Here is a 144179-nt window from a genome sequence, read left to right as displayed (position 1 = left end):
GATTTCTTGGCTTATAAATGGGGTTGGGACCATCAGTTGCGTTGAGGAGAAGTCAGGTGGATACACAGCTGATAGTCCTACTGAATAGACTGTTAGAATTTGTATTATGGCAAGAAAAAAGCAGCTAGGTAAAGAAAAACTAGTGGCCATCATTACTTTAATAAATGAAGGTCAGTCAGCCGAAAAATTGGCAAAACTTTGAAAGTAAGGGCTATTTGACCATGAAGGAGAGTGATGGGGTGCTGCGCCAGATGACCTGGCCTCCACAGTCACTGGACCTGAACCCAATCGAGATGGTTTGGGGTGAGCTGGACCGCAGAGTGAAGACAAAAGGGCCAACAAGTGCTAAGCATCTCTGGGAACTCCTTCAAGATTGTTGGAAGACCATTTCAGGGAACTACCTCTTGAAGCTCATCAAGAGAATGGCAAGAGTGTGCAAAGCAGTAATCAAAGCAAAAGGTGGCTACTTTGAAGAACCTAGAATATGACATATTTTCAGTTGTTTCACACTTGTTTCTTATGTATATAATTCCACATGTGTTAATTCATAGTTTTGATGCCTTCATAGTCATGAAAATAGAGAAAACTCTTTGAATGAGAAGGTGTGTCCAAACTTTTGGTCTGTACTGTATATGTCTATGACAACGATGGTCTGTTCTTGGGCAGAAAGAGTATTTTTGCTCCTGTAAGAGGGTCACACGTGGCTTCAATTTGCACCAGATCCTGAATCAACTCCCAAATTGAAGCTTTTCTAGCACAATGGTTGTCAGCGGATGCCCAACAATACACAATGCATTCGGAAAGTCTTCAGACTCTTTCACTCTTTTCACATTTTGTTATGTTATGTCCTTGTGCTAAAATAAAAAGTAAAAAATTTTCCCCATCATTTTCCCCTCAGTACCTCCAACATCAGGATGTGCCCCGAGGGAAGAAAGGGTGCTCCCTCTTGTCACTGCCCAGCCCTAGGGAGAATCGGTGTGAGAGATTATTGCCACTACCACTCCCATCCTCCGATTGGCTTCTCCTGGGCTGCCAACATCCTCTACTCCATTCCTCAGTGGCTGTCCACCACAGCTGATTCATGGGGGTGCGGCTGGGTGACGGACTCCCACCGATCTGATATTGATGACCTATCCTGAGGATAGGTCATCAATAATCTGTAGCTCGGATAACCCCTTTAAGGGTATTACAGCTCATGCTATCAGTCAGGACTAAGGCTTATCAACCCTATTATCGGGTTGCGATGCGATCCTGCTGATTATAATAATACCTGTCCTGTGACGCTAAGCTTCCAGTCTGAGTTCTGCCCGTCAGGTAGACTTTGGCGCTGGTTTATCAAGAGCGGAGTGTGCTTATCATGAATGAAATGCCTCCTCCGGCAGTCAGTGCGTCTGACATCTCCTCCAGCTCATAGCTGCTATAGATTTCAGCTGGGACGTACCTATAGGGGGGTTCAGAGGTCGCTACTGGGCCCAGGAGCCTGAGGGGACCCAAAGACCCTTGTGCCAATTTTTGCCTCAGGCAGCATAATGACAATGTGCTTCCCTGCTCCTGGCCACAGGGCACTGTGGGAAGGGGGGCCCAAGCTGAACTCTTGCACTAGTGCCCATGAGTATTTAGCTTGGCCCCTGGATTTCAGTCATTGTTCACACCAGTTTCTGGCTTTCTAGAAGTGGGCCAGAGCTTGAGCTATGGGTTTGGATCTCTTTTGCTAGCTGAGTTCAGTTGAACCAAGGCTGCTGGTGGATTAATTTCCTCCCTTCTCAGTTACCATCAGCCAGTTTGATTCCCAAAGGGACTCCAGTGAACCCCTGAGACTGTGTGCTGCTGAAGAGGGAGTGCAGAGTTTTCGTCTGTGAGGGTAACGCACGTTTATGGCTACTAGACCTCATACCTCTTGTCAGGGTTTATGATTTCCGGCTACCCTTTCCTATATGTTGGCAGCTTGCATTGCTGCTTTGTGGAATCTGTACCTCACTTTTAGGAATTGCAGAGAAAATTGGATTTTGTGTACCCCTCAGCTGGCACTGTATGTAAGGAATTGCTTTGTAAGGAACAGTAACTCAGAGAACTCTAGAGGTACCTCATGCTTCAGCCAGAACTTTGTTGGAACTGTTAGTAACATAGTACATAAGGCCGAAAAAAGACATTTGTCCACCCAGTTCGGCCTGTCATCCTGCAAGTTGATCCAGAGGAAGGCAAAAAAAAACTGTGAGGTAGAAGCCAATTTTCCTCACTTTAGGGGAATAAAAAATTCCTTCCCGACTCCAATCAGGCAATCAGAATAACTCCCTGGATCAACGACCCCTCTCTAGTAGCTATAGCCTGTAATATTATTACACTCCAGAAATACATCTAAGATTTGTGCCTCTATTTTAAGGGGATTTTAGAGATTTTGATACTGGTGGGTGACCTATCCTCTGAATAGGTCTTCAGGACCTAATCGGTGGGGGTACGACACCCGGGACCCCCGCCGATCAGCTGTTTGGGAAGGCATGGATGCTCCTATGAGTACTGCAGCCTTCTCTCTGCTTTTTCTAGGCCGAGTGACAACACGTTCATCGATGATGCGGGTTAGGAGCAGCTCAGCCCCATAGTAGTCAATGGGTGCTTGGTGAGCTGAGAGAAGGAGCACCAGTGCTTGTCAAACAGTTGATTGGCGGGGGTCCCGGGTGTCGGACCCCCACCAATCAGATAGGTCATCAGTATCAAAATCTTGGAAAACCCCTTTAAGTAAAGATTGTCGAACTGCCCTCTGGCCTCCTGTCTATAATTCACACCTCGTCATCCAGAGCATTCCACCTTCCATCAGTCAGGAGACCACATCTAGTGTGTGCCCCATGGTAAACTACTCCTCAGAGCTCCTCAGGTCCGCTCCCTCTTCAATGTACCAACTGTAACACCCAGAGTTGTGTTACTACACGCCTCTACCCCGCTACTATCTTCTAAGAGCTTTATACTGTCTAATGTGATTTTACTTATGTACTCCACAAATGTGCATATAAACCTATGTTAAATGTCATTGTTCATGTAATACTGCCTGGTTACTAGTAGGTGACAGCAACACATTGGCAGAGACAGTTTAGTGTTACTGAGCTGGGATTGTTTATTCCAGCTTGGCTCCCCCTCTGTGGAGAGAGTGGGCAGTTCCCACATCCTGCAGCATTGGTGCGGAAGGAAGTTAGAGTCAGTGTAGCCTCCTCCCTGCTAGGGGAAGGCTGTGTTATAGCATTCCTGAGAACCCCCTGTATAGGGAAAACAGCAAGGACCTAGTCTTGGCTGAGACTTGGCAATATTCCCAGTCTGAGCACCTTCAGCCTCAGCTGGATGAACAAAGCAGAAAACCACAGACAACCTCCAGAATTCCAGGAAGAAAGCATCCCCTGAGAATCCATCTGTGAGTTAAGTCCAGTGCCTAGGAGAAGCCTATTCCTCCTCAGCTAGTCTGTCCCCACAAAGCAGAAGTTACATTTAAAGCAGAAGCATTTATTCCTGCCAAACATTGCCAAAACCTGCTGGGACCAAGAGACCAAAGCTGTATACTGCTTGGATGCAAGTTATTTCAAGTAAAGCAACGTTTTAACTTCATCTAAAGGTCTGGACATTATTTCTTCTGCAAAATTCCTCTATTACTCCTACTATCACTACACTTAAATTTATTGCAAGTGAGCCAGGAGTCCAGCCGTACCCGGGTAGGAGACACCGTGACACAATTATCACTATCCTACATAGATTATAGGCCATTACACCACTCTGGCATTCCTAATCTGGGACGTGCGTTATAACACCTTGAAAGTGCCCTGGGATAGTACCCTGTACACGCTGCAATTGGCGTCACAACAAATACAGGATATATTATCCACCTGATCCGGCCAGTGCATTAAAGTGGCATCAGCGTACCCGTTCCTGGTCACTGCAAAATGTGCCGTCACAAACAGGATCGAATTCAGTGCCTAACAGGATCGAATTGTGTGTCTAACACTACTACAAGGCCTAAGAACTGTGTTAAAACCCTGAAAATGGACTTTATTACTTTTGTTGCGGGTCAAGAAAGCGCCGCACTGTGCGCGTCAGCACTCCAAGGGTTAATTCGCCATATTTCTGTAATTGCGTAGCTTCTTCATGACCCTCAGAAGCGGGAAAACACAGGAACGCCCTCTCAGGAGCGCGAAAATGCTGAATACGCCCAGGGGTGGGATTCAAATTTTTAACAACAGGTTCCCTACTCAGCGGCGGACACGCAGCGTCACGACACATGTTTACATATACAGTACAGACCAAAAGTTTGGACACACCTTCTCATTCAAAGAGTTTTCTTTATTTTCATGACTATGAAGGCATCAAAACTATGAATTGACAAATGTGGAATTATATACATAACAAACAAGTGTGAAACAACTGAAAATATGTCATATTCTAGGTTCTTAAAAGTAGCCACCTTTTGCTTTGATTACTGCTTTGCACACTCTTGGCATTCTCTTGATGAGCTTCAAGAGGTAGTCCCCTGAAATGGTCTTCCAACAGTCTTGAAAGAGTTCCCAGAGATGCTTAGCACTTGTTGGCCCTTTTGCCTTCACTCTGCGGTCCAGCTCACCCCAAACCATCTCGATTGGGTTCAGGTCCGGTGACTGTGGAGGCCAGGTCATCTGGCGCAGCACCCCATCACTCTCCTTCATGGTCAAATAGCCCTTACTTTCAAAGTTTTCCCAATTTTTCGGCTGACTGACTGACCTTCATTTCTTAAAGTAATGATGGCCACTCGTTTTTCTTTACTTAGCTGCTTTTTTCTTGCCATAATACAAATTCTAACAGTCTATTCAGTAGGACTATCAGCTGTGTATCCACCTGACTTCTCCTCAACGCCACTGATGGTCCCAACCCCATTTATAAGGCAAGAAATCCCACTTATTAAACCTGACAGGGCACACCTGTGAAGTGAAAACCATTTCAGGGGACTACCTCTTGAAGCTCATCAAGAGAATGCCAAGAGTGTGCAAAGCAGTAATCAAAGCAAAAGGTGGCTACTTTGAAGAACCTAGAATATTACATATTTTCAGTTGTTTCACACTTGTTTGCTATGTATATAATTCCACATGTGTTAATTCATAGTTTTGATGCCTTCATAGTCATGAAAATAAAGAAAACTCTTTGAATGAGAAGGTGTGTCCAAACTTTTGGTCTGTACTGTACATACACCATATATATATATGCAACACACATAAATACACCATATACATTTTGGCGCCCACCCCCCCCCCCCCCCCCCCCCGCAGCTCACCTGGCCCTGGTCCCGTCTGCAGCAGCTGGCTTCTCCTCTGTGTGGTCCTGGTATCTTCGCCCTGCCTCAGACAATCGCTGGCTTGAGGACCATATTTTTCGCCCTATAAGACGCACCTAGGTTTTAGAGGAGAACAATAAGAAAAAAATATTTTCCATTACACCTCAGGTCAGACCAGCAATCAGACCCCCAATGTTAATCAGACCCCTAATGCCTCAGATCAGCCCCCATGTCAGCCATGAGCTCCCCATGTCAGCCATGAGCCCCCCATGTCAGCCATAAGCCCCCATGTCACATTTCACCCCCTCAATGTCACATTTCTCACCCCTCCCTGTCAAATCACATGTGTCACATCAGCCCTCACATTTCTCACCCCTCTCTGTCAAATCACATGTGTCACATCAGCCCTCACATTTATCCCCCTCCATCCATGTTGTCACATTTTGTCGTCGTCCCCCGGCCCCCTCCATCCATGTTGTCACATTCCCCCCCCCCCCCATCCATATTGTCACATTTCTTCCCCCCGGCCCCATCCATGTTGTCACATTTCTCCCCCCCATCCATGATGTTGTCACATTTCTCCCCCCCTGGCCCCCTCCATTCATGTTGTCACATTTCTCCCCCCCCCCGGCCCCCTCCATCCATGTTGTCACATTTCTCCCCCCCTGGCCCTCTCCATTCATGTTGTCACATTTCTCCCCCCCTGGCCCCCTCCATCCATATTGTCACATTTCCCCCCCTATCCATGATGTTGTCACATTTCTCCCCCCCCCGACCCCCTCCATCCATGTTGTCACATTTCTCCCCCCCTGGACCCCTCCATTCATGTTGTCACATTTCTCCCCCCCGGCCCCCTCCATCCATGTTGTCACATTTCTCCCCCCCTGGCCCCCTCCATTCATGTTGTCACATTTCTCCCCCCCGGCCCCCTCCATTCATATTGTCACATTTCTCCCCCCCCCGGCCCCATCCATGTTGTCACTTTTCTCCCACCCATCAATAATGTTGTCACATTTCTCCCCCCCTGGCCCCCTCCATCCATATTGTCACATTTCCCCCCCCCCATCCATGATGTTGTCACATTTCTCCCCTCTGGCCCCCTCCATCCATGTTGTCACATTTCTCCCGCCCCTGGCCCCCTCCATCCATATTGTCACATTTCTCCCCCCCATCCATGATGTTGTCACATTTCTCCCCCCCCCCTGGCCCCCTCCATTCATGTTGTCACATTTCTCCCCCCCCTGGCCCCCTCCATCCATATTGTCACATTTCTCCCCCCCCCATCCATAATGTTGTCACATTTCTCCCCCCCCTGGCCCCCTCCATCCATATTGTCACATTTCTCCCCCCCATCCATGATGTTGTCACATTTCTCCCCCCCGGCCCCCTCCATCCATGTTGTCACATTTCTCCCCCCCTGGCCCTCTCCATTCATGTTGTCACATTTCTCCCCCCCTGGCCCCCTCCATCCATATTGTCACATTTCCCCCCCTATCCATGATGTTGTCACATTTCTCCCCCCCCGGCTCCCTCCATCCATGTTGTCACATTTCTCCCCCCCTGGACCCCTCCATTCATGTTGTCACATTTCTCCCCCCCGGCCCCCTCCATCCATGTTGTCACATTTCTCCCCCCCTGGCCCCCTCCATTCATGTTGTCACATTTCTCCCCCCCGGCCCCCTCCATTCATATTGTCACATTTCTCCCCCCCCCCCCGGCCCCATCCATGTTGTCACTTTTCTCCCCCTCCGGGCCCCTCCATCCATATTGTCACATTTCTTCCCCCCGGCCCAATCCATGTTGTCACATTCCCCCCCCCCCCATCCATGATGTTGTCACATTTCTCCCCCCCTGTCCCCCTCCATTCATGTTGTCACATTTCTCCCCCCCCCCTGGCCCCCTCCATCCATGTTGTCACATTTCTCCTCCCCTGGCCCCCTCCATTCATGTTGTCACATTCCCCCCCTGGCCCCCTCCATCCATATTGTCACATTTCTCCCACCCATCAATAATGTTGTCACATTTCTCCCCCCCTGGCCCCCTCCATCCATATTGTCACATTTCCCCCCCCCCATCCATGATGTTGTCACATTTCTCCCCTCTGGCCCCCTCCATCCATGTTGTCACATTTCTCCCGCCCCTGGCCCCCTCCATCCATATTGTCACATTTCTCCCCCCCATCCATGATGTTGTCACATTTCTCCCCCCCCCTGGCCCCCTCCATTCATGTTGTCACATTTCTCCCCCCCCTGGCCCCCTCCATCCATATTGTCACATTTCTCCCCCCCCCATCCATAATGTTGTCACATTTCTCCCCCCCCTGGCCCCCTCCATCCATATTGTCACATTTCTCCCCCCCATCCATGATGTTGTCACATTTCTCCCCCCCGGCCCCCTCCATCCATGTTGTCACATTTCTCCCGCCCCTGGCCCCCTCCATCCATATTGTCACATTTCTCCCCCCCATCCATGATGTTGTCACATTTCTCCCCCCCTGGCCCCCTCCATTCATGTTGTCACATTTCTCCCCCCCTGGACCCCTCCATTCATGTTGTCACATTTCTCCCCCCACCTGGCCCCCTCCATCCATATTGTCACATTTCTCCCCCCCCATCCATGATGTTGTCACATTTCCCCCCCCCGGCCCCCTCCATTCATGTTGTCACATTTCTCCCCCCCCCCCCAGCCCCCTCCATCCATGTTGTCACATTTCTCCCCCCCCCCTGGCCCCCTCCATTCATGTTGTCACATTTCTCCCACCCCTGGCCCCCTCCATTCATATTGTCACATTTCTCCCCCCCATCCATGATGTTGTCACATTTCTCCCCCCTGGCCCCCTCCATCCATGTTGTCACATTTCTCACCCCCTGGCCCCCTCCATTCATGTTGTCACATTTCTCCCCCCCTGGACCCCTCCATTCATGTTGTCACATTTCTCCCGCCCCTGGCCCCCTCCATCCATGTTGTCACATTTGTCCCCCCCTGGCCCCCTCCATTTATGTTGTCACATTTCTCCCCCCCTGGCCCCCTCTATCCATGTTGTCACATTTCTCCCCTCCTGGCCCCCTCCATTCATATTGTCACATTCCCCTCCCCCCCGGCCTCATCCATGTTGTCACATTTCTCCCCCCCATCCATGTTGTCACATTTCTCCCCCCTGGCCCCCTCCATCCATGTTGTCACATTTCTCCCCCCCTGGCGCCCTCCATCCTCCATGTTGTCACATTTCTCCCCCCCCCTGGCCCCCTCCATGCCATCCATGTTGTCACATCATACTCACTACCCTAACACGACCTGACCTGTCCTGACTCCTGCTGGCTGCGACTCTTCAATCTTTCTGACGGCTGTGTCTGGACTGTGTGACTCAGTCAGACTGACACAACACAGTCAGTCAGCTCGAACCTCTAGAGTCAGTCCCTCTGCTCTGGCTGCTTCCCGCCGCCGCGGCGCCGCTCACTCACCAGTCACGCCCCCGTGGCCTGAGCCCATGTGACCGTGTGTTGCCATGACTCCGAGCGGCCGGCACACATAGGCTGGTGGCCGGCGGGCGGACGGTGGCGGCGCTGCGGCAGTAGTAAGTAAGATTTTAAAAAAAGGTCATTCATTTTTCAGCCGGGCGTTGCTGCGTGCGGGGGGAGATCATTTGAGTGAGCGGCTGCTGGAGCGTCGGGTTGAAAATAATCAATTATGTTATGTGCTGCAGGACCGGGTCGGGATTCCTGATTCTCACCGATCCTGCAAACCTGCTGTAAATTTAACAAACTGTTCGGCAGAACCGGAGAGAATCGGCTGGATCCCATGCCTGAATACGCCCCTCTAGAAGCGGGAAACCTAAATCCTGCCCACCAAGAACTTTGCAATGTGAGCCAAGGGAGTGAAGACTCCTCTCCTCAGGCTCCACCTTCATTTCCTGCATCCAGCCTGGCTGAGGAGCAGAGGAAGATGGCTCTCCCAAAGCCAAAGTGGGACCAAATGACCGTAAAAGGCGAACTGGTGTACGAAAAGTACCCACCGTAGATCCGGGTCTCCCAACTCGCCTGCAAGAAAGGCCCATCGGTGTTTGCCTTGATCGCAGAGGCTACAGAATCCTTATCGGACGGCGAGACGGCCGTGACCGCCGTTATCGAGCCTGCTCCCGCGGAAGCTGACGTCAGCCCAGCAGTCCAGATGCTGGAGGCCGTGGATTCCTCCACGGGTGCCGAACCAGCAACCCAGCCATCCTCCAAAATGGCCTCCACAGCCAAGCCCGCTCCCGCAGAAGATCCTACTTGTCAAGTCTTCCAGGCACTGGATGCGCCTATACCGTCAAGCGCTCCATCGTCATCGTCAGCGACCAACACTTTTTGCAGTGACCAGTAGCGCTCCATCGTCATCGCCAGCGACCGACGTCCTGGCCCAGGAACCAGCTGCGTCCTCTGAGGAGTTGACCAACATTCTGCAGATAGCCGCCACCGCTAACGATGATCAGCAGAAGGCACAGGAACCGGCCGCCCGGCCACGACATCAGGTAGTAGCCACCTCGCTCCCTGAGGCCCCGGTCCAACCCGTAGCTGCCCCTGCACCACACCCGGTGGTACCTGACATCTCTGTTAGGCCCAAATAGGCCCTGCTCTGCAAGCCTGCTGGCGCGGCGGAGAAGGCTGGAGTTTTCACTCCGCCGCCTAGAACGGACAGCCCCAAACCAACTCACCTTAACCCCGAAGTGCCCCTCGAAATTACCTGTCATGCCCAGAGCCAGTTGGAATAGAAGACGGCAGTCGAAGAGAGGGTTAAGCAAGTCTTGGATGAGCCCCGGCAATCCTAAACTGGTCTTGAAAACTGAGAGACTGTTGGCCAGTTTTGTTTTACTCCTATGCCGTTAGTTACAGCCGCAGCTGGATGGCCACATTTGTCAGGACTCCCCCCACTTCAACAACTGTTTACACCCCAGTTTGTGCCAAGGTTGTGCATTGTTTTATCCCCTTTCTCAGGTTATCTGAGAGCCTTACGGAACTATGGCTCTCATCATGCTGCTATTTTATGTGTTTTTATATAACATTTTATACTGTTCCTTGGATTACAAATATACCTTCTATTGAATTACAAGTGACTTTTGTTTGTTTAGAGAGGATTCCAACTTTAAAGCACTTCAAAGAAAAAGGACTCAAGTCATATTTGAGCGTATTATGATAATTTTGATTGCACTAATAAATGCATAATATACTTGCACTGTTTTCCCCAACATCTTTACAGGTTATGCAACGTTACAAGCCAGGACCCAAACGTGTACCTGAGCTTTTTGTGATCTCTATTGTGATATTTTTGCACTATGTTTTTGCACTCAAGTTTACAGGTTGAGCAACGTTCAAGCACTTAAGCCCATTGTGTGTATTCTTCTCTAGGTGCCGTAGTGTGAATTAATGTACTTTTTGTGAATTTGCACTTAACTTTTGCACTTAGCCAGATCAGTAGCGCCATTCTTTTATGTCACTTTGCTTTACAGCTCTGTTCTCTTTAAACGGACTGCTTCTTTTGACGCTTTATACTAATGGCCTACTCCTGGTGTCATGTATCCTGGGTACCCAGGTAGGACAAGTGGTAAGTCCCAGGCAGGTCCATAAACTACAAGGGTAAACCCACTGCTTCGGGAATGGCCAGGGGAATACTATACCCCTCCTTCCTGTTTGTTATATGTGCCAGGATTGATAATGGGACTACTAAACCCCCATCCTCGTATGTCTTCCAGGCGTTTTATGGGATTATTATACCCTCCTCCTGTGACTGCCAGAAGCGTTTGGAGAAGCTGGTACCTCCCCCTTCTGTGCCTTTGCCTAATGTATGGCGCCTCCACCTTAGAGCCATTTTAGCTACCCTTAGTCACGATTGTGATTGTGCTATAAGCCTTATTTTCAGACTTTGGTGCAGGGAAGGGAATACAGGATAAAGCCACCCTTCCATTTGCGGGCATTTAATTACACAATGGTGGGATTACAGAGTAAAGACACCCCCATGCTTTCTTTGGTGTTTACAGAGCTCAGAACACTTCAAAGTTAGTCAGTAGTGATTGCTTAATGCAGATCTTTGGTTCACTGGGTATACCGAGAGGAAAACTGTTAATTAAGACAGCCTACTCATGCAGGCAGGAACCTTGGGGTAGCCGTTATATGTTTGTCTTTGTATGTCTTTATGTGTACTTCATGCAGTACTCCACTTGCTCTTAGAAATAATGCAGATCTATAAGTCCCTCCTATAGCACCCCCAGTAGTAATAAGAACGCCTAATGTCCCCTGAATTTAAAATGCCCCGACAGTGCCCCCAGTATTTATAACACCCCCTACTGTTATAATGCTCGCCCTGAAGCGCCCCAAGTATTTATAATGCCGCCTGCAGTGCCCCCTGTAGTTATATTCCTCCGTTTAGTGTCCTCAGAAATTATAATTCCTCAGCACCTCCGCCATACAGTCCCATGTAAATAACACTATTTCGCTCCCTCCGCCATAGAGTCCCATATAAATACCATCACACCATCTGTCCAGTCCCCTCCAATATACAGTCCCATGTAAATAACATCACCTCCTCAATATTCAGTCCCATATAAATAACATCATTATGGTGGGCTTTATTACTCCCCCATGGTATGACCCCCTAGTAGCAGCACCATCCTCTCCCTGCTCTGCTATCCCTCTGCCGCTTCTCCAAATCCTTATTATGAAATCTTTCTCATTAGGATAAAGCTGTCACGGCCACGGTTTTGGCCGTGACGCCTTGGGAGCCGCATACAGTTGCCCGCGGTTTGGGTTGTTGTTTCAACCGCAGCTTGAGGCTTGATGTTGTTTGCCTCAAGTGCGGTTGCCGCGGACAACAGGTATGTGTGCAGTCCCTTTGGAGTTTGTGTGCGTGTATGTATGCACTGTCGTTAGTCTGTGTGCAGGGCCGCTGATAGGCCAGTACAGCTGGCCCAGTTGTACCGGGCCCGGCTGGCAGGGGGGCCCGGGCAGCCTCGACATAACCAATTAACCACCTCCGGACCGCTGTACGCAGATTCGCGTTCCGGAGGTGGCAGCCCTGCGCTCAGCGACGCATATACGCGTCATCTCGCGTGAGCCGGGATTTCCTGTGAACGCGCGCACACAGGCGCGCGCGCTCACAGGAACGGAAGGTAAGAGAGTTGATCTCCAGCCTGCCAGCGGCGATCGTTCGCTGGCAGGCTGGAGATGTGTTTTTTTTAACCCCTAACAGGTATATTAGACGCTGTTTTGATAACAGCGTCTAATATACCTGCTACCTGGTCCTCTGGTGGTCCCCTTTGTTTGGATCGACCACCAGAGGACACAGGTAGCTCTGTAAAGTAGCACCAAGCACCACTACACTACACTACACCCCCCCCCGTCACTTATTAACCCCTTATTAGCCCCTGATCACCCCATATAGACTCCCTGATCACCCCCCTGTCATTGATTACCCCCCTGTCATTGATCACCCCCCTGTAAAGCTCCATTCAGATGTCCGCATGATTTTTACGGATCCACTGATAGATGGATCGGATCCGCAAAACGCATCCGGACGTCTGAATGAAGCCTTACAGGGGCGTGATCAATGACTGTGGTGATCACCCCATATAGACTCCCTGATCACCCCCCTGTCATTGATTACCCCCCTGTCATTGATCAACCCCCTGTAAAGCTCCATTCAGACGTCCGCATGATTTTTACGGATCCACTGATAGATGGATCGGATCCGCAAAACGCATCCGGACGTCTGAATGAAGCCTTACAGGGGCGTGATCAATGACTGTGGTGATCACCCCATATAGACTCCCTGATCACCCCCCTGTCATTGATTACCCCCCTGTCATTGATCAACCCCCTGTAAAGCTCCATTCAGACGTCCGCATGATTTTTACGGATCCACTGATAGATGGATCGGATCCGCAAAACGCATCCGGACGTCTGAATGAAGCCTTACAGGGCTTACAGAAGGCGGTGTCTGGGGAGGGGCCAAGGGCGGGGCCAGGGGTGTGGCTGAAGGAGGGATCAGGGGGTGGAGCTGAAGGGGGCCCCGTCATGTATGCTGTACGGGGCCCCATGATTTCTATCAGCGGCCCTGTCTGTGTGCACTCTGTGTAGTGTGTGGTGTGCACGGACACCTTTCCTGCACTGTGGTTGCCCGTGGCAACGTTTGTCGTTGGGTACATGTGGTGGCAGTGTCCCGGCCTTCGGGCTGACTCCCAGGACACGGTTGCCACCCATGTCGTTGCCTGCGGCAACAACCACAGTGTGTTTGTTATGTTGGACACTGTTCCTGGTGAGTAGCGACTGGACATCTTCCATCACCGCACGGCTAAGGATTTCCTCCATCCTCAGCCGTGACAAAAGCACAACATCAGCTCCACCGAGCCCCCGACCAAAGTGTGGAAGTGGTGTCCGAGATCCCCAAGGGCCAAGTCAAGTAACTGTAAGTTTTCATATGAAATATGTTTATGTTATACACATATATCCTACACTGTGCCACACAATATACAGTATACCACTACACTGTGCCCCACAATATACAGTATACCGCTACACAGTGCCAAAGGAGTGGGGTTTACACAGGAGGAGGGAGGTGCGAAGCGCGCTGGGGGGGGCCCTTACAAATATTTGCTGTGGGGCCCAGTCACTTCTAGTTACGCCCCTGGTTAGAAGCTATGACAGTTACAAGGCACACTCCCTGAGAAAGTACAAGCTGCCTGAAAAAGCTGTCAGCTTGAAATAAACTTAGCAGAGCAATTGGAGTAATGAATGTTCTCTGGTTCTAGCTTTGTTAGAAAGAGACTGTCGTGTTCTACTGTATATGATATCTGGTTTTCATTTCTTGATATCTGGTTTTCACAAGGGGCTGCAACCACTGAGACAGACGTCGATCACGAAAACAGAGATAGCCGAAAGCTGTATGAGTACATAGAGTATGACCCCGCATGCACTCTGTTCACACAGGGTACTGAGGACCTCCCGTTCTCATGATTGGTGGGGTTCCCAGAGGTTGGACTTACTTTCATAAATGTATAATCAAAGTGAGTCCAACCTTTGCGAGTGGTGATAAATGTTGTTTATTGGAAAACACCTACAAATCCCAGCAGAACATGAGCTAATGGCAGGGCCGATCCTACACGGGGTGCAGTGGGTGCCCCGCACCCCAGCGCTGTCACCCGAAAGGCGCCGAGCGAGCCGCCGGGACTTTTTTTTTTTTTGACTTTTTTTTTTTTTAAGCCGAGCAGCCGAGCCGCCGATTCGCCGAGGAATCTGCGAGCCGAGCGGGATGTCAGTGACGACCAGTGTTCCCTCTAAGCTGCGCGGGTGGGCGGCCGCGCAGCAATTATTGTGGCCCCGCCCCGCTCACAATTTTATAATGCCCGCTCACTCAGCTGTGCCGGCCCCCAGCTGATTCCCCCGCTGTTTTGCTGGCTGACGCCGCCCGCCGCACGGTCAGTTCATTTACAATACCTGGCTGTGGGCTGCCGGTGGGCGGTGGCTAGTATTCAAATAGGGGGGCGGAGTTTTGGACCCGCCGGAGGCAGAGAGGGAGTGCGTGCTGTGCGGCGCAGGCTGAGGTCACGTCACGTCACGTCACGCCACGCTACATCTGAGTACCCTGCGCGCCTGGCCGCCTGCTAGCTGGTGAGGTGAGGGCATATAAAAAAAGAAGTATGTACCCCCCCCTGTCCCACAGTGCTACGAATCCTCTGTTGTCCCCTGTATTACCCTGATACCCATCAGTTATATAATATATCTGAGGGGTATCAGGGTAAATTATACAGGGGGTAATATAACTAGGGGTATCAGGGTACATGAGGGGTAATATAACTGAGGAGGAGGGCTAGGCTACTATCAGACATTATACAGGGGTAATATAACTTATCTTACCCCTCACCCCTGTATTATGTCCCTGATAGCCCTCCTCACTTATATTACCCCTGTATAATGTACCCTGATAGATACCCCTTAGTTATATTACCCCTGTATAATGTACCCTGATACCCCTCAGTTATATAATATAACTGAGGGGTATCAGGTTAAAATATACAGGGCGGGGTAATATAACTAAGGGGTATCAGTGTACATTATTATACAGGGGTAATATAACTAAGGGGTATCAGGGGACATTATTATACAGGGGTAATATAACTTATATTACCCCTGTATAGTGTACCCTGATACCCCTTAGTTATATTACCCCCTGTATAATTTACCTGATACCCCTCAGTTATATTACCCCTGTATAATGTCCCCCATAACAGTGTGTGTTATCCACAGGTCCCCCATAACAATGTGTCATCCACAGATCTCCCATAACAATGTGTCATCCACAGATCCCCCAAATTATTTTAAAAACCTGCTGTTTCTCTAGATGACCTTATGTTTATGGTAGTGGTAATAGAGTCTCAATGGTCTATAAAAGCAGCTACACTATTTTTACAGACCTTTGAGACTCTATTAACACTACTATTAACTATTAACATAAGGTCATCTAGACTAGAAAAAGCAGGTTTTTAAAATTCTTATTTTTCCCATTTAGGTGTTAGAGCAATCTAATTAAAGTTATGTTTTAACACCTAAAGAGAAAGAAAAAATAAATAAAAACCTACGGTTTCTCTAGATGACCTTATGTTGATAGTAGTGTTAATAGAGTTTCAATGCTTTGTAAAAATAGTGTAGCTGCTTTTATAGACCCTTGAGACTCTATTACCACTACTATCAACATAAGGTCATCTAGAGAAACAGCAGCTTTTTTTAATTATTTTTTCCTTTAGGTATTAAAGCAATCAAATGAAAGTTATGTTTTAACATAAGGGTCAGAAACTGGGTTTTGACTAAGTTATTGTCAAAGCAAATTGGTGGGGCTGAAGTTGGGGGCTGAAGTTGTTGCCATAGAAACATTGTAAAGGGGAGGAGTTAGTAAGATAACCACGCCCATGTGGGGGCGCCAGAAATATTTCTGCACCCAGGCGCCTGTGACCCTAGGATCGGCCCTGGCTAATGGTAAATGGTGAACGTCACAGACAGAAAAAAGGTTTTTTTATTTAAATACTCAGAAACCAGGGGAAAAAAAATTGACATCAAGTCCCCCTGTCAGTGCTTTGCTCATGGGCAGCTTTGTCATACACAGTAGCTATGTTGAACTGGTCACCAATCGACAATTTTCAGGCAACTGAACGTATACTTTAGTCTTTTTGCTATTATGGGTCTCAGACGCATGTATTGGTAATATTGCACCCAAAATGTATGTAGTGTCCTGGACCAAGGATACTTTGAAGTGTGGACATTTGTCCCTATTGCTGCTATGCAAAGCCATCAACTCTCTACTTTAGTGCACTTTGAAGGGTTAACGGTGCACTGTGAGTAATGCTGTTGTGGAAACTTAGACTGTTATTACACTATATCTGCACTGCACTGCAGAAAGGGTTAATACACAGCCAGCTAATAATGAGAAATTGGGACTTTCTATCAATGCACTGAGATCCTGCACAGTTAGGGCTCATGCCCATGAGCGTACTGGCTCAGTGCCCGTATTGCGAACCGTAGATAGCCGGTCTGCAATATATGGACACTGGCCGTGTGCATTCCGTGGTACGGATACGAATCCTTTGACTTGAATGGGTCCACAATCTACAGGACTTCACCTATCCTTTGCGGAGCATGGATCGGAAGCCCATGGAAGCACTACGAAGCACTTACTTGGGCTTCCCATCCATGCCTACACACTGCAAAAAGATAGAACATGTTTTATCTTTGGCTGTATGTTGAGGATCACGGACCGATTCAAGTCAATGGGTCCACAAACGGTGTGCACATGGCCAGTGTCTGTGCATTGAAGACCACTATTTGCTGTCTGCAGCATGGGCACTGAGCGCTTATGCTCGTGGGCAGGGGCCCTTACTAAAAGGGACTATGCAAACTTTTGGAGGGAAAAAAACAAACACACTGAACTTTTGACTGTCTGGTTTAGCTCTTACGTCTGAAGACTTGTTTATGTCTGAAAAAACTGCTTAGCCATTCCCATAGACTTGTATTGAAACTCTATAAAATGCTATGGCAGACTGAAATTGCAACATTGTTTCTGTTTAGGCTGTGTTTCTCCACTCCACTCACTAGAAGGTTCTAGTTCAGTTAGAAACTGTATATGAGCAGAGCAGTCAGAGCCCCTAGTTGTCTGCAGATAGGGACCTGTGTTTAGTAGAAGAGACTCTGCCAGACTGCATGAGTGACCAGAAAAAAACACTGAGATGAGGATTCTGGGTCACAGACCCCAGTTACCAGCCCTTTGACCAGGGAGTCAGTTGGATGACTGAGCCACAGACTCTGGGCAGCCAGCCTTCTGACAGAAAGAGAGGGACAACTAGCTCAGGCCTTTCCTCAGCATTAACTCGTCTTCTGCTAGAGAGGAGACCAGCCCTATGCCTCACCTGTATTGTTTTGCACCTGAGTTCCCCCAGTAAAGAAGCACCCTGGTTTACTGCAGACCCTGACTCTCTTGACTTATTTCTCATTGGGGTGCATCACGCCTTAACATCCCTACCGGAAAGTAGCCACACGTAGTGACACCTCGACGGTGTCCAGGAGACCCAGTGTAGTGTTGGGACCACCCCAAACCCGACCACTGCATGTACATCTGTGTTTTCACAGAAGTTACCACATTTTGCCAGAATCTATGAGGCAACCAGGTATTCTTCATCGCACATAGTATTAAAGAGGTATTCTCTCATAGAAGCAGACGTTTTGTGTCACAAAGGCTCTGGTCTTCACTATGAAATCATCACCTTACAGAAAAACTGAAAATTGGTATATGTTTTTTTCCCCACTATTTGCCTGCACATTTATGCTCTAGGACACCCACTGCCCAGGGAATTATAACATAGTCTCATTCACTTGACTGGAGCTATGTCACAGTTCCCTGCAAGGTGGACTAACATCCACCGTAATCTGAACTGGCTCTTGCGGCCTTATATCTACTCCCACATTGGGTTAAGATGGCCGAACCATTCTATAAAATATGCACTTTTTACCTATCATGTCACCCCCATCTCCTCATAGATTGTAAGCTCTTGTGAGCAGGCCCTCATTCCTCTTATTTTAATTGTTGACCTGTTTGCTGCTATGTTATTTATGACTCTGTTTTCCCTTGAACACCCTGATTGTAAAGCGCTGTGGAATATCTTGACTAAAGATAAGCAAAGTTTTGAAAAATTCGATTCAGCTGCTTCACCGAACTTCGACAAGAAATTCGAAAAAATGTATTTGTCACAAATTGGTTTCCATTGCATGGAGTGGCGCAATGACGGGCAACGGAGATCACGCCCCCCCCCCCCATCATTTAACCCCTCAGATGCTATGTTCAACGCTGATTGTGGCATCTGTGAATCAATCGAATCCTTTTAGGGGTTAAGCACTGATGATGTCACTGCGCTCCCAGCGTGATCACGTCGTGAGGTCATCACCTTGCTGCAGGTCCTTTGGTGGGTTTACTTCAATCAAGACAGGAGTAGATGGCCTCTCCACAAGCAAGTGGATGAGGTGAGTATAATTTTTTAAATTTCCAAGTACCATTTTAGGAAAAATTGATTTGCTACTATGAAGCGCAAGGAAATTCGACTTTGTAACGAATTAAATTTTGTCTGAAATTTGAATCGAAGTCTACTTCGGATACTTCAATTCACTCAACATTAAAGTTGAAGCTACAGTCAGGTCCATAAATATTGGGACATCGACACAATTCTAACATTTTTGGCTCTATACCCCACCACAATGGATTTGAAATGAAAGACGAACAAGATGTGCTTTAACTGCAGACTGTAAGCTTTAATTTGAGGGTATTTACATCCAAATCAGGTGAACGGTGTAGGAATTACAAAAGTTTGCATATGTGTCTCCCACTTGTTAAGGGACCAAAAGTAATGGGACAGTTGGCTTCTCAGCTGTTCCATGGCCAGGTGTGTGTTATTCCCTCATTATCCCAATTACAATGAGCAGATAAAAGGTCCAGAGTTCATTTCCAGTCTGCTATTTGCATTTGGAATCTGTTGCTGTCAACTCTCAAGATGAGATCCAAAGAGCTGTCACTGTCAGTGAGGCAAGCCATCATTAGGCTAAAAAAAACACAACAAACCCATCAGAGAGATAGCAAAAACATTAGGGTGGACAAAACAACTGTTTGGAACATTCCTAAAAAGAAGCAACGCATCGGTGATCTCAGCAACACCAAAAGACCTGGAAGAACACGGAAAACAACTGTGGTGGATGACCGAAGAATTCTTTCCCTGGTGAAGAAAACACTCTTCACAACAGTTGGCCAGATCAAGAACACTCTCCAGGAGGTAGGTGTATGTGTGTCAAAGTCAACAATCAAGAGAACACATCACCAGAGTGAATACAGAGGGTTCACCACAAGATGTAAACCATTGGTGAGCCTCAAAAACAGGAAGCCCAGATTAGAGTTTGCCAAACGACATCTAAAAAAGCCTTCACAGTTCTGGAATAACATCCTATGGACAGATGAGACCAAGATCAACTTGTACCAGAGTGATGGGAAGAGAAGAGAATGGAGAAGGAAAGGAACTGCTCATGATCCTAAGCATACCACCTCATCAGTGAAGCATGGTGGTGGTACTGTCATGGCGTGGGCATGTATGGCTGCCAATGGAACTGGTTCTCTTGTATTTATTGATGATGTGACTGCTGACAAAAGCAGCAGGATGAATTCTGAAGTGTTTCGGGCAATATTATCTGCTCATATTGAGCCAAATGCTTCAGAACTCATTGGATGGCGCTTCACAGTGCAGATGGACAATGACCCAAAGCATACTGCAAAAGCAACCAAAGAGTTTTTTCAGGGAAAGAAGTGGAATGTTATGCAATGGCCAAGTCAATCACCTGACCTGAATCCGATTGAGCATGCATTTCACTTGCTGAAGACAAAACTGAAGGGAAAATGCCCCAAGAGCAAGCAGGAACTGAAGACAGTTGCAGTAGAGGCCTGGCAGAGCGTCACCAGGGATGAAACCCAGCGTCTGGTGATGTCGATGCGTTCCAGACTTCAGACTGTAATTGACTGCAAAGGATTTGCAACCAAGTGTTAAAAAGTGAAAGTTTGATTTATGATTATTATTATTATGTCCCATTACTTTTGGTCCCTTAACAAGTGGGAGGCACATATGCAAACTGTTGTAATTCCTGCACCGTTCACCTGATTTGGAAGTAAATGCCCTCAAATTAAAGGGATTCTGTCACCAAGTTTTGGGCTATAGAGCTGCGGACATGCACGGCTAGATCGCCGCTAGCATGTCCGCAATATACCTGTCCTATAGGGTTGTATGCTTTTATTTTCTTTAAAAAAGGATTTTAGAGATAACTAAATTAGTCTTGTATGTGTCCAAGGGGCTGTATGAACCTTCCTGGAGCCCAGCCACGCCCGCCTGTGAAGGAGCCCAGCACCGCCTATGACCTCCTTTCATCAACTAGATTTCCGTAATCTCGCGAGCTCGCGCATGCGCAGTTCTTTCCCTGAGGCTGATGCCAGCACAGGGAAGGAACACTATACCGGCACTGCGCATGCGCGAGCTCGCGCATCGCGAGATTACGGCAATTTATCATTGATGAAAGGAGGAGATTCGGAGGACATAGGCGGTGCTGGGCTCCTTCACAGGCTGGCGTGGCTGGGCTCCAGGAAGGTTCGTACAGCCCCTTGGACACATACAAGACTAATTTACATAACTCTAAAATCCTTTTTTAAAGAAAATAAAATCACACAGTCCTATAGGACAGGTATATTGCGGACATGCTAGCGGCGATCTAGCCATGCATGTCCGCAGCTCTATAGCCCAAAATTTGGTGACAGAATCCCTTTAACCACCTCAGCCCCTAGCTTAAACACCCTTAATGACCAGACCACTTTTTACACTTCTGACCTACACTACTTTCACCATTTATTGCTCGGTCATGCAACTTACCACCCAAATTAATTTTACCTCCTTTTCTTCTCACTAATAGAGCTTTCATTTGGTGGTATTTCATTGCTGCTGACATTTTTACTTTTTTTGTTATTAATCGAAATTTAATGAAATTTTTGCAAAAAAATTTCATTTTTCACTTTCAGTTTTAATTTTTTTTTAAAAAAACGATATCCATATATAAATTTTTCTCTAAATTTATTGTTCTACATGTCTTTGATAAAAAAAAATGTTTGGGTAAAAAAAAAATGGTTTGGGTAAAAGTATTAGCGTTTACAAACTATGGTACAAAAATGTGAATTTCCGCTTTTTGAAGCAGCTCTGACTTTCTGAGCACCTGTCATGTTTCCTGAGGTTCTACAATGCCCAGACAGTACATACACCCCACAAATGACCCCATTTCGGAAAGTAGACACCCTAAGGTATTCACTGATGGGCATAGTGAGTTCATAGAACTTTTTATTTTTTGTCACAAGTTAGTGGAAAATGATGTTTTATTTATTTATTTATTTTTTTCCTTACAAAGTCTCATATTCCACTAACTTGTGACAAAAAATAAAAACTTCCATGAACTCACTATGCCCATCACGAAATACCTTGGGGTGTCTTCTTTCCAAAATGGTGTCACTTGTGGGGTAGTTATACTGCCCTGGCATTCTAGGGGCCCTAATGTGTGAGAAGTAGTTTGAAATCAAAATGTGTAAAAAATGACCTGTGAAATCCTAAAGGTGCTCTTTGGAATGTGGGCCCCTTTGCCTACCTAGGCTGCAAAAAAGTGTCACACATCTGGTATCGCCGTACTCAGGAGAAGTTGGGCAATGTGTTTTGGGGTGTCATTTTACATATACCCATGCTGGGTGAGAGAAATATCTCGGCAAAAGACAACTTTTCCCATTTTTTTATACAAAGTTGGCATTTGACCAAGATATTTATCTCACCCAGCATGGGTATATGTAAAATGACACCCCAAAACACATTCCCAAACTTCTCCTGAGTACGGTGATACCAGATGTGTGACACTTTTTTGCAGCCTAGATGCGCAAAGGGGCCCACATTCCTTTTAGGAGGGCATTTTTAGACATTTGGATCCCAGACTTCTTCTCACGCTTTAGGGCCCCTAAAATGCCAGGGCAGTATAAATACCCCACATGTGACCCTATTTTGGAAAGAAGACACCCCAAGGTATTCAATGAGGGGCATGGCGACTTCATCGAAAAAAAAAAATTTGCCACAAGTTAGCGGAAATTGATTTTTTTTTGTTTTTTCTCACAAAGTCTCCCTTTCCGCTAACTTGGGACAAAAATTTCAATCTTTCAAGGACTCAATATGCCCCTCAGTGAATACCTTGGGGTGTCTTCTTTCCAAAATGGGGTCATTTGTAGGGTGTTTGTACTGCCCTGGCATTTGAGGGTCTCCGCAATCATTACATGTATGGCCAGCATTAGGAGCTTCTGCTATTCTCCTTATATTGAGCATACGGGTAATGAGATTTTTTTTTTCCGTTCAGCCTCTGGGCTGAAAGAAAAAATGAACGGCACAGATTTCTTCATTCGCATCGATCAATGTGGATGAAAAAATCTCTGCCAAAAAAAAAAAAAGGAGTGGAAAGGCGTCTGCCAGGACATAGGAGCTCCGCCCAACATCCATACCCACTTAGCTCGTATGCCCTGGCAAACCCGATTTCTCCATTCACATCAATCGATGTGGATGAATAAATCATTGCCTGGATTTTTTTATTTATTTTTTATATACAAAGTGTTTGCCAAAGCATATGAACAACGCCACCTCCTCAGCTCATATGCCTCGGCAAACGTATCATTTACTGCAGAGGAGAAATCTCGTCTTGCAGCGCCGCATACACCGACTTGTGTGTAATCTGACAGCAGCGCAATGCTTCTGTCAGAATGCACATCAGTGCTGCAGCTAGTCGATCGGTTGGTCCACCTGGAAGGTAAAAAAAACAAAACAAAAAAGAAAAAACCAGGCCGCAACGCAATAAATTTATTAACTTTATAATAAAATTTGAACGGAACATATAAACTTTATTTAACTTTTTGAACTGAACGTTAACTTTTTTGCTTACCGGTGATTTTTTATTTTTTTTTTCCTTTATAGGACAAACCTCTCCTTCCCCATGGGACAATGTGCAAAGCGCAAATTGCCCAAAGATATGGCGAAGTACATTATGCACTTTATCCCAGGTGAAAGGAGAGGTTTGCAGCAGCTGTAAGTGTAAGGGCCCTAATAGCCTGTCCTGTGTGCCTGTCCTGTGAGATGCAATCCCTATGCTAAGTGTACCTGTGTGTGGTACTTCCGGAAACACTCTCCAAAGCATAGGGCAGGGTGGTCAGGGCAGTCAGGACAGAAATAACGGGTGTCACGCCTTATTCCACTCCTGCTACAGACACGACATCTTTTTCGGGGTGACGGTTGGGTTGAGGTACCAGCAACGACATTGGGGAAATGTCGCTCGTGTAGACGGCTCACTACACTGGTGGTTGGGGCCACGGAACCTCCTGGATACAGGAGGTTCGCGATGATCTCTTCCTGAAATTTGAGGAAGGATCCTGTTCTCCCAGCCTTACTGTAGAGAACAAAACTATTGTACATCGCCAATTGAATCAAATATACAGACACCTTCTTATACCAGCGTCTGGTGCGTCGGGAAACTAAATAAGGAGCCAACATCTGGTCATTGAAGTCCACCCCTCCCATGAGCGCATTATAGTCGTGGACTGAGAGGGGCTTTTCAATGACACTGGTTGCCCGTTCAATTTGTATTGTCGTGTCTGCGTGAATGGAGAGCATGTAAACGTCACGCTTGTCTCTCCATTTCACCGCGAGCAGTTCTTCGTTACACAAGGCAGCCCTCTCCCCCCTTGCAAGACGGGTGGTAACGAGCCGTTGGGGGAAGGAACAAGGAACAAATGCCTGAAGAGGGGCACACTTGTGTAAAAATTGTCCACAAAAAGATGGTACCCCTTGCCAAATAAGGGTGACACCAAGTCCCAGACTGTCTTCCCACTGCTCCCCAGGTAGTCAGGGCAACCGACCGGCTCCAGGGTCTGATCTTTTCCCTCATAGATCCAAAATTTGTGGGTATAGCCTGTGGCCCTTTCACAGAGCTTATACAATTTGACCCCATACCGGGCGCGCATGCTTGGGATGTATTGTTTTAAGCCAAGGCGCCCGGTAAAATGTATTAGGGACTCGTCTACGCAGATGTTTTGCTCGGGGGTATACAAATCTGCAAATTTGTCGTTGAAGTGGTCTATGAGGGGCCGAATTTTGTGGAGGCGGTCAAAAGCTGGGTGGCCTCTGGGACGGGAGGTGGTGTTGTCGCTAAAGTGCAGGAAACGCAGGATGGTCTCAAATCGTGTCCTGGACATAGCAGCAGAGAACATGGGCATGTGATGAATTGGGTGCGTTGACCAATATGACCGCAATTCATGCTTTTTTGTCAGGCCCATGTTGAGGAGAAGGCCCAAAAAAATTTTAAGTTCGGAAACTTGGACTGGTTTCCACCGGAAAGGCTGGGCATAATAGCTTCCCGGGTTAGCGGTTATAAATTGTGTGGCATACTGGTTGGTCTCTGCCACGACTAAGTCCAAGAGCTCCGCAGTCAAGAACAGCTCAAAGAATCCCAGTGCCGATCCGATCTGAGCCATCTCAACCCGAACTCCAGACTGGGCGGTGAAAGGGGGAACTACAGGTGCGGCTGAAGTTGGGGACTGCCAATCAGGGTTTGCCAGCACCTCAGGGACTCTAGCGGCTCTACGGGCCTGTCTGTGCGGTGGCTGCGACGGGGTAACTATTGCACGTGCCACCGTACCAGCTTCAACTGCCCTTCTGGTGCTCGCCACTTCACCATGTTGTACGGCAGTGCTGGTACTAGGTCCAGGATGGGCTGCGCTGCTGGTGTATGCCTCACCACGTGATCCGACAGCGCCAGCCCCACTCTGCTGCTCTTGAAGCGGATCCAGCGCAACCTGTGGTCTAGCAACAAGGGGCCGGGTACCCCTGGTGCTATCAGGGACCTCAACCTCCTCGTCCGAACTTTGGGTCAGACTTCCACTGCTTTCTACAGGTTCATATTCTGACCCGCTAGATTCGTCAGATGAGGGTTCCCATTCCTCATCCGACTGGGTCAGAATCCTGTAGGCCTCTTCAGAAGAATACCCCCTGTTTGACATTTGGACTACTAAATTTAGGGGTATTCCCTGAGACTACCCAAGAAAAAAAGCAAGCCTATCTTACAAATGGGAGGCTAGCGAAGTACCGGAGGCCGCTGCGGTTGATAAAAAATATCAAAACTGATTTTTTTTATCGCGGCAGCGCTTGTAAAGTGATTGTGCAGTGATCAAAAATAAATACATTTTTTGTCACTGCGGTGGGGCGGGCGTGGGTGAACGCACGTGTGGGCGACCGATCAGGCCTGATCGGGCAAACACTGCGTTTTGGGTGGAGGGCAAACTAAGGTGACACTAATACTATTATAGATCTGACTGTGATCAGTTCTGATCACTTACAGATACTATAAAAGTACAAATGCTGATTAGCGATACGCTAATCAGCGAATCAGTGACTGCGGTGCGGTGGGGTGGGCGCTAACTGACGCTAACTACCTAACCAAGGGGCCTAAACTATCATAAAACCTAACAGCCAATACTAGTGGAAAAAAAAGTGACAGTTTACACTGATCACTTTTTTCCCTTTCACTAGTGATTGACAGGGGTGATCAAGGGGTTAATTGGGGTGATGGGGGGTGATCTGGGGCTAAGTGTGGTGTTTGGTGGGTACTCACTGTGATGTCTGCTCCTCTGCTGGAACCAACCGACGAAAAGGACCAGCAGAGGAGCAGAGAAGCCATTTAACACCTTATATTTATAAGCGATGATCATTGGCTGGCAGGTTGCTGCCGAAATCTCGCGTCTCGCGAGATGACGCGTATATGCGTGACTCTGCCTGCAACTGCCGCCTCCGGAACGCGATCCTGCGTTAGGCGGTCCGGAGGCGGTTAAAGCTGACAGTCTGCAGTTAAAGCACATCTTGTTCATTTCATTTCAAATCCATTGTGGTGGTGTATAGAGCCAAAAATGTTAGAATTGCGTCGATGTCCCAATATTTATGGACCTGACTGTATGTAAATAAAGATTATTATTATTATTTTTAAGTAGCGCCACTGTGCAGGAGGTCTGCCAGAGGTCATCCTTCTTTTTGATTTGGGGATTGGAGTGGGTTCTGGAGGTCAGACACCCAACCATTAAAGGGGTTGTCCGGGTTCAGAGCTGATCCCGGACATACCTCCATTTCACCCCTCCGGGCCCCCTGATATAAGCATCGGAGGATTTCTTGCTCCAATGCTCTCCCTTGCCCTGTGCTGTATCACGCAGAGCAAGGGCTTTTTTTTGAAGATCCAGTGACATACTGGGCTCTCCATGGGTAAGCTAGGCAGAGGCTTCCGCCCAGCAGTTGGCTGGTGATGTCACCGGCACAAATGGGCGGGCTTTAGCACTGCCCTAGCCTGTAAAACGGCTGGGGCAACGCTAAAGCTGCCCATCAGACACGGTGACGTCACCGGGAACACTGATGGGCAGAAGCCTCGGCCTAGCAGTGAGCCAAAGTGAACAAAAAAGCCCTTGTCCTGCGGGATACAGCAGAGGTCAAGGGAGAGCATCGAAGCTTGAAATGCTCCGATGCTCAAGTTAGGGGGCCGGAGGGGTGACGATGGGGATATGTCCGGGTTTAGCTCTGAACCCGGGCAACCCCTTTAAAATGGCATATCCTAGCCATATAACATGGCAATTCCATTTCAATTACTAAAAAAATGGTCAAGCTTTTTGTATTAGAATCAATTTTTAAAAACATTTTATTTGAAAGAAAGTTACAAATGATGCAGATAATACAGAAGAAGAAGATCCTTTTCCACCAGGTGAAAGCATGTACAACAAGCCCTATCAGCGATGATCTAACATAGCGGAAGCTGAAAGCTTGACACTCACTTTATGACTTCACTTGTGCCATGCATTGGGTGAAAGGTTTGGATACTTTATAAATGATTGACCTAAATTGACAGCATGTGTAGTTACTTTCCCAGGTCAAACTTCAGGGCGCTAGCAATAAGCAATAAAAAACAAAGTGTTATGAAACGAACAGCGCGAGGACAGAATGAGACCTGTTTCTTGGAACAGCGAAGGTTCAACCGTGTTCATAGGCAGGGCAGTATTTACAGTTCACGCTTTCCGAGGCACTGAGTTCACCCCCCATCAAAGACACATTAATTAAGTGTAGTCACGATTGGCTTGTTTCTCAGCAATCGTACTATAACGGACCAGTGTTAATGAAGGAGGAGATATATAATAAGATAGGACCATTGTGTCTGACCGATTATCGATTGTGGTGCTATAAAAATAATTGTTAGCAGAAGATATTTTTTATTTTTTTGAAGTGCATGCTAGAGGCATTGGGGAATATAGGGCACACTATGCCGTATGAACCACTAACAAATAAAGGTATAAGGGTATACGTCCCTATCCCAATGATCAATTTAACTAAGGCTACTTTTACACTTGCGGCAGAGTGATCCGGCAAAACGTATGCCAACTGATGGCATTAGTAAGACTGATCAGGATCCTGATCAGTCTTAAAAATGCCTGATTAGTCAGAAAAATGCATTGAAATGCCGGATCCGTCTTTCCGGTGTCATCCGGTAAAACGGATCCGGCATTTATTTTTCTTCACCTTTATTTCGGTCTTCGCATGCATACATTCCTATGGAAAAAAATGGCGGATCCATCATTCAGGCAAGTCTTCAGTTTTTTTGGCCGGAGATAAAACCGTAGCATGCTGATCAGTTAAAAAGACTGAACTGAAGACATCCTGATGCATCCTGAACGGATTTCTCTCCATTCAGAATGCATGGGGATATGTCTGATCAGTTCTTTTCCGGTGTTCTGCCAGATCTCTATAGCTTGCCGAAAGTCTATAGCGGAAGTGACGTGGTGCGCTGCGCAAGCGCACAAGCGCACTTTCGCAAATCATCCGCATCATCGTCTTAATGTGACAGTCACCTCCAGTAAAATACAGCATCTACATTAATTTGTACCCTCGCGGCCTCGCTTCGCTCGCCACGCATCGGGCTCGGCCTCGCTGCGCTCGGCATTCAGTAAAACTAACTCTATGCCGCCATTGATAGTAAAGAAAGAGACTATCCATTTCCTTCTTTACTATCAATGGCGGCATACACTGAAGAATTATTAGGCAAATGAGTATTTTGACCACATCATCCTCTTTATGCATGTTGTCTTACTCCAAGCTGTATAGGCTCGAAAGCCTACTACCAATTAAGCATATTAGGTGATGTGCATCTCTGTAATGAGAAGGGGTGTGGTCTAATGACATCAACACCCTATATTAGGTGTGCATAATTATTAGGCAACTTCCTTTCCTTTGGCAAAATGGGTCAAAAGAAGGACTTGACAGGCTCAGAAAAGTCAAAAATAGTGAGATATCTTGCAGAGGGATGCAGCACTCTTAAAATTGCAAAGCTTCTGAAGCGTGATCATCGAACAATCAAGAGTTTCATTCAAAATAGTCAACAGGGTCGCAAGAAGCGTGTGGAAAAACCAAGGCGCAAAATAACTGCCCATGAACTGAGAAAAGTCAAGCGTGCAGCTGCCAAGATGCCACTTGCCACCAGTTTGGCCATATTTCAGAGCTGCAACATCACTGGAGTGCCCAAAAGCACAAGGTGTGCAATACTCAGAGACATGGCCAAGGTAAGAAAGGCTGAAAGACGACCACCACTGAACAAGACACACAAGCTGAAACGTCAAGACTGGGCCAAGAAATATCTCAAGACTGATTTTTCTAAGGTTTTATGGACTGATGAAATGAGAGTGAGTCTTGATGGGCCAGATGGATGGTCCCGTGGCTGGATTGGTAAAGGGCAAAGAGCTCCAGTCCGACTCAGACGCCAGCAAGGTGGAGGTGGAGTACTGGTTTGGGCTGGTATCATCAAAGATGAGCTTGTGGGGCCTTTTCGGGTTGAGGATGGAGTCAAGCTCAACTCCCAGTCCTACTGCCAGTTTCTGGAAGACACCTTCTTTAAGCAGTGGTACAGGAAGAAGTCTGCATCCTTCAAGAAAAACATGATTTTCATGCAGGACAATGCTCCATCACACGCGTCCAAGTACTCCACAGCGTGGCTGGCAAGAAAGGGTATAAAAGAAGAAAATCTAATGACATGGCCTCCTTGTTCACCTGATCTGAACCCCATTGAGAACCTGTGGTCCATCATCAAATGTGAGATTTACAAGGAGGGAAAACAGTACACCTCTCTGAACAGTGTCTGGGAGGCTGTGGTTGCTGCTGCACGCAATGTTGATGGTGAACAGATCAAAACACTGACAGAATCCATGGATGGCAGGCTTTTGAGTGTCCTTGCAAAGAAAGGTGGCTATATTGGTCACTGATTTGTTTTTGTTTTGTTTTTCAATGTCAGAAATGTATATTTGTGGATGTTGAGATGTTATATTGGTTTCACTGGTAAAAATAAATAATTGAAATGGGTATATATTTGTTTTTTGTTAAGTTGCCTAATGATTATGCACAGTAATAGTCACCTGCACACACAGATATCCCCCTCAAATAGCTAAAACTAAAAACAAACTAAAAACTACTTCCAAAAATATTCAGCTTTGATATTAATGAGTTTTTTGGGTTCATTGAGAACATGGTTGTTGTTCAATAATAAAATTAATCCTCAAAAATACAACTTGCCTAATAATTCTGCACTCCCTGTAGAGTTAGTTTTACTAAATGCCGAGCGCAGCGAGGCCGAGCCCGATGCGTGGCGAGCGAAGCGAGCCCGCGAGGGTACAAATTAATGTAGATTAATGGAGCTGTATTTTAATGGAGATGACTGTCACTTTAAGAAATGTGTGCGCACGCGCGGTGCTGCGGAAATGCTTCGCTGAAGTACGCTTGTGCGCTTGCGCAGCGCACCACGTCACTTCTGCTATAGACTTTCGGCAAGCTATAGAGATCTGGCAGAACACCGGCATTGAGCCCTTTTGACGGAACTCAGTGCTGGAAAAGAAAAACGCAAGTGTGAAAGAACCCTAAGCTTGATGGGAACGTTAGGGTACTTTCACACTAGCGGCAGGACGGATACGACAGGCTGTTCACCCTGTCGGATCTGACCTGCCGCTATTTCGCCGTGCTGCTGGACCGCCGCAGTTCACAGTGAGAGGCCGCCGGACTAAAAAGTCGGACATGCAGTACTTTTAGTCCGGCGGCCTTTCGCCGCGCACTGCCGTGCTGCATCGGAGCTCCACCCCCCGTCCCCATTATAGTCAATGGGGACGGAGCGGCGGCACGGGGAAATAGCGGCAGGACGGATCCGACAGGGTGAACAGCCTGTCGGATCGGTCCTGCCGCTAGTGTAAAAGTAGCCTTAAAAACTCAAAATAATTTTTATTGGTGATAAATCTCTAAACTCTTGGGGTGTACAACCCACTCTCATATACACAACACAGGCTTTGAGAGGGGTTACACTGTCTGGTATGTGAACCATATATATACACTGCTCAAAAAAATAAAGGGAACACAAAAATAACACATCCTAGATCTGAATTAATTAAATATTCTTCTGAAATACTTTGTTCTTTACATAGTTGAATGTGCTGACAACAAAATCACACAAAAATTTAAAAATGGAAATCAAATTTTTCAACCCATGGAGGTCTGGATTTGGAGTCACACTCAAAATTAAAGTGTAAAAACACACTACAGGCTGATCCAACTTTGATGTAATGTCCTTAAAACAAGTCAAAATGAGGCTCAGTTGTGTGTGTGGCCTCCACGTGCCTGTATGACCTCCCTACAACGCCTGTGCATGCTCCTGATGAGGTGGCGGACAGTCTCCTGAGGGATCTCCTCCCAGACCTGGTTTTAAGCATCTGCAACTCCTGGACAGTCTGTGGTGCAACGTGACGTTGGTGGATAGAGCGAGACATGATGTCCCAGATGTGCTCAATTGGATTCAGGTCTGGGGAACGGGCGGGCCAGTCCATAGCATCAATGCCTTCGTCTTGCAGGAACTGCTGACACACTCCAGCCACATGAGGTCTAGCATTGTCTTGCATTAGGAGGAACCCAGGGCCAACCGCACCAGCATATGGTCTCACATGGGGTCTGAGGATCTCATCTCGGTACCTAATGGCAGTCAGGCTACCTCTGGCGAGCACATGGAGGGCTGTGCGGCCCTCCAAAGAAATGCCACCCCACACCATTACTGACCCAATGCCAAACCGGTCATGCTGGAGGATGTTGCAGGCAGCAGAACGTTCTCCACGGAGTCTCCAGACTCTGTCACATTTGTCACATGTGCTCAGTGTGAACCTGCTTTCATCTGTGAAGAGCACAGGGCGCCAGTGGCGGATTTGCCAATCTTGGTGTTCTCTGGCAAATGCCCGACGTCCTGCATGGTGTTGGGCTGTAAGCACAACCCCCACCTGTGGACGTCGGGCCCTCATATCACCCTCATGGAGTCTGTTTCTGACCATTTGAGCAGACACATGCACATTTGTGGCCTGCTGGAGGTCATTTTGCAGGGCTCTGGCAGTGCTCCTCCAGTTCCCCCTTGCACAAAGGCGGAGGTAGCGGTCCTGCTGCTGGGTTGTTTCCCTCCTACGGCCTCCTTCACGTCTCCTGATGTACTGGCCTGTCTCCTGGTAGCGCCTCCATGCTCTGGACACTACGCTAACAGACACAGCAAACCTTCTTGCCACAGCTTGCATTGATGTGCCATCCTGAATAAGCTGCACTACCTGAGCCACTTGTGTGGGTTGTAGACTCCATCTCATGCTACCACTAGAGTGAAAGCACCGCCAGCATTCAAAAGTGACCAAAACATTAGCCAGGAAGCATAGGAACTGAGAAGTGGTCTGTGTTTACCACCTGCAGAACCACTCCTTTATTGGGGTGGGGGTGTCTTGCTAATTGCCTATAATTTCCACCTGTTGTCTATCCCATTTGCACAACAGCATGTGAAATTGATTGTCACTCAGTGTTGCTTCCTAAGTGGACAGTTTGATTTCACAGAAGTGTGATTGACTTGGAGTTACATTGTGTTGTTTAAGTGTTCCCTTTATTTTTTTGAGCAGTGTATATATATAACCACACAGTGAAACCTCTGGATCTGGACTTAAGTAGTGTGCTCGTAATGTACTAACGACACACGATTGCACCCCCACAGTATTGTTAGCAGTCCGATCACAACACCCTCCCTAACAGAAATATCTGATGGCCAGCTTATCCAAGCTACTAGTACACCACCAGAGTGAGGTCCTAGAAGTAGTTAGCGTGTATGCTACCTAGGACACATCCAGGGCAGTCTCTAACATAAGCTAGCGTGGCGGGCTTTTGATACATCCAGCACAATCCTCGTCCCTAATCCTAGGAGACGTACAATTAGAATGGCTCAACGCGCTTCTGTGCCGACATATACTTGGCACTTCATCAGGAGCCTAATAAAAGAGACGCAGGTAATTATAAGTCACTGCCTGACTTGTTGCAGTGACGCTCTGATGGGAGCATCGGCGCTAGGGTGGCCGCGCGCGGCAGCATAAGTGCCGACATTTAAAGGGCCGACATCCCACTCTCCAAGGCATGGCTTCCGTGCGGTCCACCAATCAGAGGTGAGCCTGAACTCCGTGCTCCACTGACAACAGGAGCGCACTGGGAACTGTGCCAGCTGGAGGGCAAGCGCACGAGGCGCTATTATACAAGAGGGGAACATTTGCAGCGGCCAGGGTAAGGGAATATATATGTACAGGAGAGTAACGGGGTAATACCAGGAGAGTTACAGATAAGCGCTGAACATCCTAATCGCTGCAGCGACAGTACTCAGTAGTGCACAGATGCAGGTACACGCTCATAAAGAATGAAAGAGCGGGACCATATTCAGAAGTGTCTAAAGTCAAAGCCCATCAAATACAGTCCCAAGGTGACCATTTATGAAATATCTATCATGTGGAGAAGCAATATTCCCAGGGTCAATTGACTGATACAATGTTGCTGTATCGTTGTCAGCAGAAGTCATTACCCAATGTACAGACACAGATTTAGTTACATCATATCCTCAGACCAATTGTGAGGATATCATTTTTATGATTGTTGCAAGAATTTGCAAATGAGTAATCAGCGGTGCACATTAAAATGTATAACGCAACACTAATTAACAAACCGCATATGATATTATGTGGTTACGGTAAACAATACAATGAGTGTCCGGTCCATGGATAATGATATCTCTTATATAAAAAATATGAGTTTCTGTCTGGACGTTCTTTATGCGCGACTGGACCGATCTTCACCAAATTTGGCACACAGGTAGATCAGGTGTCCGGGAAGGTTTTAGACGTACCGTTCCTGAGATATTCCCCAAAAATTAGCCCCCCCCCCCCAAATACAAGCCTGCAAGTCTTTCTCTTCAAATCCCAATTGCATAAACACAGTTTTACTCCAAGTTTCCACAACAACCCAGCCATTTTTCTTTACTGCTTAAAGGGGCAGGTACTGTGGAGGTCACTGTATTTAAAGGGGTGGAAACAGTGGACTTCACGGTTATTAAAGGGGCAGGCACACTGGAGGTCACTGTTATTAAATAGGCGGGCACTTTGGAGGTCACTGTTATTAAAGGAGCGAGCTCTATGAAGGTCCCTGTTAAAGGGGCGGTCACTGTGAAAGTCACTGTTAAAGGGGCTGTCACTGTGAAAGTCAATGTTAAAGGGGCGGCCACTGTGAAAGTCACTGTTAAAGGGGCGGTCACTGTGAAAGTCACTGTTAAAGGGGCGGTCACTGAAAGTCACTGTTAAAGGGGCAGTCACTGAAAGTCACTGTTAAAGGGGCGGTCACTGAAAGTCACTGTTAAAGGGGCGGTCACTGTGAAAGTCACTGTTAAAGGGGCGGTCACTGTGAAAGTCACTTTTAAAGGGTCAGCCACTGTGACAGTCACTGTTAAAGGGGCGGCCACTGTGAAAGTCACTGTTAAAGGGGCGGCCACTGTGAAAGTCACTGTTAAAGGGGCGGCCACTGTTAAAGGGGCGGACACTGTGAAAGTCACTGTTAAAGGGGCGGTCACTGTGAAAGTCACTGTTAAAGGGGCGGTCACTGTGAAAGTCACTGTTAAAGGGGCGGTTACTGAAAGTCACTGTTAAAGCGGCGGTGACTGTGAAAGTCATCGGTAAAGGGGAGGTGACTGTGAAAGTCACTGTTAAAGGGGTGGTGACTGTGAAAGTCACTGTTAAAGGAGCGGCGATTGTGAAAGTCACTGTTAAAGGGGCGGCCACTGTGAAAGTCACTGTTAAAAGTGTGGCCACTGTAAAAGTCACAGTTAAAGGGGCGGCCACTGTGAAAATCACTGTTAAAGGGGCGGCCACTGTGAAAGTCACTGTTAAAGGGGCGGCCACTGTTAAAAGGGCGGCCACTGTTAAAAGAGCGGTCACTGTTAAAGGGGCGGTCACTGTGAAAGTCACTTTTAAAGGGGCGGTCACTGTGAAAGTCACTGTTAAAGGGGCAGTCACTATTAAAGGGGCGGTTAAAGGAGTGGTAACAGTGAAAGTCATTGTTAAAGGGGCGGTAACAGTGAAAGTCACTGTTAAAGGGGCGGTCACTGTGAAAGTCACTGTTAACCTCTTCCGGACACAGGGCGTACAGGTACCCCCTTATGTCCTGGTACTTAAGGACACAGGGCGTACCTGTACGCCCTGTGTATTTTCGATCACCGCCGCGCGGCGGGCGTTGATCGGAACCCGGTGCCTGCTCAAATCATTGAGCAGGCACCTGGGGCAAATGCGCCGGGGGGTCCTGTGACCCCCCCCGTGTAGGCGATTGCAGCAAACCGCAGGTCAATTCAGACCTGCGGTTTGCTGCGTTTCCGGGTTATTCGGGTCTCTGAGGACCCGATAACCCGGAACAGGATGGTGATCGGTGGTGTGTTTTGACCCCACCAATCACCATCCTTAGATCCTGAGTGGTGATGGTGACATCACCTCTCAGGATCGCCTCTGATTGGTAGGTGGGCGGGCCGGTGGGAGATTCAAATCATAGCAGCGCTCCTCTCCTCCTTCTTTTGTGTCCGGAGCCCGAGGAGAGAGGAGCGCTGCCTGCACGTGTGGATCTGAGCCAGCATCACCCCATCTGTGCCCCAGCACCCATCCTTGCCCCCAGGACCTGATCTGTGCCCCAGGACCCCCCATCTGATCAGCAGGTAATTAGGGAAAGTCTAGGGAAAGGTTGGGCTAGGCAGGGATAATAAAGGGAAAGTTAGTGTGAAAAAAAGTTTTATTGCATCACCCTACGTAGGGTGTCTGGGGTCCACAGCACAGCTGTGTGACCCTAGACGCCCCAGGGGTGCTGCCGCTTGCCCCCTCCCCCCCCACAACTTTTTTGGGGAGCAGGCATTTATTTTATTTTTTTGTGCGTACGCTGACTGTGGCCGGCACTCTTAGCGTCCGGCCACTGTTAGCGCATTGCACACCCCACCGCTGATCAACTTCGGACGGTTGATCAGTGGTTTTTAATTTTTTTATTTTTATTTTTTCACATTTTACTCCTTTTTTAGTTAGTCTTTTTTTTTTCTGTTAGTTTTAGGGATAAGTACGTTAACACCTGTGCCCCCACACACACGCACACTGAATAAAGATTTACACGCACGCACACCCTATGGCCCGCCAGATGTTCTCGGCCGAGGAGGCATACACCCAGCTTGCCTCTGAGCCCGAGAGTCCTAGTGAGGACGAGGATGACACCACTTTCCTGTTGTCATCCGTGTCCTCCTCATCATCTAGCAATGATGATGAGCCCCCAAGGCAGCGGAGACGCCGCCAGGCAGAGCAAGGGGACCGCCATTCTAGGGACCCTGTGGCCCACCCTAGTACGAGCAGCTCTGGGGCTCGTACTAGTTTTCCGGCCCACCAGTTGAATCCACCGGAGCCCCGTGCCGGTGAACTTGTCTGGTGTACCCCAGAGCGATTTGAGCCCGTGATTCCTGAGTTTGTAGGACAATCAGGAATCCAGATTTCCACAGTGGGCTTCACTGAATAGGACTTTTTTAGTATTTTTTTCAGTGACCAACTGGTAAATCTAATGGTGGAGCAAACAAACCTGTACGCCCAACAGTTCGTTGCTCAACACCCGGGCTCCTTTTTGGCTAGGCCCGGTGGCTGGACCCCGGTCAGTGCAGCCGAGATGAGGACATTTTTGGGCCTCGTTCTGCACATGGGCCTAGTCAAAAAACCTAGTGTCAGGCATTACTGGAGTTGGGACGTCCTCTTCCAGACCCCACTTTACAGTACGGGCATGACACGTAGCCGGTTTGAGGCCATACGGAAATGCCTGCATTATTCAGATAATGCAGCATGTCCCCCCCAAGATGATCCTGCCTATGACCGTCTGTATAAGATACGGCCGGTCATCAATCACTTTGGGGCCAAATTTGTACAGGCCTATGTACCTGGAAGGGAGGCCGCGGTTGATGAGTCTCTCATTGCGTTCAAGGGGAGACTCATTTTCCGCCAGTATGTTCCCTCAAAGCGGGCGAGGTATGGCGTGAAGCTGTACAAACTTTATGAGAGTACCTCAGGGTACACTTACAAGTTTCGTGTGTACGAGGGGCGAGATTCCCGTATTCAACCCCCAGAATGTCCCCCCACTCTGGGTGTTAGCGGGAAACTTGTGTGGGACCTTATGCACCCACTGCTAGATAAGGGTTACCACCTTTACGTGGATAACTTTTATACTAGTATCCCCTTGTTCCAGTCCCTCGCCGCCAGATCCACGTCCGCTTGTGGGACAGTGCGGAAAAATCAACGCGGCCTCCCTGCCCACCCCCTCCAGGTACCTATCCCCAGGGGTGAGACCTGTGCCCTTACCACTGGAAACCTGTTGCTGGTCAGATATAAGGACAAGAGGGATGTCCTTGTACTGTCCACAATCCACGGTAACAGCATCACCCCTGTCCCTGTGCGAGGTACCGCGGCAACGGTCCTCAAGCCCGATTGTATCGTCGACTACAATCGGTATATGGGAGGAGTTGATCTCTCTGATCAAGTCCTCTAGCCATATAACGCCATGCGCAAAACCCGGGCATGGTACAAAAAAGTTGTGGTTTACTTGGTGCAGGTTGCCTTGTACAACTCTTTTGTGCTGTCCCAGAGCGCTGGCAACACAGGGACATTCCTTCAGTTCTATGAGGCAGTCCTCAAGACCCTGATCTTTTCGGACCGGGAAAGAGCAGGCCGGAGTTCCTCGGGAACTGGAGGCGCCCGGATCGTCCCTGGCCAACACTTTCCAGGTGTGGTCCCCCATACTGGAAAGAAGGGACGAACCCAAAAAAGATGCAGAGTGTGTCGCAGGAGGGGGATACGGAAGGACACCACTACTCAGTGCGACACGTGCCCCGATCATCCGGGCCTCTGCATTGACGGTTGCTTCAGGGAGTACCACACTTCCATGGAGTACTAAATTTATATCCCAATTTAGCCACTGACAATCGGATAAAAAAAATGGTTCTCAGACTTGAGACACCCAAAAAAATGGTAAAAACTAAAATAATTAAAAAAAAGTATACAAATTGTTATCGCCGCATCTGTAATAATCTCCTCTATAAAAATACCCCATGACCTAACCCCGCAGATTAACACAGTCCAAAAAACAACAACTTTTTTTGTCACCTTACATAACAAAAAGTTTCATAGCAAGCGATCAAAAAGTCATATAGCCCCCAAAATAGTTCCAATAAAACCGTCCTCTCATCCCGCAAAAAATGAGCCCCTACATAAGATAATCGGCAAAAATAAAAAATAAATGACAGACTTTAGAGATACAAAAAATAATTTTTTGTATCAAAAAGGATAATATAGTCTAAAACCTAAATAATTGTAAAAAAGTAGACTTATTAGGTATTGCCGCATCCGTAAGAATCTCCTCTATAAAAATACCCCATGACCTAACCCCCCAGATTAACAAGGTCCAAAAAAAAAAAGTGCAAAAAAAGAACTTTTTTTGTCACCTTTCATAACAAAAAGTTTAATAGCAAGCGATCAAAAAGTCATATAGCCCCCAAAATAGTGCCAATAAAACCGTCCTCTCATCCCGCAAAAAAATGAGCCCCTACATAAGATAATCGGCTAAAAAACTAAAATAAAAAATGACTCCTAAAATAGAAAAGAATAAGCGGCACTCACCATTCGATGCAAAATTTCTTTACTGGGTGCATAGAGGGTAGTAACGAACAACAGTGCAATCACAGAAACATGGCGACGGCCGTTTCGCGTATCACCACTTCATCTGGCCAATACTATCAACTATTTATCTTTATAAAATAAAAAATGACTCTTAGACTTTAGAGATACCAAAAAATGTTTTTTGTATCAAAAAGGATAATATAGTCTAAAACCTGAATAATTGTAAAAAAGTAGGTATCTCTGCGTCCGTAAGAATCTCCTCTAGAAACATCCCCCATGACCTAACCCCCCAGATTAACATAGTCAAAAAAAAAAACGGTGCCAAAACAGCTATTTTTGGCACTTTTCCATTTCAATCCGTTTTTTCCGGTAACAAAGCAAGGGTTAACAACCAAACAAAACTTAATATTTATTACCCTGATACTGCAGTTTACAGAAATGCCACATTTGTGGTCGTAAACTGCTGTATCACTAAAAGGCAAGGACCGACATGGTTTCTGGAAGGCCGATTTTGATGGCCTTTTTTATTTACACCATGTCACTTTTGAAGCCCCCCTGATGCACCCCTAGAGTAGAAACTCCTTAAAAGTGACCCCATCTAAGAAACTACACCCCTCAAGGTATTCAAAACAGATTTTACAAACTTTATTAACCCTTTAGGTGTTCCTCAACAGTTAATGGCAAATGGAGATGAAATTTCAGAATTTCAATTTTTGGTAACCTTACCTCTCAAAAATGTAATATAGAGCAACCAAAAATCATATGTACCCTAAAAATAATCCCAACAAAACCGCCACCTTATCCCGTAGTTTCCAAAATGGGGTCACTTTTAGGGAGTTTCTACTCCAGGGGTGCATCAGCGGGGTTGAAACAGGACACGGTGTAAATAAACCGGTCCATAAAAATCAGCCCTCCAAAAACCACACGGCGCTCCTTTCCCTCTACGCCCCGCAGTGTGGCCGTACAGTAGTGTACGACCACATATGGGGTGTTTCTGTAAACAGCAGAGTCAGGGCAATAAAGATACAGTCTTGTTTGGCTGTTAACCCTTGCTTTGTTAGTGGAAAAAATGGGTTACAATGGAAAATTTGGCAAAAAAATAAATTCTCAAATTTCATCCCCATTTGACAATAACTCTTGTGCAACACCTAAAGTGTTAACAAAGTTTGTAAAATCAGTTTTGAATACCTTGAGGGGTGTAGTTTGTTAGATGGGGTCACTTTTATGGAGTTTCTGTAACATCCTGAAGTATGTCACTAAACTTCTTATCCCTGCTACAATAATGTTAGGTGTGAATGTATTGTCATCTAGTGTAACATAACTGTGCATTTGCCATTATATATATATTTCTATGCCTGTCTTATATATTTGCTGTACTTCTTAATGTACACCAGAAGGTGTCAGCAGTATGCAGCAGGTCATAGTTAGTATACCTAGGCTGGAATAGACCATTCCAGGCTAACTCCCCCCTTTCTGAGGAGGAGTGGAATGTTCCCACATCCTACTTCAGGAGGAGGAAGGAAAGTTCTAGTGAGTGTGAGCCAGCCCCCTGTTGGGGTAGGCTGTGTTAGTAGGAGCTCCCGGAAACAGGGATCCCAACCTAGGATCCAAGCCTCGGCTGAGGCCCAAGATCAATCTTCCCAGCCTGAGTCCTCTACCTCAGCTGTGGACAAAGAAAGCAGCCATATACAGAACTATAGATCTCCAGGAAGACAACACCATACCCTGCGAGCAGTCCTGTAAGTACAGATCCAAAGACAAAGAGAAGCTAAATACCTCTTCAGCTAGTCAGACCCAAACCAAGCAGACTAAAGACAGAGCAGAAGATAGATACCTGCCAGATTCTACTAGACGTATGTACAAGAAGCAGAATAGATATAAATTCCTGCCACATATTGCCAATACCTGCTGGGATCCTAGACTATTGCTGTACCTGTTTGGATGAAAGTTGCAAACCACCAAGTAAACACAAGTTGGACCCTATTATCTGTGTGGATTTCAATTATTCCTCAATTACTCCTGCTAACCACACTCAATTTATTGCATGTGAGCCAGGATACAGGAGTCCAGCCGTACCCAGGTAGGAGACACCGTTGACATTACACAGAGACATTATCCCCCTCTGGCATTCCTCACCTGGTACGTAAGTTGCAACATCTTAAAGGGCCCTAAAACTATAACCTGCGCACATTGCAATTGGCGTCACAAACTAAAAACCATAAATTTTGCGCCAGTGTGCATTAGTCTCAATCCGGCTTACTGCATTTCTACTCTAGGGGTGCATCAGGGGGGCTTCAAATGGGACATGGTGTAAATAAACCAGTCCAGCAAAATCTGCCTTACAAAAACCGTATGGCGCATCTTTCCCTCTACGCCCTACTGTGTGCCCGTACAGTAGTTTATGGCCACATTTGGGGTGTTTTTGTAAACGGCAGAGTCAGGGCAATAAAGATACAGTCTTGTTTGGCTGTTAACCCTTGCTTTGTTAGTGGAAAAAATGGGTTAAAATGGAAAATTTGGCAAAAAAATGAAATTCACAAATTTCATCCCCATTTGCCAATAACTCTTGTGCAACACCTGAAGGGTTAACAAAGTTTGTAAAATCAGTTTTGAATACCTTGAGGGGTGTAGTTTCTTAGATGGGGTCACTTTTATGGAGTTTCTACTCTAGGGGTGCATCAGGGGGGCTTCAAATGGGACATGGTGTAAATAAACCAGTCCAGCAAAATCTGCCTTCTAAAAACCGTATGGCGCACCTTTCCCTCTATGCCCTACTGTGTGCCCGTACAGTAGTTTACGGCAACATATGGGGTGTTTCTGCAAACTACAGAATCGGGTCAATAAATATTGAGTTTTGTTTGGCTGTTAACCCTTGCTTTGTTACTGGAAAAAATAGATTAAAATGGAAAATTTGCAAACAATCTAAATTCTAAAATGTTTTCTCCATTTGCCATTAACTCTTGTGGAACACCTAAAGGGTTAACGACGTTTGTAAAATCAGTTTTGAATAGCTTGAGGGGTGCAGTTTCTAGAATGGGGTCATTTTTGGGTGGTTTCTATTATGTAAGCCTCGCAAAGTGACTTCAGACCTGAACTGGTCCCTAAAAATTGGGTTTTTGAAAATTTCAGAAAAATTTCAAGATTTGCTTCCAAACTTCTAAGCCTTGTAACATCCCCAAAATATAAAATATCATTCCCAAAATTATCCAAACATAAAGTAGACATATGGGGAATGTAAAGTAATAACTATTTTTGTAGGTATTACTATGTATTATAGAAGTAGAGAAATTGAAACTTGGAAATTAGCAATTTTTTTACAAATTTTTGGTAAATTTTGTATTTTTTCATAAATAAAAATTTATTTTTTGGACTTCATTTTACCAGTGTCATGAAGTTCAATATGTGACAAAAAAAACTATCTCAGAATGGCCTGGATAAGTCAAAGCGTTTTAAAGTTATCACCACTTAAAGTGACACTGGTCAGATTTGCAAAAAATGGCCTGGTCCTTAACCCCTTAAGGACGCAGGGCGTATCGGTACGCCCTATTTCCCGAGTCCTTAAGGACTCAGGGCGTACCGGTACGTCCTACCTTGAAATCGGCATTCCGGCGCCCCAGGGGTTAATCGGAACGGGATTTCGGCTGAAATCATTCAGCCGGCATCCCGTAACAATGCAGGGGGGGGGGTCATTTGACCCCCCCGCATCGACGATCGCAGAAAACCGCAGGTCAATTCAGACCTGCGGTTTTCTGCGTTTCCGGTCCATTCGGGTGTCCTGTGACCCGATGAACCGGAAAAAGACTGCGATCGGTGGCGTAATTTTACACCACCTATCGCAGTCCGAGGATTTGGAGAGGCGGTGCTGGCCCTGGTGCTGAACGCCGCTGTCCAGGGTGCTGATTGGAGCAGGGGAGAGAGGCGCGAGATTCAAACTTCCTGCGCTCCTCTCTCCCCTCCTCTTCCTGTCCAGCACCCTGACCGTGCAGCACCGTCCAGAACGAGCTCCTGTGTCCCCACAATCGGCATCCATCACCCTCCTGCACCCATCGCCACCCAGGTAGGTTAGGGTCAGTGAGGGAGAGGCACCGTTAGGCAGGGAAAGAAGGGAAAAGTTAGTTAGAAAAAAAAAAAAAACAACAACTTTTATTTCCAAACTTTCTTTGATCCATCCATCAGACCCCAGATCCCCCCCTGCCACTTGCCCCCCCCACCAGACTCCCCCACCACCAGACCCCCACCCCACCCCCCTTCCCCACCACCAGCCCCCCACCACCAGCCCCCCCCCCTCCCCTGACCACCAGCCCCCTTACCACCACTTTTTTTTTTTTGCGTGCGCTGACTGGCCGGCACTTTTTTGCGTCCGTCCAGTGTTAGCGCATCGCCCGCCCCACCACCCCACCGACCGCTGATCAGCGTTGTACCGCTGATCAGCAAGTTTGAACTTTTTTTTTCCTAACACTTGCCCTTTCTTTTTTTGCCTTTTTTAGTACGCGAACACCCGTTGCCCCCACACACACGCACATATAATAAAAGTTTCCACACACGCACACATACACGCACACACACCCATGGCCCGCCGGATGTTCTCGGCCGAGGAGGCATACGCCCAGATTGCCTCTGACTCTGAGAGCCCCAGTGAGGATGAGGATGACCCCACATTCCTTTTATTATCCGCATCCTCCTCATCATCATCTGATGACGATGAGCCACCAAGGCGGCGGAGACGCCGCCAGGCGGAGCCAGGGGCCCCACATGCTAGGGATCCTGTGGCCCACCCTAGTACGAGCCGCCCTGGTACTGGTATCCCGGCCCACCAAATAAGTCCACCGGAGCCCCCTGCCGATGAACTTAGCTGGTGTCCCCCAGTGGACTTTGAGCCTGAGATTCCGGATTTTGCTGGCAATCCTGGAATCCAGATTCCCACAGTGGGGTTTACTGAAATAGACTATTTTAGTTTTTTTTTCAGTAACCCACTGGTGAATCTGATGGTGGAGCAGACGAATCTGTACGCCCAACAGTTCGTCGCTCAAAACCCAGGCTCATTTTTGGCTAGACCCGGTGGCTGGACGCCGGTCAGTGCAGCCGAGATGAGGACATTTTGGGGCCTCGTGCTGCATATGGGTCTAGTCCAAAAACCCAGTGTCAGGCAATACTGGAGTGGGGACGTCCTATACCAGACCCCACTGTACAGTATGGTCATGACAGGTCCCCGGTTTGAGGCCATCCGGAAATGTCTGCATTATTCCGATAATGCAGCATGTCCCCCCCGAAGTGATCCTGCCTATGACCGGCTGTACAAGATACGGCCGGTCATCGATCACTTTGGGGCCACATTTCAGCAGGCCTACGTACCTGGAAGGGAGGTCGCGGTTGATGAGTCTCTCGTTGCGTTCAAGGGGAGACTCAGTTTCCGCCAATATATTCCCACAAAGCGGGCGAGGTATGGCGTGAAGCTATACAAAATTTGTGAGAGTACCTCAGGGTACACTTACAAATTTCGTGTGTACGAGGGGCGAGATTCCCGGATTCAACCCCCAGAATGTCCCCCCACTCTGGGTGTTACCGGGAAACTCGTGTGGGACCTTATGTACCCACTGCTGGATAAGGGTTACCACTTGTACGTGGACAACTTTTATACCAGCATTCCCTTGTTCAGGTCCCTTGCCGCCAGATCCACTTTCGCTTGTGGGACCGTGCGGAAAAATCAACGCGGCCTCCCTGCCTACCCCCTCCAGGTACCTATCCCCAGGGGTGAGACCCGTGCACTTACCAGTGGAAACCTGTTGCTGGTCAGGTATAAGGACAAGAGGGATGTCCTTATGCTGTCCACAATCCACGGTAACGGCATCACCCCAGTCCCTGTGCGAGGTACCGCGGCAACGGTCCTCAAGCCCGATTGTATCGTCGCCTACAATCGGTATATGGGAGGAGTTGATCTCTCGGATCAAGTCCTCAAGCCATATAACGCCATGCGCAAAACCCGGGCATGGTACAAAAAAGTTGCGGTCTACTTGGTGCAGGTTGCCATGTACAACTCTTTTGTACTATCCCGAAGCGCTGGCAGCACAGGGACATTCCTCCAATTCTATGAGGCAGTCCTCAAGGACCTGATCTTTTCGGACCGGGAAAGAGCAGGCCGGAGTACCTCGGGAATTGGAGGCGCCCGGATCGTCCCTGGCCAACACTTTCCAGGTGTGGTCCCCCATACTGGAAAGAAGGGACGAACCCAAAAAAAGTGCAGAGTGTGTCGCAGGAGGGGGATACGGAAGGACACCACCACTCAGTGCGACACTTGCCCCGATCATCCGGGCCTCTGCGTTATCGATTGCTTCAGGGAGTATCACACTTCCATGGAGTACTAAATTTTTATAATCCCCAACAGTCCACTAGAGAACATAAAAAACTATGGCTCTCAGACTTTGGAGACACGGAAACATTTTTTTTTTCCCAAAAAAATATTAGTTTTAGTGCAGGCATCCTCAAACTGCGGCCCTCCAGATGTTGTAAAACTGTAACTCCCAGCATGCCCAGACAACCTACAGCCATCAGCAGGGCATGGTGGGAATTGTAGTTTTACAACATCTGGAGGGCCGCAGTTTTTAGGATGCCTGCTTAGTGTCTCCAAAGTCTGAGAACCATACATATTGGGCATCGTCGCGTGCGTAAAAGTCATCGCTATAAAAATAACTTTTGCCCAAACGCCTCGGATGAACGGTGTTAAAAATATAAAATAAAAACGGTGCCAAAACACCCATTTTTGGGCAAAATTTCCATTTGAATCCTTTTTGCCGGTAATAAAGCAAGGGTTAACCGCCAAACAAAACTCAATATTTATGGCCCTGATTCTGTAGTTTGCAGAAACACCCCATATGTGGTCGTAAATGGCTATATAGCCGCACGGCAGGGCATAGAACGAAGGGAACTCCATATGGTTTCTAGAAGGCAGATTTTGATGGACAGTTTTTTTTTTGACACCATGTCCCATTAGAAGCCCCCCCTGATGTAGCCTAGACTAGAAACTCCAAAAAAGTGACCCCATCTAAGAAACTACACCCCTCAAGGTATTCAAAAGTTACTTTACAAACTATGTTAACCCTTTAGGTGTTCCACAAAACTAAATAGCGAATGTAGAAACAATTTTAGAATTTTTTTTTTGTTACATTGCCTCAAAAAAGAGTAATATAGAGCAACCAAAAATCATATTTACCCCTAAAATAGTCCCAAAACAACAACCACCTTATCCCGTAGTTTCCTAGATGGGGTCACTTTTGTGGAGTTTCTACTCTAGGGGTGCATCAGGGGGCTTGAAAGGGTACATGGTGTAAATAAACCAGTCCAGCAAAATCTGCCTTCCAAAAACCATATGACGTTCCCCTTCTTCTATGTCCTGCCGTTTAGCCAAATAGTAGTTTACGACCACATATGGGGTGTTTCTGCAAACTACAGAATCGGGGCAACCCATTTTGAGTTTTGTTTGGCAGTTAACCCTTGTTTTACTCCTGGAAAAAATTGATTATTTTGGAAAATTTTCCAAAAAATAGAAATTTCAAAATTGTTTCTCCATCTGCCATCAACTCTTGTGGAACACCTAAAGGGTTAACAAAGTTTGTAAACCCAGTTTTGAATACCTTGAGGGGTGTACTTTCTTAGATGGAGTCACTTTTTTGAAATTTCTATTCTAGGGGTGCAACAGGGGGCTTCAAATGGGACATGGTATAAACAAAACCAGTCCTGCAAAATCTGCCTTCCAAAACCCATATGGTGTTCCCCTCCTTCTATGTGCTCCCGTTCGGCCAAACAGTAGTTTACGACCACATATGGGGTGTTTCTGCAAACTACAGAATCGGGGCAACCCATTTTGAGTTTTGTTTGGCAGTTAACCCTTGTTTTACTACTGGAAAAAATTGATTATATTGGAAAATTTTCCAAAAAATAGAAATTTCAAAATTGTTTCTCCATCTGCCATCAACTCTTGTGGAACACCTAAAGGGTTAACAAAGTTTGTAAACCCAGTTTTGAATACCTTGAGGGGTGTACTTTCTTAGATGGAGTGACTTTTTTGAAATTTCTATTCTAGGGGTGCAACAGGGGGCTTCAAATGGGACATGGTATAAACAAAACCAGTCCTGCAAAATCTGCCTTCCAAAACCCATATGGTGTTCCCCTCCTTCTATGTGCTCCCGTTCGGCCAAACAGTAGTTTACGACCACATATGGGGTGTTTCTGCAAACTACAGAATCAGGGCAACCCATTTTGAGTTTTGTTTGGCAGTTAACCCTTGTTTTACTCCTGGAAAAAATTGATTATATTGGAAAATTTTCCAAAAAATAGAAATTTCAAAATTGTTTCTCCATCTGCCATCAACTCTTGTGGAACACCTAAAGGGTTAACAAAGTTTGTAAACCCAGTTTTGAATACCTTGAGGGGCGTACTTTCTTAGATGGAGTCACTTTTTTGAAATTTCTATTCTAGGGGTGCAACAGGGGGCTTCAAATGGGACATGGTATAAACAAAACCAGTCCTGCAAAATCTGCCTTCCAAAACCCATATGGTGTTCCCCTCCTTCTATGTGCTCCCGTTCGGCCAAACAGTAGTTTATGACCACATATGGGGTGTTTCTGCAAACTACAGAATCGGGGCAACCCATTTTGAGTTTTGTTAGGCAGTTAACCCTTGTTTTACTACTGGAAAAAATTGATTATATTGGAAAATTATCCAAAAAATATAAATTTCAAAATTGTTTCTCCATCTGCCATTAACTCTTGTGGAAGACCTAAAGGGTTAATAAAGTTTGAAAAAACAGTTTTGAATACCTTGAGGGGTGTAGTTTCTAGAATGGGGTCATTTTTGGGAGGTTTCTATTATCTAAGCCTCACAATATGACTTCAAACCTGAACTGGTCCATAAAAAGTGGGATTTTGAAGATTTCTGAAAATTTCTAAATTTGCTTCTAAACTTCTAAGCCTTGTAACATCCCCAAAAAATAAAATATCATTCCCAAAATGCTACAAACATGAAGTAGACATATGGGGAATGTAAAATCATCACAATTTTTGGGGGTATTACTATGTATTACTGAAGTAGAGAAACTGAAAGTTTGAAATTTGCTAATTTTTCAAAATTTTTGGTAAAAATTGTATTTTTTTATGCAAAAAAATTAACTTTTTTGACCCAATTTTAGCAGTGTCTTGAAGTACAATATGTGACGAAAAAACAATCTCAGAACGGCCTGGGTAAGTCAAAGCGTTTTAAAGTTATCAGCACTTAAAGTGACAGTGGTCAGATTTGCAAAAAATGGCCGAGTCCTTAAGGGGTTAAAGAGGACCTTTCACCGATTGTTACACTATGAACTAAGTATACAGACATGGAGAGCGGCGCCCGGGGATCTCACTGCACTTACTATTATCCCCGGGCGCCGCTCCGTTCTCCTGCTATGCCCTCCGGTATCTCCGCTCACTAAGTTATAATGGGCGGAGATTCCAGTCACTAAGTTATGGTAGGCGGAGTCTGCCCTTGCTCTGCTCTAGCGCTGGCCAATCGCAGCGCAGAGCTCACAGCCTGGGAGGTTATTTTCTCCCAGGCTGTGAGCTCTGCAATGCGATTGGCCAGCACTACAGAAGAACAAGGGCAGACTCCGCCTACCATAACTTAAGGAACGGAGATACCGGAGGGCATAGCGGGAGAACGGAGCGGCGCCCGGGGATAATAGTAAGTGCAGTGAGATCCCCGGGCGCCGCTCTACATGTCTGTATAGTTAGTTCATAGTGTAATAATCGGTGAAAGGTCCTCTTTAAGGTGAAATAAGGCTGTGTCCTTAAGGAGTTAAAGGGGCGGTCACTGTGAAAGTCACTGTTAAAGGAGCGGTAACAGTGAAAGTCACTGATAAAGGGGCGGTAACAGTGAAAGTCACTGTTAAAGGGGTGGTCACTGTGAAGGTAATTTTTAAAGGGGTGGGCACTGTGGAGGTCTCTGTTAAAGGGGCGGGCACTGTGGAAGTCACTGTTAAAGGGGTGGGCACTGTGAAGGTCACTGTTAAAGGGGCAGGCACTATTAAAGGGGCGGGCACTGTGAAGTTCATTGTTAAAGGGGAAGGCACTGTGGAGGTCAATGTTAAGGGGGCGGCCACTGTGGAAGTCAATGTTAAGGGGGCAGGCACTGTGGAGGTCATTGTTAAAGGGGCGGGTACTATAGAGGTCAATGTTATGGTGTAAACTCGATATCTTTTTACGACACACGGAAACATAAAATGAAATAGATGAAATATACCCGTGCGAAGCCGGGTCCTTCTGCTAGTCTCTTATCTCTTATATACAGGGAGTGCAGAATTATTAGGCAAGTTGTATTTTTGAGGATTAATTTTATTATTGAACAACAACCATGTTCTCAATGAACCCAAAAAACTCATTAATATCAAAGCTGAATATTTTTGGAAGTAGTTTTTAGTTTGTTTTTAGTTTTAGCTATTTTAGGGGGATATCTGTGTGTGCAGGTGACTATTACTGTGCACAATTATTAGGCAACTTAACAAAAAACAAATTTATACCCATTTCAATTATTTATTTTTACCAGTGAAACCAATATAACATCTCAACATTCACAAATATACATTTCTGACATTCAAAAACAAAACAAAAACAAATCAGTGACCAATATTGCCACCTTTCTTTGCAAGGACACTCAAAAGCCTGCCATCCATGGATTCTGTCAGTGTTTTGATCTGTTCACCATCAACATTGCGTGCAGCAGCAACCACAGCCTCCCAGACACTGTTCAGAGAGGTGTACTGTTTTCCCTCCTTGTAAATCTCACATTTGATGATGGACCACAGGTTCTCAATGGGGTTCAGATCAGGTGAACAAGGAGGCCATGTCATTAGATTTTCTTCTTTTATACCCTTTCTTGCCAGCCACGCTGTGGAGTACTTGGATGCGTGTGATGGAGCATTGTCCTGCATGAAAATCATGTTTTTCTTGAAGGATGCAGACTTCTTCCTGTACCACTGCTTAAAGAAGATGTCTTCCAGAAACTGGCAGTAGGACTGGGAGTTGAGCTTGACTCCATCCTCAACCCGAAAAGGCCCCACAAGCTCATCTTTGATGATACCAGCCCAAACCAGTACTCCACCTCCACCTTGCTGGCGTCTGAGTCGGACTGGAGCTCTCTGCCCTTTACCAATCCAGCCACGGGCCCATCCATCTGGCCCATCAAGACTCACTCTCATTTCATCAGTCCATAAAACCTTAGAAAAATCAGTCTTGAGATATTTCTTGGCCCAGTCTTGACGTTTCAGCTTGTGTGTCTTGTTCAGTGGTGGTCGTCTTTCAGCCTTTCTTACCTTGGCCATGTCTCTGAGTATTGCACACCTTGTGCTTTTGGGCACTCCAGTGATGTTGCAGCTCTGAAATATGGCCAAACTGGTGGCAAGTGGCATCTTGGCAGCTGCACGCTTGACTTTTCTCAGTTCATGGGCAGTTATTTTGCGCCTTGGTTTTTCCACACGCTTCTTGCGACCCTGTTGACTATTTTGAATGAAACGCTTGATTGTTCGATGATCACGCTTCAGAAGCTTTGCAATTTTAAGAGTGCTGCATCCCTCTGCAAGATATCTCACGATTTTTGACTTTTCTGAGCCTGTCAAGTCCTTCTTTTGACCCATTTTGCCAAAGGAAAGGAAGTTGCCTAATAATTATGCACACCTGATATAGGGTGTTGATGTCATTAGACCACACCCCTTCTCATTACAGAGATGCACATCACCTAATATGCTTAATTGGTAGTAGGCTTTCGAGCCTATACAGCTTGGAGTAAGACAACATGCATAAAGAGGATGATGTGGTCAAAATACTCATTTGCCTAATAATTCTGCACGCAGTGTACACTGCTCAAAAAAATAAAGGGAACACAAAAATAACACATCCTAGATCTGAATTAATTAAATATTCTTCTGAAATACTTTGTTCTTTACATAGTTGAATGTGCTGACAACAAAATCCACACAAAAATAAAAAAATGGAAATCAAATTTTTCAACCCATAGAGGTCTGGATTTGGAGTCACCCTCAAAATTAAAGTGGAAAAACACACTACAGGCTGATCCAACTTTGATGTAATGTCCTTAAAACAAGTCAAAATGAGGCTCAGTAGTGTGTGTGGCCTCCACGTGCCTGTATGACCTCCCTGCAACGCCTGTGCATGCTTCTGATGAGGTGGCGGACGGTCTTCTGAGGGATCTCCTCCCAGACCTGGACTAAAGCATCTGCCAACTCCTGGACAGTCTGTGGTGCAACGTGACGTTGGTGGATAGAGCGAGACATGATGTCCCAGATGTGCTCAATTGGATTCAGGTCTGGGGAACGGACGGGCCAGTCCATAGCATCAATGCCTTCGTCTTGCAGGAACTGCTGACACACTCCAGCCACATGAGGTCTAGCATTGTCTTGCATTAGGAGGAACCCAGGGCCAACCGCACCAGCATATGGTCTCACAAGGGGTCTGAGGATCTCATCTCGGTACCTAATGGCAGTCAGGCTACCTCTGGCGAGCACATGCCACCCCACACCATTACTGACCCAATGCCAAACCGGTCATGCTGGAGGATGTTGCAGGCAGCAGAACGTTCTCCACGGCGTCTCCAGACTCTGTCACGTCTGTCACATGTGCTCAGTGTGAACCTGCTTTCATCTGTGAAGAGCACAGGGCGCCAGTGGCGAATTTGCCAATCTTGGTGTTCTCTGGCAAATGCCAAACGTCCTGCACGGTGTTGGGCTGTAAGCACAACCCCCATCTGTGGACGTCGGGCCCTCATATCACCCTCATGGAGTCTGTTTCTGACCGTTGTGGAGTCTGTTTCTGACCGTTTGAGCAGACACATGCACATTTGTGGCCTGCTGGAGGTCATTTCGCAGAGCTCTGGCAGTGCTCCTTCTGTTCCTCCTTGCACAAAGGCGGAGGTAGCGGTCCTGCTGCTGGGTTGTTGCCCTCCTACGGCCTCCTCCACGTCTCCCGATGTACTGGCCTGTCTCCTGGTAGCGCCTCCATGCTCTGGACACTACGCTGACAGACACAGCAAACCTTATTGCCACAGCTCGCATTGATGTGCCATCCTGGATAAGCTGCACTACCTGAGCCACTTGTGTGGGTTGTAGACTCCATCCTATGCTACCACTAGAGTGAAAGCACCGCCAGCATTCAAAAGTGACCAAAACATCAGCCAGGAAGCATAGGAACTGAGAAGTGGTCTGTAATCACCACCTGCAGAACCACTCCTTTATTGGGGGTGTCTTGCTAATTGCCTATAATTTCCACCTGTTGTCTATCCCATTTGCACAACAGCATGTGAAATTGATTGTCACTCAGTGTTGCTTCCTAAGTGGACAGTTTGATTTCACAGAAGTGTGATTGACTTGGAGTTACATTGTGTTGTTTAAGTGTTCCCTTTATTTTTTTGAGCAGTGTATATAAAAATTAGTTTCTGTCTGTCTGACTGTCTAGACGTTCTTTATGCACGACCAAACGACTGGACCGATTTTCACCAAATTTGGCACACAGGTACATCAGGTGTCCAGGAAGGTTTTAGACAGCTCTCTAGGACGTACCGTTGCTGAGATATTACCAAAAAATTACCCCCCCCCCCCAAATACAAGCCTGCAATTCTTTCTCTTCAAAGCCCAACTGCCATAAACACAGTTTTACTTCAGGTTTCCATAACAACCCAGCCATATTTCTTTACTGCTTAAAGGGGCAGTCACTGTGAAAGTCACAGTTAAAGGGGCGGTCACAGTGAAAGTCACAGTTAAAGGGGCGGTCACAGTGAAAGTCACAGTTAAATGGGCGGTCACAGTTAAAGGGGCGGTCACAGTGAAAGTCACAGTTAAATGGGCGGTCACAGTTAAAGGGGCGGTCACAGTGAAAGTCACAGTTAAAGGGGCGGTCACAGTGAAAGTCACAGTTAAAGGGGCGGTCACTGTGAAAGTCACAGTTAAAGGGGCGGTCACTGTGAAAGTCACAGTTAAAGGGGCGGTCACTGTGAAAGTCACAGTTAAAGGGGCGGTCACAGTGAAAGTCACAGTTAAAGGGGCAGTCACAGTGAAATCCACAGTTAAATGGACGGTCACAGTGAAAGTCACAGTTAAAGGGGCGGTCACAGTGAAAGTCACAGTTAAAGGGGCGGTCACTGTGAAAGTCACAGTTAAAGGGGCAGTCACAGTGAAAGTCACAGTTAAAGGGGCGTTGAAAGTGAAAGTCACAGTTAAAGGGGCGGTCACAGTTAAAGGGGCGGTCACAGTGAAAGTCACAGTTAAAGGGGTGGTCACAGTGAAAGTAAAGGCTAAAGGGGCAGTCACAGTGAAAGTCACAGTTAAAGGGGCGGTCACTGTTAAAGTCACAGTTAAAGGGGTGAAAGTCACAGTTAAAAAGGCGGTCACAGTGAAAGTCACAGTTAAAGGGGCGGTCACAGTTAAAGGGGCGGTCACAGTTAAAGTCACAGTTAAAGGGGCGGTCACTGTGAAAGTCACAGTTAAAGGGGCGGTCACAGTGAAAGTCACAGTTAAAGGGGCGGTCACTGTGAAAGTCACAGTTAAAGGGGCAGTCACTGTGAAAGACACAGTTAAAGGGGCGGTCACTGTGAAAGTTACAGTTAAAATGTCGGCCACTGTAAAAGTCACTGTTAAACGGGCGTTCACTGTGAAAGTCACTGTTAAAGGGGCGGTCACTGTTAAAGGGGCGGTCTCTGTGAAAGTCACTGTTAAAGGGGCGGCCACTGTGAAAGTCACAGTTAAAAGGGCGGTCACAGTGAAAGTCACAGTTAAAGGGGCGGTCACAGTGAAAGTCACAGTTAAAGGGGCAGTAACAGTGAAAGTCACAGTTAAAGAGGCGGGCACTGTAGAGGTCACTGTTATGGGGGAAACTGTTTGCCAGGACAATTCCGACACCTATTCTTGCTATTTTTAATGTTGGATCTCTTTCTCCACAATTGTGCAATGGAAACCTAATATGAATTATGATGTTAACACTGACACCATTAAAACAAATAATATTGTTACATGAAAAACAAAAATAAATAAATCAATACAGCTGCAGCGCTGGGTAAGTTTTAAAATACACCAAAAGTTTACAGGCAAAAATAGACCAATATATACAGCGTTGCTGCTATATTGATTTATTATTTATACATATATTTTATATATTTATATTATATATAAATTTACATATAGTATAATTAGTGTAATATTGTATAATTATTTTTTAATACAGAGGTTATCTATCTTTCTATCTATCTATCTATCTATCTATCTATATATGTCCATTATACTGTACAATACACTATATCTAAATCACCATACCTCATATGGATCATGGAATAAATAATTATACAATATTACACTAATTATACTATATGTAAATTTATATATAATATAAATACTAGATTAACATTCAGCCACTATAGGAACATAGCTAATAAATACACTCTGTATCCACTACTTCAGAGAAAAACAAATAATAAATAAAAAAAAAACTTCATCAAGATACAAAACAATATACACTTAAAGGATAAAAAAAACTGATGAATGCAATAATATTGATTGTGTATCTGACATACTTGAAGCAAACGATCTTATTGCTTGAAATTAGGACATTCTCTAATAACTTTCTTATCCCCTAAACACTGAAGGTATTTAGTTGCAAATCGCGATTCATATGCTAATGCCGCCCTTCATTAAGGTTGCAAGTACATACAAAAGGACCGATTAATGGTGTACATTGCAGTATTATACCTCAGTATCGCTGACTACACTGCCTGCGCCTGACTCTGGTGAACAGCTAGCGGGGTTAAAAATAGGGCTGGAGGGGTTAAAAATTGATAAAAAATAATTTAACTCACCTTAATCCACTTGTTCGCGCAGCCCGTCTTCTCTTCTGTGCACAGGAAAAGGACCTTTGATGACGTCACTGCGCTCATTACATGGTCCATCACACGATCTGTTACCATGATGATGGATCATGTGACGGACCATGTAATGAGCGTAGTGATGTCACCACAGGTCCTTTTCCTGTGCACAGCACAGAAGAAGACAGAAGAGAAGACGGGCTGCGCGAACAAGTGGATTAAGGTGAGTTAAATTTTATTTTATTTTTTTAACCCCTCCAGCCCTATTGTACTATGCATTCTGTATTAAGAATGCTATTATTTTCCCTTATAACCATGTTATAAGGGAAAATAATAATGATCGGGTCTCCATCCCGATCGTCTCCTAGAAAACGTGCGTGAAAATCGCACCACATCCGCACTTGCTTGCGGATGCTTGCGATTTTCACGCAACCCCATTCACTTCTATGGGGCCTGCGTTGCTTGGAAAACGCACAAAGAGGAGCATGCTGCGATTTTCACGCAACGCACAAGTGATGCGTGAAAATCACTGCTTATCTGCACAGCCCCATAGAAATGAATGGGTCCGGATTCAGTGCGGGTGCAATGCGTTCAACTCACGCATTGCAGCCGCGTGGAATTCTCGCCCGTGTGAAAGGGGCCTTACAAGTGGATTACGTGTTTATTAACTAAAATCAGGAAAATTACTAAAATAATGACCAGCAATAAAAAATAGCAATGAATAAAAAATAGCAATAAATTTAAAATAGTGATAGATCCAGGAGCATACACGAACAAATAAATTAATATCCCATAAATATCATAGTTTATGTAGCAGCACCTGAGTTAGATAGTGTTCCAATTCACAGAGGGGAATAAGACAAGTTCAGTTCACTTCAATATTCTAATATAATTGTAGCAGCATAGAATAGGAGAATATATATATATACAGTACAGACCAAAAGTTTGGACACACCTTCTCATTCAAAGAGTTTTCTTTATTTTCATGACTATGAAAATTGTAGATTCACACTGAAGGCATCAAAACTATGAATTAACACATGTGGAATTATATACATAACAAACAAGTGTGAAACAACTGAAAATATGTCATATTCTAGGTTCTTCAAAGTAGCCACCTTTTGCTTTGATTACTGCTTTGCACACTCTTGGCATTCTCTTGATGAGCTTCAAGAGGTAGTCCCCTGAAATGGTTTTCACTTCACAGGTGTGCCCTGTCAGGTTTAATAAGTGGGATTTCTTGCCTTATAAATGGGGTTGAGACCATCAGTTGCGTTGAGGAGAAGTCAGGTGGATACACAGCTGATAGTCCTACTGAATAGACTGTTAGAATTTGTATTATGGCAAGAAAAAAGCAGCTAAGTAAAGAAAAATGAATGGCCATCATTACTTTAAGAAATGAAGGTCAGTCAGTCAGCCGAAAAATTGGGAAAACTTTGAAAGTAAGGGCTATTTGACCATGAAGGAGAGTGATGGGGTGCTGCGCCAGATGACCTGGCCTCCACAGTCACCGGACCTGAACCCAATCGAGATGGTTTGGGGTGAGCTGGACAGCAGAGTGAAGGCAAAAGGGCCAACAAGTGCTAAGCATCTCTGGGAACTCCTTCAAGACTGTTGGAAGACCATTTCAGGGGACTACCTCTTGAAGCTCATCAAGAGAATGCCAAGAGTGTGCAAAGCAGTAATCAAAGCAAAAGGTGGCTACTTTGAAGAACCTAGAATATGACATATTTTCAGTTGTTTCACACTTGTTTGTTATGTATATAATTCCACATGTGTTAATTCATAGTTTTGATGCCTTCATAGTCATGAAAATAAAGAAAACTCTTTGAATGAGAAGGTGTGTCCAAACTTTTGGTCTGTACTGTATATATATATATATATATATATATATATATCCAAGTTCACAGCAATTTGTTGCAGTATAGACAAGGTGGCAGTAGTTGGTAAGTAACTATCAATGTCAGCGCTTCGATCTTTTAATGGAATTTGCCATATAACAGAGACAGCAGGCAGTTGGTGAAGGACCTATTTATGAGATATTAATTTATTTGTTTGTGTATGCTCCTGGATCTATCACTATTTTATATGTAAATAAGCAGTTAAGATGTTGCACTAAGAAAATCCGGACACCAAAATCGGTGCACCTGTCCAAACGAGAACACTCACTCGAAAAAGGGGGAAAAATTGATAAATATGGGCAGAGCACTCAAACCGGGACCATGTGAATATACAGAAAATACAATTGTATTTGTTTATGCTATTTGGTCAGCAATCAATAAAATCAATAAAAGAGTAGCAGCATAGAGTGCTGACAAAATATTGGACTCTATATGTAAACAATGGATAGCAGCACAATAAGAATATTAACAATGCATTGTGTGGCAGCCAAAACAGCAAAGATAAATATTGATAAATTGGAGACAGTGCAAATGATCATAAAATACCAGATGAAATATTCGACCCAATGTCCATAAAAAGGGGTATATATCCGCTAGAAAAAAATCGATGATAATAAAAATCGATCCTATAGAACAGTGATGGTGAACCTTTTAGAGACCGAGTGCCCAAACTGCAACCAAATACCCACTTATTTATCACAAAGTGCCGACACGGCAATTTAACCTGAATACCAATATAGTATATCTTCCATGTACTTTATCATTTAGCTATAATAGCCGCCTACATTCAGTGCGCTGCCTGTGCTGTTCATAGTGCGTCCTGTGCTGATGAATGGCAGGAAAAGTCTAAAGCATATTGGTACACCATAGACTTTTTCCAAGGCGCGTGTGCCCACAGAGAGAGCTCTGAGTGCCGCCTCTGGCACCCGTGCCATAGGTTCGCCATCACTGCTATAGAAAGTCCTGCAGAGAAACGTTCAATTAGCTCCACTAAATTTTCGAGACCAAGAGCAATGTTCATATGGTGAGTTACCCACACCTGAAAACAGCGGCGTCCCACTACTAAACAACTTGCAAGTCATTTTTACCTTTAAATCGACTTAAACCTTCTGCCAGACCTCGAGATATTCTCACTCCCCAATCGTGCCTCCGTTGTTATAGCACTATATTGTCGGGAGATTCTTGCTGGTAAGGAACACGCTGATGGACTTTCCGTCAAAACCTAGGCCAATAATTACCGGCCTTCTGTTTGTTAGTCCACGAAAGTGCTGTGTTGTAAACTTTCGTCGATTTAAAGCAACGCACCTCTGGTCAATGGCAGTCAATCATTGGTAATAAATATTTCAGCGCAACAATAGTCGGGGATGTAGCACCAGACGCGTTTCGGGTCCTAGTGTTCACTAGGAAGGGGTGTACACTAGGACCCCGAAACGCGTCTGGTGCTACATCCCCCACTATTGTTGCGCTGAGAGGAGCGCTGCTATGATTTGAATCTCCCACCGGCCCGCCCACCTACCAATCAGAGGCGATCCTGAGAGGTGATGTCACCATCACCACTCAGGATCTAAGGATGGTGATTGGTGGGGTAAAAACACACCACCGATCAACATCCTGTTCCGGGTTATCGGGTCCTCAGAGACCCGAATAACCCGGAAACGCAGCAAACCGCAGGTCTGAATTGACCTGCGGCTTGCTGCGATCGCCTACACGGGGGGGGGGGGGCCCAGGACCCCCCGGCGCATTTGCCCCAGGTCCCTGCTCAATGATTTGAGTAGGCACCGGGTTCCGATCACCGCCTGCCGCGGTACCAGGACATAAGGGCGTACCTGTACGAAGAGTGACTTTAACAGTGACTGCCCCTTTTTCACTGTTACTGCCCCTTTAACAATGAATTTCACTGTTACCACTCCTTTAACCACCCATTTAACAGTGACTGCCCCTTTAACAGTGACTTTCACAGTGACCGCCCCTTTAAAAGTGACTTTCACAGTGACCGCCCCTTTAACAGTGATTTTCACTGTTACCGCTCCTTTAATAGTGACTTTCACAGTGACCGCCTCTTTAACAGTGTCTGCCCCTTTAACAGTGACTTTCACAGTGACCGCCCATTTAACAGTGACCGCCCCTTTAACAGGGGCCGCCCCTTTAACAGTGACTTTCACAGCTGCCTCCCCTTTAACAGTGACTTTCACAGTGGCCGCCCCTTTAACAGTGACTTTCACAATGGCCGCCCCTTTAACAGTGACTTTTACAGTGGCCACACCTTTAACAGTGACTTTCACAGTGGCCGCCCCTTTAAAAGTGACTTTCACAGCTGCCGCCCCTTTAACAGTGACTTTCACAGTCACCGCCCCTTTACCGGTGACTTTCACAGTCACCGCCCTTTTAACAGTGACTTTCAGTAACAACCCCTTTAACAGTGACTTTCACAGTGATTGCTCCTTTAACAGTGACTGCCCCTTTAACAGTGGCCGCCCCTTTAACAGTGACTTTCACTGTGGCCGCCCCTTTAACAGTGACTTTCACAGTTGCCGCTCCTTTAACAGTGACTTTCACAGTGGCTGCCCCTTTAACAGTGACTTTCACAGTGGCTGCCCCTTTAAAAGTGACTTTCACAGTGACCGCCCCTTTAACAGTGACTTTCAGTGACCGCCCCTTTAACAGTGACTTTCACAGTGACCATCCCTTTAACAGTGACCGCCCCTTTGACAATGACTTTCACAGTGGCCGCCCCTTTAACATTGACTTTCACAGTGACAGCCCCTTTAACAGTGACTTTCACAGTGACCGCCCCTTTAACAGTGACTTTCACAGTGACCGCCCCTTTAACAGGGACCTTCATAGAGCTCGTACCTTTAATAACAGTGACCTCCAAAGTGCCCTCCTATTTAATAACAGTGACCTCCAGTGTGCCCACCCCTTTAATAACCGTGAACTCCACTGTGTCCACCCCTTTAAATACAGTGACCTCCACAGTACCCGCCCCTTTAAGCAGTAAAGAAAAATGGCTGGGTTGTTGTGGAAACTTGGAGTAAAACTGTGTTTATGACAATTGGGATTTGAAGAGAAAGACTTGCAGGCTTGTATTTGGGGGGGGGGGCTCATTTTTTGGGGATATCTCAGGAACGGTACGTCTAAAACCTTCCCGGACACCAGATGTACCTGTGTGCCAAATTTGGTGAAGATCGGTCCAGTCGCGCATAAAGAACGTCCAGACAGAAACTCATATTTTTTATATAAGAGATATCATTATCCATGGACCGGACACTCATTGTATTGTTTACCGTAACCACATAATATCATATGCGGTTTGTTAATTAGTGTTGCGTTATACATTTTAATGTGCACCGCTGATTACTCATTTGCAAATTCTTGCAACAATCATAAAAATGATATCCTCACAATTGGTCTGAGGATATGATGTAACTAAATCTGTGTCTGTACATTGGGTAATGACTTCTGCTGACAACGATACAGCAACATTGTATCAGTCAATTGACCCTGGGAATATTGCTTCTCCACATGATAGATATTTCATAAATGGTCACCTTGGGACTGTATTTGATGGGCTTTGACTTTAGACACTTCTGAATATGGTCCCGCTCTTTCATTCTTTATGAGCGTGTACCTGCATCTGTGCACTACTGAGTACTGTCGCTGCAGCGATTAGGATGTTCAGCACTTATCTGTAACTCTCCGTGTATTACCCCGTTACTCTCCTTTACATATATATTCCCTTACCCTGGCCGCCGTAAATGTTCCCCTCTTGTATAATAGCGCCTCGTGCACTTGCCCTCCAGCTGGCACAGTTCCCAGTGCGCTCCTGTTGTCAGTGGAGCACGGAGTTCAGGCTCACCTCTGATTGGTGGACCGCACGGAAGCCATGCCTTGGAGAGTGGGATGTCGGCCCTTTAAATGTCGGCACTTATGCTGCCGCGCGCGGCCACCCTAGCGCCGATGCTCCCATCAGAGCGTCACTGCAACAAGTCAGGCAGTGACTTATAATTACCTGCGTCTCTTTTATTAGGCTCCTGATGAAGTGCCAAGTATATGTCGGCACAGAAACGCGTTGAGCCATTCTAATTGTACGTCTCCTAGGATTAGGGACGAGGATTGTGCTGGATGTATCAAAAGCCCGCCACGCTAGCTTATGTTAGAGACTGCCCTGGATGTGTCCTAGGTAGCCATCACATATTTCTGTTAGGGGGGTGTTGCGATCGGACTGCTAACAATACTGTGGGGGTGCAATCGTGTGTCGTTAAGTCCAGATCCAGAGGTCACACTATGCCGTACCAGAATCTGGAACCAGTGTACATCGATTAGCCCTAACCCCAAATAATAATAGGCAAGATAACTACAGTGACCGATTAATATCACTATGCAGCGAATAATGCCACCATACTGTTACTAAATGATACCGTTATACCATCACTTGGTAATACCACCATACTGGGACTAAATAATAGTTTAATGCTGTTACTATCAGCGGTGCACCTAGCCTTTATGCTGCCTGATGTGAAAATTAAAGCGGTGCCCCCCTCCCCGTGCCCCCCTCCCCCCATTCCCTCCAGCTGTACTGTTAAAGGCATACTTGGGAAAACATTACATACAGAGCTACAGAACATACAGTGACGTCTCCTCTCATGTAGACGTTCTCTTTTCTCGTCTTCGATATTAGGACCAGACCACCATGATGACTTCTTTCAGCCATCTCTTTTCCCTGCAGAGTTTGACAATAAGACATCTTAGTTTCCTACGTTTCCATTATCCTCCTAACGATCTGAACACCCCATCCTGTCACCCCCAAATACTGTACCCACTGTGCTCCCCAATACTATACTGCAGAAACAGATAATGCCCTGAAAATACTAGTACCACACACATAGTGCCCCCTTCAAAAATAGCTGCATCCAGCAAATAGTGCCCTTGACACTAATAATGTCGTAAACATAGTGTCCAAAAAATCATTGTGCTTAGTTGATACTGCGCCCCCACAGTAGCAGTGCTCCCAAAACGAAACGCCCAGCAATAGAAATAATTCTATGCCAGAATGCATAATGTTAAAAGTACCTCCAATAGTAATAATGTCCCCATTGTGCTTGTTCTCCAAAGTCCCCCAGTAATAATAAAGCCCACCATAATGCCACCAGTAGTAATAATTCCCCACATAATGTGTGCCAGTAGACAAAAATGCCCCTAATTTGTGCTAGTACAAAAATTGTCCCTCATAATGTGTTCCAGTAAAAAAATAAATATAAAATGCACCCTTAAAATGCATGCCAGTACAAAAAATACCATTTATAATGTGCACCAGTACAAAACGCCCCTTCTAATGTGTGCCAGTACAAAAAAGCCCCATATAATGTGTGCCAGTAGAAAAAATACTTCCTTATAACTTGTGCCAGTACAAAAATGCCACCATTGTGCCCATTCTTGTAATCATGTTCCCGAAAGTCCCCCAGTAGTAATAATTTACCATATAATGTGTGCCAGTAGAAAAAAAACTTCCTTATAATGGGTGCCAGTACATAAAATAACCCCTTTTTGTACCCCCAATAGAACCAATGTCCCCATAGTACCCCCTTATAATTTGTGCTAGTACAAAAATGCCCCCTTATAACGTGTGCTAGTACAAAAAAATACCCCCCCTTAGTGCCCTTAATGTACCCCCTCTTTAATGTGTGCCAGTACAAAAATGTACCCTCATGGGTGCCAGTACAAAATACCCCCTATTTAGTGCCCCCAGTAGAAACAATGCCCCCATTGTGCTCCCCCAGTTATAATAATGCCCCCCACAATGGCCCAACAGCATGCTGCCAAATAAAAATAATAAACTCATAAACTTACCTTCATGCGGCTGTCAGTGATTTTGTCAGGCGTCTTGAGGATAGCCATAAAATTGAATACAGAGAGATGACCTCTTCCCGAATGTCCAAGGCCGTGTATCTGCCCCCCACTTGTCTCTGAGGCAGTTTCTTCACCTTGCCTCATTGGCAGTGTGTTCCTGGTTACTATATAATACCCCTTACCATCACTGGGTAATACCACCATACTGTGACTAAATGATGCCACTATACTATCTCTGGATAATAGCACTATAGAGTGACTAAATAACACCACAATACAGTGTGTGAATAATAGCTTTATACTGTTACTAAATAATACCCTATGTCATCACTGGTTAATACTACCATGTGTCCTGTGCAGTTGTGTGCTGTGCAGAGCAGTTCAGGTCCTGGTTGAGGTGAATCCAAACCAGTGCAGATGAGCTCAGGTAAATCCAAGTGAGAGTTCAGATGAATGCAGTTCTCTCATGAGCCTTCAAGAAAGAAACAGCCATGTAGCTGAATATCTGGAGGGAGGCCTCTTCCTAGCCTCTCTACTCTGTCCCTGTCGGCTCCATAGCCCAGGGTTAGGGCCTACAAGTATTCTTCCTAGAGGTGAGCAATCCACTCCTATAGATCGCTCTTCCAGGGTGACCAATGTCTAGGTGCAAAAGGACGGCTCTGGATGCGTATAGAGATCCTCCAAAATTTCTCCTTTATTTGAAAATAGTATTCACAGCAAACATATCCACCAGTACACAAGTTCAGTTGACGCGTTTCTCGGAACAATATCCTTAGTCGTAACATTGTGACAAAAAGTAGCACCATGCTTAAATACATTGTTACTCCTCCTTCCCATCTAGATTCAGGGAGGGGAAATTCATACCATTGGTTGCTACATTGACGTTAACACCCCTCACCTAGCACATCTAATCAAAATAGGCAATGACTTTCACATTGTGCAGATACCTGAGGCCCTTTAACCCTTCATGCTCTATGGTCCAACTTTGTTCAAATCCATGTGGAGGGCACAAAAGGCGCAGGAAAAACGCACAATGTGAACGACGTGAAAATTAAAACATTTAGTATTCATTAAAACTGGGTGAGTATGGTCCTCCCTGTGTTTTATACCTTTATTTTCCACAATACAGAAGTATTATATTGTATTATATTGTATGCAGCCGAGTATTTAAGGAATTATCACGTTTATGCAAGACAAAGGATTAGCAAGATAGTCATTACCTGAGGACTTATTAGGCACCTTTGTATTTGGTGTAGGAGATAGCTTGAAGCATCTACATCTCCAGTTTAAATCCTGAGGACAGTCAGGCCAACTGTCAGAACAACATTGGAATAGAAGTTTCAGGATTCAGAAAAGCACCTTTTTATTCAAGGATTAGGATCAGGCCGGAGTTGTTACCAGTGTAAGACTTTCATTTTTACCAGTCTAGTCTGAGCAGTAGCTTTCTTATGTATTACAAGAGCCTGTATTTCATTGAGGATTTGCATTTCCCTTTCCCCATATGCATCGGAGATTGTGCTTAATGCCGGATTGTATCAAGAGACTGTTTAATGCCTATGGATGTATTGTAATCAAAAATCACCTTCAGTAAAGAGCCATTTGGAGTTTCACCCTGCTTGCCTCAGACTCAATTCCTCTATTAACACTCTAGTAAATGGTTGTACGACTACAAGGGACCTTGCCACTGGCACATTAATACAGACCACCAGGGGCACCTCAAACCACCATCTGGCCAGTGTCCCTTACACCAGAGCGTGCCCCAGAGAATCCTTGTGCCATTCTCCTTTTCACTTATGCGAGCCTGCCCAGGGACGACATAACCGTGAGTAACCAGAACTGTATTTACCTCGGCCCACCTATTGCTCACACCGTGACCTCACACATAATTCCCCTGCAAGGTCTGGCATACCGCATAATTAAAATTGGCGTCACAAACAGGATTTCATATTCCTTTGTGCATTATAGAACAGGATTTATGATAAATATCCTCTGTGCCTTTAAGAACTGGTCTTGTGCATTGTTGTATTTTTGTGCACTGCAATAATTGAAATTGGCGCTGTGTGTGAACAGGACTTGCAAAACCTTGCCGATTGTGAATGAGCCCCAACGGTTTATTGCTTCTATTGGGCCAAAGAACCGTTAAAACTGCTTAAAGACTGTCTGCATGCATTGCTCTATTGATCTACTACAAAACCGCATCGTTAAAACTGCAAAATTGTGCATTTTTGAAAAGTCAGTAACGCTGCTTGCTGTATTTGAATGGACTGTTTTTGCATTTAAAATGGCCGCCGAAGGACTTGTAATTGTTTGCTGCGCCATCACTGAGCAGCTTGGCGGTAAAAACTAAAGACACTCCCCCTCTCAAAGCAGGAAAACTTAGCACCACGACATTTGAAAAGAAACGGTAGAAATATTTCTGCTGCGCCACAGACCAAGCCTCATTAGCATGGATTACAATATGTGCACCGCCTCCCCTATACTGGATTACCTAGGGGGCGTGCCCGAACAGAGAGAAAGTCTGACAGAGCAATGGAGAGGATGGATGAATGTCCTGCTGTCTGCAAGCATGCTAGAGACTGCGCTCCCAAGAGCGATGGGCACCGAAGCAACTACCGAGACTTCAGCATCTGCCGATGCACAGCCCGGAGCCGTAGCATTAGAAATTGGTGAGCCACCCGCTTACTCTCCGGGACCGGAGAGACCGCCCTGCCCCTGCTTAAATTTGAATGTAGGTTTTCCTCCTAGGCCGAATCCTTTATGGCCTACTTTGATGCAAGAAAGATATACTTCGAGGAAGTTGCCAAAACCATACATGAAGACTAAAGAGAATGTCAGCCCCGCCTGGAACGGAGATCGGGCACCGTCATCACCTTCGACAAAGATCGTGGGTTCGGCTTCATAAAAGATCTCACCACTGGCCGTGATCTATATGTGAACCGCAGATCGGTGAATCGGAGCTACTTGCCAGGATACCTGCACAATCTCCGAGAAGGTGAGCCCGTTGAATTTACCCCTGCGGAGGGCCTGAGAGGTCCGTACGCCACTGCTGTGACGCGCCCGCGGCCTGAACAAGAAAACTGTGAGGACGCTGATGAACTACCTGAAACTACCCCAGAGGTCCCCTGTAAGCCGATCCATAACACCAACCAAGAGAAAGCCACCTTTATTGGACCCAATATTTTCTGGCAACCTACAGTCTTGGAGCGCCCTATCAGCCCATATCCATCACTGGAGCTGCCAGACGCCTGAGGACATTGTGAATCAGGAAAGGTTCGCTGCTTACCTAGACCAGATGCGCCAAGAAAAGATGAAAACTGCTGCTACAGAGCCTGATGCCAAAGACCTGAATCTACAAGAAAGAATTGCCAGACTAGAGGTACATCTAGAAGATCTACGCCACATTGCTGCACTCAAGACAGACCAGACTCCACATGGTGAGTGTGAACCAGGGCTGGGACAAGGCCATTTGGTGCCCAGGGCGAAGATGGCAAACTGCGCCCCCCCCCCCCCCCCCCCGTTTTTAAGAAAGAATCAATGTTGTTTCAAAACAAGAATATACTTAAAGCAATAGAACAAAGGACTGTGGGACTTTGAAAGTCACAGACACTATAAAGTTCCCCCCCATCATCATGTGCCAGTATAAAGTCCCCCCCATCATCATGTGCCAGTTTTGTAATAAGCCCCCCCAATGTGCCAGTAACACTATTGTAAAAAAAAACAAAAAAAAAACACTTATACTTACCTAAGTGTCAGCGATGCGATGCAGCCTCTTCCTGTGTCCCACGCTGTAATGTAAGGCTCAGGCGGCACGATGACGTCATTGCGCCGGCCTCTGATAGGCTGCCGGCCTAGTGCCTGCAGCCAGGGGCGTACATAAAAATCACTGGGCCCCATAGCAGGAATCTAAATTGGGCCCCCATTCCCCTTTTATAGCCCCTCCCTTTGTTCCATGAACTATTCTTGCTGCTGCGTTTTATAATTTATGCCATCAGGGCCGGAATGGGATTACAAAACAGCCCTGGCACACAAAAGAGGTATAATAGATGCAGATGTATATTATATACAGCAGTGTACAGTTATGTGAGGTACGCGGTATAATAGATGCAGTGTGTACAGGTATATAGTATATTCCCTAGTGTTCTGATATGTGAGGTACAGGGTATAATAGATGCAGTGTGTACAGGTATATAGTATATACAGCAGTGTACTGATATGTGAGGTACGGGGTATAATATATGCAGTGTATACAGTATATACAGTAGTGTAATATGTGAGGTACGAGGTATAATAGATGCAGTGTGTACAGGTATATAGTAAATACAGCAGTGTATTGACACCTCGTACCTCACATATCAGTACACTGCTGTATATACTATATATCTGTACACACAGCATCTATTATACCTCATACCTCACATATCAGTACACTGCTGTATATACTATATATCTGTACACACTGCATCTATTATACCTCGTACCTCACATATCAGTGCACTGCGGTATATACTATATATCTGTACATATTGCATGTATAATACTGTGTAATATATGCAGTGTGTGTGCATGTATGTGTGTATATATATATATATATATATATATATATATACAGAGCAGTGTATTGATGTGACACATAGAAGGTATAATACTGTAGATGCAGTGTTTATAGAAATATGTGGTCAGTTATGCATTATAGTCACTGTGAGGTACATGAGGTAGTGGTAACTGTCTGAAGTATTATACATGAGTGAGCAATGAGTAAAAACAGGGCATGGAGGGGGAAGGGGGGGTAAATGATGAAAAGTGGAGGACCTCCTCTTACCTCTCCATTCCAGTCTGTATGGATCAATGCAGAGCTGCTTGTGAACTTTTAATACTTGCTGTTAGGGGTTGAAGGACCTGTGATGATGTCATCACAGGTCCTGGCAGATGTACCTTTGAAACCTAGGAACTACACCATTTTTGGTGCAGTTCCTTTGCTAGATTCTGCAGGACCTGTGATGTTGAAGATGATGTCATCACAGGTCCTGGCAGATGCACTGTTCTAACCTGGGAACTACACTTTACACTGTGCAGTTCCCTTACAGGACCTGTGATGACATCATCAAAGGTCCTTTAGCTTTAGAAAGGTAAACAGGAGTGCCTGCCTGCAGCCTATCAGAGGAAAGGGAAGGGACACGCCTCTCCCTCCCCTGCACCTCCGCTGGCACAGACAGTTTACAATGGAGATGAGCGCAATGGAAGCGCTCATCTCCCTGTGCCCGGCGGCGGCTGCTCACTTGGGGGGGGGGGTCATTTTAGTTGGGGGGGCACATGGGGGGGCACAGCATGATGTAGGGGGGGCCGTGGCCCCCTCTGGCCCCCCCCTGGCGACGCCACTGCTGCTGGCACTTCACCTGCGCCCCCCTCCTGTCCGCAAATGCTAGCGCCCAGGGCACCCGCTCCTTCGGCCCCTGCCTTGTACCGGCCCTGGTGTGAACAAATGCTACATCAGAGCCAATTGACACTGTACCTTTAAATACCAAAGCTGTTTCTGATGTGCCTATGATTTCAACGTCTGCAAGAAAACTATCCTATGCTGTTAGCAGGGCTCGCATACCAAAAGCATCTGCCCCACAACCTAAAGAGTCAATGCAATTGGTAGGTCCTTTCCCAATTTACTTACCAGCAAACACAATGACAAAGGCCAACCCTTTATTTGATATTCTTCATCACCGTTGTGCCAGTTTATTTTTGCACATTTTTCCCTTTTAACCCCCCTTTTCAGGTTGATTAGGGATTTTTGCAATGGACCATGTTGTATGTTTTAAGCCATATGCCCAGAAAGACATTTTCTGTGATAATTGCACTAAACTATTTCTTAAAAGTTTTATATGCTATAATATTATATTTGCACTTTGATATATGCCAATGCTTCTAAAGACTCTTTATTGCCTGCCATGGACTTTTATTGCTCTTACTTATGATCTTCGCCCGTATTTCCCCGTCAAGCACTGAAAGATATCAACGCCCATTATTCACCCAAACTACTGATATGTTTTATGTGACATATTTGCCTATAATGTATTTGTATTACATTTGCAAAGTCAACATTTTATATTTGCTCTCTTTTTGGAGGTGATTGTATATGGTGTATGTATTGGTGTTTTTCAGATGACCGTCTTCCTACTACTGGATGTGTCGGGGTCATGCAGTGTCCCACTCAAGTAACCGTGGGCCCCGCAAACGTGTTTTTATCATGTATTAATGTCATGTGATATGCCTGTATTTTGTATTTTATCTCCTGTCATATTCTCCATGTCACAATGTGATTTTACATGCAAATATCCTTTACACAGGCCTAGTCAGGGTGCACTACACTTGATTCTCCACAAGATGGAGCAGTGTCAGTGTGTATAAATAGCTTAGCTCAGACCTAAGTTAGGCTGCGCAAAGGCTGTGCAGTGCAGTGCAGTCAGCGTGCCGTGTGTGCAAAGTGCAGAGGCTGTGCAGTGCAGTCATGTGTCCTGTGCAGTTGTGTGCTGTGCAGAGCAATTTCAATTCCTGGTTGAGGTAAATCCAAACCAGTGCAGATGAGATCAGGTTAATCCAAGTGAGAGTTCAGTTGAATGCAGTTCTCTCATGAGCCTTCAAGAAAGCAACAGCCATGTAGCTGAATATCTGGAGGGAGGCCTCTTCCTAGCCTCTCTACTCTGTCCCTGTCGGTTCCATAGCCCAGGGTTAAGGCCTGCAAGTATTCTTCCTAGAGGTGAGCAATCCACTCCTATAGATCGCTCTTCCAGGGTGACCAATATCTAAACTGTACGCAGCCGAGTATTTGAGAAATTATCACGTTTATGCAAGACAAAGGATTAGCAAGATAGTCATTACCTGAGGACTTATTAGGCACCTTTGTATTTGGTGTAGGAGACAGCTTGAAGCATCTACATCTCCAGTTTAAATCCTGAGGACAGTCAGGCCAACTGTCAGAACAACATTGGAATAGAAGTTTCAGGATTCTGAAAAGCACCTTTTTATTCAAGGATTAGGATCAGGCCGGAGTTGTTACCAGTCTAAGACTTTCATTATTACCAGCCTAGTCTGAGCAGTAGCTTTCTTATGTATTACAAGAGCCTGTACTTCATTGAGGATTTGCATTTCCCTTTCCCCATACTATGGGCATTTTGGAATGAGGTGATACCCATGATGTTTGACTTGAACATTCTCCTCCCATAAACAGCAATGATTTAACAGTGCAGCCTATGGGAGAATCGTTATGTTCCTTTGGTGCCTTGGGCTCCATAGGAACATTGCTGTTGCAGGCCTTGGATCTGACGGGTTAAATGTCCATGATTGGCATTATCACCGATCATGGACATTGCCTCCGGGTGTGTGCTGTTTAAAACAGCAGGCACTCGGCAGCTATAGTTCGTGCTCCTCTCCATCCAGGCGCCATCCTTAAATATTCGCCATGCTGTATACATTGTGGCTTTTAAATTCATGCATGCATGCAGCAGAAAACTTTTTTGAATATGCTAATGAGATAATGAGAGCACCAACAGTAGGCCCCAGCTGTTTGGTGCACCAAAGTTCCGTCCCTCTTCTCACCAGTGTCAGACTGGGGATCCTTGGACTCACCAGAGAGAATTATTCTTGGGGCTCATCTTCTGCATCATCAATACAGATTAACAGGTGAGACCCTCATGGCAAGTGATCTGCCCTGACTCTGTAACCTCACGCCTGTGACATGAGGCAGAATTTTGGTGCATGCTCAGTAAGGCATCTTGTTCTTGCACAGTATAGAACACGGTACTGCGCATGCTCCAACTACATCACAGTACACCTGAAAGTGAAGAGCCTTAAAGAGGACCTTTCACCGATTCTTACCCTATGAACTAACTATACAGATATGTAGAGCGGCGCCCGGGGATCTCACTGCACTTACTATTATCCCCGGGCGCCGCTCCGTTCTCCTGCTATGTCCTCCAGTATCTCCGCTCACTAAGTTATAGTAGGCGGAGATACCAGTCCCTAAGTTATGGTAGGCGGAGTCTGCCCTAGCGCTGGCCAATCGCAGCGCAGAGCTCACAGCCTGGGAGGTTATTTTCTCCCAGGCTGTGAGCTCTGCAATGCAATTGGCCAGCGCTAGGGCAGACTCCGCCTACTATAACTTAGGGAACGGAGATACCGGAGGGCATAACGGGAGAACGGAGCGGCGCCCGGGGATAATAGTAAGTGCAGTGAGATCCCCGGGCGCCGCTCCACATGTCTGTATACTTAGTTCATAGGGTAAGAATCAGTGAAAGGTCCTCTTTAACATTGACACAAGGCTCTTCACTTCCAGTTGCATGTCATGTAAATAGCGCATGCGCAGTACAGATTTTTTCTACTGTGCAGGAATTATGTCTTAGTTAGCATGCGCTGAAATTCTGGCTACAAAATTACAGGACCAGATGTCAGAATACAAACCCAGTGGGAAGAGGGGTGGAACTTTGATGCACCGAAGGGCTGGGGCCCTCCCTCAGTGCTCTGGACATCTCATTACCATATTTTTTTTTAAAAAAATTTGCCAAATGTAGTCACAGAAAAGTGCAGTCATTTAAGAAAATAGAAGCTGACAGACTCCCTTTAAATATTGGTGATGCTAATGCCATTCTGAGCCGATGCAATTTCTTGACTACAGCTCCCAGCATCCTGCTTTCATGATGGACATTCCTACTGACTAGGTTCTAGTCGTTTCCCAGGGGTCTCACACCTCTTTTCTAGAGGGTACTCACAATGTGCTCATGCTGTGCTTCTAATAGTCAGCACACTGTAGACTCACAGGGGGTAATTTATCTGAGGACGGGTCACTTGGCAAACTATGTTCAGTGCCTCAAAGTTCCCCAAGTAACAGGATCGTTCTCCTCCCAATAACCAAAATGTTAGCATGTATCTTATAATTTATGCATAAGAGGAAGAAGTAGGGGGTTGGAAATGCACATATTTACAAAGCATCAGCTCATTATAAATGGTCCACTATGTATCAACCAGAGGATGATAAAGCATTTCACAGAAGAATGGCGGCACGCGAATGTGAGATATTAATAACTTTATGACCTTCATGACTAAGCCTGTGAGTGCAACTGATAACAAGTATGTTCAGGTGAAGTCAGTGTGAACAGCTCCATATAAGGAGAGACCAGAATTTCCAGGAGATAAACATAGTACATGTGCAACGGATGCTTCCCCCTAGGGCTCTATATAACATGAGAGGATAGGGAAAAAAACGTAAGAAAAAAAGACCTATATAGGGCGCCAATAGCCTCAAAAGTAATGGCCTACTTGCGGTAAAAATGGTTAATTAAGTGGTAACTTTGATACAATTGTTTAAAAACACAGCGTTTAAGAAAACGTGCAAAATAACCTTAATTAAAACAGTAATGGTAGTTGGTTAAAATCGCAATGAGAATAAAAAAAGGTATTTTGTAGTAAAAACTCACTTCACCCAGGAGGGGCAGGGAGGGATAAAGCACATAACACCCACTCTGCTTCCTCCTGCGCCTGGATCGCCTGTAAGATCGTCCGGAAATAACGGCAGTTACACTTGGAACTTCTGGTTATTTTTTTTTTATTGTTTTAGCACAGGGTAGGGGTAGGAGTAGGCTCAACGCGTTTCGGGGTCACTGGGATCCCCTTCATCAGGAGCATGACGCTGTGTTTTTAAACAATTGTATCAAAGTTACCACTTAATTAAACATTTATACCGCAAGTAGGCCATTACTTTTGAGGCTATTGGCGCCCTATACAGGTCTTTTTTTCTTACGTTTTTTTCCCTATCCTCGCATTATGTCCATTTCAGGCTTACCCCTGTCTGGACACTAGACCTGTGGCTGCCTACCACCTCTCCAGTAATCAAACACACCCGTACTACACCCGAATTTTAAACCATCCACTAACGGTCCTTCTCTTTGGCGCCCTGCCTGGATATCCCAGACTCTTTTCACCATAAGGAGTCTGTGACTAATCCCCTCTCTTTTTTCCCCTCGTATCTCTGTCTATATAACATCCCAGGTTTAGGAATGCCGAGTGTTATAGTGCGGCCTAAAATGTCTCTCTATGTGTGTCACAGTGCTCCTACCTGGATACAGCTGGAGCCCAGGCTTTGGCTCCGAAGCAATAAATAGGGGGAATAATTGAGGGATTTGAAAGAAAGATTAAGTCCAGACCTTATGTAGTTGAACAGCAGCTTAATTACTTGAATAAACATTCATCAGAAACAGTCTTCAAGATTTGTCTTGGTCCCAGCAGGCTTTAGCATGAAACTGGCAGGCAAACTCCACTCTGCTATATCTGTTTCTCTCTGACTCTGCTGTACTGACAGGCTGGCTGTATAACTCAGCTTCTTCTGTATGCTGCACTTCTTCTCTGTAGTCTGACTCTAGGTTATGCCAGGGAATTTTCCTCCTGGCTCCTGAGGCTTCAAGCTGTGGCCTCCATGGCCAGCAGAGCTGAGGGTGCTCTGGCTGGCGTGGGCACAGAGGGCATTACTAATGTGAGGGGAGCACAATGGGCATTTCTACTATGGAGGGGGCACAGAGCCAGAGGACATTAATACAATAAAGGGGCCGCAGAGGGCATTATTACTGTGAAGGGGGGGGGGGCACAGTGGGAATTATTACTGTGAAAGGGGCACAATGGGGATTTCTACTATGGAGGGGGCACAGAGGGCATTACTAGCACAGTGGGCATAACTACTATTAAGGGGGCATAATGGGCATTATTACTGTGAAGGGGGCACAATGGGCATTATTACTATGAAGAGGGCACAATGGGGATTATTACTATAAAGGGGGCACAGTGGGGATTATTACTGTGAAGGGGCACAATGGGGATTATTGCTATGAAGGGGCACAGTGGGCATTATTACTATAAAGGAAGAACAATGGGGATTATTACAGTGAAGGGGCACAGTAGGAATTATTACTGTGAAGGGGCACAATGGGGATTATTACTGTGAAGGGGCACAATGGGGATTTTTACTGTGAAGGAGCACAGAGAGGGCATAACAGAGAGGGCATAACTACTGTGAGGGGGCACACATCTGTACAAAACTACTGTGAAGGTTGTACAATGAGGGCAATACTACTGTGAGGGGGTACCATTTTTTTTAAAGTAATGGGGAAGGGGGGTGCCAAAGAAAGGACCCACCCCGGGTGTTTGGCACACCTCTGAATGTAGCATTATTTTCTATAGTGAGTATGGCACTGTTGTATTTACTTTATTATTTGTGTTTGCAGAGTGCTGCTGCATTGTGTTTCTTTTTGCTTTTGTGCTTCCAGCCATGGCGACGAGCATCTGCGCTCTGGTATGTGCTGACTGACTCCCACTTTTTTCTTTTCAGAAAAATTCACTGTTTTCTAAATTTGATAGTGATACCTCATATAGAGTTATTAATTAACATTCACCATATGTCTACTTTATGTTGGCATCATTTGGGTAATGTCATTTTTTTTTTAGGACATTAGAAAGCTTAGAATTTTAGAAGCATTTTTCCCATTTTCAAGAAAATTTCCAAAATCAACTTTTGTAAGGACCAAGTCACGTTGAGGAGCTTAAAAAAAAAAAAAAAACACCCATTAATGACCCCATTTTATAAACTACACCCCTCAATTTATTCAAAACAGATTTTAGAAATGTTGGTAACCCTTCGGGTGTTCCACAGGAATAAAAAAGCAATATAGAGGTGAAAATTTAAAATTTCACTATTTTTCAGGTTTTCCCTTTTAATGCATTTTTTCCTCAATATCGATTACCCTGATTCTACAGTTTACAGAAAGACCCCATATGATGTTGTAAACTGCTGTATGGGCATACAGCAGGGCTCAGAAGGCAAGGAGCACCACATGGTTTTTGGAGGGCAGATTTTGGTGTAATGGTCTTAGGGCGCTATGTTGCATTTGAAGAGACCCTGAGGTAACCCTACAGTGGAAACCCCAAAAAAGTGACCACATTTTGGAAACTACACCACCCAAGGAATTTGTAAGGAGTGTACTGAGCACTTTGACCCAACAGGAGTTTCATAGAATTTATAACACTAGCCTATGAAAATGAATTTTTTTTTTTTGAAGAAAATGGTGCTTTAGGTCCAAACTTTCTTTTTTACAAGGAATAACAGGAGAATATCACCTCACATTTTTCTACCAATTTCTCCTGAATGCACTCCATTTGTGGTCATAAATTGCTGTTTCAAGGTACGCCTTATAAGGGAAAGAGCGACATCTGGTTTTTGTAACATGGAATTTGCTGAAATGTTTTTTTAGAGTCATAACTTTTTTATTTTTTGTTGACTGATATGTGTGAGGGCTTATTTTTTGTGGGGCAAGCTGTAGTTTTTATTGGCACCATTTTGGGGTACATTTGGCTCTTTGAGCTTTTTATCTCATGTTTTGGCAGGTGAGGTGGCCAAAAATTGAACTTTGTCAGTGTTTTGTTATTTTTATTTTTTATGGGGTTCATCATGTGGTATATATAATAACTTTATTCTGCAGGTTGATTCGATTATGGCGATACCAAATTTATATATTCTTGTCATGTTGTACTAATTTTGCATAATAAAATCACTTTTTATTAAAAATCTGTTGTATTTTGCATCGCCATATACTAACAGGTCCGGCGTCAGCATCCAGCATACCCAGGCAAGTGTCGAGGCCCACTGTTCCTGATGGGGGGGGCACTGCACCTGGCGTAGCTATAGGGATCACAGCTGTCGCAGTTGCGACTGGGCCCCTAAGCCAGGGGGGCCCAAAGGAGCAGTATTTTTCGCTTTATAAGAGTGTGCAGTGCACTTTACAAAGAAAGTACTAGTGAAGGCTTCCATTTTGTAAGCGCTCACTAGTCTGCAGGAGGCGGGGAGTGAAGCTCCATGAGCACTATACTAACCCCTTCTCCCTGGTCTCCTGTGGGCTGCGCTCCACTTTTCTGACTGCTTACAGCGTCAGGAAGTAATGCACACACTATGACCTGACGCTGCAGGCAGTCAGGTGACTGTGCAGCACGGGCCCAGAAAAGACAAGGAAGCATCACTGCAGGGGAGAACGCCGGATCGGCAGAGTGGTGGAGCAGGAAAGGTAAGTTACTTTATTTATTTTAAAGTCTGATCTGGGGGCGTGGCCGGCAGAGCATGTAAGAGGACACGTGTGTTAGTTGAGCTTCGTATCCCCCTTGGCTATTTATCTTGTAAAGCGATCTCTACCGCCCAATTTTCAGCCAACTGTGGCCCACAGGAGTGGGACAACATTTGAGTCCATCCTTGGGTCCGTCCCGCTTATATATGACCAAGAAAAGAGAACAAAGAGGAGTGGAGAAAGAAATCCACGATGGCACCGGCTGGGCCACGCCGGGCAAGCCAGGCCGTTCGGCCTCAGTACAACAAGCAGTGGCGGCGAGGCTAGAAAAATATGCCCGACTGGATCCCTCGGAGCAAGACACTAAGATAACACACTGCAGGCAGTTACACATACCCGATGAGCGTGACGGAGAGTCGGATATGGACTGGGCAGAGGTATGGGGAGCCGGGGGGGAAAGCCGCAAGACACAGGAAGAGGCGGACGCAGGGCCTGGTGGCGCCTTTCAGGAATTGGAGTCAGGAGCGCCCACACTAAAGGATGTTATGTGGGCCATAGCAAAATGTGGCAAATCCCTAACTACTCTTAGTATGCAAGTGGGGGACATAAAAAAAGGACATTGCAATAGCACGCAATGATCTTAAAAAGCTGTCAGAGCATACCACAGCCCTGGTAGACTGGGTGGTAGACGTGGAGGATGTCATGCCCCCGATACAGAGAGATGTTCGGGAGCACAGCAGGCGATTAGAGATTTTTCCGCCAAGCAAGATGATCTTGAAAATTGGCTTCGCCGAAACAATGTACGTATGGTGGGGGTGCCTGAGAAGGTGGAAGGGCCTAACCCTACAGAATACTTAAAAAATGGCTGAAACATACATTTAGAGTGGACTCCCTGACGCCCTTATTTGCAGTTGAAAGGGCACACAGAGTGCCAACACATCCGCTGCCCCCGGGCAGTCCTCCCCGCCCTGTTCTTATGAAGATCTTACATTATAGGGACAGAGACATTATCCTCCGCCAGGACCGAGACAAGCCTGACCTCTCCATAAATGGTCAGAAGGTATCGCTGTTCCCAGATTACTTAATGGAGGTACAGAAGAGGAGAGCACGCTTCATAGATATCAAGCGTCGCCTAAGAAATCTGAAGATCCCTTATTCCATGATGTATCCCGCCAAGCTAAGAAAAGTGGCTCAAGGATCTACGCAGTTCTTCGAAGATCCCAAAGAAGCGATGCGGTGGCTGGATCGTATGAAAACCAATTGGCAGAGGAAGTTACCCTAATCAGGACTCCTGACTTATCCTGCAGACATTGTACGCAAGTACCTGACTATAAGCGGGACACGTTTTTGTTTGTTTCTTAGTGAGGCTCATAAGTCAGCTAGAAGTGCTAAGATGATAAGGAGGGGTCTGTGTAATGCTGAAAAGTGAAATGTATAGCAAGTGTGAATTGTATTCACTATGCGATAGGAACAGAACATAGTTGGCCATCCAGATGGGGTAACTGGGGGAGGCCAGGAGTTGAATGGAGTAGGATATACTAAGGAATACAGAGGAAGCACTGGTAGATATTGTTAGCTCTGGTTTTCCCTCCATTTTTGCTCTCTTTATTTTATTTGTTTAATTTCTTCATTTTTTATCTTTTATCCCTTTTCCCCTGGTTTTACCTTTTTACCTGCTATAACACCATGTGCTAGGTGGGCCCGCGGGTACTGCTGCGGTCTCACCTGGTGTGTGGCCCTCCTGACAGGCGCTAGTTATTCCCAGAGGCTCTTTTTGGAGTGTACAAGTGGGAGTCGGTCGGGTGGGAGTGCACATGATAAGGGATAAGGAATGTTGTTTGGCATATGGGAAGGGTAGGGACGGGATTTCTTGTTCACAGAATTTCTATGAGGTATATGCGCACATGGTAATTACATGGTATCTCATTTTTCATGTAGTCTGGGGGAAGATGGGTAGCGTTGATCACGGAGCATTGTTGGAGCATGTGGGGAAAGGGAGATTGCTCCCTTGAAACGGGAAACCCAATGGCTGACAAAGTGAGATTTCTTAGTTGGAATGTGAGGGGTCTTTAGGAAGCTATCAAATGGAGGGCGGTGTAGGATAATAAAAAATATCAACCATTAATATGCTGCATCCAGGAAATTCATCTGCTAGCAGATCAAGTCAAATTGCTCTCTCCGTCCTGGGTGGGGAACAGCTATCATGCAACTTACTCAGCCTATGCAAGAGGTGTCAGTATTCTGATACATAGATCCATAGCATTCAACTGTCTGCTAAAGGGTGTAGACCCAAAGGGCCGCTATCTATGCCTATAGGAGAAGGTACTTAAACACCTCCATATTCTCCACTTGCAGTAAGGAAAGTGCTCTCGTTTATTGCTCATGTTGGGGCAAAAACCCCAATGCCGGATGAGCGGTGGACTCCTAATTAGTTAATTAAAGAGTACTCAGAGAGAATAATTGATACACACACGCAATGCCATGTACCAAGTTTCTCTAAACTTTATTGACAGAAAGCAGAGATTATAAAGCAAATTTCTGGATCATTTCCAAAGTGGGAGACATAATTAAGCATTTACATCATAACTCATTAAATCACAATCTGAAATAAGCATTTCTTGGCTATACGCCTGAAGCGTCTTCTGTGGGTGTTTGTCACGGACTTGTCCTGCTAATAATTGTAAAAAATCCTTTCTAGGACAAAACTGGATGGGCTAGGAGCTAGGAGCGACCTTGAAGTCACGGTAGTCTCACACAGAGAAATTCACAGATTCTACACACAAAGGTTTTAAGGCGTATAACATAAAATGGCTGTACAAGGCACAACATGGAGTCTTAACCCTCACAATTCCTCGATTTTGAGATATTCACTAATTGTGGGTGACAGATACACATACTTCAGCTGGACATTCCCCTTGCTGCTGGTTTTCCCAGATTCTGCATATCTGTATTTGCGTGAGGAATCATCTCAACATGTCTCATAATCTCTCCTGTTTTGATCCCTGTTACACATTTTATTCAAGCACATCAATGTGAGCTTAATTACAATGTAAATGAGTGCAACAATCAACAAAATCTGTATTATCCCTTGTACTATGCCCATACTCAAACAGTTCTGTTTTTCAGGGCAGTAATATTGGCTTGCCAACAGGGGCCTCAACCCACCCTGCGATAGGGAGGGGAACTGCTGTAGAATTGAGGTTAAGGCTATCATCTCCTAGCCTCCTTAACGATAAGAAGTCTTTGCAGTTCATGTTAACTAATTCAGACCACGGTTCCGGAATGGCTAGATAAGACATAGTCTTTGAACTCCCAGGACTGTGAGTGCAGATCCAACAGTTTTTATAATTGTCAGCATTTGTCATGTTTTTCAACATAACCTGATGATACCTAATAAGGGCATTTTCTCAGTCACTTTTCAGGTTCACATATAGAGCTTGAATGCTCAGAGCCAGGGTTAGCAGTGCAAGGATCTCCATCCTCAGGGTTGGGCACATTTTTTTTGCAATGTGAGGCGTGAATCCAGTCGCTCGTTTATTTTATATGTTCCAGCTATCTGCTAACTTCATCCGTGACATTATAAACCGCCATAACCATCTTAAGCATGGATCTGGTTTCAGCCTTGATTGACCCCATGCAAGGTCTTTCGCTGGAGGTAGCAGATCTCCGTAAAACTGTGTCTCAGTTTCAGGTGACCAGTTCTGCTTGCGTTCATGGAGTTTGTTCCGAGCCTAAGATCTCGCTCCCGGATACGTTCTCCGGGGGTAGTGAGAATTTTGTTCGCTTTAGAGAGGCTTGCAAACTCCATTTTCACCTACTTCCCCATTCCTCTGGTGATGAGGAGCAGAGTGTGGGGATCATCATCTCGCTGCTCAGGGATTACGCTCAGTCTTGGGCCTTATCGCTGCCGGTCGGGGCACGGCCCCTCCAATCGGTGGATGAATGTTTTGTAGCCCTGGGGCAGATATATGATGACCCGGATCGTATTGCTCTGGCTGAATCTAAACTGCGTCTTTTATGCCAGGGTAAACAGTCCGCAGAGATATATTGTTCTGAATTTCGGAAATGGGCAGCTGATACTGGTTGGAATGATGCTGCACTCCGAAGTCAATTTTGCCATGGTCTTTCGGAAAGATTGAAAGATGCATTTGCTTTTCATGAGAGACCAGCGTCGTTAGAGTCAGCCATGTCTCTAGCTGTTCGTATTGACAGGCGTCTTAGAGAGAGAGAGGAGACTACTCTTTCCTGTCATATTCAGCCCAAGGACAGTGGGGCTGTCTCATTCAGTGCGCAGGGGTCTCAGTCTGTCTCAATCCCCTCTGAGGAGGAGGCCATGCAGCTGGGTTTGCTTGCCTCTGATAGTAGAGGATTCAGCTCTCAGACGAGGGTTTGTTTCTGTTGTGGGGGCATAAATCATTTGGCAAATGTTTGCCCCTCTAGGAGATTCATGGCGTTTTCTGAGGGTAATAAAAAAAAAAAAAAAAGAACCTCTAAAAACTTTCCATTTGCTACCATTGGCAAGGTTGATGCGGAAATTGAAGGTTTGTCGTTTGCTTGTAGTTCCCGTTTTCTCCTACCTGCCAGGGTGGTGCTAGACAGCAAGAACATTGTGAGATTTTTGTAGATAGTGGAGCAGCTGTCAATCTCATTGATAATCAATTTGCAACAACACATGGTTTCCAGGTATGCACTTTGGAAAAGGATATATCTGTTTTTGTTATCGATTCCGCTCCACTTTCTCAAAGATCGTTAAAGGGCATAGTTCACAAAATCCGTTTGACTGTAGGTGATGCTCATGTTGAGGATATGTCATGTTTCGTCTTAAGCGGATTACCTACTCCTCTAGTGTTGGGGCTACCCTGGCTCACTAAACATAACCACACCATTGATTGGCAAGCAAGGCAAATAAATGGTTGGAGTGACTTTTGCAGAGAGAATTGCCTCTCGACGTCTCTTTCAGAGGTTTCTACCAAGACTGTACCATCTTTTCTCTCTGAATTTTCGGATGTGTTTTCCGAGAGTGGTGTCCAGGAGTTGCCCCCTCACCGGGAGTACGACTGCCCTATTAATCTCATCCCAGGCGCCAAACTGCCAAAATCACGACTATACAATCTCTCCCAACCTGAAAGAGTCGCTATGCGCAGGGCCGGATTAAGAGCATCATGGGCCTGCTGCTGAGGATTTTGCTGGGCCTTTTTATGGAACTGCACTCAGTGTCTTAATTACATATATATTTTATCGATACCATTAAAGTATTTTGTTCCTGCAACTACCCCTTCATTTGGCCTCTATCTTGGCAACATGGAGGGGGACCCTGAGGGTGGGGGCACCCTCAGGGCACTATAGTGTCAGGAAAACCGCTTTGCTTTCCTGACACTATAGTGATCATTTAACATGACTATGAAGATTACTGTTTTCTAGCTGCTGTGGACAACAGCAGCTAGAAACAGTAATTTTCATAGAGCTGTGTTATGATTTATGGACACAGCACTCAGCATGCTTAGCCAGTCAGATAGAAGGCTGGCTAAGCATGCTGAGAGCTGTGTCTAAATAACATAACACATTAAAGGGATTCTGTCACCAGGTTTCACCCCTGTCAGCTAAAAATATGCTGATGTTCAGGGCGTCTTCACGATTCCTAATGTGGGCTTATAAATATCATCTGTGGGCTTATTTAGCTAAAAAACTGATTTTACTAACTTGTCAGTCAAACAAATAAGGTGCCCAAGGGGATGTTAATCGATGCAAGGTGCCGGCCGCACCCGCCACCGTTCGTGCCCAGCGATGCCTTTCCAGACTTCTGCGCCGCCTCCTAATCCTCTGTGCCGCCTCTCGCTCTCCCTCCCTCCCCCCTCCTCCTGCTGTAAGATCTCGCGCATACAGGGGTTGAGCGAAGTGCCGGCGCATGCGCACTTCGCTGTAAGAAGCCAAATGGAGAAGTCCGCACAGGCGCATCAGGCAGAGCCCTGTGTGCAAGCGCGAGATCTTACAGCAGAAGGAGGGGGGAGGGAGAGCGAGAGGCGGCACAGAGGATTAGGAGGCGGCGCAGAAGTCCGGAAAGGCGGCGCTAGGCACGAACGGCGGCGGGTGCGGCCGGCACCTTGCATCCATTAACATCCCCTTGGGCACCTTATTTGTTTGACTGACAGGTTAGTAATAGCTGTTTTTTAGCTAAATAAGTCCACAGATGACATTTATAAGCCCACATTAGGAATCGTGAAGACGTCCTGAACATCAGCATATGTTTAGCTGACAGGGGTCAAACCTGGTGACAGAATCCCTTTAAAGAAATTACTGTTTCTAGCTGCTGTGGACTAGCAGCTAGAAACAGTAATTTCTTTAATGTGTTATGTTTTTTAGACTGAGCTCTCAGCATGCTTAGCCAGTCAGTAATTTTCATAGTGCTGTTATGATTTATGGACACAGCTCTCAGCATGCTTAGCCAGCCTTCTATCTTGCTGTGCTTCTTGAGAGACACAGTCCACAGGCTCAGAAGCAGCCTGTGGACTGTGACTCTCAAAATGCAAAGCCAGATAGAAGGCTGGCTAAGGGTACTTTCACACTTGCGTTTTTCTTTTCCGGCGTTGAGTTCCGTCCTAGGGGCTCAAATCCGGAAAAGAACTGATCAGTTTTATCCCCATGCATTCTGAATGGAGAGTCCGTCCTTCAGGATGCATCAGGATGGCTCCGCTTCAGTCTTTTCGACGTTTCCGTCGAAATGAAAAACCGTAGCATGCATAATTTTCTTCTCCGTCTCAAAAGCCGTATCATTAGCCGTAACGCCGGATCCGTCCTTAAGTCCCATTGATTTGTATTAAGGACGGATTTGACTTTAAATCTTCCGGAGAATGACGCATCGACTGATCCGGATATCCTGTCTGCGCCTGCGTCGGATAGAGGAGGAGCAAGTTTCGCGCCATCCTGTCTGGATCCAGCCTGCGAGGGAGTCGGGTGCAAGCCATAGAAGGTGAGTATATCTTGTATTATGACTGAAATAACTCATATAAACAGCTCCTATGTACTTATTCATAGGAGCTATAAGTACATAGGAGCTGTCAGTACCCAGTGCATGTTAGGAGTAGTAGTCCTGTCTACTGCTACTCCTAGCATCCACTGTGTACTTATATTAACTGCATACCCCTATGTACTGTAGCATGGGGGTTGCAGGTAATATAACTACCCAGTGCATGTTAGGAGTAGTAGTCCTGTCTGCTGCTACTCCTAGCATCCACTGTGTACTTATATTAACTGCATACCCCTATGTACTGTGGCATAGTGGTTGCAGGTAATATAACTACCCAGTGCATGTTAGGAGTAGTAGTCCTGTCTGCTGCTACTCCTAGCATCCACTGTGTACTTATATTAACTGCATACCCCTATGTACTGTGGCATAGGGGTTGCAGGTAATATAACTACCCAGTGCATGTTAGGAGTAGTAGTCCTGTCTGCTGCTACTCCTAGCATCCACTGTGTACTTATATTAACTGCATACCCCTATGTACTGTGGCATAGGGGTTGCAGGTAATATAACTACCCAGTGCATGTTAGGAGTAGTAGTCCTGTCTACTGCTACTCCTAGCATCCACTGTGTACTTATATTAACTGCATACCCCTATGTACTGTGGCATAGGGGTTGCAGGTAATATAATAGGAGTAGTATTTTTTCGTTCAACAATATGACAACCTGTCAAATATTTTTTTTTGACTGATCAAAAAAAAAAATTAGCCAGCCAGCCAGACAGCCAGCCAGATAGCTAGCCAGCCAGCAGCCTGCCAGCCAGCCAGCCAGATAGCCAGCCAGCCAGCAGCCTGCCAGCCAGCCAGCCAGCCAGCAGCCTGCCAGCCAGCCAGCCAGCCAGCCAGAAAAAAAATATGACCAGTAAGTATTTTTTTCGTCGGTATGTCTGTTTATTAAAGTTCGAATATTCACCTTTTTTTTTTTTTTTTTAAAGGCACATCTTCTTCTGCGAGCGAGGCCGGGAGCTCTCCTCCACGATCACGACACCTCCAGGATGTGGTATGTAAAGTTCCTTAGCATTCCAAACTGTATATTTCTTTTATTATTAAATTAATAATTTTTTTCTTTGTTTATCAGTCAGACTCTATGGAGGAGAGTTCTCCTGCTCAAGCCAGAACCAGAGGAAGAGGGGAGGAGGAAGTTGGGGGTGGAGGAGAAACGGTTTGTTAATTTTTGGTTTATATTTTTCAAAATTTTTTATGCCTGTATTTTTTTTTAATATATATATATATATATATATATATATATAAAATCACAAATACCGCAGCAGCACAATCAGACCACGTGCACTGGCTGAAATTCCTCACAGAGGTAGGCTTCTCCCCCACGATACGTACTCAACAAATGACGAGGCAGCACTTCCAGCTTTTGGTGACAGGTTGATGACCCCAAAAAAAATTTTGCAGCAATGTTTCGGCCTACTCAATGAGGCCTTTGTCAAGCTTGACAAAGGCCTCATTGAGTTGGCCGATACGTTGCTGGGAAAAAAGTTTTGGGCTCGTCACCCTGGCAACAAAAGATGGAATTGCTGCCTCGTCATTTGTTGAGTATATATATATATATATATATATATATATATATATATTTATATATTTATTTATTTATTTATTATTATTTTTTTTTAGCCATCTCGTCCTGTTGCCAGTGAGAGAGGTCATCAAAGATCTTCCAGAGGACGCCGTGGAGCACGTGGTGGTCGTGGTCGTGTGAGTATTGTAAATGATTTTAATTTTTCTATTTTTTTTTTTTCAAATATTCCAAAAAATATTTATTCTATTTTTTTTTCTTCTTTTAGGGATCCCAAACCTCCACCAGAAGGCATGAGGAGGACGTTGAAAGATTTTATATTGACAATGACCTCCTCATCCATATGGTGGAGGAACGTACACCGTTGTGGGACCACACCGACCGCCGCCATGCAGACCATCATCTTACACGGCTCCTCTGGAACGAGATCTGTGCGGCCATTGTCCCCAACTGGGATGACCTCCGAGAAAGGCAACAGGGCCAATGCCGTAAGTATAAATATATTTGTAGATAGCAGACATACACGTAAAAAATTTTTTTTATCAAAAGTGGTTTACAGTATAATTTTATTATAAGCGCCACTTAATTTTTTTTAAAATTTTTTGTTTTCTTATTGTGGCTGTTTAAAGTACAATTGTAAACCAACTTTGATTAAATCACTTATTTTAATTATACATCCTAATTTGATTTATTTCTTTCTAGGAGACACGATCATGGTTCGGTGGCGCTCAATCAGGGACCGCTACAAGAAGGCCTTTAATGAGGAACTTCGGCGCCCGAGTGGGTCAGGAGGAGCCTCAAGACACGTATACCGCTATTCTGCCGCCTTGGGGTTCCTACGAAGGACCCTTGAGATGCGAAGGTAAGGTATTTGGTGTCTCAAAAAAAAATAAATTTCAAACTAGGTGTATGGCCCAGACAGACTGTCATTTGGCACTTTGTCTTCGACATTCACATTGTATTTAGTGTAGTAGAGAGTAGCAATGTGTGCTTCCGATTTTTTCATTAGAAGTTGTTTTCCAAAAAAAAGGCTATACTGTACATAGACACTTCCTTGAAAAATCATTTAATTCATGGCCTCTATTTATGTACAGTATGTTTCTCTATTTTTTGGAATGTAACCTCCTATGTCGTTTCAGAAGTCTCTTTGCTAAACCTCTATCCGACTGTTTCTCCCATCCATTAAAAATTCTAAATTTATTTTTTTCTTTGCTTCACAGAACATCAAGCAGCACTCTTGCGCCCGAAGTTCCTCAGGAGGCGGTCCCTGAAGAGCAAGCCGCCGCGGGTCCCTCTCGCCCTGCTCCTACTGCTTGTCAGGAACACCATGTTCCCCTACTTGTGCCCTCTGGCGACGTAACGATGGCAACCATGGCACCACTTTTTGAGGCCCTCATGCGTCGCCAGAGGTCAGGTAGGAGCCGCCAGGCTAACTACGAAGACCTCACAAGGCTCATGTATGAGTCCTTGGCGGGGATCACAAATAGGGTTGCATCTGTGGAGGATCATTCGCGTCGTCTTCAGGAGGGGGCGGTGTTGACGACACAAATGAGTCCGATGCATCACTATCTTGTGTCGTTGTTACCTGCGCTGGAACGCTTATCACCCGACCAGCAGTATGAGGCCAGAAGACAGATGGACAGCGTTTTGTGGCAACTGGCACACCGCCCCACAACCATTCCCCCACCCCAGCCCTATCCCCCATCCTACTCCTATCCCCCATCCTTCACCTATCCCCCATCCCACACCTATCCAACTTTACAGCCCCACCAGGCTCAGCATTCCCACCCTCCCCCTCCCCCTCCCCACAACCCACCCCCATCCCAAACCCCCGAGCTCTTTTCTCAAAGCTTTTCTTCTCCTCCTTCTTACTATGCTCCTTCCTCTTTCACCACTCCCTCTACTCTTGCTCGGGAAACTCCTTCTCCTGCCCAATCCAGTCTTCACACTCCCTCTGTGCCACTTGCATCAACACGCACTTTGTTGTCCACAGTGGCAGAAGAACAACAGGAGAGAGTGGACCCAAACCAATCACTTCCCTCCACCCCCCACCATTTCCTCAATTTGTAACTTTGTTTTTTATTTATTTTATTGTTATTTATAATAAATGTTATTTTTTGGTTTAAAAAATCCAATAACTGTTTTTTTTTTTTTTTTAAACGAAGATAGATATTTTAAATTTTTTGACAATTAAAATCTCCCAGCACTGGTGTAGCGACACAACAGATTGTCGCTCCACCAGCGTTGGTAGATTGGTAAGAAAGCTAGGTGTCTTATAGGCCAGACATAATCTCCCAGCACTGGCGGAGCGACACAACAGATTGTCGCTCCTCCAGCGTTGGTAGATTGGTAAGAAAGCTAGGTGTCTTATAGGCCAGACATTATCTCCCAGCACTGGCGGAGCGACACAACAGATTGTCGCTCCTCCAGCGTTGGTAGATTGTAAGAAAGTTAGGTGTCTTATAGGCCAGACATAATCTCCCAGCACTGGCAGAGCGACACAACAGATTGTCGCTCCTCCAGCGTTGGTAGATTGTAAGAAAGCTAGGTGTCTTATAGGCCAGACATAATCTCCCAGCACTGGCGGAGTGACACAACAGATTGTCGCTCCTCCAGCGTTGGTAGATTGGTAAGAAAGCTAGGTGTCTTATAGGCCAGACATTATCTCCCAGCACTGGCGGAGCGACACAACAGATTGTCGCTCCTCCAGCGTTGGTAGATTGTAAGAAAGTTAGGTGTCTTATAGGCCAGACATAATCTCCCAGCACTGGCGGAGCGACACAACAGATTGTCGCTCCTCCAGCGTTGGTAGATTGTAAAGCTAGGTGTCTTATAGGCCAGACAATTAAAATCTCCCAGCACTGGCGTAGCGACAAAACAGATTGTCGCTCCTCCAGCGTGGGCAGACAGTCTCCTAACAGGACTGATTGGAGCGACACAAGTATGTGTCGCTACTCCAGCGTGAGCACATCAATATATTAAAATAAAATCACAATTACGTATAAAAAATATTTATTTAACCCAAAATGCTATTGAAATCAAATACAACACACTGTAACCATCAACCAACGGGACAACAAACATAAATTAACGGTTATTTGAAAATTAATCCCAAATAGTTTATAAAAATTGGTCCTGCCAGTCCACCCTTCCAGCTTCAGTACAAAAATAATCTGCAAACGAGTCTCTCATCCGTGCAACCGCTACAGTTGACCGATGTCGACAACTTTGAATGCTCGCGATCTCGCTGTCCTCGGGCACCTGTTCCAAATTGAGTGGTTCTTTATGAAGGAGGTAGTTATGTAACACCACAGCACACTTGACAACCTCGTCTACTGATTCAACCTTCAGGTGAATTGGTTTAGTGAAAATCCTCCATTTTGCGACCAAAATTCCAAAAGTGCATTCTACCATTCTTCGAGCCCTGGTCAAGCGGTAGTTGTATGTGCGTTTTTTTAAATCTAATCCGCGGCTGGAATATGGTTTAATTAGATTTCCACACATTTGAAATGCCTCATCACCAACCAATACAAACGGCATGGGTGGGCCATCAGTACCTGGCAGTGGTTGAGGGAGAGGAAAATCGAATTGTCCATTATATAGACTACGGCCCATATTTGAATTTTTAAACACCATTGAATCGTTTGCGCGTCCATAGGCCCCTACGTCCACTGCAACAAAACGATATTGAGCATCTGCGATGGCCATCAGTATTATAGAAAAATATTTCTTATAATTGAAAAACTCGGATCCGGTTCCGTGAGGCTTGATAATACGAATATGTTTACCGTCTACAGCCCCTATGCAGTTGGGAAACTGACAAACATCCCAAAATCTTTCAGATATTTCTTTCCAATGCTGTCGAGTTGGATGTGGGATGAATTCATCATGCAGTTGTTCCCACAAAACACGGCATGTCTCCTTTACAATTATTGAAACAGTTGATATCCCAAGGCGAAATTGAAAATGGAGTGAGCTGAAACTTTCTCCACTTGCCAAAAACCTAAAATATAAAAGAAAAAAATAAGTGTCTAAAAATTATTAATAAACAAGATAATATACAAGGTATATCAACTGGACCCAATTTTATTGCACCCCTACATATATTAGTTTGGTCAAGATTTTTTATGTGGCCAATGTAATTTTTAAAAAAATTCAACAATAAATGTTTGTTCTCCATGGCGAACAATATTCATCACAGTTCATAAATCTTCAATGACGAGTATATTGATTCAAACTTTTCCAAAACAAGATGTATAATTACAAAAAAAATAGATGAGCATCAATTGGGCCCAAAACACTTTGTACAGTGATCCCAGAAAGTACAGTGATCCCAGAAAAAGTAAATTTGGATTAAAAAATGTATGGCTTCACACTACCAAACAGCAGCTTTTGAAAATTTAGACCAAATATTGGTATAATATGTAATAAAGTATAAACTTTACCTTATCGTCAACAATAGGCGTTCTGCTGGGGAAACACAGCGACGGAAAGTGGTGTCTTGCCTTTGAATGTGAGGTGACACACGTTGTAGAAGATCATCGAAACTTTCTACCGTCATCTGTAAATAGGTAAAGAATTTTTCTGGATAATCCCTCAATTCAGGAAATAGAGTTTCAAAAACTCCCCTTCTTACTCTTGCAGAGGTTATTGGATGCACCCAATAGCGACGCGTTTTACGTCGCCTGGCTTGAAGACGTCTTCTCCATCGTGAAACCAGAATTAAAGCCTGAAATCCAAAACGAATATGGTCCGGCATCATCTTTGCACTCTGCTGAAGGAACTTCTGAGTGGTAAGTGAACTTTGCTGGTCTTTTATAGCCAGTTGTAGTATTTGCTTTAACAGATTGCATCTTTTTGTGACCTTCTCTTATCTTTTATAGACAGTTTTAATATTTGCTTAAAAAGATAGCATCCTTAATCTCTAAATATAAACGCCGGATCCGTCTTTCCGTCTAAAAACGGAAGCAAACGGAATAGACGGATCAGCTTTTTAGACGGATCCGACAGACGGATCCGTCGAAAATTGACGACTGAAGGAAACTGAACGACGGATCCGGCTTTTATAACAGTCGACGGAAGGACGGATCCGTTGCAGTAAAACTGTGCGGCGGTATGCGTTTTGTCGGATCCGGTGGCCAATTCCGGCGCCGGAACTGTTTGACGGATCAGTCTGCCGCAAGTGTGAAAGTAGCCTAAGCATGCTGAGAGCTGTGTCCATAAATCATAACAACACTATGATTGCCCTCCCTTCCAACTGGATGAGTTTATCTGATAGCTGCTCCAGAATGCGCTATGTGGACTGTACCTTATCCTGCAGCATAACCTGACTCCTCCCACACCTGATCACATGGCCATGACATCATCACAGGTCCTGCTGTCTCGCGGGCTGGTGTGGCTGAGCGCTGTGGGCCGTGTGCTGGTCGAAACTGCTGAGCAGGTTGTACACAGCGCAGCGTGCAGGAGGGATAACGGCGGGCGCACTGAGGTCATATCCGGCGGGCCGCAGCATTACAGGAACAGCACCAGCTGCTCTGACGTCCTGCCGCCGGATATCCTGTGACGTATATCCGGCGGCAGGACGTCAGAGCAGCTGGTGCTGTTCCTGTAATGCCGCGGCCCGCCGGATATGACCTCAGTGCGACCGCCGTTATCCCTCCTGCACGCTGCGCTGTGTACAACAGAGGACTTTTAGCGCTGGCTGCTCCCGACGGCCTTTTGGCTGGCGGATGGGCCTATTTTATGGTAGGGGCCTGGAGCTGCAGCTCCATCAGCCCCTACATTAATCCGGCCCTGGCTATGCGTACTTATATCTCTGAGAGACTGAGAAAGGGACACATCCGACCCTCGAAGTCACCTGTTGCCGCTGTTTTTTTTTTGTTTCTTTTTTGTTAAGAAAAAAGATGCTTCTTTAAGACCTTGTCTGGATTTCAGGGAGCTGAACCGTATCACGATTCGTGACCCATATCCGCTTCCTCTGATCCCGGACCTGTTTAACCAGATTGTTGGGGCTAAAGTTTTTTCTAAGTTGGATTTAAGAGGGGCATACAACCTAGTCAGGGTCAGGGAAGGGGACGAATGGAAGACGGCCTTCAATACCCCTGAGGGTCATTTTGAGAATTTGGTTATGCCCTTTGCTTTGATGAATGCTCCGGCCGTCTTCCAACATTTTGTGAACAGCATTTTTTATCATTTAATGGGGAAATTTGTACTGGTGTATCTAGATGACATTTAGATTATTTCTCCTGATTTCAAGACTCATCGGGACCACCTACGTCAGGTCTTGCTGATTCTGCGGGAGAATAAATTATACGCTAAACTGGAAAAATATGTGTTTGCGGCTCCGAAGATTCAATTTCTTGGTTTTCTTCTCTCCGCTTCTGGTTTTCGGATTGACCCTGAGAAGGTCCGCGCTGTGCTTAATTGGGAGCTTCCTGAGAATCAGAAGGCGCTGATGCGGTTTTTGGGTTTTGCCAATTATTACAGAAATTCCATTTTGAATTATTCCTCTGTTGTTAAGCCACTGACTAAAAAGGGGGTAGATTTTTCCTCCTGGTCGGTAGATGCGCTTAAAGCCTTTTCTAGTATTAAAGAGAGTTTTGCTTCCGCTCCCATTTTGGTACAACCTGATGTCTCTCTACCTTTTATTGTTGAGGTGGATGCTTCTGAGGTGGGTGTGGGTGCGGTCTTATCTCAGGGTCCCTCTCCTGCCAAATGGCGACCGTGTGCCTTTTTTTCAAGGAAACTATCCTCTGCAGAGAGAAATTACGATGTGGGAGATAGGGAGTTGTTGGCCATCAAATTAGCTTTTGAGGAATGGCACCATTGGTTAGAGGGAGCCAGACACCCTATTACCGTGTTTACCGACCATAAGAATCTGGCCTACTTGGAATCGGCCAAGTGCCTGAACCCGAGACAGGCCAGATGGTCTTTGTTCTTTTCTAGGTTAAATTTTGTTGTTATGTTCCGCCCTGGGGTTAAAAATGTGAAGGCGGATGCCCTGTCACGTTGTTTTCCGGGAGGGGGGAACTTTGAAGACTCGGGTCCCATTTTGGCTGAAGGGGTGGTCGTCTCTGGTCTTTATCCTGATTTGGAGGCAGAGGTTCAGGCAGCCCAGGCAGAGGCTCCTGATCTTTGTCCTCCTGGGAGGTTGTTTGTGCCTCTCGCTTTACGACACAAGGTTTTTAAGGAGCACCACGATACTGTCCTTGCTGGGCACCCGGGGAGTAGAGCCACAGTGGATATCATTGTTCAGAGATTCTGGTGGCCGGCTCTTTGTAAGACAGTTGAGGGTTTTGTGGCAGCCTGCGAGACCTTCGCTCGTGCCAAGGTCCCTCATTCACGGCCATCGGGTTCTCTCCTCCCGTTACCCATTCCTTCCCGTCCTTGGACGCATCTGTCCATGGACTTCATTACGGACCTGCCTCGTTCCTCGGGGAAGACTGTGATTCTGGTGGTAGTGGACTGTTTTAGCAAAATCGCACATTTCATTCCCTTTCCTGGGTTATCCAATGCTAAGACGCTGGCACAAGCGTTTGTTGATCATATTGTTAAATTGCATGGCATTCCTTCAGACATCGTTTCTGATAGGGGCACGCAATTAAGGGCGCGCAATTTGTTTCCAGATTCTGGAAGGCCTTCTGTTTTCGCTTGGGGGTTCGGTTGTCGTTCTCTTCTGCTTTTCACCCGCAGTCGAATGGTCAGACTGAACGCGTCAATCAGAATTTGGAGACATATCTGCGCTGTTTTGTGGCGGAGAATCAGGAGGATTGGTATTCTTTTTTGTCCCTTGCTTAGTTTACTTTAAATAACCGTCGCCAGGAGTCCTCTGATAAGTCACCATTTTTTGGTGCATATGGGTTTCATCCGCAGTTTGGGACATTCTCTGGAGAGGGGTCTTCTGGTTTACCTGATGAGGACAGATTTTCCTCGTCTTTGTCATTTATTTAGCAAAAGATTCAGGGTAATCTGAAGAGGATGAGTTAGAGATATAAGCGTGTAGCGGATAAGAGACGTGTGCCTGGTCCGGACATGAATGTTGGTGATCTGGTGTGGTTGTCTACAAAGAATATCAAACTGAAGGTTCCCTCCTGGAAGTTGGGTCCTAAGTTTATTGGGCCTTACAAGATCTTGTCCCTCATCAATCCCGTTGCCTTCCGTCTTGATCTTCCTCAGACTTGGAAGATCCATAATGTTTTTCACAAGTCCCTATTAAAACCTTATGTCCAACCCACTGTACCCTCCTCTTTGCCGCCTCCTCCGATTATTGATGATGGTAATCTTGAATTTCAGGTTTCTAGGATTGTGGATTCTCGCATTATCCGAGGTTCTCTTCAGTACCTCGTTCATTGGGAGGGTTATGGTCCTGAGGAGAGGATGTGGAGGACATTAAGGCCACTCGTCTCATCAGGGCTTTCCATAGGTCTCATCCTGAGAAGGTGGGCTCTGAGTGTCCGGAGTCCACCCGTAGAGGGAGGGGTACTGTCACTCCCAGTTCTGTGAGAAGATCTGGCAGACGTTTTTCTCTACCTCTTGTATGATGTTCGTTGTTTTGGTTTCACTTTCTCATCTCCTTTCCTTCTGCCAGGTGTCAATTATTTCGACTAATCGTCTTCCTTTATAATCCCTCCCATACTGCCTCACTTTGCGGTTTATACTACTTCCTGGATGAGGTGTTCACTGCTGGAGGCTGCTTCTGCTGTTTGCACAGATAAGTCTTTTACTTTATTGTGTTTCCTGGCTGGCTTGATTCTAGGTGACCCTGACTCCGTCCGTATTAAGTGCAGGGAGCCGGTGGTCATGTCCCCTCACTATTATAGGGTTTTCAGGTGTCACACAGTATTAGGTACGCGGGCATGCAATCGTCTACCATACAGACCCTTGCATGTGCATAGCAGTCAGGGAGAGCTCTTAGGGTTTTATAGGGCTCACCTATAAGCTCCTTAGTTTGGGATCAAGCCAGTCGATCGTTTATTTATATGTTCCAGCTATCTGCTAACTTTATCCGTGACACAGGGTCTGGAATGGAAGCAAACATTTGTTTATGAGTGTAATCTAGTCTTTCAGTAAGGGCCTTCATGTAGCTGACTATACTATCAGCCTGTAACTGCAGTTGTTGAGGAAAATACAGTCCTAGCCTTGGGGCACTGCCAAACAATACCTCAATACCCCTGTCTTCTTGTTTGGTGTGGTTCTTATGGGATATAAGGCTAGAGGCAAACACTCTGTCCAGGGCCTCTGGGTCTCCTGCATGGTTTTCTGTATTTTCAGTTTCAATGTGCCATTTGGGCGCTCAACTCGGCCGGGCTGGGTATAGTAAGCTGTATGGAAGGCTTGGGTCACCCCTAATGCTTGCATAACCTCTCTCATCACTTCACCTGTAAAGTGGGAACCTCTATTTGACTCAATAACTTCAGGAACACCATACCTGCATATCAGTTCACTGACCAGTTTCTTTGCAGTGTTCTTTGCATTTGCCTTAGACACGGGATAAGCTTCTGGCCACCCTGAAAAGAGATAAACACACACGAGAACAAACTCATATACTCCTACCTTTGGTAGTTGTATGTAGTCTATCTGCAGTCTCTGAAACGGGTAAAGTGGCCTAGGGGTGTGCTTGCTTGGAGTCTTCACCACTTGGCCGGGGTTATTCAATGCACAGACCATACATCCTTGCACAAAACGGCTGCAACTGTAGAGAACCTTGGAGAAATCCAGACAATATTTACCACACCACTTACCATGGCACCTTTTGGCAGATGTGTAGGCCCATGGGCCTCCTGAGCCATAACTGGGTACAGAGGGCGTGGCAAGCAGGTTCTGTCTTTGTATCTCCATAGTCCTTGGTCATCTGGCCTAGCCCCTTGTTTAGTCCATAGTTATTTTTCCTCAGGTGGGGCCTGCTCAGACAATTTGATCAGAGTGTTTTTGGATACATTCACAGATTTTAAGGCTCTTACTGGTGGCATCAACATTCATTAGCCGGAACACAGCTAGCTTGGCTGCCTTATCAGCTCTGTCATTGCCTTTTACCTCTGCCGTGGTACACCTTGTGTGAGCCTTAACTTTCACAATAGCAACTTCTTCTGGCAACAGTAAAGAGTTCATTAGTTCAAGCACAGAGTCTTTGTTTTTAATGGGCTGACCTGCAGAAGTCAAAAAGTCTCTAGCCCGCCATATGGGTGCATAGTCATGTGCAATCCCAAAAGCATACCTGGAGTCCGTGTAGATGTTCACCTTCTTCCCTTTGGCCATTTTACACACCTCAGTGAGTGCCTTCAACTCTGCCTCCTGCGCAGACATGTGCGGAGGGGGTGGTTCAGCAACGGCTACCTTATGCTGTGTGACCACTGCATATCCAGTGCGGAACCGGCTATCCTCTCTCATAAACCTGCTTCCATCTACAAAATGCTCAACATCAAGGTTATCAAGACGCTTTTTATGCACATGAGAAAATACAGAAGTTTGTTGTTGCATCAATTGTAAACAGTCATGAGGATCATTTTCAGCTAAATCAGACAAAAGGCTACCTGTGCTACACACCCCCATTTCTGAATCTGCAATTGGTAACAAAGTAGCAGGATTCAGAGTAGTACACCTTTTGAAAGAAATATTGTCTGGCATGAGGAGGGCACATTGGAGTCTGGGTTGTCTAGCCATAGAAATATGTTTTGGTTGCACCTGTGTGAGAATGCCCTGTATGTCATGGGGAGTTTGCACAATTACCGGGTAGTCCAACACTACTTCTGAGGCTTTTTCAATCATTTCCTCCACTGCCGCGACTGCCCAGACACAGGAGGGGGCGCCTCGAGCAACAGGATCTAATCTAGCTGAGAAGTATGCCACTGGGCGTTGACGTTCACCATGCTTCTGAGTAAGCACAGCAGTACTGTGACCCTGCATTTCTGAACAGAACAGGTTCAATTCCTCATCATGCTTTGGAATACCCAGGGCTGGAGAAAAGCATCAATTTGACTGGCTACTGCTTCACTCGAGAGGGCTGACATCCTGACTTAAGATACACAGTAACCAGAGACATAGCGAGTTTCCCTATGTCTGTTCATCATTGTTCTTTTTGTTTTTTTATATATATCCAGAATAAAGTAATTTCACAGCTTTTTAATCTAAAACCAGAGCACACACCTCCCTGTGTTTTTGTGATGATTCCATCAGTAAAGCTGATTTTGCTCACACAGACATAAAGAAATATTTCCCCTACATTAACACACACACAAGTCTTTAAACTTATTAATAAATACAATTTTCTGGAGCTCCATACACTCACACTAAGTACCTTACATACATTGCCTTATTATTTTCTCTTAAAATTGCAGACAGTGTTCTCGCTATCACACATTCCAATGCCGTGACGTCACTCCCCCGCAACTGCAAGCTGCCCCTGCATTCTCCCCTCATACTCAGCTTTCCGTCTCCATATGTTCTCTATCTCGGCAAGCAGAGTTCCTACAGGTTCTGCAACATATTCACCAGGCAACAGGTCACACAGATACACGGACAGGCAAGACATAATACTTTCTCTGCACTGCACCGAGCAAGTTTCCACAATCAGTTCTCTATTTGAATCACATCCTGTAATCGTCGGCAGTCCAGCTGCATACGTCTCTATTGTCTCTTTTCTCCTCTCTCTCTCTCTCACTATTTGTCTTGCAGTTTTCCCCTTTTTCTCCCCTGACTTACTTGGTATGGTCCCTATGGTCTGTCTCACTTTAACACCCCAGATCCTAAATTAAGTCCTTCCATGAAGGCAGACGTGAGAAATGTTTCCCCATGGTCCCGCTGCATCTCACCCCGTGTCAGTCCGGACAGTTCTTAGTCTTGACTCAAAGGAGACTACATCCTCTTTAGCCTCCTGCACTATGTCCTTCAGGATCCGTGAACTCTCATCCTCCTTTGTCCTGGTCCATCTACCAAAAGTCCTGCATTACTCTATCCCTGACTGTTCTGTCTTCTCCCAATCCCTCCAGACCACATTTGGGTCATTTTTCACTCTGTCGCCCTCTAAGGTATTCTTAACCAAGCTATACTGTGCCTTCCCTAACTTCAGGGCTACCAAGTCATTTAATAAATCTGCCCATGTTGCTCTTTAAGTTGCCTGTATCTGTTGTAACATTGGGGATGTGGTCATGGGTCGCATCACTGGGTCAGGTATCCTTGACAGTAGTCTCAGTTGGTCCTTAGGACTCCATGGAACATACTGTATAAGGTGCTGTTGAAAATAATGGGGAGCCTGAGGAGGTAGTGCTGCCTGTTGGCCGTCTTGGCCATCTCCACCACCAGCTCCATCGGATGTGGGCGCCTGAGGGACCTGTGGTATCATCCCTGTTCTCAATAGTACCGGATATAATCCAGTGTTGTATCTGGGGGCACCATACACTCTGCAGGTTTCAGTCCAATCTGGATTCTGATTCTGGTCCTGCATATCCATCCCTCTGGTCCTTGTGCAGGGGAAGAGGCATGCACCCTTGAAGGATTATAAGGTGGTGGTCGTCCAGATTTAACCTTTTCAGTTTCCTCTCCAGGGGGTTTGTAGTACAACTTTCCCCTCTAAACTTGTGGCTTCCAACCTTCGGTTTCTATCTCTCTTGCTACCTTATCCAGATGCTAACTACATCTTCACATGCATGATCCTTAATCCACCCACTGTGGGTGTGCTTGAACCTTTCCCAAACCTCTAAATCAAGGTTTCCATGCTTCATACCTGCTTTTTCCAACACTTTGTTAACTTTCTTTAACCCATCTTTGCCACCTGTCTTTCCTACCAGTTGTTTAGCCTTCTCATACTCTTCGGAAACACTGTTCTGATTACCCATTGTCTATTCCTGAATCTGCGCTTACTAGGGGGAACCTTAGACATCTATTTTCTCCCACAGTGGCTTCCCCACCCTGTCCTTCCAGGTGTACCTACTGTGTTAAAGCCAAAGCCTCTCTGAGCTTCTGGCCCCTTCCCCTAGCTTCCTGCCAGATTGTACACACGCAATAAACAATGACAAATACGTAAACAGTTACTCCCAGAACAATTCCCAGCTAAAATCCTGGTTTGAATCCATCCACCACTCATGCGCTTATCTGCTAGCCCTTTATCAGGGTCACAGATTCTTAAACATAAATTAGGTATGACTGTAAAGTTACCTTATTGTAATGGGGTTCCGAAGGTGCACTCGGTCCCCCATTAGCCGCAGACCTGCTGCTTAGCTTCGGGAGCGAGGATCTGTGTTTGACCTCGTTCCCAGGGCGGCTTTACTAGCTGGGCGACTCCCTGCTCCTAAGTCTGCCTTGAGCGCCGAGCTGATCACTCGGTGCTCGACTGGTTGGTCTGTCGGTCATGTGACGCTGGCCACGTCACATGACCCTCACTCCCCACTATAAATACAGGCAGCCTGCTGGCCACAGGTTGCCTGTTAATTTAGGTTCCACCTGTGGTTTTGTCTTTCCTGGCGTACTTACCTCCTGCTGAATTCCTGACGATCCTCTGCCTGCTCCTTGTGTACTTTGCTGCTCTCCTGGTATTCTGACGCCGGCCTCCTCCTGACGATCCTCTGCTGACTCCTTTGGTACTACACGACTCTCCTCGTATTTATGACCCCGGCTTCTCCTGACAATTCTCTGCTTGCTCCATTTGTACTTTGTAGCTTTCCTGGTATTGACTCGGTCCGTTCACGTTCTGTTGTTTGTCTGTCTGTCATCCCTGCACTTAGTCCAAGCTAGGGATTGCCGTCCAGTTGTCCCCTGTCTTTAGGACTCGCGAGGCAAGTAGGCAGGGCCAGGGGTAAGGGTGGAGCGCAGTGGTGACTTCCCTCCCCCTGTGTGTGTGTGTACGCGACCGTTACACTTATACTCTGCCGGAGCCTCGAACAAGACAAATGCCAGACAGGGAGGTACAGACTACTTGTAAGAAAAAGCTCTTACCTCAGCGCTGATTTTAATCTGTTTGTCCCGTTGCGGCATGTCCAGGTGTCGGTTCATTTGCAAAGTGGGAGACGTAATTAAGCATTTACATCATAACTCATTAAATCACAATCTGAAATAAGCATGGCTTGGCTATACGCCTGAAGCATCTTCTAAATCTTAAATGTGGGTGGTCATCATGGACTTGTCCTGCAAATAATTGTAAAAATTCCTTTCTGGGACTAAACTGGATGGGCTAGGAGCTAGGAGCGACCTTGAAGTCACTGTAGTCTCACACAGAGAAATTCACAGATTCTACTTTACACACAAAGGTTTTAAAGGGAACCTGTCACCTGGATTTTGTGTATAGAGCTGAGGACATGGGTTGCTAGATGGCCGCTAGCACATCCGCAATATCCAGTCCCCATAGCTCTGTGTGCTTTTATTGTGTATTAAAACCGATTTGATACATATGCAAATTAACCTAAGATGAGTCAGAGCTTGAAAATATGACTCTTCTCTGGTCACACAAGTAAGATATGACTCTTTTATGTTAATTTGCATATGTATCAAATCGTTTTTTTTTTACACAATAAAAGCACACAGAGCTATGGGGACTGGGTATTGCGGATGTGCTAGCGGCCAACTAGCAACCCATGTCCTCAGATCTAAACACAAAATCCTGGTGACAGGTTCCCTTTATAACATAAAATGGCTGTACAAGGCACAACATGGAGTCTTAACCCTCACACTCAATATCCTTCACTAGACAAATGTATTCCTATGTCACAACCGCAATCCTGTGAGCCTTCTGCTTTTGGTAGATTACTGGCAGAAGCGTCCTTAAAGGATTTTTTGAAACTCAAAAATCCGGATGCAATGCATTTCTCCTTCTGTTCTAGTACATACAGGTCTCTCTCTAGAATAGACCTTTTAGTAGGCAATGATCTAATGTGGCACCTGGTGAATGATGTTTAATACTTACCAAGACATATTTCTGATCATTCCCTGGTATTGTTATCAGCTAATTTCCTCCCTCCTAGGCAAAGAGGCATCACAATCTGGAGATTTAACCCGTTCTGGCTCCAGGTACTAGAAGACATAATGGGCTTAAAGTATAAGCTGCAGGAGTTCTTTGAAGCTAATGAAGGTTCAGCCTCTAAATCGGTGATATGGGACACTATGAGGGCCTTCCTGAGAGGAATTTTGATTGCAGAGGTCAACAGGACAAAAAATAAGAATAGGGCCTTAAATGACCCTCTTAGTAGGTAATAGGCGCATTTTATCAAATATATCTCATTTTCATGTAGTCCTGATAGACTAAATATCGCCCTTTTTTCCACCCACTGACTAAAATAAAACTTTATTTTTTATCACATTTGTTAGAATCTCTCTTGAGATATGAGAGTAATATTTTAAAATGTCGCAGTATAGCCTTTAGTATTACCGGCGTATCTGTTAGGAATCTATTGTTTTCTGCCTATAGTCTCAGCAGTTACTTGGTTGATATCCCTTTGTTATATACACTGGTGTATTACACGCATACCCCAGACCTAACTACAGATTATGACTAACATATTCATGCTACCTGCCTAACTGTGCTACTACTGCTTCCTTCTAAAAACTGGCGGACTGGCGGTGCAGATAGCTCCACAGACCGAGAACATGATATCAACTCCCTCTTTTTTAGTACCAGGAGTACAACTGAGAGACAGAGACAAGTGGGGTTACAGTCAGAAAACGTAAGAGGTGATGAAACAGACAAAAAAATGCAAATTATAAATTTGTCCAAACTGATATTACAACCAGCACATGAAATATTAATAAGAAAGGTACTGTCTTTCACACCAGTCCCAAGATTTGACTGTTTCACATGGGTAAAAGATATCAATCTGTTTGCTCGCAAGCTAGACTTAGACAAAGAATATGAAAATAAAGAGAAAAACTATGAAGAAATACAGAGAAGGGAGACAGCAGCTCTGGAGATTCTTGAGCAGCTATCAAGGGAAGGATTGGGGGAAATTGTACCCCCTACCCTTCCATTTAGTACCATGGCCCCAAAGTCTAAGTTTACCCCATCATTTAGCAGGTATGCAAATATACAGACGTTCGTTGATGTGATCACTAAAGATCTACAAAAAATAAAAACAAGGAGCAACAATAAAAATAACCTATCAGAAGAGGAGAGGAAGGCTCTTAAAGACCAAACAGAGAATGACCAATTAAAAATCAGATGAAGGAGGAAATGTTGTACTAATGGATATAGAGGATTACAAAATAATGGTAATGACACTCCTTAATGAGGATAGCACGTATAAGCCATTAAGTGAGAATCCAACTGGAAAATATACCTCGGAACTGAAAACCATTCTTAAAAATGCAGTGGATAGCAAATGTATTACCAAATTGGAATTCAAAGTTCTTTTTAATCCACGACCTACTATAGCTACTTTTTATGCTATACCAAAAGTCCACAAGAAGAGAGAACCAATTCCAGGTAGACCTATAGCCTCAGGAAATCTAAATCTATGTGAGGGAATAAGTGAATATGTTGATCAGATCATTTGCCCATTTGTGAAGTCTCTTCCGTCCTATATGAGAGATACTAAGGACACTGTCGTCAGACAGGAGATCCAGGTTAACAAAAATACACTAATAGCAAGCCTTGATGTAGAGGCCTTGAATACTAGTATACAACATGAACTGGGTATATCGGCTGTGGAATTTCTTCTTAAAACCAAAGGAATACAATATCACAAGCACAATTCATTTGTTTTATCACTATTGCGGTTTTTGTTAACACACAATTTAATGGAAAATATTATTTACAGACCAAAGGGACACCCATGGGGACTATTTGTGCACCGAGTTTTGCAAATTAGTTTTTAGGGTGGTGGGAACTGGGAAGATCAAATAGTGTTCACTGAGAAATATCAAAAATATACCAATCACATTTTGTTTTGGGGACGTTATATAGATGATATTTTAATTTTTTGGGACAACACTGACTCACTGTTTTTTGAATTTCTCAAAAATCTTAATGACAACACAGTAGGATTATTAAAAATATATGTTTTCTGGATCTAAATATCACTATGGAGCCTGACGGCAGTGTCCAAACTTCAGTGTATAGGAAACCTACCTCTACCATAATTTTATCCACTGGAAAAGTTTTCACCCGTCTCCCCTCAAGAAGGTAATACCGGTAGGACACTATTTACGACTCTACCATGGAAGCCTTTGAGCAGGAAAGTGATCTTTTATATAGGAGATTTTTGGATAGAGGATATCCCAAAAGATGCCTCAATCGAGCCTACAACAAGGCCAAAAACATGGATAGGACTCAACTTCTGACAAACCAAAAATCTGACTCTGACAGTAAGATCATTAGATGTATTCACACGTTTGATATAGAGTATTAGAAAGTACGTAAGATACTACAGCGCCATTGGCATTTTCTACAAGCAGACAATGATCTGAATGAGGTACTACCAACAAGACCAAGTATAACATGTAGGAGGGGAAAAAACCTCAAAGAAACTTTAGTACACAGTCACTTCCAGACACAGAGGAAGAAAAGATAGAGACATGGCTTGGAAATAAAGGATCATTTCCATGTGGAGACTGTACCTTCTGTAACCTAATGATACCAACCAAAACATTTACTAATCCTGTAGATGGGAAAAAATATCAAATAAGAGATTACAGTAACTGTAAGTCAACAGGAGTTGTCTATATTATCAAATGTGACTGTCCCAAACTGTATGTAGGGAAGACCATAGGGGAATTAAGGAGGCGGATATTAAGACATCTAAGTAGTATCAACACCACAGAAGATACTACGTTAGGGAGACATATAAGATCACAACATCAAGGAAATGCCTCAAGCTTGAGATTCTGGGGAATTAGTAAAATGAAATAAATCTAGGCCCGAGACAAGGCAATGTGGATAAAAGGCTGCAACAAGAAGAGACGAGATGGATATATCGTCTCAATAGCCTGTCACCCTCTGGACTAAATGAGGTGTTTACGTACTCGTCCTTCCTGTGACACAGCTCCAAAATCATCAGTATAAAATATGGATATAGTAATAGAGAGGAAGAATATATATACAAAAAAGAGGGCGAAGACACCTATGTCAATTATGATATGATTATATCTATGTTCAGTGATATTAATTAAGATTGTTGGCAGAGACATCTAGGAGCTGTGAAGTAAAAATATTTAAAAAATTCAAAGGAAAAGGAAAATATAGAGAATGTGAATTACAATAAAAGTACATAGGATATACCAAAAAGATTGAAGTGTTAATTGGTGATAAATGTCCCAAAGGATAGCTTCCAGTAAAATATTGGAGAAGAGATACCTATGGTCTTATTGATAAAAGGAAATAAAAAATAAATTGTGAAAAGGACCTTCTCCCCATCCCAAAAACGTCCCCCCCTTCCCCTGTGTATTACCTCATAAGAGGGTACTATCTTTAATAGTAATATACTAGAGTACAGTAAAATTAGTAATCTTATTTAAGGAAAAAAATAGAACATGTAAAAAACAAATAAAAGCGGCCAAACTCGAGACCGAGAGATTAATTGCCAAAGAGAGTAAAACTAACCCTAAAATGTTCTTCAATTATATAAATGTTAAAAAGTATAAATCTGAAGGTGTCGGCCCTTTAACCACCTCCGGACCGCTGTACGCACAGACGCGTCCTGGAGGTGGTTGATTCATTCCTCCTGGACGCATATACGCGTCCTCTCGCGAGACGCGAGATTTCCTGTGAACGCGCGCACACAGGCGCGCGCGCTCACAGGAACGGAAGGTAAGAGAGTTGATCTCCAGCCTGCCAGCGGCGATCGTTCGCTGGCAGGCTGGAGATGTGTTTTTTTTAACCCCTAACAGGTATATTAGACGCTGTTTTGATAACAGCGTCTAATATACCTGCTACCTGGTCCTCTGGTGGTCCCATTTGTTTGGATCGACCACCAGAGGACACAGGTAGCTCAGTAAAGTCCCACCAAGCACCACTACACTACACTACACCCCCCCCCGTCACTTATTAACCCCTTATTAGCCCCTGATCACCCCTGATCACCCCATATAGACTCCCTGATCACCCCCCTGTCATTGATTACCCCCCTGTCATTGATCAACCCCCTGTAAAGCTCCATTCAGATGTCCGCATGATTTTTACGGATCCACTGATAGATGGATCGGATCCGCAAAACGCATCCGGACGTCTGAATGAAGCCTTACAGGGGCATGATCAATGACTGTGGTTATCACCCCATATAGACTCCCTGATCACCCCCCTGTCATTGATCACCCCCCTGTCATTGATTACCCCCCTGTAAAGCTCCATTCAGACGTCCGCATGATTTTTACGGATCCACTGATAGATGGATCGGATCCGCAAAACGCATCCGGACGTCTGAATGAAGCCTTACAGGGGCATGATCAATGACTGTGGTGATCACCCCATATAGACTCCCTGATCACCCCCCTGTAAAGCTCCATTCAGATGTCCGCATGATTTTTACGGATCCACTGATAGATGGATCGGATCCGCAAAACGCATCCGGACGTCTGAATGAAGCCTTACAGGGGCATGATCAATGACTGTGGTTATCACCCCATATAGACTCCCTGATCACCCCCCTGTCATTGATCACCCCCCTGTCATTGATTACCCCCCTGTAAAGCTCCATTCAGACGTCCGCATGATTTTTACGGATCCACTGATAGATGGATCGGATCCGCAAAACGCATCCGGACGTCTGAATGAAGCCTTACAGGGGCATGATCAATGACTGTGGTGATCACCCCATATAGACTCCCTGATCACCCCCCTGTCATTGATTACCCCCCTGTCATTGATCACCCCCCTGTAAAGCTCCATTCAGATGTCCGCATGATTTTTACGGATCCACTGATAGATGGATCGGATCCGCAAAACGCATCCGGACGTCTGAATGAAGCCTTACAGGGGCATGATCAATGACTGTGGTGATCACCCCATATAGACTCCCTGATCACCCCCCTGTCATTGATCACCCCCCTGTAAAGCTCCATTCAGACGTCCGCATGATTTTTACGGATCCACTGATAGATGGATCGGATCCGCAAAACGCATCCGGACGTCTGAATGAAGCCTTACACGGGCGTGATCAATGACTGTGGTTATCACCCCATATAGACTCCCTGATCACCCCCCTGTCATTGATCACCACCCCTGTCATTGATCACCCCCCCTGTCATTGATCACCCCCCCTGTCATTGATCACCCCCCCTGTCATTGATCACCCCCCCTGTCATTGATCACCCCCCTGTCATTGATCACCCCCCTGTAAGGCTCCATTCAGACATTTTTTTGGCCCAAGTTAGCGGAATTATTATTATTTTTTCTTACAAAGTCTCATATTCCACTAACTTGTGACAAAAAATAAAATTTGACATGAACTCACCATACCCCTCACGGAATCCAAATGCGTAAAATTTTTTAGACATTTATATTCCAGACTTCTTCTCACGCTTTAGGGCCCCTAGAATGCCAGGGCAGTATAAATACCCCACATGTGACCCCATTTCGGAAAGAAGACACCCCCAGGTATTCAGTGAGGGGCATATTGAGTCCATGAAAGATTGAAATTTTTGTCCCAAGTTAGCGGAACGGGAGACTTTGTGAGAAAAAAATAAAAAATATCAATTTCCGCTAACTTGTGCCAAAAAAAAAAAATTTCTATGAACTCGCCATGCCCCTCATTGAATACCTTGGGGTGTCTTCTTTCCAAAATGGGGTCACATGTGGGGTATTTATACTGCCCTGGCATTCTAGGGGCCCCAAAGCGTGAGAAGAAGTCTGGTATCCAAATGTCTAAAAATGCCCTCCTAAAAGGAATTTGGGCCCCTTTGCGCATCTAGGCTGCAAAAAAGTGTCACACATCTGGTATCGCCGTACTCAGGAGAAGTTGGGGAATGTGTTTTGGGGTGTCATTTTACATATACCCATGCTGGGTGAGATAAATATCTTGGTCAAATGCCAACTTTGTATAAAAAAATGGGAAAAGTTGTCTTTTGCCAAGATATTTCTCTCACCCAGCATGGGTATATGTAAAAAGACACCCCAAAACACATTCCCCAACTTCTCCCGAGTACGGAGATACCAGATGTGTGACACTTTTTTGCAGCCTAGGTGGGCAAAGGGGCCCATATTCCAAAGAGCACCTTTCTGATTTCACTGGTCATTTACCTACTTACCACACATTAGGGCCCCTGGAAAATGCCAGGGCAGTATAACTACCCCACAAGTGACCCCATTTTGGAAAGAAGACACCCCAAGGTATTCCGTGAGGGGCATGGCGAGTTCCTAGAATTTTTTATTTTTTGTCACAAGTTAGTGGAAAATGATGATTTTTTTTTTTTTTTTTTTTTCATACAAAGTCTCATATTCCACTAACTTGTGACAAAAAATAAAAACTTCCATGAACTCACTATGCCCATCAGCGAATACCTTGGGGTCTATTCTTTCCAAAATGGGGTCACTTGTGGGGTAGGTATAATGCCCTGGTATTTTAGGGGCCCAAATGTGTGGTAAGGAGTTTGAAATCAAATTCTGTAAAAAATGACGAGTGAAATCCGAAAGGTGCTCTTTGGAATATGGGCCCCTTTGCCCACCTAGGCTGCAAAAAAGTGTCACACATCTGGTATCTCCGTACTCAGGAGAAGGTGGGGAATGTGTTTTGGGGTGTCATTTTACATATACCCATGCTGGGTGAGAGAAATATCTTGGTCAAATGCCAACTTTGTATAAAAAAATGGGAAAAGTTGTCTTTTGCCAAGATATTTCTCTCACCCAGCATGGGTATATGTAAAAAGACACCCCAAAACACATTCCCCAACTTCTCCCGAGTACGGAGATACCAGATGTGTGACACTTTTTTTTGCAGCCTAGGTGGGCAAAGGGGCCCATATTCCAAAGAGCACCTTTCGGATTTCACTGGTCATTTACCTACTTACCACACATTAGGGCCCCTGGAAAATGCCAGGGCAGTATAACTACCCCACAAGTGACCCCATTTTGGAAAGAAGACACCCCAAGGTATTCCGTGAGGGGCATGGCGAGTTCCTAGAATTTTTTATTTTTTGTCACAAGTTAGTGGAAAATGATGATTTTTTTTTTTTTTTTTTTTTTTCATACAAAGTCTCATATTCCACTAACTTGTGACAAAAAATAAAAACTTCCATGAACTCACTATGCCCATCAGCGAATACCTTGGGGTCTCTTCTTTCCAAAATGGGGTCACTTGTGGGGTAGTTATACTGCCCTGGCATTCTAGGGGCCCAAATGTGTGGTAAGGAGTTTGAAATCAAATTCTGTAAAAAATGACGAGTGAAATCCGAAAGGTGCTCTTTGGAATATGGGCCCCTTTGCCCACCTAGGCTGCAAAAAAGTGTCACACATCTGGTATCTCCGTATTCAGGAGAAGTTGGGGAATGTGTTTTGGGGTGTCATTTTACATATACCCATGCTGGGTGAGAGAAATATCTTGGCAAAAGACAACTTTTCCCATTTTTTTATACAAAGTTGGCATTTGACCAAGATATTTATCTCACCCAGCATGGGTGTATGTAAAATGACACCCCAAAACACATTCCCCAACTTCTACTGAATACGGAGATACCAGATGTGTGACACTTTTTTGCAGCCTAGGTGGGCAAAGGGGCCCACATTCCAAAGAGCACCTTTCGGATTTCACTGGTCAGTTTTTACAGAATTTGATTTCAAACTCCTTACCACACATTTGGGCCCCTAGAATGCCAGGGCAGTATAACTACCCCACAAGTGACCCCATTTTGGAAAGAAGAGACCCCAAGGTATTTCGTGATGGGCATAGTGAGTTCATGGAAGTTTTTATTTTTTGTCACAAGTTAGTGGAATATGAGACTTTGTAAGAAAAAAAAAATAAAAATAAAAAATCATCATTTTCCGCTAACTTGTGACAAAAAATAAAAAGTTCTATGAACTCACTATGCCCATCAGCGAATACCTTAGGGTGTGTACTTTCCGAAATGGGGTCATTTGTGGGGTGTTTGTACTGTCTGGGCATTGTAGAACCTCAGGAAACATGACAGGTGCTCAGAAAGTCAGAGCTGCTTCAAAAAGCGGAAATTCACATTTTTGTACCATAGTTTGTAAACGCTATAACTTTTACCCAAACCATTTTTTTTTTACCCAAACATTTTTTTTTTATCAAAGACATGTAGAACAATAAATTTAGAGCAAAATTTATATATGGATGTCATTTTTTTTGCAAAATTTTACAACTGAAAGTGAAAAATGTCATTTTTTTGCAAAAAAAATCGTTAAATTTCGATTAATAACAAAAAAAGTAAAAATGTCAGCAGCAATGAAATACCACCAAATGAAAGCTCTATTAGTGAGAAGAAAAGGAGGTAAAATTCATTTGGGTGGTAAGTTGCATGACCGAGCAATAAATGGTGAAAGTAGTGTAGGTCAGAAGTGTAAAAAGTGGCCTGGTCTTTCAGGGTGTTTAAGCACTGGGGGCTGAGGTGGTTAAAGAGTAATGAGGGGGGAGTCGCAGAGAGCGACGAGGAGAAAGCAAAACTGTTAAATATTTTTTTCTCAAGTGTATTCACTGAGGAAAATAAACTGTCAGATGACATGCAGAATGTAAAAGTAAATTCCCCATTAAAAGTGTCCTGTCTGACCCAGAAAGAAGTACAACAGCGACTTAAAAAGATTAAAATAGACAAATCGCCAGGACCGGATGGCATACACCCCCGTAGCCTAAGGGAATTAAGTAATGTTATAGCCAGACCCTTATTTCTGATATTTTCGGACTCTATACTGACAGGGAATGTCCCACAGGATTGGCGCATGGCAAATGTGGTGCCAATATTCAAAAAGGGTGCAAAAACAGAGCCTGGAAACTATAGGCCGGTAAGTTTAACATCTGTTGTGGGTAAACTGTTTGAAGGTTTTCTGAGAGATGTTATCTTAGAGCATCTCAACGGAAATAAGCAAATAACGCCATATCAGCATGGCTTCGTGAGAGATCGGTCATGTCAAACTAATTTAATCAGTTTCTATGAGGAGGTAAGTTCTAGACTTGACAGCGGCGAATCAATGGATGTCCTATATCTGGACTTCTCTAAAGCATTTGACACTGTACCACATAAAAGGTTAGTATGTAAAATGAGAATGCTCGGACTGGGAGAAAACGTCTGTAAGTGGGTAAGTAACTGGCGGAGTGATAGAAAACAGAGGGTGGTTATTAACGGTACACACTCAGATTGGGTCACTGTCACTAGTGGGGTACCTCAGGGGTCAGTATTGGGCCCTATTCTCTTCAACATATTTATTAATGATCTTGTAGAAGGCTTGCACAGTAAAGTATAAATTTTCACAGATGACACTAAACTGTGTAAAGTAATTAACACTGAAGATGACAGTATACTACTACAGAGGGATCTGGATAGATTGGAGGCTTGGGCCGATAAGTGGGAGATGAGGTTAACACTGATAAATGTAAAGTTATGCACATGGGAAGGAATAATGCAAGTCACACGTACATACTAAATGGTAAAACACTGGGTAACACTGACATGGAAAAGGACCTAGGAATTTTAATAAACAGCAAACTAAGCTGCAAAAACCAGTGTCAGGCAGCTGCTGCCAAGGCCAATAAGATAATGGGTTGCATCAAAAGGGGCATAGATGTCCGTGATGAGAACATAGTCCTACCACTTTACAAATCGCTAGTCAGACCACACATGGAGTACTGTGTACAGTTCTGGGCTCCTGTGAACAAGGCAAACATAGCAGAGCTGGAGAGGGTCCAGAGGAGGGCAACTAAAGTAATAACTGGAATGGGGCAACTACAGGACCCTGAAAGATTATCAAAATTAGGGTTATTCACTTTAGAAAAAAGACGACTGAGGGGAGATCTAATTACTATGTATAAATATATCAGGGGTCAGTACAGAGATCTATCCCATCATCTATTTATCCCCAGGACTGTGACTGTGACGAGGGGACATCCTCTGCATCTGGAGGAAAGGAGGTTTGTACACAAACATAGAAGAGGATTCTTTACAGTAAGAGCAGTGAGACTATGGAACTCTCTGCCTGAGGAGGTGGTGATGGTGAGTACAAAAAAGGAATTCAAGAGGGGCCTGGATGTATTTCTGGAGTGTAATAATATTACATGCTATAGCTACTAGAGAGGGGTCGGGGATCCAGGGAGTTATTCTGATTGCCTGATTGGAGTCGGGAAGGAAATTTTATTCCCGTAAAGTGAGGAAAAGTGGCTTCTACTTCACAGTTTTTTTTTTTGCCTTCCTCTGGATCAACTTGCAGGATAACAGACCGAACTGGATGGACAGATGTCTTTTTTCGGCCTTATGTACTATGTTACTATGTTACATATAATGAAAATAAGATACATTAAAGCACTAATACAGGGAGTGCAGAATTATTAGGCAAGTTGTATTTTTGAGGATTAATTTTATTATTGAACAACAACCATGTTTCCAATGAACCCAAAAAACTCATTAATATCAAAGCTGAATATTTTGGAAGTAGTTTTTAGTTTGTTTTTAGTTTTAGCTATTTTAGGGGGATATCTGTGTGTGCAGGTGACTATTACTGTGCATAATTATTAGGCAACTTAACAAAAAACAAATATATACCCATTTCAATTATTTATTTTTACCAGTGAAACCAATATAACATCTCAACATTCACAAATATACATTTCTGACATTCAAAAACAAAACAAAAACAAATCAGTGACCAATATAGCCACCTTTCTTTGCAAGGACACTCAAAAGCCTGCCATCCATGGATTCTGTCAGTGTTTTGATCTGTTCACCATCAACATTGCGTGCAGCAGCAACCACAGCCTCCCAGACACTGTTCAGAGAGGTGTACTGTTTTCCCTCCTTGTAAATCTCACATTTGATGATGGACCACAGGTTCTCAATGGGGTTCAGATCAGGTGAACAAGGAGGCCATGTCATTAGATTTTCTTCTTTTATACCCTTTCTTGCCAGCCACGCTGTGGAGTACTTGGACACGTGTGATGGAGCATTGTCCTGCATGAAAATCATGTTTTTCTTGAAGGATGCAGACTTCTTCCTGTACCACTGCTTGAAGAAGGTGTCTTCCAGAAACTGGCAGTAGGACTGGGAGTTGAGCTTGACTCCATCCTCAACCCGAAAAGGCCCCACAAGCTCATCTTTGATGATACCAGCCCAAACCAGTACTCCACCTCCACCTTGCTGGCGTCTGAGTCGGACTGGAGCTCTCTGCCCTTTACCAATCCAGCCATGGGCCCATCCATCTGGCCCATCAAGACTCACTCTCATTTCATCAGTCCATAAAACCTTAGAAAAATCAGTCTTGAGATATTTCTTGGCCCAGTCTTGACGTTTCAGCTTGTGTGTCTTGTTCAGTGGTGGTCGTCTTTCAGCCTTTCTTACCTTGGCCATGTCTCTGAGTATTGCACACCTTGTGCTTTTGGGCACTCCAGTGATGTTGCAGCTCTGAAATATGGCCAAACTGGTGGCAAGTGGCATCTTGGCAGCTGCACGCTTGACTTTTCTCAGTTCATGGGCAGTTATTTTGCGCCTTGGTTTTTCCACACGCTTCTTGCGACCCTGTTGACTATTTTGAATTAAACGCTTGATTGTTCGATGATCACGCTTCAGAAGCTTTGCAATTTTAAGAGTGCTGCATCCCTCTGCAAGATATCTCACTATTTTTGACTTTTCTGAGCCTGTCAAGTCCTTCTTTTGACCCATTTTGCCAAAGGAAAGGAAGTTGCCTAATAATTATGCACACCTAATATAGGGTGTTGATGTCATTAGACCACACCCCTTCTCATTACAGAGATGCACATCACCTAATATGCTTAATTGGTAGTAGGCTTTCGAGCCTATACAGCTTGGAGTAAGACAACATGCATAAAGAGGATGATGTGGTCAAAATACTCATTTGCCTAATAATTCTGCACTCCCTGTAGTAGCCCGTTACAGGGGCAATGCAGCCCTCGGAGAGTCTGTACAGCAGTATACTATTTTGTACAGCCTCACTTTAGGGCTGATCTAGGTCTAGAAAGACCCTGCAGCTCCTGCAGTCTCCCGGCCCTGGTGATCGCTGGGTAAGAACAGAAAGCGGTATAGCTCTTCCTGATTTGAACACACAGCGCTCGTTCAGCGCACCACAACCGATTGTCTCTCAGGGAAAACCCCTCCTGACATGTCTGTTTTAGTAACTACCTGCATTCTCCATACCATAACATGACTAGGACAATAACTATGTTGTGCCATTCCTCTATTATTCCTATTTCACTCTTACGGTGTTAGCAGTTGGGTGCGTCTCCCTGCATAGTCTGACACTATGCAGGGACACCAATTGATAACACCCAGTTGCACCTTTATTCATAATCTTCTAATATGAATAACAGAAGAATGCTACATCATAGAGTCATAAGAATAAATGCTCCAGAATTGTCATTTCATGTGGAACTTAGTAAAACAGCCATGTCAGGGAGAGGTGAGAGGTCCTCTTGAAATCCTAAGCCATGCTGGCACTAAGGGGGCAATTTTCTACCTCCTGGAAAAGAGCTAATTTTCCCAGGGAACATTACATGACCAATAAGACTCTTATGCCTAACCAGAAGCCTCCACAAGGAGAACTAGATTGAAATACAGAGCGAGCGTCATGTGCTGTAACCCAGTGAATCACTGCAAAGGGTTAATTAAATGCTAAGGAGTTAGAGTCACGAGCATGTGTGAGCTCCTTAGAAGTAATTCTGGAGAGATGCCTGGTCCTGGGAATCTTCATCCGTGAGGCTGAAAGCTGTTAAGAGACAATCTGTCTGAAAGAGAACAGACCTTTACTGATGGTTGAGAACCACTTCAGAGGCCATGCCCGGACGCTCGTTTATGGTAAAAGACTTTACTGCTATATATACAGTATATTGCTTTGGCGTCCAGCACACTTTGAGACAGACTGGCCATCTGGATCTAAGTGGTTATTTGGGAAGATTGTAAACTGTACTAAGAGTGAAACTCAGGGAGGACAACTACCATCATTGCTGCTGCCTATACACAACTATTGAGAAGAGCCTACTATGTGATATACCGCAGAACTGTGCCTATTGCTGATATATGTACTGAAACTCCCATCATCTATCCATTAAAGAGAGACTTTATTGTAACCCAATGGGCCTGGTGTTTGACTCCATCATCCTTACGCTGGCCCTGCACTCACACTCCTGCCTTGCACTCAACATCACCCTCATATAAAATCAAGGGCACCCCCAACTGCTATCAGGCAGGAGCTCCAATACTATACTGTGAGGACTACAAACACCCTCATTGCCACTGCCACTACTCCTCTCCAGCTCCATCTTCCCCCCACACACGTTAAAAAAGGTAATGGTTCCGGTCTATGTTAGCGGAGGTTGTTCTTGTAAAGCATTTTGCAATACTCGTGCTTCCTCCTTTTTTGTTAAACCTGTTCTCCTGGTACATGAATTTCTATTTCAAAAATTTCTAAAATGATATCCTTTGAATATTAAACTTTATCAGAATTTTATATCCTCCCTCAGTTAAGGGGTATTCTATAAAACCAGAAGAAGTGCATAAAACTGGGTAGCACAGCGACGCCAGCTGTTTCCGTAAACCTGGCCACATCTTTCAGATTGGATGCTGCGATCAGTGAGATGGGACGAGGCAACACAAGGTCAGGGGGCAACACTGACCCCAAAAAACTACATATAAAACCATACTTCTCAACTTTTTGGACGGTCAAGGGGAGATACTTATGTGAAATATCCATCTTTCCTGCATATTTATACACTTTAATGTTTTTTTTTTTTTTTTACACTAGCATTTAAATTATCTGAGTATAGAAATTTCTAAAACCAAAATTGCATCAAATAATGAAAGGCACTTAAATGAAGAAATGCGCTAAACACTTTCTGGATCAATGTTGTAGATGTATTAATGGAAATCTATAGATCAGATAAAAAAGAGGGACATTTATGGAGCAGAGAGGGACAGAGGAACTTGGGTCAAAAATAGGGACTTGGGAGTCTGATAAAACAATATACAAATGTAAACTCTCGTTCCCCTGGTGAGAGAATTAGGCCTCTTTCTCACACCTGTGATGACGTCCGTGACAAGACGGTCAGTGTCCCACGCATGAAGACGTCCGTGAAGGATACTTGTTTGGTCTGAGACAGTGGGGGGTCATTTATTAAGTGACTTGCAGCTATTTTAAACAAAAAATGGTCGCAAGTCACTATTTTTAACCAGCCGGCGTGTAGGGGGCTGTGCACAGGACAGGACCCCTACCCTGGCAAATTTGCTAACATGTTGGTGAAAAATAATTCAGAATTGCCATAGATGCACATGTCTTTTCATAAATTAGACAGTGCAAAGGGGGGACTAAGGCTACTTTCACACTAGCGTTTTTGCTGGATCCGGCAGAGTTCAGCAAAAACACTTCCGTTACTGATAATACAACCGTCTGCATCCGTTATGAACAGATCCGGTTGTATTATCTTTAACATACCCAAGACGAATCCGTCATGAACCCCATTGAAAGTCAATGGGGGACAGATCCGTTTTCTATTGTGTCAGATTGTGCCTGAGAAAACGGATCTGTCCCCATTGACTTGCATTGTCAATCCCAGGACGGAAAGCAAACTGCAGCATGCTGCGGTTTGCTCTCCGGTATGAGAACGGAATGCATTTTGGAACATTCCATTCTGTTCAGTTACGTTTTGTCCCCATTGACAATAAATGGGGACAAAACTGAAGCATTTTTTTTTGGTATTGAGACCCTATGACGGATCTCAATACCGGAAAATATTAACACTAGTGTGAAAGTAGCCTAAGGCCAGCGTAAAAAGCTGGTCTTAGTAGATGTGCCTAAGTGTCTGTTTTTTTTGTTCTCCATGTGTCTTCCTTGTAACATGGAAACTGCTAGGCAGACAAAAAAAAAAAAAAAGTATTTCCAGAGCATCTCCCACCAATGGTCAGTGAATAACCACTGACAGAAGATGGATGTCATGGGCAGGGACGAACTGGCCACTAGAACACCAGAGGATCCTAGGCTCTGATTCAGTAGTGGGCCCAAAAGGTCCAGAAGAAAATAAAAAAACATTTGGAGCTGCCTTTGGAGATTTGGAGCTGCCTTTGGAGATAGTCAGTCACCTGGAACATTGGTCTACCAGTATTTCCTTTTGGTGGGCCTGTGGCGTTTCGAAATGTCAGCTATATACAATCCTGCATCTGTGTAGAGCAACCCCTATGCGCACGGGAGTGACTTGTTGAATTTGACTTTCTCCACTTACAGCTTACGCATCAGAGACCCAGGCGTTAATCAAGTAGCTGAGCACATTATGAGCAAGGCATCACTGGGAAAATAGGGAGTGGCTAGGCTAAACTAACTAGAAACAGGAAACAGGGGGGGGGGGAGCATACCAATACACAATGCAAGATACTGGAACAGAACACTGCCCGTCTGGTATCGGTAGATACCACTATATACAGTTGCAAGAAAAAGTATGTGAACCCTTTGGAATGATATGGATTTCTGCACAAATTGGTCATAAAATGTGATAGACTAATGACATCTTCAAGAGCTAATTGGAGTGAGGTGTCAGCCAACTGGAGTCCAATCAATGAGATGAGATTGGAGGTGTTAGTTACAGCTGCCCTGCCATATAAAAAACACACACCAGTTCTGGGTTTGCTTTTCACAAGAAGCATTGCCTGATGTGAATGATGCCTCGCACAAAAGAGCTCTCAGAAGACCTACAATTAAGAATTGTTGACTTGCATAAAGCTAGAAAGGGTTATAAAAGTATCTCCAAAAGCCTTGCTGTTCATCAGTCCATGGTAAGACAAACTGTCTATAAATGGAGAAAGTTCAGCACTGCTGCTACTCTCCCTAGGAGTGGCCGTCCTGTAAAGATGACTGCAAGAGCACAGCACAGACTGCTCAATGAGGTGAAGAAGAATCCTAGAGTGTCAGCTAAAGACTTACAAAAGTCTCTCTGGCATATGCTAACATCCCTGTTAGTGAATCTACAATACGAAAAACACTAAAGAATGGATTTCATGGCAGGATACCACAGAGGAAACCACTGCTGTCCAAAAAAAATATTGCTGCACGTTTACAGTTTGCACAAGAGCACCTGGATGTTCCACAGCAGTACTGGCAAAATATTCTGTGGACAGATGAAACCAAAGTTGAGTTGTTTGGTAGAAACACACAATACTATGTGTGGAGAAAAAGAGGCACAGCACACCAACATCAAAACCTCATCCCAACTGTTAAGTATGGTGGTGGGGGCATCATGGTTTGGGGCTGCATCAGGGCCTGGACGGATTGTTATCATCGAAGGAAAAATGAATTCCCAAGGTTATCAAGACATTTTGCAGGAGAGCTTAAGGCCATCTGTCCACCAGCTGAAGCTCAACAGAAGATGAGTGTTGCAACAGGACAACGACCCAAAGCATAGAAGTAAATCAACAACAGAATGGAAACAGTCTTAGAAGATGTTGAGCATCTTTGGTAGAAGGGATCTCAACATGGAAGTTCTGCAGGCATAAGTAATACAACTTCTGTAACAGGGCGGGAGAAGGTCTTGATTACTCCACCTCTCGCAGTTCTTACTTCCACCTTACGAATCTTCCCATCCGAACTGGAAACGACTTTAGTAAAATAATTCCAGTAGGCCAGTCGAGACGATCAACTTGTTTGTCTCTTAACAGAACAAAATCTCCTTTCTTTAAATTAGGCCTTGGTTCTTGCCACCTTCTGCATTCTTGCAGGAAGCAGAGGTACTTTCTTCTCTACCTTTTCCAGGACTGACTGGTGAAATGTTGTACCTGCTTCCATCGAAACTTATAAAGGTTGTGCTCTTTTTTTCGCTCGCTCTTCCCGGATTTTGGCTTTATATCTTTGTCTAGTTTTTTAAAGGACTTCAAGGAGTTTCCAGCATTGTCAACATCGTACTGTGCAACAATGTCTCCTCCTTCATTTACATCTGGAGATGGAGGATCCGAGTCAGAAGAACATTTAGCTTCCACCATTATCTTAGACGTTCTACTCCTTTTAGAAGAGGCTGTATGGCTTTCACCCGGACTATAGGTCCTACTTCTTTCAGTAGAAGCTGTTTAGCCTTCACCTTGACTATGGGTTCTACTTCTTTTAGTCGCCTTGTCAGGTTTCTCCTTGCTGAGGAGCCTGGCGGAGTAATTCACCATGGGGTCATACTCCATGTCTGTTGAAGGTTTGGAATGATCGATGACGTATTTGTGGGACCTGCGTCCAGGAGCCGGAACTGTGGGAATATACTCCAGATACCGTCTGTTCCGTCCATCATGTCCTGCAGTGTCTAAGGTATATTTGCAGGGCTTTGCTGGCTGCTCCTTGGTTTTCAGCTTGGGGCTCTCTTGCGCATAGTAGTGGTTGGGACACTGCCTGAAGTAAGAAGTTCGTCCCCCTCTTAATACGTCGGTTCTGAAGGAGTGTACTTGGCAGGGTCTGCGGGTTTTGTCTAGACATACATCCCCACGATGATCCAACACACTGTAAGTTTCTCGGCATATGAAGCGTTAAAAGGGCCATTGCGAAGTTCAAGGACCTTATGAGCCTCGAGAATGTCTCTATCTAGCAGGAGTAAGATCTCGGCATGGTTATCAAGGAGAGGAATCTCCACGAGGCACATCCACGAGGCAAATCTTGGAACAAGACTTACCGCACACTGTGCATCTGGGCGTGATGAGAGTGGTTGGTCGGTCGGCACTCTCCCCGCCATGACTCTCCCTGCCTTGATCCGAATGGGGCTTGCTCCAGCTAACTGGTTCTAGGTTCCCCCTGATTGGTCCCGGGTGAACGGCAGACACATGTAGATTGCTATTACATTCAGAACACTTGACTGGAACCTCACAGTCTCTGGCGAAATGCTCAGTGGATGCACAGAATCTGACGCAGATATTACGACTTTTTAGGAACTCCTTACGTTCCTCAAAGGGCTTTCCTATGAAGACACTTAAAGGATGTGGTTTATCATGGATAGGGCAATGACAATCGGGTTCCTTAGGGCTTTCGTTTCCAATTAAAGCGGTTGGGTTAATAGTGGGCACAACCCCTGTCTTTTTTACGGAAATTAAACCTTTAGGGTTTCTCTGTCTGGGAAAGTCTCGTGTCTCTGCTTAGTAGAGCCAAAGATGTTGGTCGCCAAGGTGTTGAAGCTTGGATCATTTTTGGCTCTAGCTAAGTCCTTGATGAACTTACAGAAGAATGAAAATAGTGGAAAGGGAACACAATGTTTCTCCTTGTATTTTAAACCTGCTGTTGCCCATTGATCTTGAACATTGAGGGGTAATTTCTCCACGATAAGGCCCACACCATGGGAGGTATCAAGAAAGCTGAGACCTGGTAGCTGCGGGTCTCCCTTGACGATTTCAAACTCAAGAAGAAGGTCGCTTAATTCCTGGAACCCTCGGCGGTCTGTATTTGATAATTCAGGAAAGTCGTATAGTCGTTTAAATAAGGCACGTTCAACTACTTCCGAGCCGCCGTATGTCTGCTCTAATCTTTCCCATGTGAGACGAAGGACTTTGACTGGTTCGTAGATATGAACGGTTTTGAGTCTCTTAACACAGTTTGACGACCATGGACCTAGCCATCTAATTAGTAAGTCAAGTTCTTGCATAGGCAGAACGCCAAGGGTTTGAACTGTTGTCTTGAAGGTGGCCTTCCAAATTCTATAATTCTCTGGGCGATCATCAAAGTTCGTAAGGCTAGTACTGATGAGGTCCCTGAGGGTGAGGTACTTAGCGATTTCTGATGCGTCATTTCTTTCCTGCATCATGGCGACGGGAACTTCTCCCTCGCTGGTGTTATTGGCACTATCTGATACCCAATGTTTGGGGGGTGGAAGATGGAATGGAGTGGCAGCTGGGTTGAGCGTAAGTGAAGGCTTCACATCTGGTAATCTTGGCGCCCGCGGTTTGGTCGCTATGCGACTAGTCTCAGGAGGGTTTAATGTGATTTGATGAGCTTGAAGCGGCTTGGTCTCTAATGGCGCCTGAAATACTGTGTAAGGTGCCAGAGGTTTGAAAGAAAGAGAAATATCCACTGCACTGGGGTCAACTGTATAGTTATCGGCTGCCTCTTTTTCTATTCGCATGAATTCAGCAGGCTGGCGTGCAGAGGCTGAATCTTCTGGTGCATATGCATTGACTTTGCTTTGGTTTAGGACGAATAGCAGGGAACGCCTTTCTGAGTCATTAGATATCTTGGACATAGGATGATAAGCTTCTTCTTCTTCAGCAGCTTTTTCTAGAACTCTGAGTTCAGACATTGCTACTGCTTCTTCCCTTTCCTTCTGAAGGACCTCCAACTCAGCTTCGGCCTTGGCTTTGGTCGCTTGCGCTTGAGCCTGTATAGCTGCTTGATTAGCTTGAGATTAGGCTTGTGTCTCTGCGATTTGTGCCTTAATGGCTGCTTCCTTTCTAATGCAGTGAGCTTGTACCTTCGCTGCTTCAGCTTTTGCGCGTGCTAACACCAGTGAGTTACTCAGCGAAGAGTGCTGTGGGTGAGACCTTAGCGATAAGGACTGAGCAATAGATTTCGAGGAACGGGATGAAGCCTTCGAGTCAAGACTTGATAACAGAGAAGAATATTTTTCAGACAGTCTCTTATAACTTTCATAGGTCTTATTCAATTTTGTAGACATGACCTTTAGTTGATCTTCATTATAGCCTGATCCGTGTGCTGTATCCATACATTGTTTAGTTTTTTCCCAAAAACTGGATAAGTTATTACATATCTCAATTTTGTTAGTTAGGAGGGGCTCTTTCATTTTTAAAGAGGGCTTGGAAACCCTTTTAGCTGTGTCCTCCATTTCCATTTGTAACATAGCAGCTACCTCTAGTGGTTAGTTCAGTCTTTCAGTAGCTTACAATGTTGGCCGGGTGCCAGAAAGGCAGTCACATGACCTCCTACTGCAGGTGGTGTTTGAGTTAAAGAGGACCTTTCACTAGAATAAAACATCTAAACTAACTATACAGACATGTAGAGCGGCGCCCAGCGGTCCCCCTGCACTTACTGTTATCCCCGGGCGCCGCTCCATTCTCCGGTTATAGCCTCCGGTATCTTCATAGTTAGGTTCCACCATGGGGAACCTGCCGGCGTCTCATTCTCCCATGCTGTAGCGCTGGCCAATCGCAGCGCTCAGCTCATAGCCTGAGAGAAAAAAAAGCCTCTTAGGCTATGAGCTGAGCGCTGTCATTGGCCAGCGCTACAGCATGGGAGAATGAGACGCCGGAAGGTTCCCCTGGGTGGAGCCTAACTATGAAGATACCGGAGGCTATACCGGGCGGAACGGAGCGGCGCCCAGGTATAACAGTAAGTGCAGGGGGATCCCTGGGCGCCGCTCTACATGTCTGTATAGTTAGTTTAGATGTTTTATTCTAGTGAAAGTTCCTCTTTAAGCCTTGCAATGTATCAATATGATGGGCTCTGCCCAGTAACTCGATAGCAGGCAGACGATATTTGCTTCAGAAAACAGGGCTGAATGCAGTTCCTTGCCTGTATGAAAACTGCAATTGCTAGAAGCTTCTGTGATCCTCAGTGAATGCAGTGCAGAGCAGGATATGATGAAAAAGTCTTACACAAGTGGTGCAATTACCCTCCACTGCAGCAAGCAGGAGACTAATGATGATGTCTTATTACTTCGAGGAGGGGAATTTTCTATCCTTAGCAAGAGAAGGAGAGTACTAAGGCAATTATTTTACTGTGGCGTTTCGAAAGTCAGCTATATACAATCACGCACCTGTGTAGAGCAACCTCTATGCGCACGGGAGTGACTTGTTAAATTTGACTTTCTTAATATTATTGGGGGCACTATTGGGGGCATCAATATTATTGGGGGTGCTAATGGAGGCATTACTATTATCAGAGGCACTAATGGGGGGCATTATCCATTCTGGGGGGCACTAATGGAGGCATTAATATTACTGAGCCACATTATGACATAGCGACTTAACACCCTGTGCTAAACCACGCCGCCATAACACACCCGCTTTGGGGTGTGGCTTAACTTGGCCGGTATTTTTTGTTGGGAAAGGTGGAAACCGTATCTGCAGCACAGACCAAAGTAGTTTGTGTTTCCCTTGCTTTTCCACCAACCGTGTATGAATAAACACATTAAAGTCAATGGAGAACATAAACACCACACGTCCATGGTCCCAAGGCCTCTTTCACACAGTTAACTTTTAGTCAGTGTTTAATTGGTAATTAAAGGGAACCTGTCACCAGTTTTATGGTGTCCTAACTAAGGGCAACATAAATAAGTGACTGATTCTCTTAGCAAAATGCTGGGTCACTTTCTTTAATTGACCCAGTCAATCTGCCAACATCTTGTATTGAAAAGCTCCAGCTCATAATGATGAGTCCTGAATATTCATGATCTCCTGGCTCTCCCCGCCCACCTGCTGCTGATTGACAGTTATTTTCCATATGACTCAGCAGCAGGTGGGCAGGGGAGTGGCTATAGCTCTGAATTAAATATACGCTGGACTCACTGACATCACGCTGGACTCAAATCAGCTCATTAGTATGCGGCATGTGGCATCTTTGTGTGTACAGGGTGGGCCATTTATATGGATACACCTTAAAGGGTTTCTGTCACCCTGCAAAACTCATTTTTTTTTTTTTGGATAGTTAGATTGCTCATAGTGCGATATAGCAGAATATAATGCTCTTACTTACTTTCATGCGGCCTATTCTTTATAAAACGAACTTTTATCATATGTAAATGAGGGCTCTACCAGCAAGTAGGGCGTCTACTTGCTGGTAGCTGCTGCAGAAATCCGCCCCCTCGCCGTGTTGATTGACAGGGCCAGCCGTGATCTCCTCCTCCGGCCGGCCCTGTCAGTAATTCAAAAATCGCGCGCCTCGCGTCATTCGGCGCAGGCGCTCTGAGATGAGGAGGCTCGTATCCTCAGCACTCCCTCAGTGCGCCTGCGCCGATGACGTCTTCTCTTTCGGTGATGTCATCGGCGCAGGCGCACTGAGGGAGTGCTGAGGAGACGAGCCTCATCTCAGAGCGCCTGCGCCGAATGACGCGAGGCGCGCGATTTTTGAATTACTGACAGGGCCGGCCGGAGGAGGAGATCACGGCTGGCCCTGTCAAATAACACGGCGAGGGGGCGGATTTCTGCAGCAGCTACCAGCAAGTAGACGCCCTACTTGCTGGTAGAGCCCTCATTTACATATTATAAAAGTTCGTTTTATAAAGAATCGGCCGCATGAAAGTAAGTAAGAGCATTATATTCTGCTATATCGCACTATGAGCAATCTAACTATCCAAAAAAAAAAAAATGAGTTTTGCAGGGTGACAGAAACCCTTTAATAAAATGGGAATAGTTGGTGATATTACCTTCCTGTTTGTGGCACATTAGTATATGTGAGGGGGGAAACTTTTCAAGATGGGTGGTGACCATGGTGGCCATTTTAAAGTTGGCCATTTTGAATCCAACTTTTGTTTTTTCAATAGGAAGAGGGTCATGTGACACATCAAACTTATTGGGAATTTCACACGAAAAACAATGGTGTGCTTGGTTTTAAGGTAACTTTATTCTTTCATGAGTTATTTACAAGTTTCTCTTTGTTTACAGCCATTGACATGTCGCCGAGGTTAACACGCGAGGAGCGGATAGAAATTGTGTTGATGTCTGGTGAACGCAGTAACCGGGTCATTGCAGCAGATTTCAATGCAAGACACCCTACGAGACCACCCATCTCCCATGCTACAGTTAGCAAACTGCTTGCTAAGTTTCGTGAAACTGGTTTAGTGTTGGATTTGCCAAAATGTGGACGCATGAAATCAAGTCTCTAATGAAGAAACATCAGTGGCTGTCCTAGCTTCATTCAGCAAGAGCCCACAGCGTAGCACGCGCCGCATGTCACTGGAGAGTGGCATTAGTCGAACATCCCTTCGGCGGATATTAGCTACTCACAAATGGCACCCTTACAAACTCCAGCTACTGCAGCATCTCAACGAGGATGACCCAGATTGGCGCACTGAATTTGCAGAATGGGCAAAACAAAAATTGGAACAGGACCCTCAGTTTACACAGAAGATTTTGTTCAGTGATGAGGCAAACTTTTATGTGAATGGTGAAGTTAACAAACAAAACCACCGCTATTGGTCTGACACTAACCCACATTGGATAGATCCCTCCAAGACTGATGGTATGGTGTGGTATATGGGGTACAAAGATAGTGGGGCCATTCTTCATCAATGGAAACCTCAAGGCCACTGGATATGCAAAATTGCTACATGATGATGTGTTTCCCTCTTTATGCACTGAAGCTGGCACATTCCCTGAGTTTTTCCAGCAAGATGGTGCACCACCACATTATGGGTGTCAGGTCCGAGCATTCCTAGATGAACAGTTTCCTGGAAAGTGGATTGGTCGTCGTGGGCCAGTTGAATGGCTCCCAAGGTCTCCCGATCTGACCCCCTTAGACTTTTATCTTTGGGGTCATCTGAAGACAATTGTCTATGCTGTGAAGATACGAGATGTGCAGCACCTGAAACTACGGACACTGGAAGCCTGTGCTAGCATTTCTCCTGCGGTGTTGCTATCAGTGTGTGAAGAGTGGGAGAAGAGGGTTGCATTGACAATCCAACACAATGGACAGCACATTGAACACTTTTTATAAGTGGTCAGAAACTTGTAAATAACTCATGAAAGAATAAAGTTACGTTAAAACCAAGCAGACCATTGTTTTTCTTGTGAAATTCCCAATAAGTTTGATGTGTCACATGACCCTCTTCCTATTGAAAAAAAAAAAGTTGGATTCAAAATGGCCAACTTCAAAATGGCCGTCATGGTCACCACCCATCTTGAAAAGTTTCCCCCCCTCACATATATTAATGTGCCACAAACAGGAAGTTAATATCACCAACCATTCCCATTTTATTAAGGTGTATCCATATAAATGGCCCACCCTGTGTATATTATGAGGTAACCATCTGTCACACCAGTAAGTGAATACATCTAAGGTACTTTTTAGTAGTTAATGATTGTATATAATTAGTTAGATTATAATCAAATATCCACATGACAGGTTCCCTTTAAGAGCCAGGAGCAGGTCCTACACAGACATAATGCATAAAGGAAAGATTTACATCCCTTTTTTTGACCCGCACCTGGTTTTGGCTCACAGTCTCTGATATAAATCACTGATCGAATACTGACTGTGTGAAAGTGGCCTAAGAGAGTTAACGTAGATGTGACCAGGGTAGTGCTCTCTCACAACTCCCAACTTTTGAAAATGGCAAAGAGAGACAATATGGCGCGCATCACGGCCCTTTTTTTCACGCTAGGGCGCGCCTCTAACTCTGCCCCCAAAGGATAATTACTGACTCAACTGCAGCAGCCGGGGTCGGCTAGGTGAGTATAAATTCCTTTATTTTTTTACAGCATGTGGAGCCCCTGGGACAATTTTTTCTCTTGCGCTTCAATATCCATTTAAATATTAGCCAGTAATTCATGGTAATATTTGGTCCAAATTGCACCAAATAATGAAGTTATGGTCTAATATACAGGTAGAAACCATACAGATAGTTTAGTAAGGAGCAATTTAATCAATTTATTAATGCACATTTATGCACTAATTCTCCAGGTCCAAAAGAGGGACACTTGGGAGGTACAGTATGCTCTCTATTCACCTCTCTGGGAGTGAGGCCAAGCCGTTTCCATAACTCCCATAGAGGTGAATGTTCTTTCTTACAGCGTTATGGCGCCCTCTATTGGTAGCTAGAGAAATCAGCTCTGGACTTGTTTCATGAAAGCAGTCTAAAAGTATTGCTTTGTTAGCAACCAATCACAGCTGAGCTTTCATTTTTCAGCAGCAGAATATGAAATTAAAGCTGTGCTCTGATTGGTTGCTATAGGAAACCAAGGCACTTTATCCTATGGGCACTTTCATACACCTTCCTATATCGTGCTCTCTATTGGCAACCAGATAAATCAATAAGTAATTTTTCTGAAGAGCGCCCGTCAATAATTTTGCAGACCTTATCTCTCGCTGTCACTTATGGCATGAGACGTGGCCGGCAACAATACTGGAGGTACCCATATTTTATAGCATGTATAATTAGGGACTGTCTGGTATGGTTATTTGTACACCGAATAATGCAGTGATCCACAGAGGGAGAGCTGTGAGGAAGATGGGAGTTGTGGTGGCTGTCCTCACTCTGGCGCTCCTTGGCGCCATGCAGCAGTAAATGAAGGGTACACCCTTTCTGTCCTCTAGGCAGTCTCATGGCATTTTCGGGACTCCCGTCTGGTGGTAGTTGAAGTGCCCTTGATGGAGTACGGTTGGCAGGATGGCAGATGCAGGGCCGGCAGTGACCGGGCTCTTTTGGTTGCAATAAATAAAGTCTCTCTTTACTCAATAGATAATAGGAGTAGTAGTTCATACAGCAGCAAAAGGCACAGTTCTGAGGTATGTAACAGAGTAGGATTCCCCCAGAAGTTGTATATAGGCAGTAGCAATGATAGTAGTAGTAGTAGTAGTAGTAGTAGTAGTAGTAGTAGTAGTAGTAATAGTCTCATTCTAAACACAGTTTGCAAACTTCCCAAATAACCACAGTTCCGTTCTCATTAACTCTTTCTGCAGTTCCCAGGTTGAGAAGCGCAGTCCGTTTCAAAGTGTGGTGGGTGCCGGAGGCAAGTAACCCTTCCCACATGCAGTAAAGTGTTAATGCCATAAATGAGCGGCACCTTACTGTCTGAATCCAGTGCACTGCCTTGATGGTTCTAAACCTTCTGCGGATGTCTGCTCTCTTTCCCTCAGGGGTAGTCTCTCAGTTACGTTGTTCTCTAGCAGCTCTTCAGTCTCAGGAATGGTGTTTCCTGGATGAGGCTTCTCTTTGGGCCTACTCTGTAGGAGCTCACACATGTAGGTCTTGTCTCTAGCTCTCCTCAGCTAAGACTCACTAACTAAACAAAGAAGGCAGGACCAGCCATTGCAGATAGCAACCTAACCAAGGCTGTCTTATGTCCGTGCACAACTATTTGGGAATACATAGCACATGGAGAGATAAGTGCTTTTGAGCATTAAATTATGGGCCACTACGATAACAATGCAACCATATCGGGATCACTAACAGTAGGTATGGAAGAGACCGTGGCAGAGTGTCCCCATTAATAGCTCCATATACTTGGTTCTAATTCTCCCCACCGGAGATTCCCATGTTTTACTGGAGACACATGGACTATTTGGAAGGAGTAACATATGGTTAACAACTTGGCAAACTGTGTTGGGTTGTCAGAGTATGGACTAGGTCTACCCCTTGACTGAGGGAGTCTAGTCTGAAACAGCCTGGAAGAAAGACTTGTCTGTTCAACTAGGCCTAAGTTCAGAGAACCTCAATCTCTGACCCTACCACTGCCCAGAAAGCAGCCATACTTCCAAAGTACTCCAAAGAGAAGGAGATTGGTAGGACCCACCCACAAGGCCTTGCACTAGACTCAGACAGCAAGGTATTGTTGGGGCAAAACCCCTCTACTTCTATAATTGTCGGGATTCCAATTGAAGTTTTATGAGCGCTCAGATAGCTGACACAGACACACTGCTGAATCAGATTATCTCTACTTTATTCCACATGCGTATACATCTTTATACAGATAAGGAAGGTGGAAATTTGAAACTAGTAATTTCATTGGTTATTCATAAAAGATAATACTTCTGCATCATACTAAAGGAATTCTTAATTAATTAAGAAGTTTCTGTGAAACTGAGAAACCAAAACATAACATTCTTGGACATCAAACTCTGATAAGGGGGGCCAGGGAGCTGCCTTACCCTGGCCTTGAAGCTAGGATACACATCCATTGCAGCTGTCTCAGTAATTTTCCACATATGAACAAGATGGAGGACATATTTATACAAAATGGATTCTCACCCCTCACAGGTATTGTGCTTGTTTATGGCAGAAAGACTTTGGTGCTATGGAAGGGACTATTGCTAAAGCGTCCACCATACTTTGAGATGAACTGGCCATCCGTATCTAAAGTTATTGCACCCCTCAGTCTGTGAATTGCAGAAGGACTTAACCAGTACCTTATTGCATGTCTATGGTTCTGCTGAGGGACTGCAAAAATGTTGTTTGCAGAGGAGTAATATAATCCCTAACATTGTTGCTGTCCATACGCTGCTATTGAGAGAATACTGCGCTGTGATATTCTGTGGAATTGTGTCTTTATCTATTTATGATGCACCCAACAAATCCATCCAGGAGAATTTACAACTTACCATGTCAATGTCTTCACTTGAAAATCTTATGTCTAGAGAGCTCCGCACATGGTGGGATCTTACCTCCTTGAAAAAATATACAGATAAAGGAATGATCCCCAGAGGGCTCAGACTAAAGAAAAAAACTACCACCATATATTCGGATACCTTTTTACAGGAATGGGAAGTCATTTTGTCAGAGTGCTCACTGAAATTGATGGACTTAATCATTAGCAATGAGAGTCAAGTTCTTGTGGATTACAGGGCAAACATCAAAAAAACACAAGAAACCCTATGCACACAGATTAATAATCCTGAATTTATTAACCTGGATAACAAGCTAAAAGATGATCTTCAAAAAATGGAGGACGATCTCATTAAATTCAAGCAAAGGAAATTTAACCGTGATCTGCTAGACTATCAGTCCAACCAGGTTTATACATGGACAGACTCCAAACAGAATACACCCCATTCAATCCTAAAAAAGTTGCGCAACAAAAAGAAAAGAAACAACCAACAAAGAGTTTCTTTCAGCTCAACAGATTTGGACTCTGCCGATTCCGAACAGGATTTCATCTCGTCATCGACGCAGGCCACACAAGGTCAAGAGACTGTTTCACACAAAGCAGTTTAAAAAAACGGAGAGCAGGCCGAAAACATGGCAAACCGCCGATATCCGACAAGATACAAAAAGGACAGGATGAATTGGAAGTAATTAACCTATCCGCTTCCATATTGTCAGCTGATGATATCAGCATACTTAAAAGAGGTTTAACCTTTTCTCCTACCTGTCAATTTGACCTGTACAGGACGCTCTTGGATGTTAACAGGCTGGCCCGCGCCCTCACTCTCCGGCGGCATTTTCAGGTGGGTGGTAATGATGTTTGTGCTGCGGAGGCTGGGGACGCCGATCACCCTGTTGCATCCAATAGTGATCCCACTGTCTGTGCTGATGTGAATACTTTAAATAATAGACATATGAGTTTCCATGAAATGATGCATGTTTGCGAATTACAAGAGTCTAATACAGTTCTGGATGATCTGGATTTGCACAACAGGTCTATGCATTTTCATACAAAGAATCAGGATTTTTATCCGATTCAATCCAGATCTCCAGCACTGGATAGATACCAGGATTTGGTGGAACGTGATTTAGTTTTGCTGCATGATCAGATAAATCATGATTCTGGGGGTTGTAGTAACATTACTAAAAAAGAAAAAAAGGCACTCCAGGATCTGAAAACCAGAGATGATGTTGTCATTAAACATTCTGATAAGGGGGGCGGGGTTGTCGTGCTGGACAGTGGTCTATACAGGACCCTGATAGAATCCATGCTCAGTGACACATCAGTTTATGTCACTCTCAGCGACAACCCCCTCCCCTCTTTTCAGAAGGAGCTGAGGGCCATCTTAGATTTAGGGATCCAATCAGGCTTCCTAACCAATAAAGAATCGGAGTATATTTATACCATGTCCCCAGTTATTCCAGTGTTCCATGCACTTCCAAAAACACATAAAAATGTTTTTCCACCTCCCCTTAGGCCAGTGTTTCCCAACCAGTGTGCCTCCAGCTGTTGCAAAACTACAACTCCCAGCATGCCCGCACAGCCAAAGGCTGTCCAGGCATTCTGGGAGTTGTAGTTTTGCAACAGCTGGAGGCACACTGGTTGGGAAACACTGCCTTAGGCCAATTGTAGCGGGCATTGGTTCCTTCTCGGAGAGAATGTCACAATGGGTTGATTCCTTACTTCAGCCACTTATACCATTAATACCGGGTCATCTCAGGGACACCACGTCTGTTTTGCAAACAATAGATAATATTGAATGGTCCTCAAATTATGTTTGGATCACAGCAGACGTAGTGTCCTTGTATACTAATATTCCCCATGAATTGGCTATTAAATCCCTAACTTGGTTCCTACAGATATATGGCAATATCACTGTAGGTTTGCAGGAATATGTCCTGATGGTGGTGGACTTCCTCCTCAGGCGCAATTTCTTCATGTTTAGCAATAAATTTTATCTTCAGACATCGGGGGTGTCGATGGGGGCTAAATTCTCTCCCTCCATTGCCAATATTTTTATGGCATGGTGGGAGAGGTGTTTTCTCTTCATCGACACCCACCCTTTTTGGCACCACATCAGGTGGTATGGCCGTTACATCGATGACCTGATCCTGATCTGGACGGGCGATGTGGCGGCCATACCATCCTTTTGTGGTTACATCAACTCCTGTGTGGACACCATCTCCTTTAGTGTCCACCATGACATATTGGAGGTGGCTTTTTTGGATTTGCGCCTGAGGGGGGACCCCGCCACCAGTCGGGTATCTACCTGCACATACAGGAAACCTATGGCAGGTAATACCACATTACATGCAACATCTTGTCACCCAAAACATGTAACTGCCAACATACCCAGGGGGGAAATAATCTGTGCAAAAAGGAATTGCACGGAAAAAATAAGCTTTATGGAGGAGGCCGGATATATATCCTACAGATTGGGCAAAAGAGGCTATAGTGTAAAACATGTAAAGGATGCCATAGTCCAGGTTTCAACCATTGAAAGGGGATCCCTCCTCTATCCTAGACAGGAGGATCTATTGCAAAGGGAGACCTCATCACCTGATATAGGCACTAATAGCAAAAACAAAAATAGAAATAAAAATCATAATACTAAGGACAAGGGCAGAAGGAATAATCTGTTTGTGACACAATATAGTACAGAGTACCAACAGATATGTCACATTATAAAAAAACATTTTCCTGTCCTGTCTTATGATAGAGAATGGACTGACATAGTTGCAGATGGGGTTAAATGCGCAGCTAGAAGGGCGCCCACAATTGCAAACTATGTCAGCCCTAGCCTATATCAAGAAGAAAAAAAAACGCAACCAGTGTGGCTTAGGACCAAGGGGAGTTATAAGTGCGGACACCACAGATGCATCTGCTGCACACATATGATAAAATCCAAAACTTTTTCCTCAACTGTAAACAACAGAGTTTTTCCAATGAGAGCGTATCTCAATTGCAATACAACCCACGCTGTTTATTTGATCACTTGCACAAAATGTAAATTGCAATACGTGGGCTGCACTATTAATGCAATAAAATCTAGAATACGCAAACACATCTCTAATGTGCTTCACCATGGCAGTCGTAATGTGTCTGCAGCTAGTCTGCATTTTGCTGTCTGCCATGGTGGGGACACATCAGACATGGTAGTACAAGGCATAGAAAAAGGTTTTCTGCCTAAGCGTGGAGGAGACTATAGAAGAAAATTATTAAACAGAGAATCTTTTTGGATTTTTTCGTTGAACACACGTCAACCTGAGGGGCTCAACAAACGCTTAGATCTGATTTTGCAGCAATGATTCACGTACTAACAAGTTGGTGTATGATTTTCTCCTTTTCTTGAGAATTTTATAGCAACTAATTTTCTGGTGATCTGACTTCCACTACATTCCACCATATTCTGTTAAATCACTGTTATATATCCAGCATATAACCCATGTATCCTATTTATATGTATACCCTTGTATGATATAGTTTTTGCATAGCTATTGCATGTATATATATATATTTTTTCTATGCATACATATGGTTATATTTTTGTTTTTTCTTTTATTTAATTTTCATGAGAAGAGTTAACTAAAGGTGTGGCACCTTTTCCTGGGGGCGGTTACAGGCCTGTGGAAACAATTAGTGAACACAGGTGCACCCTCCCCTTTAACCACTTCAGCCCCCAGTGCTTAAACACCCTGAAAGACCAGGCCACTTTTTACACTTCTGACCTACACTACTTTCACCGTTTATTGCTCGGTCATGCAACTTACCACCCAAATGAATTTTACCTCCTTTTCTTCTCACTAATAGAGCTTTCATTTGGTGGTATTTCATTGCTGCTGACATTTTAACTTTTTTTGTTATTAATCGAAATTTAACGATTTTTTTTTCAAAAAAATGACATTTTTCACTTTCAGTTGTAAAATTTTGCAAAAAAAAACTACATCCATATATAAATTTTGCTCTAAATTTATTGTTCTACATGTCTTTGATAAAAAAAAAATGTTTGGGTAAAAAAAAAAAATGGTTTGGGTAAAAGTTATAGCGTTTACAAACTATGGTACAAAAATGTGAATTTCCGCTTTTTGAAGCAGCTCTGACTTTCTGAGCACCTGTCATGTTTCCTGAGGTTCTACAATGCCCAGACAGTACAAACACCCCACAAATGACCCCATTTCGGAAAGTACACACCCTAAGGTATTCGCTGATGGGCATAGTGAGTTCATAGAACTTTTTATTTTTTGTCACAAGTTAGCGGAAAATGATGATTTTTTTTTTTCTTACAAAGTCTCATATTCCACTAACTTGTGACAAAAAATAAAAACTTCTATGAACTCACTATGCCCATCAGCGAATACCTTGGGGTCTCTTCTTTCCAAAATGGGGTCACTTGTGGGGTAGTTATACTGCCCTGGCATTCTAGGGGCCCAAATGTGTGGTAAGGAATTTGAAATCAAATTCTGTAAAAAATGACGAGTGAAATCCGAAAGCAGTGGCGTAGGGATCGCCATAGCAACCATAGCAGTGGCTATGGGGCCCTACGCCACTGGGGGCCCGTCCGGACCGCATTCCGTTTTTTGTTTTTTTTATTAACACAGACAGGCAGCCAGTGTAGTGGGCGGGGCTTGGGCAGTCCGCGGCTCGGGCCTGGCTGGGGGGAAGCCAGAGAAGGAGTAGTCAGGTCAGGACTGGAGCAGGCGGGCCCGGGACGCACTGCCGCACGAACAGAAGATGAGGTAGGCGGTGGAGAGGGGGCCGGAACGGGGGCGTACCTGTGGGCTGGCCACTCTGTGAGCGGAGCTGCAGAGTATAACATGTACATGTAAGTTAAAAAACAATATACAAATCCACATAAGGGACAGACCACAGAGATCAGCATGTATTATCACTACACTATGGTGTCCTTAGAGTTCCCTTTATAGTCAGAATACTTACTACTATGAGAGCCTGGTATCCATGTTTTATGCCCAAATTAACAGTCAACGATACCTATAATATTGTTCATGAAGCAGATCTGCATTAGTGGGACTGTGGATTCCCATACGCTGGTAACATGGAAGTCATCCTAACAATCAGATTTGCAAAATGAGAGAATGTCATATACTGCACTAATGTACACTCCCTCTGTATATATTCCACTGACAGAATACAGTAGCTGTATCACTTCATCTTTGTACCCTGCTCTGATGGTTCCTACAAAGAGTGAAATGTTATAATGCGATGCATATCTGCTCATTTCCATGTCTGTTCTGCCACCTTGAGGCAGATAAATCACATATCTGGTGTACGCAGCCTAGGTTCTATCAATACCATGCAGGCACAGGACCTTTATCGAATACATACTGCTTTAAGTGAAGCCAGTATTTTACCGACGACTTCCAGGTCACAAAGCAGATGCTGAAAATGCCTCACCGTTACAATCAGATTCCACTTCTTATATTACCACTAATGTTATATTAGGGTTTTATTGGTTATGCAATCACCTAATGTTATTTTTTTAAAGCGGATCTAAAGATTGTGCTTATATTGTGATTTCCATATGTATCATAAATGATAAACCAGTGATGTAAGGCTGTATTCACATTAGCCTTTGAATGTGGCCATCACATTAAATCTTTTATCAGCTGAATCTGCCAATTTCCATGCGTTAGGCCAACCATCTAATGTGTATGCAGCCTCTTGACTTTCCCCTAATGACTGATGTTGGGAGAAATAAGTATCGGGAACATTGGATTTCAACTGTCCAATCGTTTTGTTCTCCCCTCTCCTCATTTGCTACTTATGCATTCTTGGCCAAGCTAACAATGCATATGTATGGGAGGATAGGGAGAGATAACTGTTGGCTGAATGATCCTTCAGCCGACATTAGAACTCAACAGAGTTACATCACACATATACAGTATAGTACAGTGATGCCCAACCTACGGCCCGCGGGCCAAATGAAGCCGTGTCATGCGGCCCGCGCAGTGACCGAACTCTATCAGCGCAGGGAGTGCTGCAAACGGCACAGGCAGCAAAGCGATGTTGCCTGTGCCTGCAATCTCCCCGCCCAGCGCCGCCTCCTAGCTAATTTATTCACTGCACTTGCCTCTGTGAAATTGAATAGAAGTGCTGTAATCTCGCACAGGCGCACTGGCAGAGGCATCGAAGTGCACATGCACCGTCTTCCTGGCCTCTGCCAGTGCGCCTGTGCGAGATTACGGTGCTTCTCTTCAATTTCACAGAGGCAAGTGCAGTGAATAAATTAGCTAGGAAGCGGGGCTGGGTGGGGGGGATATCTGTGGAGGACACTGAAGGGGTGGATCTGTGGAGGACACTGAAGGGGGGGATCTGTGGAGGACACTGAAGGGGGGGATCTGTGGAGGACACTGAAGGGGGGATCTGTGGACGACACTGAAGGGGGGGATCTGTGGACGACACTGAAGGGGGGATCTGTGGACGACACTGAAGGGGGGATCTGTGGACGACACTGAAGGAGGGGATCTGTGGACGACACTGAAGGGGGGATCTGTGGACGAGACTGAAGGGGGGATCTGTGGACGACACTGAAGGGGGGATCTGTGGACGACACTAAAGGGCGGATCTGTGGACGACACTGAAAGGGGATCTGTGGACGACACTTGGGGTTGGAGGTCCTGGAGGGGTGTTTGGGTGGGAGCTCTGGAAGGGGTGGGAGGTCCAATAGGTATGTGGGGGTGGGAGATCTGGGAGAGGGGGCCCATAATTTTTTTTGCTATGGGGCCCAGTCATTTCTAGCTACGCCCCTGTCCGAAAGGTGCTCTTTGGAATATGGGTCCCTTTGCCCACCTAGGCTGCAGAAAAGTGTCACACATCTGGTATCTCTGTATTCAGGAGAAGTTGAGGAATGTGTTTTGGGGTGTCTTTTTACATATACCCATGCTGGGTGAGATAAATATCTTGGTCAAATGCCAACTTTGTATAAAAAAATGGGAAAAGTTGTCTTTTGCCAAGATATTTCTCTCAGCCAGCATGGGTATATGTAAAATGACACCCCAAAACACATTCCCCAACTTCTCCTGAGTACGGAGATACCAGATGTGTGACACTTTTTTGCAGCCTAGGTGGGCAAAGGGGCCCATATTCCAAAGAGCACCTTTCGGATTTCACAGGTCATTTTTTACCAGAATTTGATTTCAAACTCCTTACCACACATTTGGGCCCCTAGAATGCCAGGGCAGTATAACTACCCCACAAGTGACCCCATTTTGGAAAGAAGACACCCCAAGGTATTCCGTGAGGGGCATGGCAAGTTCCTAGAATTTTTTATTTTTTTGTCACAAGTTAGTGGAAAATGATGATTTATTTTTTTTTTTATTTTTTTCATACAAAGTCTCATATTCCACTAATTTGTGACAAAAAATAAAAACTTCCATGAACTCACTATGCCCATCAGCGAATACCTTGGGGTCTCTTCTTTCCAAAATGGGGTCACTTGTGGGGTAGTTATACTGCCCTGGCATTCTAGGGGCCCAAATGTGTGGTAAGGAGTTTGAAAACAAATTCTGTAAAAAATGACCTGTGAAATCCGAAAGGTGCTCTTTGGAATATGGGCCCCTTTGCCCACCTAGGCTGCAAAAAAGTGTCACACATCTGGTATCTCTGTATTCAGGAGAAGTTGAGGAATGTGTTTTGGGGTGTCTTTTTACATATACCCATGCTGGGTGAGATAAATATCTTGGTCAAATGCCAACTTTGTATAAAAAAATGGGAAAAGTTGTCTTTTGCCAAGATATTTCTCTCACCCAGTGTCACGGAACCATGAACCAGACGTACAACAAGACATAAGTGAAAATAAGAAGGCTTTATTGAAAATAAAGCTGTAAAGCATAAGTCCAAACGGATGGTGAAACCGAGCAGAGTCTTTGCGAAGCCAGAGGTCAGGAACCAGAAGGGTAGTCAGACGAAGCCAGGATCAGGAACCAGCAGGGTAGTCAGACGAAGCCAGGATCAGGAACCAGCAGGGTAGTCAGACGAAGCCAGGATCAGGAACCAGCAGGGTAGTCAGACGAAGCCAGGATCAGGAACCAGAAGCAGCAGCAGTCTTAGAAGCATGTGAACACAAGAGGACCAAGCAAGGAACTGAAGCCACAGACCTCCTATATATATGAGCTAGGCATCCAGCTCCTCCCAGGGGAAGGAGGAGCCGCAGGGTGGAAGGCTACAAGAAACCCAGAAACCAAGATGGCCGCCAGCACATGTCAAACGAAGGAGAGCAGCAAGCAGGTAAGACCATGACAGTACCTCCCCCTCAAGGGCCCCTCCTCCGCGGAGCACAAAACGGTTTTCTGAGGGAAGCGTGCATGGAAGGCTCGGAGCAAGGCAGGAGCATGGACATCTGCGGAGGGAACCCAGGAACGCTCCTCTGGACCATAACCACGCCAATGGACCAAAAAACTGCAACCGACCGCGGACCAGGCGTGAGTCCAGGATATTGCTCACCTCATATTCCTCACGATTGCCCACTTGGACCGGACGAGGCCGAGGAACCGAGGAAGTGAAACGATTACACACCAGTGGCTTCAACAGGGAGACATGAAACACGTTGGAGATCCGCATGCCAGGAGGAAGCGCAAGGGCATATGCTACCGGGTTTACCCTGCGAAGCACTCGGAAGGGACCAACAAAGCGAGGCGCCAGCTTGGGAGTGGGCACTCGAAGGTTGAGGTTGCGGGTGGACAACCATACACGGTCTCCGACCTGGTAGGAAGGAGCAGGCGCTCGTCTGCGATCAGCCTGGAGTCTCTGGCGCTGCGCAGAGACCTCAAGGGACTTCTGGATCTGTACCCAAGAAGCACGTAGGACGGAAAGGTGATCCTCCACAGCCGGAATATCCTGGGGAGAGAATACCTCCGGTAACACGGCAGGTTGGAACCCATAATTGGCCATGAAGGGAGACGTCCCAGAGGAAGAGTTCACCGCCGTGTTCCTGGCAAACTCAGCCCAAGGCAGGAGGTCAACCCAATTGTCTTGGTGATCGGAGACATAGCAACGAAGGAATTTCTCCAAGGCCTGATTGGATCGTTCTGCGGCCCCATTGGACTGAGGGTGGTAGGCCGAGGAGAAGAGAGATGAATCCCCAACTGGGTGCAAAAGGCGCGCCAGAACCTGGACACAAACTGACTCCCCCGATCCGACACAATCTCCTTAGGCAAACCGTGCAACCGGAAGACCTTCCTGGCAAAAATCGTGGCCAACTCTTGTGCAGAGGGTAACTTCTTGAGAGGAACACAGTGGCACATTTTGGAAAACCGATCCACAATCATGAGAATGACCGTATGGCCTCGGGATGCAGGGAGGTCCACAATGAAATCCATCCCCAGGTGTGACCATGGGCGCTCCCCGGTGGCTATGGGTTGCAGAAGGCCCAACGGAAGGTGCCGAGGGGACTTACTCTGGGCACAAACGGAGCATGCCGCTACATATGCGGCGATGTCGGAACGTAGGGAAGGCCACCAGAACAGACGTGAAACAGCCCAGGACAGCTGATTCTTTCCAGGATGCCCCGCGGTCTTGGAGTTATGGTAGGTTCGCAACAACCGAGTGCGCAACTCCTCAGGCACAAAACATCTGCCGTTGGGTCTCCCAGAGGGAGCACCAGATTGAGCCGCCAAAATCTGCTCACCCAGGGGAGAGGTCAGGCTGGTGCGAATGGCGGCCAGGATCTGATTCGGAGGTATGACCGAAGTCGGAATCGACTCCTCCCTGGACAGCTCGGAGTACTGCCGTGATAAGGCATCCGCCCTGATGTTCTTGGAACCGGGTAGGTAGGAGACCACGTAATTAAAACGTGACAAGAACAGAGCCCATCTGGCCTGACGTGGTGTCAATCTCTTGGCCTCAGAAAGGTAGGTCAGATTCTTGTGGTCCGTCAGGATGAGAACCGGAACCACCGAACCCTCGAGCAAGTGCCTCCATTCTTTAAGGGCCTGCACGATGGCCAATAACTCCCTGTCACCAATCTGATAGTTGCACTCCGCGGAAGACAGTTTCCGGGAGTAAAACCCACAAGGAAGCAGAGGACCCTCTGGTGTTCTACGCTGAGACAGAAGGGCGCCTACTCCCGTCTCAGACGCGTCCACCTCGAGGACAAAGGGCAACCCAGGGTTGGGATTCGACAGAATCGGAGCCGACACAAAGGCGGACTTTAGGGCCTCAAAAGCTCGGATGGCCTCGAGCGGCCAGACCTGGGAATTACTGCCCTTCCTGGTCAGATCCGTGAGAGGCTTGGCCAGCATGGAAAAGTCCCTGATGAACTTCCGATAATAATTGGCGAAGCCCAAAAAGCGCTGCAGGGAACGAAGACCACTGGGCTGGGGCCACTGTAAGACAGCCGAAACCTTCTCAGGATCCATGGAGAACCCCTCAGCGGAAATGATGTAACCTAAGAAGGTTACCTGGGATCGGTGAAATTCGCATTTCTCAAGCTTACCGAACAGCTTGTTCTCTCGTAACCGTTGCAACACTCGTCTGACATCCAGAATGTGGGCCTCCATGGATTCAGAATATACCAAGATGTCATCCAAATAGACTACCACACACTGCTGCAACAGGTCACGGAAAACATCGTTGATGAATTCCTGAAAGACTGCGGGCGCATTGCACAACCCAAAGGGCATAACCAAGGATTCGTAATGACCGGTCCTGGTGTTAAACGCGGTCTTCCACTCATCGCCCGCCTTGATCCTTACCAGGTTATATGCCGCCCTCAGGTCGAGTTTGGTAAAGACCGTGGCCCCTTTAAGGCGATCGAACAGCTCGGAAATCAAGGGTATCGGGTAAGCGTTCTTGATCGTGATGCGATTGAGACCCCTGTAATCGATGCAAGGCCTCAACTCACCGCCCTTCTTTTTCACAAAGAAAAATCCAGCCCCTGCCGGGGACGAAGATTTGCGAATGTGTCCGCGTGAAAGCGCCTCCCTCACGTACTCCTCCATGGCCTCATTCTCCGCTACCGACAGTGGATAGACTTTGCCACGAGGAGGAACGGCACCAGATTGTAACTCTATGGCACAATCGTATGGGCGGTGCGGAGGTAGGGCAACCGCGCGCACCTTATCGAATACATCCCGGTACTCCTCGTATTCAGGAGGCAACAGAGAGTTCCGAGGAAGTACACAGCAACTTGACAGACCCATGGATGCAACTAGCCCCACACTGCGGTGACCACGAGAGGATCTCGGACCGATCTCCAATCGAAAGTCGGATTATGCTTCTGGAGCCAGGGGTACCCCAAGACCACCGAGTAGTGTGGAGACGAAATAACCTGGAGGCAGACCGACTCTCTGTGAACGGCACCAATGGCTATCCCCACTGGAAGGGTCTCATGAGTCACGTACGGCGGCAGAAGGGGTCTGCCGTCTATCGCCTCAAGAGCCAGTGGGGAACCTCGAGCCTGCAGAGGAATGGAATTGGCGGCAGCGAACACACTATCAATGAACAAACCACCAGCACCAGAGTCCACCAACGCCTGGGTCGTCACCGAGCCCCCGACCCAGGAGAGGACAACAGTGATCAGTGGTTTGTCAACACGGGAAACCGGGGACGAGGAGACTCCACCCAAGATCTGCCCCCGACAGGATCTCAGGGTACGAGCGTTTCCCGGACGGTTCGGACATGCCAACCGAAAATGCCCACCGAGACCACAGTACATGCATCGGCCCTCGCGTCTCCGGAGTGCCCTCTCCCCCTCGGACAGGCGAGCAAACCCCAGCTGCATGGGTTCACCCCCAGACAAGTCATCCCCAGGAGGTGTGGGAGGAGAGGGAGGCACGGGTGGGACAGCAAACGTAGGCACCAATCTGTTAGAAGACCTCCGCAGGTTCTCCTTAAAGGAAGGTCTCTCCCTGAGTCTGGTGTCAATCAAAATCAGGAAAGAAATAAGAGACTCGAGCTCAACTGGTAGGTCCTTAGCTGCAACCTCATCCTTCAAGGCATCCGAGAGACCATGAGAGAAAGCAGCGACCAGAGCCTTATTATTCCAGCCCACCTCTGCTGCCAGGGTACGAAACTCAATGGCGTATTCAGCTACGGATCGTGAACCCTGTCTGATGGACATAAGGAGCTTCGCAGCAGAGGCAGCACGAGCCGGCACATCGAATACCTTCCGAAGAGAAGCAACAAAACCGGAAAACTCGGCAACCACCGGATTGTTGTTCTCCCATAAAGGGCTGGCCCAGGCCAAGGCCTTGTCCGAGAGCAGCGAGATCAAGAAGCCCACCTTTGATCTCTCAGTAGTAAAGGCATGTGGCAGCAACTCGAAATAAATGCCCACCTGGTTAAGGAAACCTCGGCACTGAGTTGGCTCTCCCCCAAAGAGCTGTGGAAGAGGGGCAGAACCGGTCATACCCCGAAACACCGCAGGCGCAACAACAGGTGTCGGGGTAGACTCTGGCGCAACAACCGGAGCGGCAGTAGGAGCGAGCCCAGGAGCGACAACCGACCCATCGGCAACGGGAGCGAAATGAGCCGTGCGTTCAAGCAGGGTTTGCAACGCCACAGCGAACCGACCCAACAGGTGATCCTGCTGATCAAGTCTGGCAACCAGCGTGGGTAGCGAGGATGGCCCTGTACCGTCAGAATTCATGGCTTGGTCCTAATGTCACGGAACCATGAACCAGACGTACAACAAGAGATAAGTGAAAATAAGAAGGCTTTATTGAAAATAAAGCTGTAAAGCATAAGTCCAAACGGATGGTGAAACCGAGCAGAGTCTTTGCGAAGCCAGAGGTCAGGAACCAGAAGGGTAGTCAGACGAAGCCAGGATCAGGAACCAGCAGGGTAGTCAGACGAAGCCAGGATCAGGAACCAGCAGGGTAGTCAGACGAAGCCAGGATCAGGAACCAGCAGGGTAGTCAGACGAAGCCAGGATCAGGAACCAGAAGCAGCAGCAGTCTTAGAAGCATGTGAACACAAGAGGACCAAGCAAGGAACTGAAGCCACAGACCTCCTATATATATGAGCTAGGCATCCAGCTCCTCCCGGGGAAGGAGGAGCCGCAGGGTGGAAGGCTACAAGAAACCCAGAAACCAAGATGGCCGCCAGCACATGTCAAACGAAGGAGAGCAGCAAGCAGGTAAGACCATGACACCCAGCATGGGTATATGTAAAATGACACCCCAAAACACATTCCCCCAACTTCTCCTGAGTACGGAGATACCAGATGTGTGACACTTTTTTGCAGCCTAGGTGGGCAAAGGGGCCCATATTCCAAAGAGCACCTTTCGGATTTCACAGGTCATTTTTTACAGAATTGATTTCAAACTCCTTACCACACATTTGGGCCCCTAGAATGCCAGGGCAGTATAACTACCCCACAAGTGACCCCATTTTGGAAAGAAGAGACCCCAGGGTATTCGCTGATGGGCATAGTGAGTTCATGGAAGTTTTTATATTTTTTGTCACAGGTTAGTGGAATATGAGACTTTGTATGAAAAAAAAATAAAAAATCAGCATTTTCCACTAACTTGTGACAAAAAATAAAAAATTCTAGGAACTCGCCATGCCCCTCACGGAATACCTTGGGGTGTCTTCTTTCCAAAATGGGGTCACTTGTGGGGTAGTTATACTGCCCTGGCATTTTCCAGGGGCCCTAATGTGTGGTAAGTAGGTAAATGACCTGTGAAATCCTAAAGGTGCTCTTTGGAATATGGGCCCCTTTGCCCACCTAGGCTGCAAAAAAGTGTCACACATGTGGTATCGCCGTATTCAGGAGAAGTTGGGGAATGTGTTTTGGGGTGTCATTTTACATATACCCTTGCTGGGTGAGAGAAATATCTTGGCAAAAGACAACTTTTCCCATTTTTTTATACAAAGTTGGCATTTGACCAAGATATTTATCTCACCCAGCATGGGTATATGTAAAATGACACCCCAAAACACATTCCCCAACTTCTCCTGAGTACGGCGATACCAGATGTGTGACACTTTTTTGCAGCCTAGATGCGCAAAGGTGCCCAAATTCCTTTTAGGAGGGCATTTTTAGACATTTGGATAAGACTTCTTCTCACGCTTTGGGGCCCCTAGAATGCCAGGGCAGTATAAATACCCCACATGTGACCCCATTTTGGAAATAAGACACCCCAAGGTATTCAATGAGGGGCATGGCGAGTTCATAGAATTTATTTTTTTTTGGCACAAGTTAGCGGAAATTGATATTTTTAATTTTTTTCTCACAAAGTCTCCCGTTCCGCTAACTTGGGACAAAAATTTCAATCTTTCATGGACTCAATATGCCCCTCACGGAATACCTGGGGGTGTCTTCTTTCCGAAATGGGGTCACATGTGGGGTATTTATACTGCCCTGGCATTCTAGGGGCCCTAAAGCGTGAGAAGAAGTCTGGAATATAAATGTCTAAAAAATTTTACGCATTTGGATTCCGTGAGGGGTATGGTGAGTTCATGTGAGATTTTATTTTTTGACACAAGTTAGTGGAATATGAGACTTTGTAAGAAAAAAAAAAAAAAATTCCGCTAACTTGGGCCAAAAAAATGTCTGAATGGAGCCTTACAGAGGGGTGATCAATGACAGGGGGGTGATCAATGACAGGGGGAGTGATCAATGACAGGGGGGGTGATCAATGACAGGGGGGTGATCAATGACAGGGGGGGGGATCCGGGAGTCTATATGGGGTGATAACCACAGTCATTGATCATGCCCCTGTAAGGCTTCATTCAGACGTCCGTATGCGTTTTTCGGATCTGATCCATCTATCAGTGCATCCGTAAAAATCATGCGGACATCTGAATGGAGCTTTACAGGGGGGTAATCAATGACAGGGGGGTGATCAGGGAGTCTATATGGGGTGATAACCACAGTCATTGATCATGCCCCTGTAAGGCTTCATTCAGACGTCCGGATGCGTTTTGCGGATCCGATCCATCTATCAGTGCATCCGTAAAAATCATGCGGACATCTGAATGGAGCTTTACAGGGGGGTAATCAATGACAGGGGGTGATCAGGGAGTCTATATGGGGTGATAACCACAGTCATTGATCATGCCCCTGTAAGGCTTCATTCAGACGTCCGGATGCGTTTTGCGGATCCGATCCATCTATCAGTGGATCCGTAAAAATCATGCGGACGTCTGAATGGAGCTTTACAGGGGGTTGATCAATGACAGGGGGTAATCAATGACAGGGGGGTAATCATGACAGGGGGGTGATCAGGGAGTCTATATGGGGTGATCAGGGGTGATCAGGGGCTAATAAGGGGTTAATAAGTGACGGGGGGGGGGGGGTGTAGTGTAGTGTAGTGGTGCTTGGTGCTACTTTACTGAGCTACCTGTGTCCTCTGGTGGTCGATCCAAACAAAGGGGACCACCAGAGGACCAGGTAGCAGGTATATTAGACGCTGTTATCAAAACAGCGTCTATATACCTGTTAGGGGTTAAAAAAAAACACATCTCCAGCCTGCCAGCGAACGATCGCCGCTGGCAGGCTGGAGATCCACTCTCTTACCTTCCGTTCCTGTGAGCGCGCGCGCCTGTGTGCGCGCGTTCACAGGAAATCTCGCGTCTCCGCGAGATGACGCATAAATGCGTGACTCTGCGCAGGGCTGCCACCTCCGGAACGCGATCCTGCGTTAGGCGTCCGGAGGTGGTTAAAAGGTCTCACTTTTAATGTCTTCTGTGTCATGAAGAAGGGCTGGAATTGTCTCTGTAGCCCGAAACGCGTAGACAAGACTGCTAATTTTTGTAATTCATGGATGAGTTTTTAACCGCAAGCTGAATAAACGCATATTCCTTTATTCAAGTGGAGCTGGATTTCTCTCAACTTCTTTGTGTCTTTATGCTATATGTACTAGTACTTTTATCATCCACTTAGTAAAGACAGACTTTATTCATTAGAACTAATGAGCCTGATCATTGCCTTCGCTATCCATCGGTCTTGCCTTGCACCCAGAAAATCATTCAACATAAAGGGCATCCCAACCAACATCAGGCAGGAGCACCAATACCAGGGACAGCCCCGAGGGAAGAAAGGTTGCACCCTCCAGTCACTGCACGGCTCTGCGCAAGAGTGGAGATCAGCACCATAATCTGTGAGTATTACCACCACCTTCAGAGCCAAACACCACTAGTGCCATCCTCCACTCACTCCTCATGGGCCGCTGCATATACATATCACCCAACTATATGGATGGTATCCAACTCCTCTGCATAGGTCAGAAGTATCTGATCGGTGGTGGTCCAACACCTGGAACCCCCGCCAATCAGCTGTTTGAGACGGCACCGGGCTTGCAGTGGTGCCACGGCTTTTTCTGTGCTCACCAAGCACAGTGCCGTACATTGTATAGCGGTTGTACTTGGTATCGCAGCTCAGCCCCATTGACTTCAAAGGGCGCCTGGGTCATGCGACCGATGAACGTGACGTCACTGGCCTAGGTAAAGGTGGAGAAGGCCACAGCAATACTGCGATTATCGGTGCCTTCTCAAACAGCTGATTGGCAGGGTTCTGGGTGTCGAACCCCCACTGATCAGATACTGATGACCTATCCAGAGGATAGTTCATTAAAAAAAAAACTCTTGGAAAACCAGTTTAAAAATATATAAATTTTGCAAAATCACAGTGACCCACAGAATAAAGTTATCATGTTATATACCACACTGTGAACACTGTAAAAATAAATCTCACAAAATAATGTTAAATTTTTTTTTTTAATCTTCTCACTAAAAATTAAATAATAATAAGTTATTTTATACACTGTACGAACCTCAAAATGGTTCCTAAAAAAACTAGAACTCATCCCGCAAAATTTAAGGTCTCATACAGTTTAAAAAAAAATTACAAAGTTATGATTGCTGGAACACAGAGGGTGAAAAATGTTACTGGTCCTTAACGACTATGAACACCTTTGGGGTATTTTTTTTATGATTGCATTTTACTCAGTTTGGGCTAAAAAAAAATAAATTGGTTTTTATAAAAAATATTGAGCCATTCTGTCACAGAGGGCAAACTGTTTGTCTAGCTGTGTGACTAGTACTTTCACTTTGTGCCATCATCTAAATTACTCTTCTTTAAAAGGTCATAAACAGTTATTTAAGCCCATCATTATCAGTAAGATAAGTACTGAGCTATAATGAGCGTTTATAAGGTGATAAGGAGCCGTCGGCTGAGCTGCCTGATGGAACACAGTGAAAATACAGATCTGGCTACTAGAGAAACTCAACTAATTGAAAAAAATTTTTTTTAGCTCAAAACAAGTTCAATACAATAATAATAAAAAAAATTGCCCCCAAAGATGTCCATAGCCTTTAACCACTTCAGCCCCCCTACCTTAAACACCCTGAAAGACCAGGCCACTTTTTACACTTCTGACCTACACTACTTTCACCGTTTATTGCTCGGTCATGCAACTTACCACCCAAATGAATTTTACCTCCTTTTCTTCTCACTAATAGAGCTTTCATTTGGTGGTATTTCATTGCTGCCGACATTTTTACTTTTTTTGTTATTAATCGAAATTTAACGATTTTTTTGCAAAAAAATGACATTTTTCACTTTCAGTTGTAAAATTTTGCAAAAAAAAAAACGACATCCATATATAAATTTTTCTCTAAATTTATTGTTCTACATGTCTTTGATAAAAAAAAAAATGTTTGGGGGGAAAAAAAATGGTTTGGGTAAAAGTTATAGCGTTTACAAACTATAGTACAAAAATGTGAATTTCCGCTTTTTGAAGCAGCTCTGACTTTCTGAGCACCTGTCATGTTTCCTGAGGTTCTACAATGCCCAGACAGTACAAACACCCCACAAATGACCCCATTTCGGAAAGTAGACACCCTAAGGTATTCAAAAAATAGTGGTAGGTTGTGGTGGCTCACTAGCAAGTAGTTAAGGTATAGTGCTGCAAGCTCATATAGAGGGAATCACCCCACCCTCTTTTAAAGGCAAATGTAGTAATAGAATAATGAGCGAGCACTCATACACTTGGCAACCAGATTGACATATGCAGAAAATATTTATTAAATCCCCATAAAATACAAGTAATAAAATTTATAAGAACAATGTAGCAATAATATACAACATTACAGTCACATATATTGTGATAGATATGATCGACACTATATTC

The sequence above is a fragment of the Bufo bufo genome, chromosome 5 (genome assembly GCF_905171765.1).
Source record: "Bufo bufo chromosome 5, aBufBuf1.1, whole genome shotgun sequence".
In the NCBI taxonomy this organism is placed as follows: Eukaryota; Metazoa; Chordata; class Amphibia; order Anura; family Bufonidae; genus Bufo; species Bufo bufo.
Note: the sequence above shows the minus strand (reverse complement) of the source record.